The sequence below is a fragment of the Simochromis diagramma genome, unplaced genomic scaffold, assembly GCF_900408965.1.
Source record: "Simochromis diagramma unplaced genomic scaffold, fSimDia1.1 OVJJ01000514.1, whole genome shotgun sequence".
NCBI classification, from domain to species: domain Eukaryota; kingdom Metazoa; phylum Chordata; class Actinopteri; order Cichliformes; family Cichlidae; genus Simochromis; species Simochromis diagramma.
In genome coordinates this window covers 1,562,202-1,706,380 of record NW_024387346.1, presented here as the reverse complement: position 1 = coordinate 1,706,380, position 144,179 = coordinate 1,562,202, and the positions used below count along the sequence as shown (strand labels likewise).

At 41.1% G+C, this 144,179-nt stretch overlaps 4 protein-coding genes across 11 annotated transcripts in view; all 4 read left to right on the top strand.

Moving 5' to 3' along the window:
• The window catches only part of LOC120718371 (diacylglycerol kinase beta), a 159,347-nt gene extending 131,193 nt beyond the window's left edge, over positions 1 to 28,154 (top strand). For both annotated transcript variants that reach the window (XM_040006895.1, XM_040006892.1), the window contains 3 exons: positions 18,069 to 18,189; positions 19,777 to 19,837; positions 21,697 to 28,154. In XM_040006895.1, the coding sequence (XP_039862829.1) occupies positions 18,069 to 18,189; positions 19,777 to 19,837; positions 21,697 to 21,795 (281 nt within the window). In that variant the 3' untranslated portion in view covers positions 21,796 to 28,154. The remainder of the gene's footprint in view (positions 1 to 18,068; positions 18,190 to 19,776; positions 19,838 to 21,696) is intronic.
• A 12,920-nt stretch (positions 28,155 to 41,074) lies between these two features.
• On the top strand, positions 41,075 to 51,911 carry etv5a (ETS variant transcription factor 5a). Of its 3 annotated transcripts, none has more exons than XM_040006896.1 (13): positions 41,075 to 41,248; positions 42,786 to 42,926; positions 43,101 to 43,194; positions 43,282 to 43,329; positions 43,625 to 43,675; positions 45,290 to 45,413; positions 45,506 to 45,808; positions 45,915 to 46,225; positions 48,537 to 48,599; positions 48,946 to 49,014; positions 49,230 to 49,399; positions 49,486 to 49,593; positions 49,936 to 51,911. In XM_040006896.1, exons 2-13 carry the CDS (start codon positions 42,879 to 42,881, stop codon positions 50,164 to 50,166), a joined length of 1,620 nt encoding a protein of 539 aa, XP_039862830.1. In that variant the 5' UTR covers positions 41,075 to 41,248; positions 42,786 to 42,878; the 3' UTR covers positions 50,167 to 51,911. The 3 variants fall into 3 exon arrangements, with proteins under 3 accessions (XP_039862830.1, XP_039862832.1, XP_039862831.1); XM_040006898.1 differs by having other exon boundaries at positions 41,076 to 41,248; positions 49,486 to 49,587; XM_040006897.1 differs by lacking the exon at positions 41,075 to 41,248 and having other exon boundaries at positions 41,652 to 42,926.
• Positions 51,912 to 63,913: 12,002 nt separating this feature from the next.
• On the top strand, positions 63,914 to 80,402 carry rbm44 (RNA binding motif protein 44). Of its 5 annotated transcripts, none has more exons than XM_040006858.1 (21): positions 63,914 to 64,590; positions 64,729 to 64,756; positions 64,833 to 64,939; positions 68,556 to 68,627; positions 68,697 to 68,742; positions 68,812 to 68,846; positions 70,454 to 70,641; positions 70,741 to 70,940; positions 73,289 to 73,410; positions 73,520 to 73,872; positions 73,950 to 73,999; positions 74,074 to 74,223; positions 74,309 to 74,474; positions 75,598 to 75,632; positions 77,555 to 77,621; positions 77,759 to 77,840; positions 77,918 to 78,049; positions 78,136 to 78,203; positions 78,387 to 78,457; positions 79,163 to 79,367; positions 79,864 to 80,402. In XM_040006858.1, the coding sequence occupies exons 1-21, from the start codon at positions 64,383 to 64,385 to the stop codon at positions 80,149 to 80,151; spliced, it is 2,673 nt and encodes an 890-aa protein (XP_039862792.1). In that variant the 5' UTR covers positions 63,914 to 64,382; the 3' UTR covers positions 80,152 to 80,402. The 5 variants fall into 5 exon arrangements, with proteins under 5 accessions (XP_039862792.1, XP_039862791.1, XP_039862790.1 ...); XM_040006857.1 differs by having other exon boundaries at positions 68,553 to 68,627; positions 77,558 to 77,621; XM_040006856.1 differs by having other exon boundaries at positions 63,915 to 64,590; positions 68,553 to 68,627.
• Positions 80,403 to 86,620: 6,218 nt separating this feature from the next.
• itgb5 (integrin, beta 5) lies at positions 86,621 to 134,499 on the top strand. Its single transcript, XM_040006703.1, has 16 exons — positions 86,621 to 87,237; positions 87,973 to 88,058; positions 88,214 to 88,421; positions 88,544 to 88,793; positions 89,451 to 89,619; positions 91,807 to 91,968; positions 92,789 to 92,884; positions 92,985 to 93,074; positions 94,542 to 94,676; positions 101,215 to 101,389; positions 103,234 to 103,488; positions 126,228 to 126,450; positions 127,554 to 127,654; positions 129,908 to 130,027; positions 131,010 to 131,176; positions 131,344 to 134,499. Exons 1-16 carry the CDS (start codon positions 87,159 to 87,161, stop codon positions 131,437 to 131,439), a joined length of 2,412 nt encoding a protein of 803 aa, XP_039862637.1. The 5' UTR covers positions 86,621 to 87,158; the 3' UTR covers positions 131,440 to 134,499.
• The last annotated feature ends 9,680 nt before the right edge of the window (positions 134,500 to 144,179 follow it).

Here is a 144,179-nt window from a genome sequence, read left to right as displayed (position 1 = left end):
TGTAAAGCTGGACATGATAACATGGAGTCAATATGGGGAGCTAACCTCAAATGGCCATTAAACAAAATGCAATTTTTGTCTCATTTTGCCTTCCTGTGCGTGTGTGTGTGCGTGTGGTTGGGGTAATTGTGTTCACCAGAAGCTTTTGTAATCTCACTGTGACTGTGACCGACTGAGCTCCTTAATGGATGTGAGTGGGCGTAACAGTGTGTGTGATTACCCCCCTTTAGTGGCTTAAAAAACTGTGTGTTGGCATTTCAAGTGATTTAAAGTGTAATCTTCTCTAAACACCAAACAGTAATATTAATCTGACTAAGTTGCAACATTTGGATATAATTAAGAGTTCTTACTATTTTTGTTTTGTTTTGTTTTGTTTTGTTAAATCAGCAAGTTACAGTTATATTTAAGAGCAAAACAAGGATGTATGAAAGTACCTGAGCTGGAATTTTGGATAGTGTTTGTTTTTTTATATTTCTTTTATTTGACACTGCTGTCCATGTAACTACACATCATCTTCTTCCTAAGAAAGAACAGTTTATTCAGTAATGCTTTCATAGTTGAAGCTGTGGCTATTAGACAGTCTGGATAATGACACTTCAGCTTGCATTGAGTGTTTCCTGAGAAGAGTTTTTTTTTTTCTGCTGCACCACATCGAAGCCTTTGAAGATTTAAAAACATCATAATAACTTATTTGGGTCTGGAGGACCTTTACCTGTTCTATAATTTATTGAAATATATTTCTATTTAAATTGTTATGAAATAAGTGTGTAAGATTTACAAGCAGTAACCTCTGCAGCTAACAGAGTGAAGCCAACTGAACACGCCCTATAGACGTCAATTTTAACACCCAGCTTTTTTTGGCCTGGAACAAAAAAAGAAGGTTTTGAAATCTACAGAAGGTTGATCCCTTTGTAAGAACTATATACAGTATCATCTTTGCAAGTGCCCAGTTTGGGGAGGTTAAAAAGATGGGTAAGTTTTTGTTACAATGGATTTGACTGTTGTAATTACATGTTTTAGGGCTGTTGCTATGTTACACACATTAGATGTGACAGTTATCTTGACTGTAACGACATGGCAGCTTTTGAAATGTGTGACGGTGACTGACTACCAGCATTACACTTCTAACTGCCAGTGGCTCCAGGGCTGCTGCAATATGGCTAAGACCAGTAACATCTTTATGCATTTGTTTAATGCAAACCAGCTTATGAAATGTGACGGTGTGATCCTTACTGGGAACTAAAAGCTCCTGCAAATGCTGCTGAAAGAAAACACAAGCGTTGTAATGAAACCTTGTGCCACAATAAAAGACTAATTCACATCTGAATGAGTTTTATTTTTCAGATTCACAGTAGAGTCACTAAAATACAGCAACAGCGTTACAATCTTAATATTAGTGGAGTATTTTTTAAAATACTCTTGGGGCACTTAGTATCTAAAGTGGCCTTAAATATCTTGCATTATAATTTGGAGTTAGAATAATCAAATTAGCAGATAATGATTAGTTGTAGAGAACTGACTGGGAAATACTGTTCCAGTGATATTGGCATTATTGTTAGTTTGAAAATGTAATTATTAAATCCACGAAACATCCTAAGTTGTTCATAAGTATTTCTGGTTAACTCTGGTCCTTCATTACTGAGGCATTCATAATTAGTTACACTTTTTTATGCATCATCATGTAGCAACTCCTCACACAGAGAAGTTACTCAATAACCCCTCGTGACTTCATGATTACCTAACCGTAACTCACCATTTATGTTCCCTCATGTAAAGTGAACTGTGTACAGTAGCTACTAAGCAACTACCCAACATAATCTTCACTATTTTTTCCTTAATAGGCAATCACAGACTGCATAACACCCAACAAGTGTTTCACTCATAATGTTCAGACCACATTAATATTCACATCATGTCATTAGGGATGTGTACACCCACTCACAGCTGTGGAGCTGTTACTGACTGAATTTGATGATAATGTTCGGGTAGGGGAAAAAGTGCCTCAAGCTTAATGGCCAGTACATAAAGTTACGCTTTAAATGTGACAATCTGTGTGAGATTGGTTTCTTTTTACTGTTCTGTTCTTTCAGTATAACTTTGCATGTGGTCAGTCTGCAGGAAGACTGCAGTCAGAGCCTCCCCTCAGTGGCCACAAACAATAGAAAATAACCCACTCTGTGCTTTCACCAAGGTTTTCTGCATCCATCCCACTTTCGTTTCTTTCACATAAGTCTGCACATCTCTGCTGACTGAACTAAACCTTGTTTCCATGGAGATCTCAGTGCTACACTGAAGCAGAGAGTTCAAAAATACAGGAGAAAAGCAAGAAACTGAAGGAGGAAGAAATGATGAATAGTCACTTTTATGCATTCAGAGTTTATTATTGCAGTCTTCACTCTCGTCTGCATTTTAAGTCCAGTACGGTGTAAGATGGTAAGATTGTTTGCTGAGTTTGCAGTCTTTAGCCCAAACATTGGGGCTGCAGGGCACTGCTCAGTCCACATGTCCAAATATTAGACTTTTACTCTCTATAACTATTTAGACCGCTGTAAATGCAAGAGCACTCAGCTTATGTTGTTAATCTTCACCCAGGGTTTGAACTCCTGACCCAAATCCACAGCACCGGCCTCTTACCAAAGAGGTAGCTGTCCTCGCTTGAAGTGATTTTCCTTATCTCATTACACAGACTGACCAGAAACAAAGCCTGCTCCTTTTAGTTGTTGCTGGAGTGAGAAGCGATGTATGATCTGAAATCAGGATTACTATTTATAAAGGATTAATAATAGAAGAATCAGTGATTGCTAACTTTAATCCTTTCCAACATGGGATTTTGGTGCCATTCTCTGTTGTTGTAGACTGGATGATCCAGTTTAACCAAAATAAAAAAGCTAAAAATGTAATAAGAGCCGAGTCAGCACTTCTCTGACAGAGACAAGTTAACAATATGTAGATCTGTCATGTTCATCAAGATCATAAATAACATAACCTTTTAGGGTTCTTTTTGACTGCATTGCAATGTACAAACATGGACATGGATTGTGCTTTCATTTAGGTTAGATAAACATGCACATACGTCCATGTGTTTCTATTCCAGGTGTTCAGTGGAAAAAGAGTGTGTACCTTTAACTAGCTTCACCCACCATTGTAGTTTATAGCAGAATATGTTTATTTCTTTGTGACTTCATTCACATTGTGCATGCTGGCACCTTTCTGATGGAATCTCTGTTCTCCAGAGCAGTCTCTGGGGATTTAACCTTTATTGAATTACACTCTCCTGCTAATGCGGTTTAGAAACAGGAGTGCTTGAGCTCCAGAGAGAAACTGTGTGCTGGCTCTGCATTTTCTCTTTCTCTGTGAGTGTGTGTGTGTGTGTGTGTGACCTCTGTCGCTGTCTATGCCGCTAGTTGATCATACTATTAACTGTTTATGGCAGTTGCCTTCTGTGGCACAATAAACTAAAGCTTTTAAATCAATTTGCTGTAGATAATGCAATCAGCCAGGGTCACCCAGAGAGAGGGTGGGTGCTTGTAACCCCAGTGATGAAACTTCAGTCCTGTGATTCACCACCTTTGCTACTCTGGTCTACGTTCTATGATTTCATACTAAATAATACAACAATAATAAATAATAGTCACTTGAGTTGTTTAATTGAAAGGGGACCCATACTTTTCTTTATTCTCTGTCATATATATTATGTTACAACGGTGGATGTTCTTGTTCATATTATACACGGTCAGTGTTTTAATATTCTCTGCGAGCCAAAAGATCAGGTTACAAGTTGCTTTAAACACGGTGTTCAAGACACTTTTTCTGCTCTCACATCTCTGTGAATATTCACCACACATGTGGCAGACTAGCCTCCTGCTAACTCCATAGTGTTGTATTTAAACCTGTAAATTTGGCCACAAAAACACTGCTTTCAAGAATAACAAGATATTATAACAAAAAACAAAATAACAAAGAAACATATTTAGTGTGTGTATAAGTCATCCCCACAAGCCAAAACACTAAACACTAAGAAAGTCATTTCTGCTAATCCAGCTACTGTTTAAATGTTGTAAGTGTAAATGGAGGGAAAAGGCATTCACAGGGTGGATGAACTGAATACCTGCACGGAGGCCCAGTATAAGAGATGACAACCTGAACCATGAATCATTCAAAGCCCTTGCAGAGTGCAAGAGGAAAAATGCAGGAAGAGTAGGTCCTCTTTAAGCATTACCTAAAGGGGACATACTCTGTTAATACTGAAAAGTTCTGCTATTAATGATTAAAATTAAAACATTATTCTGTTTGCAAAAATGTAACTCTTGGAGTGCGTGATCGATATTTCTCCAGTTCTTGTACCACTTGTTCGAAACAGACATAAGTTGTAACTAGCTTATGTCTGTGATAGCCTTCTCCTTTTAGCTCATGAACGGGAATGATGAAGCCTTAAGAAGCAAACATTTTGCTTGAGATAGATTAGAATATGGCTTTTTGTTTCTGACTGCCCAGCACAGATTTCACACTTCTGTAGTGACTTTTCCTGCAGCTCTGAGAACTGTTAAAAATGTGTTTATGGTTAAGGCATCGACTGTGAGGCATGCGGCCCCTACCTCACATCCAGCTGAGACCTTTATTGCATGCCAGTGCCAGCCTCTTTCTCCCTTTGCTTCTGACAACCTCTCTGCTCTTACTGTCTAATAAAGCACTTCACACTCAGATACACCTCAAAAATTCAGCCCCAGGTGAGGTACCCATTGACAAAATCAGGTTGAGTTAGTTTACACTTTTGGAAGAATTGTGCAATCATGCAACACGACTAACCCAAATAAAATAAGGACCAAGTGTAATTAGGGGATTACAGCGGTAATCTTGTAACGTGCCTCCTTCTGTCCTTACCTCATCTTCTAGTCTGGCTGCTGTTCTGACATCAATGTGTAAATTTCACTGATTTAAAGAGGACATAAAGCATTAAAGTTTTGTGTGAGGTGGAGAGATAAATTCAGCTGAGTGAGAGAAGACAGTGAGGGCTGGAGCTGCTGACAGAAACAGGATTCATGTAGGAAGGACATCACCACGCTCCTCCTCCACTTTTATCTCCGCACCATCTTCCCCCTCCCCTGTTTATTTCCTTTATGCTCCTGGATCAAGTTTCCTCAGCTTCCTGCTGCCAATTGCACTGGAAAGGATGCATAAACATAATGTGCATGTGGCACGCAAGCTTCTCGTGAAAGGAACTGAAACTATGAACACTGAATGTGCTGGGTAATGGGCAACATTAATCAGTAGCAGCACATTAATGCAATTATTTTACCATTACTAGTAAATCCAGTTAGATAAAACAGTCCTTGGAGAATATCGGCTTGTTTGCTTGCTGGAAGGTGGACGGATGCTTGATGGAAAAAAAACAAACAAACAACTAAAATACTTTATTTTACTGATTAATTTGCTCTGTTTAGAGAACAGTGTAACAGCCAAATACATACTGTGTGATCAACTAATAGTGTAACTGTGACACTCGTGACGTCCAGTAAAAAGATAAAAAATCCTTTTATTATAGTAGAGCGGAATAATACAGGCAGACGGGAAATAAGGAACAGAAAGATGTGACGTGCAGGAAAGTCGGAAAGTACGGGAGCAAACCTTAATGACTGTTTGGTGGCACGAAGCCCGTGTGAAATGCACACATGATGTTGGATCGCCCGACGTTTTTAAAACTTTTTCTTGCATCACATGACAATTTCTATCCTGTGTAGGCCAACTGGAGCGCAGATGTAAACACTGTGCTGTGACCCTCAAATGGTTCTAGTCTTTTGTGTTTTTTAAGCCAGTCAGTTGAATAGACTGACTGTTTTTATTTTGTTTCTGTCAGTTCCAGATTTCATCTTTTCTGTAGCGTCGCACAGATCGCACATGAGCTATGATTCATCAGTGACCAACATGTATAATTGATGCCACAATCCAAAATGAAATCACAGGTTTGAGTATGTTTAGCAGCATTCCACCTGTGGCACATTTACATGTATTCTGATAATGCATATTTCTGTGCCTTTTTCCTGACTGACTGGCACGTGCAGGCAGATTTCTCTGTGTGTCTGAGATGATCAAATTAACGAAATTGACTATAAATAAGAGCCATGAATAGGAAAAAAAAGTGTTTGAAGTGGAGTATTTAGTGGACTTTGAAGTATTTGGCTCTGATGGATTACAAAATTTCAGTACCAAAAACACTATTAAAAAATGCTGCTCCCCATGCTACCCGATCCTACCCGTGAAAGAGCGTGACCACATGACCACCAATGTACACACCCTTCAACTCAGATGAAAACACAACTTCACACCTATGCATGTCAGGTGAAACTGAGAGAACCATCTCATTCTTTATAAGGTGACACAAGTAAATAAGTCATAGTAATCTAAGCTTGTCTTCATTCCAGTCTTCTAATGGTACATTTTTTCAAGAGTACATGTAGAAGTTATACCTTTATATCGGTGCAGAGTTTATGTTATGAGCATAACTCTAACCCTGAACCAAAGAAATTTCCGTGCCTACAACTAGCAGAACAGAAAGTGAAAGGGGAATTAACAGTGGGTTTAACAACATAAAAGTAAACTTCCAACAGTTGCCAGTGTTGTAATGTCGGCACCTCTGTCAGTGTTTCAAATTCAACTATTTGCTTTTGTTGATCTAGTATTGCCATAGCAGGTGCATCAAAGCTACAGCACCCACAACAGCTTCTCACGAAAGAGCAGCATTTGAGAGCTTGAGACTGAGAACGGTTTAATAAAGTAGTCTTAAGTCAGCTTATTGATTAAGATAATCAAAGTCTGTAGCTACAGGGGCTAAAGTAGCTGTTGGCATTCTCTATTTACCTTAAAACTATAGACTGTTTGCTCAAGATTAAACCCCACGTCACAGAAAATGTGGCTGTAGTAGTGTTGGAAACTACTCCGTCGTATGAGTCATGTAATATAAATCCTTATTCAGTGACAACTTGTTTGCAATTTTCACACAATTAGCTTGACAATGACAGGATGTAGTCACTGCTGAAAGCTGCTAGTTCAGGTATATGCTGGCCTCCATTCATGACTCATTTGTTTTCTTTCCCCATTTGTCCGACACTGTGCCTCTCCTCATCCACCCTTCACATCGGAGTTCTCTCCCTCCCCTTACCTCTTCGTTCTTCTTTCCCTGCTTCCCAAGACCCACAATTCCACCGCCACATCTCCCGCCCACTCTGCGCAACAGGAGTCCAGCTGTGACACACCACAAAGGACTCTATTTTTAGGAGAATTGCATCCACACTGCATATTGTTGTGTTCTCACATAACAGAAACAGCAGAGTATAATTACTCTGATCACCCCCACCAGTCTGTGTGGCTGGAAATAGTTCCTGTATGAAGTTGGAGAGCTGCTCAGTGTATGGTGGAGAGCGGATGACCTTTCAGTGATACATTTACTCAAAGTTAATGAATGACAACTTGTACAAGAGGCGATCACTGTCGTTCTCCTGGGAATGGAAAACATGACACATTTCTATAAGCTTATTAAAATTGAAGAGGAATATAAAGTGTTCTTTCCCACGCTTGTTTTTCTCCCGTCTGGAAAAATTCTCATGGCTGTTTGTATCTGGACAATGCTGGGACCGAAATATGAAATTTTACCATCTGGGTCCTGACACGTCCAGGCAAGGATTCAGTAGCAGGCTGCGTGTATGTATTTTTGTACTGGATCATAGTAACATAGTGTTCTTTGTCAAACGGCCAAGTGCTCTCCCCTGTACCTTTACCTCTGCTGGGTCTGGCGAGGTGAGCCGCAGTTCCTCTTGACCATCTGCCATAACTCCGACCACCCTGAGACAATAACAGGCCGGCAGTTGAGGGAAGGAGAGAAGGAGAGAAAGTGGGTGGAGGAAGGATACACAAATATGTCTGCTTATAATTATAGTCCCACACCTCTAGCTGATGCAAAATGAAATTTGCAGCTATTTCAGAAAGGAAACTGTAAATAATCTCTTGGTATAAATAGCTCATTGCTCAGATGAGAACAAAAATGACGAGCTCCTTAAAGTCAGCAAAACCATTCAGAAATGATTGTGTGTGAGATTTTACCACCAGTAAGGCTTGGCATTGATGTTTTGGATGTATTTTGAATAGTTTCAAGCTAAAATAAACAGATTGGGAAACACCATCTTGACATTTTTAAGAACACATCACAAACTAGTTGAGATATCAGGTTCGACTCGTGCGTGGAGGGACTTTGACTTCTTGATGGAGTTATGCAATCTTACACTGCTCTGTTTTCCTCTCTGCTTTGAAGTACTTTACCAAGAAAACAATAACAAAGGAGGATTGTCTCAGTTTTCTTTTGGTCCCCCAAAGTGATTGCTGAAAAGATGCTGGTAGATGCTGTGGACTCGTGGTATCAAAAGAGATGACCTGAGCCATCAGAAGCTTGTGGAGTTTTTGTGGGTTTTTTAAACATTTTAAGGCCTGATTGACTCTGAAAGACACTGCCAATATAACTCTAGCTTCCAGCAGTACTCTCCTCATTCAAATATCCAATGTTGTGATTATGTAAAAGTCTGGTTCAGTTTAATAGCAGCCCTTTTGAAACAGTAATCTCCTGGAAAAATCAAGATACTTGGGCAATTCGTTGTTTTTCGCTTTTAAATGGCTCAACCTCTTGGCTATTTTTTCAAACCCCTACCTGGAAAACATCCCAGATTCTTTCAGTAACAGCTCTACAGCTGAACAGCTTCAGGCTAAATGGTTAAAAACACTTTCTGAAGAACAATAAGTCCACTTGTCCTTATCACCAGGCCAATTGCAGGGACTAAAAAATTCCCTCAAAAATTCTCCCCAGTCAAGCAAATCACAATAAAGCTGCATCCAAATTCACACAAGCGTATGAAGTTTTCTTTGCTCATGCATCATTAGCCGCTCTTTACAATGCCAGGATCCCCACACTCGCTAGTGAGAATGTAACGAAATTTGGTTGTTTGCTACTACATGTGAGAAAAGACAACTGTAGAACATATCCTGACCTGATCCTTGCAGAAATGCTCAAAGTGACATTTATTTGTAAAATGTGGACTACAGCTAGATTTATTTTAGTTTTCATGTCAGTCTTTCTACTTAAAATGTAATTTAGGCTTCAATTACAGGATATTTTATATTCATTTCCATATATTTATACAGAGTTACAATAGTGGATGCTGATAAACATGTGCAAATTTATACTGGGCACCTGTACCTGTGAGCCAAAAGTGCCGAATGCTAAATCCTCCACATCAGACAGATCTTTCCTCTGGACTTGTATGTCTGTGCGATAGCTCGCCCTGTCTAAGGCCTCAACCTCTTGCTGTTTAGACCTTTCTGCTATTGAGAGCAGCAAATCAGAAGAAAGCTATCGTAAAGTTAGGAGGAAGGGAACTAAACCAGCTATTTTCAAAGAGAGAGTAAACTGTAGGACTGCATCAAGTCCCAATATAAGATATATTTTGCAAAGCTCCTCTAATAGATTCCAAGAATACAAATATGAAGCGGGTAATATGTGTGATAGTTGTCCCTTTTTTCTCCTTTTTTCTCATCTTTTCAGTTTAGATGTTTTCATGTCATTAGAGAAAAAATAAGGTTTTCTCAAAAATTCCCCAGAATCAGCATTTCACATGCGTCGTTGTTTAAAATGACTTTTCTGTGGCTTCGTACTGACTGCACAGCAGAGAAAATAGTGCAGCACAGCAGCAACAATTCTCACTGCCCGTTTCTTGGCAAAGCAATGCCATCCCATCCCAGAATGCACTGTAGCTGTGTTATGTAAGAGGCTGTTCTAGTCTATTCTTAGCTCTACCTCACTGAGAAAGTAACAGTGCTGGTTGCCTGAGAGTCAAAAGCGCATAGAGATCTGATGAGGCGGGAATCATCAGTGAGGTGAGAACCAGCACAGTGGGCTATTTTGCCATCAGGCTCTCACACTGGGACACTGGCAGGACAGCATGCCCATTTTTGGTATTTGGAGGAAGTAGAGGTGTAGAGGTGGGCATACGAGCGAGCGGATTTTATTTTTAATACTAGAACAGGAAAGAGATGTATAAATAGTGCTGTTTTAAAAATAGGACACGTCACATTGACAATTTCTAGCTCTTCAAATCTAGCAGGAGACATCTAGGCTGCAACTTTCCTCACAAACCAAATATACACTACAATATGTTCATGTTTACATCCAGACTTCTAGTTAATTCCCATCTGCTGTGCGGCCACTGTTTCACCAGCCCCTGCTTCTTGATCCCCTAGTCTCCAACTGTGCCATTTTTTCTCGATGGATGTCGAATCCTATTATAATTATTTCCAGGAAAGCTTTGCAGAAGCAGAGCGATGTATGCAGCGAGCATGTGTCTGGGCCTGTGTAGCAGCATGTAGTCACAGGATGATGTAGGATCACGAACATGTGGTCGGGGCCACAGCTGTCATTTAGAGTACTGGGATTTTGTCCTGAGAATGTTTTCTGGGAACTAAGCGTTCTGTAGTGAGACAGATAAATTTGTACTGGATTTGAACTGTAAATATTTTTTATTGTAAGTGGTAGAATAAAGAAGAATGTATTATATGTCCAGCGTGTTATACCAAAACCTTTACATGCTTGCAAAAGGTGAGCTTAGTAAAGAATGACAGGCTGAAGACCAAACCACTGTGAGACATGAGGGGAGTCCATTTTTCCAACTGTTTCTATATTTAACATTGTGTAACATCATATAATTGCATTTGCAATGATGCAGTGAGAAGGACAACTCAATTTCACAGTGATAATAATATTTAAGAAATATCTAGAATTTAACAATGTATTTATTAGGAAGTAAGTACATTCAGAGATGTTAAGAGGGTTGATTGCAATGATAATCTCTCACTTTTTTTACAGCTTGGAACATTCAGTAGCCAAGTACCGCTTAGCTTCCATAAAGGTTTGTAAAGGGCAAACACACAAAACGTGTCAGGTGAACAGATTTTTCCTTCAAATACAGTTTTTCTGCTTTGGGCAGCTAAAGAAATAAACCCCTGCCTGATCTGCTACAACTTCGAGATGATAATTTGAGACTTTGTCATGTATGTATTGATATTGTTTAAAGAGAGATGTGTGGTGGTGACAGCTGACGTGGCTTATATGTGTCTACTACTCATTCTTTTTCTGCATCTAAATCTGTATTTGTCACCATAGATGTTCCAGCTGTATTAGTGTACTAGCTAACTCTGCAGAACTTCTATTCTATGCACTCTAGCATCAATAAAAACAGTTAGCCATCACCACACTTTCAATCACTGCATGTACTTGGTATTACACCCATTGTATGTGTCAAAGCCAACACCAAAGCTGTGTAATATCCCCCAAAGCCACAGCTACGCTCAGACTCATGAAGTCAATGAGACGGCTGGCCCTTTCAGTATGCTTTTTGTTTGTAAACTGATCTGTTTACTTCTTGTTAGATTGCTTTTTGAATAAACATAGCAAAACAGGCAACTGTATCTGCGAGACCTCATTAACAGTGCAGTCACTGAACTGAATCCCTTGACCAGTTCAGTAACTTTTGGAGCATTTTAATGTAATTATCTGACAAATAACATGGACTGCTGTGTGGTCCACTGCCTCCAGTTGTTTTGGTGTTATTTTCCACTAATTAGCCAATATGTGTGTCTGTGCACTGTACTCATACAGTTTAAGGATGCAGCTATGAGTGGAGGTTTCTGATAGTTCAGTCACATCAGAGTAAAAATGGGATAGTAACTTCTATGCAAAGAGGTAAAAAAAAAAAAAAAAAGCAAAACAAGACAAAACAAGTATTTTTTCATATTCAACAAGTAGTTGTGGCAACCATCTGCTCACACAGAAGTTTAGCATTCAACACTCTCTGCCTCTGGACTTTCAGTCAATTCCACTATTTATGGAGGAATTTACGAATTTCTGTTTCAAACCCATCACCGTATTATCTCAGATGGCATGTAATTGCCAACTGGACTCCATTCAATCGCAGACTGATACTGACTGACAGTAAACTGACTGATGTTCTGTCTCTATCTTGTCACACGCCAGTGTGTGTGAGCAGACTTGTATTCGTAAGGTTTCTCCATGTAAGTGTCTAATAGTGGGTGTGGGGAGCCATAGCCCTGCCCTCCAGGACATGAAGCAGGCATGGAGGAGATCTAGAGGCCCACCAGGGGCCTGGTGGTGGGGGGGTTGGTTCACCCAGCAGCCACAGTGCAGAAGCCACAGGGGGCCGCAGCCACAAGCCCCCAGGATCCTCCGGCGGACCGAGCCCCTGGCCCTGAGACCCGAGATCCAAGGGCCCTCCACACCCTGGAAGGGGCCCGACTGAGCCAGGGGAACCAGGCCCTGCCAAGCAGCACCCAGTCCCTGACACAGAGAACCACTAATGCACCGGCGAGCTAGTTTCGTTCTTAAAGATGTTGATGTAGCAAGCAGACACATTTTGTTTGCTAATTAGTGCCAGTAACAGACTAATAAAACCCTCAAATTAAGCACAAAATTCTGCCCCCCCCCCCCCCTCCACAGACACATACACACTTTGCAGCCGGAATTTCCTAATTTTAACATAAATATCTTTTAAATTTTTATATTAACACACATATTTGCACGTAATGAACAAAATGAAAGACTCACTTCTTTTCCTCACATGAATTTCACAAATGCATTTACAGGCAGGCTTTTAATTCTTACCGGGACTCACAAAACTGAAATACAGTCTTTGAGTGATTTCTAAATGTGCACTCTTTACTCTGCTCTGACATTTTCTTTTGAATTGTCCTCTTAAATATTAAAGAGTACCAGTGAGTCAGCACAGACGTTTTCCCCGATAAACTCTCATAATCATCATCGTCGTCATCGTCTTTGGAGCACTTTGCAAATACCACACATGCACCAACACATGGGAGTGCTTGTATTACTCAGCAGGTATTCTAATTTCACCAAAGAACTGGTAACTATTCTTTTTTTTAACTAGATGCAAAAAGCAAGATGAGAAATGTTGCAAAACCAGTTCCAGTCCACAGTGGAGCTTTTTGCCCTCAAACTGTAAATCTATATTAGCAATTAATAAGATCCATAAGATTTGTTACTAGAATATTTTTAATGACTTATCAGGTCTTTTCCTTCATCTGTGATATATTCATGATCTAATGTCATTACTGACAGGTTAATGAAAATCAAAAATGATACAAAGAAAATTTCATTAGACGATTTTTATGTTATTTCTACAAAATGATTTATTTTCAATACTGCTAGAAACCTAAGTTTTAGATGATGAACTAGTGACTCCAAAATCCTTCAGTCAGCATGACAATTCAAATGAAGTCATCAGTAGACAGGTTACATACTGCACCACCTTCTTTCGTAAAATCTTCCACACATGAAATTTTATGAGACTTGTTTTGAGTCCTGTGGCCTTTTGCCAAGCCCATTTCCTCTTCAGAGCAAAGAAGAAACACGAGCACTTCCTGTTTGTATTTTGAAATAAAACCAGCAGGATCTGACGAAATTAGGAAATTATTAAACATTGTTCAGACCGTATCAGACAGACGGAGCCCTAACAGTTTCAGCTTTGTAGGCTGGCTGCAGGAGTGAGATGCTCGGAGAACGGTTCGACGCGCTCTGTGGGTGCTGTTGGCAGACATTTGTTCTTCACTCGTGCACAGAAGCAAACTTTGCTGGAGCCTTCACATCAAACATTATTTATCTACTCTCTTTGTACTTTGATTTTTTGTACCTTTTCCCCACCATTAACATTTGGAATATTCAACCTTTGCAGATATTTAGCGGCGGCTTCGACTGACATTTTAAGCTGTTGAGTCAGTGCAACAGCATAAAGGCACTCAGGAGAAACCCAGTGCCTTTTGTATGCATGAGCAATGACTGCAGCGTGCTCAGGTGTTCAGCTGGCACCTGCCTGCCTGCCTGAATAAAGTTAATCAACTCTGAGCGCGCCACACTAGCCTGCATGATTAGCCACGGAGGTTACAGAAGGTGGGATATGACTCAATGCAGAGTCTATTTTTTGTGCCCAAACCACACTATCCACTTTCCATTATCATTATTATTATTATTGTTATTAAGTATAAACACAAAATAAATAAAAGTCAAAGTTCTTCAGCTTGGTTCTTGTTCCTCTGTGATCTGTAAGCCGCCTCAGTTTATTAGTGCAGACAAAATTGCCACCAGCACAAATTCTGCTGTAGCGCCTCACAAATTATCACACTGACTGTGAACACAAATCATTCATTTCACAACAATTTGTAAAACATGCAAAATTGCTGCCGGGCCACTCGGACGCATAATTCCCCCAATCCCGGTGGATCCTTTAAAAGCTATGTGAAGTGAAAGTGAAATGTCAAATGACATCATCAATGACCTTTAAGATCATGTCTGTAAATATTGACTGTAAGGCCTCGCACCTGTCGAGCACAGTGAGAACAGAAAAGGGAAAAGCCCGGCAGAAGGTTTGATGAAGAGCCACGGCCTGCTAAAGCGTTCACAGTCTCAGAAGTGACAGGGCGCACTTTGTGTAGCGCATTATTTAACCAGGTCTGCTTGTTTTTGATGTCACATGTCTAATGTTTGGGAGAGACACAGTGAAAGGAATAGAATAATCCTTTAATTGTCCCACAAGGGGAAATTTGGTTGTAACAGCAGCCAGAAACATACACAATTTTTTTCTTACATATTTACATTAAGGACAATGGTTACTATAAACAGAGTACTGTAAGCAAGGATAAGAGTGTGTGGACTGTTAATTGCGTGTGTCAGCTCTGACCCTACTGTAGGGACGATTTTTTCAAACTGTGAACAACGATGAACTGATCAGAGATAATGACTGAGGTTCCTCGAGCTACCCGTGGAGACCAAATCTGAGTCAATCCCTGGATTCTCATGTTTATGTTTATTTTATATACATTAACACTTACACTCACAATGTCTGTATGTCTGTATTAGCCATACAGGTTCATTTTAATCCACAGTAGGTAGGAACAACACATTTGTTTTCTAAAACTGACATGACTGTAGCTCAGAAGGTAGAGCAGGTCATCTACTGATTGGAAGGTTGGTGGTTCGATCCATGGCTCCTCCAGTCTTCATATCAAGTATCCTTGGGCAAGATGCTAACCCCAAGTTGCTCTCCAATGCATCCATCGGAGTGTGAATGTACTTAAAAAGCACTATTTATAGAGAAAGTGCTTGGGTGAATGTGGCATGTTGTAAAGAGCACTTTGAGTACTACAAAAAGTGCTATATAAGAATCAGTCCATTTACTTTAGACATCAAAACAATAAATACAGGGAGTGCAAAATTATTAGGCAAGTTGTATTTTTGAGGAATAATTTTATTATTGAACAACAACCATGTTCTCAATGAACCCAAAAAACTCATTAATATCAAAGCTGAATGTTTTTGGAAGTAGTTTTTAGTTTGTTTTTAGTTTTAGCTATTTTAGGGGGATATCTGTGTGTGCAGGTGACTATTACTGTGCACAATTATTAGGCAACTTAACAAAAAACAATATATACCCATTTCAATTATTTATTTTTACCAGTGAAACCAATATAAATCTCCACATTCACAATATACATTTCTGACATTCAAAAACAAAACAAAACAAATCAGCGACCAATATAGCCACCTTTCTTTGCAAGGACACTCAAAAGCCTGCCATCCATGGATTCTGTCAGTGTTTTGATCTGTTCACCATCAACATTGCGTGCAGCAGCAACCACAGCCTCCCAGACACTGTTCAGAGAGGTGTACTGTTTTCCCTCCTTGTAAATCTCACATTTGATGATGGACCACAGGTTCTCAATGGGGTTCAGATCAGGTGAACAAGGAGGCCATGTCATTAGTTTTTCTTCTTTTATACCCTTTCTTGCCAGCCACGCTGTGGAGTACTTGGACGCGTGTGATGGAGCATTGTCCTGCATGGAAATCATGTTTTTCTTGAAGGATGCAGACTTCTTCCTGTACCACTGCTTGAAGAAGGTGTCTTCCAGAAACTGGCAGTAGGACTGGGAGTTGAGCTTGACTCCATCCTCAACCCGAAAAGGCCCCACAAGCTCATCTTTGATGATACCAGCCCAAACCAGTACTCCACCTCCACCTTGCTGGCGTCTGAGTCGGATTGGAGCTCTCTGCCCTTTACCAATCCAGCCACGGGCCCATCCATCTGGCCCATCAAGACTCACTCTCATTTCATCAGTCCATAAAACCTTAGAAAAACAGTCTTGAGATATTTCTTGGCCCAGTCTTGACGTTTCAGCTTGTGTGTCTTGTTCAGTGGTGGTCGTCTTTCAGCCTTTCTTACCTTGGCCATGTCTCTGAGTATTGCACACCTTGTGCTTTTGGGCACTCCAGTGATGTTGCAGCTCTGAAATATGGCCAAACTGGTGGCAAGTGGCATCTTGGCAGCTGCACGCTTGACTTTTCTCAGTTCATGGGCAGTTATTTTGCGCCTTGGTTTTTCCACACGCTTCTTGCGACCCTGTTGACTATTTTGAATGAAACGCTTGATTGTTCGATGATCACGCTTCAGAAGCTTTGCAATTTTGAGACTGCTGCATCCCTCTGCAAGATATCTCACTATTTTTGACTTTTCTGAGCCTGTCAAGTCCTTCTTTTGACCCATTTTGCCAAAGGAAAGGACGTTGCCTAATAATTATGCACACCTGATATAGGGTGTTGATGTCATTAGACCACACCCCTTCTCATTACAGAGATGCACATCACCTAATATGCTTAATTGGTAGTAGGCTTTCGAGCCTATACAGCTTGGAGTAAGACAACATGCATGAAGAGGATGATGTGGACAAAATACTCATTTGCCTAATAATTCTGCACTCCCTGTACACAAGAAAAATACAAACTACAAAGAAGTGCTGGTGCAGAGCATTTCCATCATGTGACTCAACTCTTACAGGATGTATTTTACCACTGAGAGTCTCCCACGTCATCAGGAGCAATGTAATTCCAGTGATGGACACCAGTTCCCGGTGCCTCTAATGCCTTTAATGTGTATTTATTTTTTTCTGGTATCATAAAAAGCTTATAGACATAAATGATTACAAGGGTTATCGCACTAGCTAGGCTGCAACTTCACTGGATGTTATGAATAATTTACTGTTATGAATAATAACAAACGGGCAGCATCCTGTGCAGCATTACAGGAAAGATACTGTGGAAACTTCCCTTTCAGTGGATCCACACGCTGCTAACTACTCTTGGCTATTTTTCTGGGGGCTTTTTTGTTCCCACCAGCCCAAAAAAACATACCAACCACACCAACTGTGCAGCAACAGCATTAATGTTCTAATTTAATCAGCTGCTTGCCCGTTTTTGAAGTTTTTTGAAGTTTAAATAGCCTGCATAAACAGCCTTAGTGCTGCTATGACTACTGTCTTGAAAAGACATGCCAATGTTACCAAATATAGCTTGAAAAGATTTGAATGATTTCTGATAAAACTTTGTAGGGGTGTAGAGTGGGCTCATGTTAACAACCCATTAAAATTTGGCTTACATCAACAAAGGTCTTCAAGGTCAACGTAATGATATATTTGCTTATAACCTAGAAACTATGATCCTTTCAACTGTGCTATGTACATTGTCAACATATAAAAAGTGCCATCTAAGGATTTAAAATATCATTTGACCTCTGAACTCCCCTTTAAGGTCTGTAGATCGATCTGGTCAAAGTGATAATAAAGCCACACAAAGGTATTTAAAACTGTGTTTCTTAATACCAGACAGCATGTAGGCATACAGGGAACGATGTATGAGGATTCTAAATATCACATTATAGTTTGCATTTGATCTCTAATAACACTGTTCCATTTCACATCTGCCTTTGTCTTTATTTCTCCATCTAATTAAAAAATAACTCTTCTCAAAATGATGTCCAGTATATTCAAATCGATTTCAACAGGGCAAATGGAACACATTTGTATTCCAAAGCGGCAAAAAATGTGTATTTTCTTTGTAAATTCCAAAATCGTGCCACAGTTTCCATGTCTCTAATACTCTCTCTGTGACCATTCAGACTTTAGTGACCAACTGCTGGAGGTGGTTGGCTTGGAGGGGGCTATAGAGATGGGGCAGATCTACACTGGGCTGAAGAGCGCAGGACGCAGGCTGGCTCAGTGCGCCAATGTCACCATCAGGTCAGCACCTCCATCTCCCTGCTGTTCCTCACATCTTCTTGCCCACTTTGAACGATCCTCTTCCCTTCTGTCACCTTCTGTACTCCGTTCTCCATCCTGCCTTTGTCTCGTGTCACTACCCCTGCCTGTCTTTATCTTCCTTCTGATCAACCAACTGGAAGCTGTACTTGGTGCACCAATTGCATCCATCTCCTATACATGCAGGATAAAAAATGTATTCCTTGCGAGTGTTTTTGTGCATTTTAAAATCCCTGCAGTGTCCAAACAATAACATGCCTGTAGCTAATAAATAATATATTCCAAATGCATGTCGTGCTAAGAGTGTTGTTGGAGCTCTGGGCTGACTCGCAGGCTGACAAATGGGCTGTAGTTTGGAGTTCTCATAGCTAGATTTGGGTTTCATTGCAGGTTTTCCAATTACGCAGAAAAATGAAGATGCTACACTAGTGAACCCTTATTCTTCTTTGTGTATTTATAGAGAACCTTGAGGCTGTTCAGCTGATGTCTCATGGTGGGGAAGATATTATCTCAGACTGATGAATGTTAATTGTGGTTCTGAATTATGTAAATGCCATCTGCCCATATCCATGTGAGTCTGTGCAGACTCATGTCATGTGTGGCCTATAATTAATGATCGAGCCGATTTTTCCCACAAACAAAAACATTATTTGTTTGTGCAAACAATCTTTGACGCACTGTTGCTGCACAAAAAACACAGTTTGTCATTCTTATTAACCCTCTGATGTCAAAGTCATCATCAGTGAAGGCCTTAACCTATCATTACATATCAAAATATGTCATTTAAAAAGATTCTTCCAAAAAAAGATGTAATTGCACCTAACTCATTGTTCAATAACTGTTAGAAGTCAGTGCAGTAAAGAGTTAACTGGATATGATTCGGTGCAAATTCAAATACACTTAGTAGTCTACGCAGCACTCAGTGCTGTGAGTGTTCAGTGAGAGGGTAAAAGTGCCATAAATGTGAGTCCATTTACTGAAATTGTATTGTGGATTGCTTTTTGGTTTTACACTTTATTTTATCCAAAGAATGATCTCGTCGCTTGGCCCATTTAACATGCCTAGTGTGCCAGTTACTGCAGCAAAGAAGTGACATTACAAGTTGTTCTCTCACTTGTTCAATAAACCACCACTAATATTTTCCTAGACCAGAATTAAAGGGGCATTCATCCCAGTCATTCTCCCACACTGTGTTTCTCCAGTCACAGAGGCATGCCTGAAAGTCCTAAACCAACTCTGTGTGTGTGTGTGTGTGTGTGTGTGTGTGTGTGTGTGTGTGTGTGTGTGCGTGTGTGTGTGTGTGTGTGTGTGTGTGTGTGTGCGTGCGTGCGTGTGTGTGTGTACAGTAGTTGTGTGAGTTTAAAGAGTGGGAGTTTGTCTGGGAAAGGGTCTCATGGGAACAGAGGGTGCAGTGTCTCACCCTGTCCTAGGACAGTGTTAACAGGCCTCAGAGGTGTGTGTGACCCTCATAACCCCCAACCCCACCCTGCCCTCTCGTCTTCCACTCTCACTGTCTCTGCCCTCTGCCCACTCTTTCTTGTTCTTCATCCCTCTGATGTCTCTTCACAGGACGTCCCGACGGCTACCAATGCAGATTGATGGTGAGCCCTGGATGCAGCCTCCCTGCACGGTGAGACTGAACACCACTACACCACAGTGTGCCAGCACTACAGTTTAAATCAATCACTAGAATTAAGATTTAAACTGCACTTGCTCAGGCCCACGTTCCATATGACGTAAAGTACTATAGGCATGAATGATGCCTTGATGGAAGACTGTTGCTTTATTCTTCGTCAAATTTCATTTTTTAGAAAAGTCATTGCTCAGATTTGTTCAGACAACTGTCTGGTTTAAATGACTGCTCTTATACACTTAATTACTAATTTGCTAATAGTACAGTAATATTCTATATTTGTAAATGAGCCCAACTGAGAATTTCCTCACAGGCTTCAATGAGACGGGTAAGGAACAAATCAGGCATTCACAAAATTTTCACAACAATCTAGCGAAGACAATATTATTTTTGGTCTATTTTGCTGTTGTGTAGACTTGTGCATGTGTCAAACTAAATCAAACAACAACAGCAATAGAGTACATACCACCTTCAATATGTGGGTCCATGGTTGACAACTGGTACAGTGTTCCAAGGTTTGAAAGCCTCATCTTTAGTTCTCCAAATACACATATGGCTAAATCTTTGTCTTATCTGATGTAAAACACGGTTCACTTTGGGCAGTGATGCTAGTGTCCCAGCAGTTTCCAGTTCTTGGCAGGCCTGAGCCTTGGTGCTTTCTGGAGGGAGAAACACAGCCCAGCCCCCAATGACTGAGTTTGTACCTGGCAGGCGCAGCAGGCATAGCGCAGTTATTTTGTGGATCTGTGACTGTTCTGGTCGGGCCTCGTGCCAGTCAGGTGACGCGCAAAGACACAAAGCACGACAGTAACCTAACTGCTGTGGTGGGAATGAAGTTAGAGCAAGTGTGGTTGGTGAACCAGCCCACGTTCTAGTGAGGTGATAAAACCAGTTTAAATGTGTGTTTGAAATCATTGTTCTGTCGAAACACCCAGTTGTGTCCAAGTTTCAGCTGCCAAGCTGCTGAACTGAGGTGGATTTGAAGAATTTGGAGGTAGTCCTCCTTCTTCATTACTTTGTGCAATGTACTAGTACCACTGGCAGCAAAACCGTTCCAAACCACCTTCACCATTACTTATTCAAATTTACCTCATCAATGTGGCCAAATGGCTAAATCTTTGTCTCGTCTGACGTAAAACTCGCTTCACTGTGGACGGTGATGCAAGTGTTCCAGCAGCTTTCAGGTCATGGCATTTTTGAGCCTCGGTGTTTCCTGGCTTGTTCCTCTAGATCATCTGAGGGTGACGGTTCAATCAAAGTGGTGACAATTCTAAATAACTTGTACTTAAATACAATTTGATCTGATGTTAATCAAATCTGGAGTTGGTAATAAATGGCTCCAAGAGAGCTTTCTAACTTGTGGAATTCTACAATAGTTCTTCCATCTTCACTGAGTTCCTTGGAGTTTCCCATCGTCCCATTGATTGGTCAAATCCAAATCTTTCTTATGCTGTGGCCAAACAGAATCAAGTTAAAACATACTGCAGAACCACTAATTAAACTATCTGAGTGTATAATTCTGTTACACTTGCCGTGTAACAGTTCTGTCCACTTCCTCCTCTGCTTACACCCAATCTCCAACACTGTCGTGCCATCAAACATCACAGCAAGAGGAAGTAAATTACTGTCAATTCATTCTCTCAGCATTTCAAACATTTTCATTTTATTTCTTAGCAGACCTTCAGGGAAGGGAAAAATACAGAGCTTTGTTGTGTTATATGAGTTATTTGCAAGGTCACGGTAATTTGTCTGTGTGAAAAGCCAGGAAATGACTGTAACCAGATAAATCCTGGTAAACAAATCAAAGACATTCACCTCCGTATAGATTATAATTTCTTTCTCTGTGATTTTTGCAGGTCAGGATCACGCACAAGAACCAGGTGCCCATTTTACTGGGCCCACCTCAAAAGACGCCTTTCTTCTTCTTCAAGAAACGCAACCGGAGCCGTGATTAGAACATAAGCATTTACACAAATGAAAAAAACAGACACACACACATATACAGTACATATATACACACACGCTCACTGTACAGGCAGCAAAATGGGCCAACTGGTACACTGCACACAGTTTGAACACAGGAATAAAATACAGAGAAGTGGAAAATTCCTCATGTTGGGATGCCTACAGACAATTGATTCCCAAAGTAACCTGTACTGATGGCTAACAAAACAAGAGGACTCTCAGTATATAGTACCGACCTACTCCTGTGTAACAATCATCCTCCAAGTCTTGTCTCAAACTTTTAAATATGGGTTTAGTCTCAGCCACTTTTACAATTTCTAAGACTCTCAGTCTAAACCACCCCCTGCTCTACAAACTCAGCCATATACCAGTACTGCACTGCCTCCTAAACACAACTTTGGCTGCTGGGATTTCTGCACAGCTCAGAAAAGAAATAAAGGAAGTAATTGTGTGGGGATGGAGGGTGTAAAGGAACCAGCTGGTATGATGAGAAAAACTACTACAGTGAAAAACAGGGTTAAAGTAAGAATGGTATGGCAGTAGCTGTGGCTGTTTACAAGGTCAGTGAGTAAATAGAGTAAGATCCACCTCTTTGTTATGAATAATGAAACAGCGGTTGCTTGTAAGAGCTCGCACTCCAGGATGTCCCCACAGACTAGCAACACAGTACAGCCAAGGAAAGGAGAGGAGTGGAAAGCCTCATTCATTATTGACTTATTTTGTTTGTGGATTGTTCGCATTGAGGCGTAACAGTGGTCTGGAATAGGTGGAAACATGCAGGGAGCTCAGCCTCTTAGCATGACTGGCCTACAAACAAAAACCCCACAGTATTCGCAGATGTGCAGACGATCTGGAAGTAGACTTCAGGCTGTCTCCATATAAACCAACTAGAGACTAGACTAAAAGTAGAGCTTAGAGACACTCTAGTTCATCTTTGCTTTCTCAAAGAGCTCATTTGTCATCTGTGGCTGCACACCATCACTACGATAAAGATCAAATCAACAGCAGCCACTGTGCATGCTTCTAGAGGACTAGGATAAATCCCCTCAAGGGCATAAGAGCAGGGCCCCTGGGGTTTTTATTTACCAGAGCATTGACAAGAGGACTAAATTTATCCTTCTATTTCAGGGAGTGTCTATCTCTCCTTCACTGAAACCTTACCCTTAATAACATGTCAAACATCAATTCACAATGTCAAGTGAGCTGTCAGAGTGCATATCCCAGTGCCAGTAGGGCACTACTGCAAGGTGCCATGTGGTGTGATTCATCATTTGTCAAAACAGAAGGCCGTGTGCCTGAGACGATGGAGTTCATTGTTTAAAGAATGTAACCATATTACTGTTCCAACAAATACGGCAAAGTATATTATAATTTATGTGCAGACAAACTATATGTATATTTCTGGAAAGTAGGTGTAGGTCATGTATACTATAAAAACAAATGTGTTTTTAATATATCACTGTTAATAATGTGGAATTTTTAGCTTAGAGGGGCTCAGATCAGTGTTCTTCACCATGCAGAGCTGCTGCAGTTGTTCTCTGAAGACAGTTTTCTACACTGATGCAGATCGTTACATTTGAATCTACTGTCCTGTCGCCTTCACTTCCTAGGTGGTCTTGTACACAGTGAGTAAGGAACAGGGAAAAATTTCGATTTTGCACCATTCATGGCAAAACGATCTCATGGTTCAAATACTTAGTTTGCAGAGCTTTTACAATAATCTTATATCAACAGCCGTGCAATGAAAGCTGATTGCATATCAGAGTAAGATAAGATAACCTTTATTAGTCCCACGCATGGGAAATTTGTTTTGTTACAGCAGTGGACAGTGCAAAGTTACATAGAAAAAAATAGAGAAAAACACTGGAATAAGATATCAATAAGATACTATAGATCAATAAATCTAAATGAATAATGTGAGTTTATGGCCGATATATTGACAGAAGCATTTCAGCAAATAAATCAAAAGAAACTGTAGTATATAGAAGATGAATGTAGCCTCTGGGTCTGACAAGTGAAGTCAATGCCGAAGTGCCTTAAACCTGAATTTGGTATGGTGTCCAGCAGGGGGCGACTCCTCTGGCTTAAAAAGACTTCTGGAAGAAGTCTATGAGAAAACTGCCCTCAGTCCCCGTGATTTGTGACAAGAGATAACCTTTTCCTGATGAAGTTATGGTCACAGTTGACAGACAAAAGTCTTTTTAAATACACCATGATGTTCATTTTGTAATTTGTTTCTCATTAGAGTAAAAAAGAACATGTGAATAACAAATTGGATTGCAGCTCGGCTGCTCGTTCAGAGCCACCCTTTGCCTTCACTTCCTGATTCAAAACCACAAGATTAAAAAGCTCACTTTAGTAACTAATGGCTGACAAGAGCATCTTTTATACACAGCCTATGCTACAAACATGTCTGTAGTCATGCTAGCAGCTACATCTCAGCTGCAGAAGCTCAGAGCAATAAGCAAGTGGTGCAAATGCTTACCTGAACAGCCAACTAATGGTACTTTCAGCCAGTCTGTTTCCATTGTGGTCAAGGATCGACACAACTTAAAAGTGAGTGAATCATTTTGCACCAGCTTTGACTTGACTTGCCAGTGTGCCAAAACAGCAATGTAGGGATAGCTGCTCTGTCTGGGTTTGTCAGCCAGGGTCTGTGAGCAATTCTGCTGAGCAACCATATTGAGCCACAGCCAACAGTTTTTAGGGTTGTCAGAAATAAATACAACAGAGTAGATACTTCTTTTCAGCCTAGAAAGGGCCCCTAGATGGGAAACCAAAACTTCTATGGGAATCCAGTCAATAAGCAATTCCCAAATCAGAATCATCCAGCAAGTTACTCATTAACAAGACACTGAAAAGAAGTCTTTGCTAGAAGTCTAAACAATGTTGAGATTTGGTTGAAAGGTGAAAACAGCATATAAAAAGCCTCCTTGCTAATAAATGTGGTCAAAAAATAAACGAATTATCTTCAAACCCACAACTTTCACGCTGTCAGACTAGCAATGGAAACAATAACTTTTGATTGTGTGAAAGCTGGTAGAAATAAGCTCACCATGCAACACAAAATTCAACAATAACATAATTCTCGTGTAAACATCTGTAAACGGCAAAAACATTTTACATTTAAAAAGTTTCCGACTCATGAATAATAAGAGTCTGTGTACCTGTGTGATTAAAATCATTTCACAATCAAATCAAATCTCAAATGAATATTGTATTGGAGAAAGAAACCACACATGGCTTTGGGTCTTTAATGCAGACCTTTGACGCTTAGCCTGCTTGGTGACTTCCCATCTCCTTCTCTCCATCTTTTCCTTCTCTGTGTGTTTATATGCAACCATGGCATGTCATTAGCTTTCTGTGTACCCTCTGAGGTTTGTGTTTTATCCTGTTTGCTTTTAGTGCTCTCTCTATACTCATTTTCCCCTCTTCCCTTTGCTCTCTCCACCCAACCAGGTGAGGCAGATACCAGCCTCTCCCTGAGCCTGTGTCTACTTGTCACCAGGCGCTTGCTCTTATTCGATAAGCTGATTGTTGTGGTTCTCTCTCTGATATTCTAGGGACTTCACTTACTCAGATGACTCTTAATGGGAAATGGTGCTATATAAACAAAACTGAAGTGAACTAAAATTGAATTGAATTTCCTTTTTTTTAGTAAGAAATAAATAAGGTTTATTTATATAGTGCTTCACAAAGTGCTTCACAATACAGAAACAGGTATACACCAAATTAAAATAAACAATCTGGAAAGCACAGTAACCTTTGGTCTTTAACCTGGACCTAGTTGCAGCCAACAAGGATTTTTATGTAGTCTTCAAAAGTCTTTTCACTTTTCAACCAAATTTAAAGATACATTGTTTCAAAGTCTGTGACTGTCGGACCAAATTTAGCCTAGAAAGCAGTGTCCATGCTGGTTACTGATAACATAGCAAATAGACAGAAAAGCGGGCAACCATCAACTGAAATTGTAAGGGCAGTGGATCAAATACTCGTGGAGACATTTGAGTGTTGACTAATACCAAATTTATGAATGTGTAAATTATTCCAATTACTTCGTGCTTTTCTTTTCTTTTCTTTTTTTTTTTTTTTGAAAAATAGGGATCGACCACAAAAATCCAGCATATAAAGGTGACATGTGGACCTTAAATGAGATCATTCTGTTTAAAATACTGATCTAAATCTCAAGAAAATGACTAAAAATGTAATCCCAAACAAGTAATGTACACCTCTCAGAGAGTCTAAATGTGTATGTGTTACAACTAAACAAGATGTGAGTTTGTGGAAAACTGTCCCACGGATATGACTGCAGAGACGCTCTGATGGTGCAAACTGAGCTCCGCCGTAGGGTCAGGCATTCATGCCTTTGTACTCTGGTTCCCTTTAAAAGCATGCCGAGTCTTCCCTCTCGCACCCAGGCCCCATAAAAACACACAAGATGTCCAGCCAAACCCCACCCAAACGTGATCAGCATCATTCAGGACGCTGGGTGGAGTTCAGGTTCATCATTTCATTCAAATATAAAGCCATTTAGCCTAACTGGTAAATAGTACAATACTGTGGAGATGTCACAACAGCATATCGTTATCCTTTAATCGGAGCGAGTGGAGCCTGGGTGCAGAGAGAGCTCAGTGATGAAAGAGTGCATGTTTACAGTAACTTTACATTTATTGAAAGAATGGTTTTAGACAGCTATATTACCATGTGTACATATTTGTTTACAATATTTTATCTGAAGTTAACTTACATCACCGCATGCCTGCTGAAACAAACTGAGAGTGAACAAAAAGGAGAGTGTGGATCAGACTAATCAGACTTATTTCTCCGTATTAAAAAAGCATAGCACAGATTTGTTTGTCGTGCTTCTTCATTTTTCTCCAGGCAGTCTAGTTATGTTAGAAATAAAGAAAGAAACCGAATTCCCACGTGAAGCTTAAATACCCATTTGGGATTTTTCACCAAAGCAAAGGGCAGACAACATGAATGCCCTCATAGAGAGCCTGAGTGATTTCTCAGTGTGTGTCACCGCTCATATCTATTCTTGTTCTTTGGAGAAATCAATTGCCTTAACAAATAAATGGACTCGCTCTTTTCTCACAGCTTTGCACCGGCCTCACAGGAGTCGGAGAAAATCACCGCATCACATACAGAATGAATATTTCTTTCAGCAGGATATTGTTCTGAAATCGACAATTTGCTTTAGCAACAACCAGCAACAGCTAATTCCGTTTTTACAATCCAGCAAATTCATTTTGAGCATGGTTAACATTGTAGTCTAACGTAATTTCACTCGGCTGACCTTTACTGGCAAACAGGGGATGTGATACAGTACTGTCTAATGTTAGCTGCTGATTGATTTTCCTGAAGCAAGTAATATCTAGAGATATGCCTGCAAAACGACTGAAAAAGGTCTAAACTGCTGTTGCTATCGTGGTTATCGTAGTCAGCACAGGTTTGTTCTCACTGAATATTGACGTTTACATTTTTAAAAAATTGAGTGATGTCATTAAATATCTGGGCACATGGGTTTATTTGATTCCTTTAGTTAGTAATCTCTTGAAAGTTTTGTTTTTCCATGTGAGTTTTATGAGTGAATAATATTTTTGTACTGTCTATCTCTCAGCTCGCACACGCTCACATTTACATGCATGTATACAGGGGAGATGTAAAGATCTTCTTGTGGAATTTGTTTATATATATATATAATCTAATATCACTGTTTTCCCACTTTTTAGACTTGGACTTTTTGCAAAATACAAAACCTTGAGAAAAGTCAAATATATTTTATACATATTTATAAATATTTCTATCCTTGGATCCTAACCTGCTTAGCTTCGTACAACAGACAGATCAGAATAATTCTCATTTATCTTTTACTGGACTTTTATGCAGCAGCACGCAGTACTGCAGTACTACAGAATTCACAGATTCTGTCCATCGTGACTTGCTCCTCATGGAATTTAGCTGCTTGTGCTAGTTATTCTACTTATTATCGCCTCTCAAATATGTGGAATTGTAGCTGGTTCTCAATGAAACAGGTTCTGCACCAGCATCATGTTGGTTGTAGGGGCTGGAACCTTGCCCAGCTGATGCTGGGCAAATAGTATCAGTTCATGTTTACCCTTATTGTAGAGTAGAGTATAGAGGTAAGGCTCCAAAGACTGGAGGCAAAATTATTTCAACTTATTTCAACTTTTTTTTGAGCTATATATAAATATATTCACTCTCTGAACACTTTTAAAAGAAAATTTTTCAAGAAACAGAGGGGAGCAGCACACAAGTGAACATGAATAAAATAGGTGAGAACATTCACAAAAAGAAAATTAGCCTTAAATTTTGCAGAAAGCAACAAAAAGGCCAATGCAGAGAGACAAGAAGACTCATCCTAGACATCAGTAACAGAGGAATAAGCAGAAAGATGAGACAGAGGGAGATGAAGCCAGGCAAACACTGAGGGAATTAGACACACCAGAAAGAAGGAGCTGAAAATAGAAACTGAAATTTAATAAAAACCAAGAAATCAAGATGACCACTAGAACAGTACCGTGCTCTACAAAACTTCACAGAAACTAAACAGACATCAGAACTCAGATATACATACAGCATGAAGTAATACTCTGTACAGAGTATAGCTGGGTGAAGCACCTTGATGATCACTCACTGTTTACTGTAAACTTTTCTGTGCTGTGCTGGCATGTGAGGTTGTGTGTGTTTGCATGTGACAGGCTACAACAGACATGCATCAACACAGTGGACTCCATATTTACCTAACCCTGAATAAGATAAGAGCTTAGAGAGTTACAGCTAAGACATACTGTAAGAAAATGATGACAGTATCACAGACTAGGGAACTTCTGGCATCATCGGTTGTACATTATACAAAGGACAAGATTATCATGTAATAACAACAGTTATTACATACATAACAACAGTAATTTGAGTCTGTCAAATTACAGAATAAACTGTCTGTGATATGAACCCTCTCTCCTGCCTCGGGGTCATGACTGAGGATCTTGACTGAATTAAAAGAGGCTGAAGAATCCGTATGACGAGTCTCTGCAGTGAGTCCGGTCTATCTTTACACTATGTCACCCTCACTGTGTGCTAGCTGTTAACATAGCTTCTGCTTGCATTCTCTCATATGTTTCCAACAAAGTTCAAACCAAGAAAACCGCATAATTTGTTTAAACCATGAAGTCAGTTTTAGTTTGGCTTGGTTGATTTTACTTGAAGCCTTTTCTTAAATTACATTAAATCACATGGTTGTATGTGACTTAAACATAATACAGTAACTTGGTCGTGAATATGATTCTGATTTATACTGGATAGATCTTTGTTGACAATGGTGGTAACAACCACTCCCCTGGTCCACTACTGCGGCATCATTAAGCTATACTGGAAGTAAATGTTAGTACATTTTACATTACAAACTTTAAAGAACAAATAAAACACAGCGACAGTGACAATGATGTCATTTAACCTGTTATATCTTCGAAGCATCCAAGTTTGATGCAACAGAAATAGAGCTCAGCAATTCTACAAGCTAGTTATTATAATACAGGGTGTTCCAGGACAAGAGGTTCATCTTCAAAAAACATCTGCAGGAGGCCAAATCATTTATAGAAATGAGTAGCTAATCTTTTGTTACATGTAAATGACTGTTTTGTTTATGTACTGTATGTATTATAGCTTATTGCCACAAAAAATAGGGGTTAAAGGGTGAAACGATGACACAGACAACAGTGCTAGGTAGATTTTCCTAGGAGCTGATTTCTGGAGATCCAGGAGACAGATGCAGGTTTTCAGGTGAGTGGAGTTCCAAGGACAAGTTTGGCTGATGTACAGGAGGGATACAGAACACAAGGACACCCAAAGGTAAGCTCAAAAACAGTGAGCCCAACATGCTGCTGCTTGTACTACTGTAAAAACCCGACAAAGGAAAAATAAATGAACCTCTCTTTAAGTACTCCAGGTGAGTGATTACTGAGGTGGAGCAGGTGTGTCAGCCAGATCCAGCTGGAACTGGTAGTGCATACCTCTCATATGTCCTCACAACTTCAGAGAAACCTTCTTATTCACACACAAACAGTTACACAAACAGTTACACACACAGTTGGTTTACGAAAGGGGGAGAAAGTGGAGGCTGGTTCTGAAGGCAAGTGGAGACAATGACGTGTTTTATTCAACTAATCTAACTCACAGTGTTTTGTTAATTTTGCTGCATTGACTCTGTCTTTATTTGTATGTGACTAAGTGACACCAGCAATCACTTTACACAGTTGTGACAGAATTGTGTTTCTGTCATTGCAATTAGAACATGTTGCTGATTAGCATGTCTAACATGGAACTTATCAGTAAAACATTAACTGAAAGCATGCTTTTCTGCCAGAGAGCTGATCTTGCAGCACCAATCCAGACTACAGCATCAGCATTATTGCATTTTTATGATTATTTTTAGTCACCGTCAGCAATTGGTAGCAGAGGGTAGGAAGACACCGAGTCGTTTTACACAGAAAATATTCAGGACAAAATTGACACACGGTGTGTTTATTGCCATTTACTGTACAGTACCATGCAAAATTCTTCAGAGACCCCTGATTTCTTTATACTGTGCGATGGGAAATTGGAAAACTCCAGAGAATATAAGATAAAATGGTTTGTACAATTCCAATGAGCTTGAAAGTCAGTAATTGCTATGATTTCCTTTATTCTTCAGAGCAACCGGAAGCTTCATCAGCAAGCTTTTTCGTCATTTCTTTAAGTCAGGCTTGGCCAACCCCAGGACTCGAGGGCCGGTGTCCTACAGGTTTAAGATCTCCCCCTGGGTCTACACACCTGAATCAAATGATTAGTTCATGACCAGGCGTCTGGAGAACTTCAAGACAAGTTGAGGAGGTCATTTAACCATTTAAATAACCTGTGCCGATCAAGGACACATCTAAAACCTGCAGTAATGTTGAGTTCTGGGCTTTGGGGAAGCCACTCCATGACTGATAGTGTTGTTGGTGGATCAAAATCTGGCAGTGGTTTTCATAATTCCATCAATTTTGACAAGATCCTGAACATCATTGGGCGAAATGCAGTCCCAAGCCATTACAGAACCTCCCTGGTGTTTCCCTGGCTCCTTCAGTAAATTCAACCAAAGAAATTGGAAGATTTGATAGGTTTTATTTGACAGCCTGTCCATAATAAAGTGCCCAAAGATACCATTTAAAATGGTTTCTTTGCCAAGTTGTCTGTCATGTGCAGATAAAATACTGGTTTCTCCCTCTTCTCTTTAATGCTTGAATGATTCATAAGTCAATGTTAAATGACTTAACAAACAAAAAACATCCCTTTGAAAATAGCCATGAACAAGGACTGGACAGAAAACGAGTGGAAATCTGCCAGAAGAAAAACTTTTTCTCAAGACCACTTTAAAAGTTACAAGAAGGTCTGGCTCCTTGGAAGCAAATTGTATAGAAACAAAAAAAGAGACCAAGAGACAAGTGTTTATTCATTTTTAATGGAATAATATTTGTTTTGTCTTCTTTGTTCTTTCTAAGAAATTTGAAGAAGTTTCTACTACAGTAAAAGCAAGTGCAGGCGTTTGTTATTTGTGCTGTTCTAACCTATTTTAAAATACTTGACATCGTTTGGGTATAATAATTTCTTTATTTATGTGGATATATTACATTGTAGTACTCATTTCATTGTTTAATAACATTTCTTTAATGTTTCGTAATAAGTACTAAATAAGCAGTAAGTAAAAGTTTTGTTTTCAAAAACTTCGGGAACATCCTACATGTACTCAAATTATGATGTATTTCCAAGGTTACTGTTTCTTTCAAACCTGTTATGTACATAACAAAGTCCTAAGGAAATGAATCAACTACAGTCAAAAAGTATAGTCTCTATACCATTATTGTCACTAACCTTCAGATAAATCTATTGAGCTTGAAGGAGAAGTCAGAGACCCTTATACAGTACTTTGCTGACAATAGACATCACAGTTGTGAGAGTTATAGTTTCTAAAATATAAGACTTTTTGACTTTTTGCCCATTTTCAACCTATAAATCATTAATCATCAACCTATAAATCATTAATCATCAACCTATAAATCATGGGCCGGTCTCTAGTCAAAATGCCTGGGCCGATTTTTTTGTTCCAGTCCAGCCCTGGCGTACAAACACACACAAACAAAAACTTAACCTCCTTCATGGAGATAATGAGGGTTGCATAAGACTTTTGCACAGGACCTTATGTTATACATCTATATACTCAACAAATTTTATTGTATAATTCTTCATAATTTACAGTAAGAGTGTGGCCACCTGCTAATACTGTGATTAGTACTAGCATTTTAATCAAGTTACATAATTACAATGGTTCATGTAACACTCTGGAAGTATTGAAAGAGTTATAGCTGAGAATGACATCAGTGCATCTGTATTACTTCTCTCTAATTCACAGTTTTTATTATGTAAAAACAAAGATTTGCACCCTTTTCCTGGAGAATTTCCAGATACGTAGCCTGGCAACAGAGACTGTATCTCATGAATTGTCTCCAGTGTCCCTTATTCATGGAGACAAGAACGTTTTAATTTTGAACCTGCAGTTGTGGAATAAAATTAGCTGGACAGGATTCAGGCAGAAATTTCAAAAAACAGTTTAAGGGTTTAATGGTTTAAGCTACTCGGACAAAATAGATACCAAAATGACTCCAGCTACAGATAAACAAAGAGCAACAAAGTCTACATTAAAATAAAAATACACGTCATTCTATCAGGAGACTGGAGTTCAAGTCACACTTGAAGACTGACAAAGACAGGGAGCTGATTGTTTTTGATGGTCACGGATGATTTGAAGAGAAACGTATCCAATAACAGCTGTGAGTCACTGACCAGTGTCAGACTGTAAGTTTGACTTTGGCTTTTAGGTAAACAATGGAGAAGATTGAATGCCTTTATATTTCATGCATACATCTGCTGGACACTGTTTTAATGAAAAACCTGAGACACTAACTGTTACTTTTAACAATACTTTCTGTTTAGTGTTGAATACATTTAACATTGTACTACTGGCACAGATGGTAACATGACAAGGTACACTCTCAAAAAAAATCTCTTAAAATGTACCTCAAGTGTTACAGTAGTTTGTCACTTGAGCAGTACCCTCTAAGTTAATGCTCCCTGACATGGAGTACAATTTGCACCTTGTGGTTTGTCGCTTATAGAGACCATTCATAGTAACAATCACTATGAAATTGACTTCTTTCAAAGAAACTGCGCAAAACTGGGTATATGAGTAAACATGAATGTATGTAATATATTTTTATATATAAATATTTATGTGCAGCCTTTTAAACTCAGAATCACCAGTTAAACTGAAATAAATCTATGTGAACTACAGGTGTTGGGATGTTTTGCACCTTAAAATCCAGAAGAAATACTCTTTGAGAACATTTAGCTTTTCATTTTTTAGCATTCATGTAGATTGTATATGCAGTTACATAAATAGACTTTATTTCTGAGACAATAATAAGATAATTACAAGAGAACAAAGGTCATTGTTCGCAGCTAATCATCATTGTTAGGGCTTGAGTCATGTTGCCCTTTTGGCCCTGAGTTGTGGCCCAGTAGCTTCAAGCTAAAGCAGACAGAGAGTGAAGAAGTATGCATTGAATTTAGACTGAGAGAGAGAGACAATAAAAGATAGCATGGTTATACAACTCAGAGCCTTAGAAGAGTCTGCCTTTGGCAAGGCTTCTTGAGCACGGCTGCAGAGATAACAAGTCAGGAATTATCTCCCAAAGTGCTATTAATAGCAGGCAAGTCACATCTTGTCCCTCAGTGAGAGAGCATCCTGCGCCCAGAGGCACTACTTTCCCATTTTAACTCTTTTTGAAATGTGCATTTTGACAGACATTTGCAAGCCAGGGCAGACTGCTAAGACTCTCATTTATAAGGCTCTCAGCCACTTGTGTTTCAACACTATGGTTGTTATTGTACCTCCAAATGGAATAAAGGTCAGGTTCACAAACAGAATAAAGACAACAATGGGAAATAACTCTAAGGTATGGTTTGTTTATCATGAAGAGGTTCAATGATCAAGGTAGTGGTTTTGAAGGTTTTTCACAGTTTTGACCTGATTACTCAGAAAAAGTAATGTATTATACATTACGTGTTACTTTTCTTAAAAGTAATGCAATACATTACTTAATTACTTGCCTGATAAAGTAATCCATTATACTACTCATTACAATACTTTACAATACTTACAGTCCCACACAGCTACACAAATTTATATATTAATGCGGACACACACAATGGGGTTTTTTTCTCTTTGGTGTTTATGTATACAAAGCAAACAACACAAATTAAAGATGAAATCCAGCACAAAGACAGTGATTCTACTGTAGAAACACGAGGTGTAGAAACAGAGGCTGCAGGCCTGACTGCTTTTGTTGTTCAAGTATAGGCTCTGGCTGCTGGGTTGCTGTTGGCATTTCACTGAGCTTTAACATCACATCTGGTGGCTAGCTCTGTACTAGCATGCTGTCTGTGCAGATCAGGGGCGATTTTAGCCCATTTTTGGGGTGTTGAGGCACCCCAAAAATGAATCAAAGCACCCCCAAAGATTTCTTACTTTTTTTTTTGACAATATTTGCTGTTTGTGTGACACACTACTAAAAATATAAAAAGCATACAGTACTGTACTTGTTTGAGACGTAACATTTTAACAACAAAAGTATAGATAACCCCCCCTCCCAAAATGGTTTGTTCCAGCTCGCCTCTCCCCTGCTCTGCCTCTAGCGCTCTTGCTGCCAGAGCGATGGTGGCTGAAACGCAAGGAAGCGGAGGTGTTAGTGTCTGGTTTAAAACAGGACATATTAGCTGCATTTAACCTTCAGTTACTCTTTATATAGTTGGTAGGAGTCAGACCATGTTTCTTTTTAGCTGAAAAGCATTACACCAGGTAACCTGTAGTGTTGAAAACGTGTTTTCCAACACTTTTTGAAATTTTTTCAAAAAAAGGAGCCACATTCAGGTAAAAGTATAAAATCAAATGATCCATCAATCAAGAATAATGTTGGATCAGTGTTTCAATGTTTATATCTTGTATTAGATGTTCATGTGGTTTGGTTATTTGCCTTTTGGTTGAAAGTAGACTGGGAGAGGACTTTTTGTTAGTGATCTTAATAGAATTTTTTTTCATATTAATGTAATTTTTCATCTAATTGAATACAATCTATTTGTGTATGATTGTCAGTCCGAAGAGGGAGAGAGGAAAGAGGGGAACATGAGGAGAAAGGGCAAGGTCAGGAAGAACCAGGTAAGAAAACAGACAGGGAACAGTGACAGGCACAACACAAACTGTTAAACTGACAAAGAGAAAAAAACTCATATAATCTGGAAGTTGTGTCCTCCCTATATTAAAGCTGCTGTACAGAATCTGCAAAACAAACTGGTTTGAAACATTTTTGACCCTCTTTAACAACATTCCAACATAACATTATAATTGGGGAGATTACAATTAATGATATATTTTTATGTGGTTCAGCCACAACTTTACTAAAACCTCAGCCAGTAATAGGTAGGCCAACTTTTGGACCGTCCAGTTGTCTGTATGACTGCCGCAGTACGTACATCACATTTGCGCACTATCAGAAAGAGCCAAACGTGCCCTGGTGGAGTGAGGAGCTGTAAAGAGAAGCAGATTCTAAAAATGTTTTCAGCTTGTTTCAAAGATTCTGTACAGCAGCTTTAAATGTTTTCCAAAAGCACACATACACTTAACTTATCAGTGTTTCTCAAACTTTTTACAGTGTGTACCAGCTGATAAAAATGTCAAGCTCTCCTAAGTACCACTATGAATGCATGAAAGTCATAAATCTTACAACACAAAATTATTATTATTATTAAATTAGTAAAATTAGTATCTGCAATAAAGATTTTTTCATACATTGTATACATTCTACGACAGGCAAAGTTGCCTCCATTTTTATAGTTTTATTAATATTTTGTAATAATTTATTTGTAATAATTTATTCTGTTTTGGGAGTGTTTTTTATGTATCTGTATTATATTATACATACACATTAAAAGTGAATCTCTGTCCAAAAAATGCACTCAGTTTACTTTTTATTCACTATGAGCATCATTCATTCAGACAGGGAGGAACAGGATTTTAAATGGACCAAAGCGACAGTCAGAGAGAACTCAGGACAACATTTAAGGATGCAGGGACTGACAGAGACAGGTTTATCTTGCCTGGCTGGGCAGCTCTCTGGGTGCTCAGCACCCCCAAAGCTCTGATCCTAGAATCGCCCCTGGTGCAGATGCTCGCAAAGAGCCAAAGTTGCGTTAGCACTATAATGGGGGTTGTTTCTAGGGGTGGGTTTTGATAATCGATTCATCAATTAAAATCGATTCTGGCTTGGATAACGTCATATCGATTCATTAAAATCCTGAATCGATTTTTTAATATAAATTTATTTTGCCCAAAATCCAGAATCTCAGTTTCGACAACCACCAAACAGCTAAAACAGTAAATGAGAGCAGGTACACGGATTCTGCACAAAAGCTCTAGAATCAGCGTAAAAAGGGCGTAAACACAAAGCGTGGACCCGCCGATGGATCAGAATCAGTGAGATGTCGCCTTTCTAACCCGACGGCACGGACACGGTCGGGGCTGAAAGCCGACAGCTCGCTGATTCTGATCCATCGGCGGGTCCACGCTTTGTTTACGCCCTTTTTATGCTGATTCTAGAGCTGTTAGTTTGATCTCTCCAAACAATAAAAATAAAACTGACTGAACCAGCAGCAAAAGAAGATCCAAACTACGCTTCACATAAACATCGTCATGAATTCCCTCTGACTTTTACTGTTTTGCTTCCACCGTGATAAAATCACACTTCATGCACAGCTCTCTCTCTCTCTCTCTCTCTGTATACTTCAAGAACAGTTTCCCGTCTAAAAATCTGTTTTCTGCATTATTCGCTTGCTTGTTACGCACAAGTCTACCATTGTTTACTGCGCTGTCGGCCGCTGGTTTTTTTTAACTTTTACTTACTTCTGGAAAGAAAACCTAATTTCTGCTGTTCAATACTGAACAAATTTCAACTTTTTAAAATTATGCAAAATGCAAAACGCTCAGCTGTGTCTCTAATAAAACCGCTGTAACTTCAGAGGTGATGTTCATATGTTGATTAATGGTTTTCTTTCGTTTTTGATGTACTGCAGAATATTTTTATAAAATCCCAGGCCAGGAAAATCACCTTCATGTTTTTCTGTGTTTTATCTTCAGCTACTTTGACACAAAGGCATCTGCTGTGACGCTCACACCTTTGATAAAGTCTTGCGAGTATCAGCTTCCTTTTTATAGATAGAAAAATATGTTAATGTACTGATCTGAATTATAATATTTCTGACTGTCTGAGGCAAAATTTCCCAGATTCAAATTGAATTGAATCGAATCGTGGATCGAATCGATTCGGGACCTTGTGAATCGGAATCAAATCGATTCTAGGAATCAGTGACGATACCCAGCCCTAGTTGTTTCTATCCTAGACAGAGTTTGCACTTTACCATTGTGCTCTTGTCTTTTTGTGCAATAGATCAGATATGTTTACTGATGACCCAGTAAATACTTTTCTGATGAGACTGTATTTCATTAGAACATGATGATCCTTTTGTACTCCCACATAATTCAAAGGGCAATACAGCAAACTATACCTTTTTTATTTATTTATTTTTATTTATTTTTTTGCTTACAAGTAATCAGGACTGGGGGGACTGGCCTCCCAGTCCCTGGCCAAGAACAATGCCCAACAGCAAACTAAGCTTTAAGCCACTCCTACCTGACTAGCTACTGAGCATTTTTCTTGGTTTCTCAGCGAGGTCATGTCTTGCTTTTCACATACGGTGTCAAAACACCAAGATTTTCTTGACTATACTATGTGATATGTCACACTAACTCTGTCTCTCTTTTATATACAGTCTATTAGCTTGGGTACACTTTTATTTTCTTTAGATCTTGCTCTGGTCTGATTGTATTGTATTTAATCTCATTTTGGCTTCATAGCTGTGAAGCTCTTACTGAGTAAATGTGGAGATGTTTTTAGCTGAAAATCTAAATAAAAATAACCAACAAAATGGACAAAATTCATTTAAGTACTAAAGACAAACTAATTCTGGTAAGTCAAATTCAGAGACAACAGAACAAACAAATGCTGGATGAATGATGATGAATGATCAGAGGTTGCAGGGACACTGTTCCTCGACAGTCTTCACCTGGTGTGGTGAGGATCAGGATTAGCACCCAGGCAGAGCCACTGACCTGGCTGTTATGCCAATGTACCACTAACCTACAGTTACTGGTACAGTGATGGGAAACAGAAAGCAGGGATGCTGAATCTTGCCCCATTTTCATGACACCCACTGCCACACTGGCAGTCATCCAGAGAGAGACGTATGTACACAAGCAGTGTGTCACCCTTTTACATATGGCACATTTATTTAAGGAAAGAGTAAGAACAGCAACACAATGTGCTTGCTCTCCACACGCCTCCAAGTGACCACCCACCACATCCTCACCAGCAAAGAGGTGCACCATACAGCGGACCTGCAGGCTACTGCCTTTGAAATATGTCCTCTGCTATTTAATGCTTCGCACACATGTACAATTAAGTCTGGCAGTGGATATTTTTAAACCCTCTCACCTCCACATTATTCAGCGTGACATTTCCAAAATGAACCCATGTGATGAAAGACAACCTTTTTGCCTTTGGCTTTGGACTTCTGGACTGGCCAGTGAAGATAGGACCCTGTCCTGTGTGACGACTACATGTGTTTGTCTTCTTACTATTATTGCTTATGCAGCAGCTTCTTAATCTCTCTTTCATGGCTCCAGGGATTTGCTGGGGATTATAGTTTTCATACCAGCTGCTGAAATTTGTTTTAACACTGAGTGACGTTCACGTTGGGATAGTTTATTTGAGGGATTCCTAATTTGGTGAAGGAAATGATGGTGTCAATGGTGATTTATTTACAACCTCTGGGTTTAAATAACCAGTCCTTCATACAGATATTTCAAAATCATTCATGAGGCTATTAAAAGCTTTAAAGACCTCTCATAAGAAGGTGCAGTTTGAAAAGCCTAAATAAAAATTGTCTTAGGGAATAATCCTGATGTGCAGTGTTGGGAAGGTTACTTTTAAAATGTATTCCATTACAGATTACATGCCCCAAAATGTATTCTGTAACGTATTCCGTTACCTTACTCAATGAGAGTAACGTATTCTGAATACTTTGGATTACTTAATATATTACCATGCTGTTTACAACTACGTGAATGTACTATTGCTGTGATTTATTACTGTTACTGAAGGTCCGCGGCTCCGAACCTTAGTAAAGGGACCTCTGGCTAATACGGCGGGTTCTGTGTCGGGCTCGTAGCCGAAAAATAGCTTTACTTTGTTGTCTGGGTCAACTTTGCTTGCCTATGATGCTACATTCTTTAGAGCTATACCTGTAGCATTCTGCCTATTAGCTTAGCACAACAACAACAAAAAGGCGCTCTCTCACCCAGGAAACACGCAGAGAGAGAGCGTCACCCTGTAACCATGGCAACCGTAACGCTGCCGCCTGGAACAACAGAACGTAGCTGTCAAACAAAACCCAAACAGTCCTGACCCGCAACAATATGAAACAGGGAAGTACTGCCGTGTAATCCATTTATTTCAACAAAGTAACTGTATTCTAAATACCACCTTTTTAAACGGTAACTGTAACGGAATACAGTTACTCATATTTTGTATTTTAAATACGTAACGGCGGTACATGTATTCCGTTACGCCCCAACACTGCTGATGTGTCAAAAAAGTCGCCCCATTCTGCTTGTCCTTATTTTCAATTACATACTGTGATATTTTTGGATGTCATGGGAAAAGAAAATGGACAAAATTTCAAATGATAAGATTAGTGTGTGTTCAAGAATCATGCAAAGCTAGTCCAAAACCAAAAAACAAACGGTATTAGAAATTAGCATAGTTGGTTCTCTTTAAAGTCACTGCAGTAAACATCATAGAGATTATTATTCTGTTATCAAACTGTAGGACAGAGCGACTTTCAAGGAAATGCCTCACGAGAAAGAAAACCAAAGGACAACAAATGGTTAAAAATGTGAAAAAATTGAACTTATATGTAATAATACATAATTACATTATTATGTATTAATTAAAATTATTATTAATTAGTAATTATAAATGATAATAGCAAAGACTTTTCTTTTTCCTTTTAGGACAGAAACGGAAATGACGGGGAACAGAGTGGTTGTGAGGGGTAAATGTTTGTATGTTGCTAATAGGATAAGATTTTTCAGAAAGAAAAGCTTCGTAACCAAAAAATACTTACAATGTAAAAAATAAATACACAATATTAATAACAAGAAGCTACAGGATGCAACAGAGTTACAAACTAAATGCTTAGAAAGCATTTGTCTATATAGGCTGTGTGTTCATCAAAGCTTCTTGCACCAGTTACATTTTACACAAGCATGTTTTGCCTATTTCAGCTGCACTTAACTTCAGCGCTCTGACGGTGCTGCACATTTGCATTGCCAAATGGTTATTGAGATTGATATATAATATGTAAATAATGCTGCTGATCCTATTTTTTGTGAGATAATTCTGTAGGTTCACCAGACGCAAACTATACACACAGTGTCATGCGCACACAGCCATGGTGCAACAGTGTTGCAGCTTTTCATTTCATTTTTAAAATCCATTCGCTGCCATGAAACATTTTCTTATTCATTATCCATATTAATCCTCTGTCATTTGCGTCATTCTCCTGAAAAACTAATCTGTTACATTACTACGGTGTTAAATTTAACTTTAAATGCTCTGTGTCTCAAAAAGCACAGCTAATATCCAATTTGTTCTGACAGCATAATGATCTATCATTATATAGCACAGGAAAAAGTCAGCGTGACGCTGACGTCGCTCCGGCAGCCTCTGTGTAGGTTTCGATTTTTTGTATATTTCCACTGCAGCTGGCCCTTTAACAAACACCTCTTGGCATTGATGGTTGAAAAAATGTGAATGAAATCCAGCCATTCATAAAAATAGGCCACCACTGCGCTGTGATTGGCCAAGCCGAGCTTCATGTATAAGTCATGGCTCCGGAGAAACCATTGGCTCTTTACTTAACGGACAGATTAATTCCACCAATCAGAGTGCGTCTCTTGCGTGCCGCTCGAGCCTAGGGGAGAATCGACCGGGCCATTAAAGAAAAAAAGCTCAGTCAAGTTTTGCGAGTCGAAGGGGACACATCAGTCTGTCTGTACGCAGGCGAATACAGGATTCTCGACACGCTGTTTCTTATTTCTGGATATTTTATCTTACTGTTTCGAAAAAGGGGACGTATATATATATATATATATATATATAGACAAACAAGGTAGGCTACAATTTTTATTTTGGCAAAAAAAAAACTTGCTTTTGCGAATCCCTCGTATGGGTACATGTTTTTCTAATGCTCTTTTTAGACTACGAACGAGCGCAACGCCATCTTAACCATTTTATATCTACTTATATCCGAGTGAAATAGAGTCGCTGTGTGTTGTTTTAACCCAGCATGTGTTGGATTTGACCCCTGGTTTATCTGCGTGGATGTTAGCTTTGGCTTATCAGCACGCTCAGGCGACTGTTTGTGATTTTTATGAATGGACTGGCCGCTTTTTTTCCACACGGATCGAGTTTCACACCATTGAGAAAAACAAGGGAGGGCTTGGTGGGTGGGGGAAGGGCGGGTAGGAGGCGGCAGCAGGGGGGTGTCGGGTGAGCGTAGCCCCCCAGTCCCCGGTCAAGGCTGAAGTGCAAAAAGTTTTCCAAAAGATGTTTTCTTCTTTTAGGGAAAGGTCTGGAATGCGCCGTATGAGAGTTTAAGTTTTTTTTCAGTTCTGCTAAAGCTGCTTAAACTTGTCTGGTTTTGGCATGTTTATGTCGCACATCGTATTTCACGTTTCTGAGCACCAGCCTTGTGCCAAAACCGACTGCGGTATGCCGCTGTACTTAACGATGGTAATAAACGCTGTATGTATTAATTTCGACACAGCGCGGTTACTATAAAGACAAAGAAATAGCTAAGTATACTGTCTGAATAAAAATATTTGAAACGCCTGCTTCGTGCGTACAACTAAATTCTCACTTCGTCTAACAAATCAGTGTGGATGCGGAGGCAAAATGGAGAAAACAAATGCGCCAACTTCAGCTTAAAGTTGAACAAAAGTCCCACGTGACATGCTGTACAGTGAGTTCTAATGTTAAAGGTACTATCTGTGCTGGGCGCCTGTAATTATTGCCCAGCAGCTATCCTTTTATTCGTCATCCATTAACGGGAGATAAGAGGAGTGAGTCATGTCTGTGTGCCGAGGGAGAACAGAGGGCAGCGCTCCTGCCCAGTGTTATTGTTTAAAGGGAACTAGTGTCACTAACTGGATGATACTGGACGCAGGGGAGCGAGGAGCTCTGCTTCTGCCAATTGGAACACCACCATTGTCACCCAACAATAGCTCCAAGCTTCTGTAAGACACTAATCAGCTCTGTGACTGGCCCATTTTCCTATCTCATTCAGGAAGCTTTGAGATTTAAAGCATGCCACAGACATCTCTCCAAGTCTTTTACTCAAGATCTCCAAGCTGATTATAGTGGAAAGTAGTGCCCACAGATGGTCAATGAGTGTGGCTTATATAACCATGTTACATGTGTTCTTTAATGATTGTGTTTACATTGGGCCTCTGTGGTTCAAAGAGCTGTTTTGTAGTTCAGATAAAGGGCACAAGAATATGGTGCAACTATACATTCCTGTGAGATGAAGTCAGAGCTCAGAAATGACAACAAAGTGTACCAGATTGTAAAATTTGACTGTAACAGTCAGTGCTTCTGAGAACAGGGCTATCCGAGCAGGTTTGTGACACATGCTGTTTGTTTTCCAGTGACCCAGAAAGTCGCTCGACGCTGTCGCTTTAAAGCGAATACCTCCCCCTCCCCTTAATTTTGTGAGCCCCCACCTAATCGACGCAGATAACATGGACGGATTCTATGACCAGCAAGTCCCATTTATGGTCCCACCCAGTGTAAGTGGACACACACAGCCTCATCACACTTTCAAACATTATCTCGACATCATGATTGGACCCCACCCCCGCCACACGCACCTGCCTTGATAGTAGATCATCTGCATTGTCCATCGCCTATCTTCTGGTGCTGCGTGACATTTCGCATTTCTTTGTCTCTGTCCTCTCCAACAGCACAAATCCCATTTGGAGGAAGCAGCTCACAGCAGGCCTCTAAACGATAGGAAAAGGAAATTTATTGACACGGAACTTGCCCAGGACACGGAAGGTAACAGCATTGGTGTCGATCAGCATTTCGAGATAGAAGCTACTGTACTTTATGATTAATGTCTTTTTTTCTTTTTCTTTTTTTAAGAACTCTTCCAAGACCTCAGTCAGCTCCAGGAGATCTGGATCGCAGAAGGTTTGTTCTCCATTTGTTTTTGCTCAGAAACCCTCAATTTCAATCATCAGTAGAGTCATGTGTTATGTGCCACTTTGTTTCTAAATAGTTAACAGGATGAAATTGGTAAAGTTATAACATCAAAGATTAACTGTTTCCGAGTTAACCTTCAGAGCAAAGTACGACTTGTGCAAACTGCTGACTCAGACCCTTTTTTCATGGGGCTTTTTTTTCATGTTTTTTGGAGAGTAGGACACTTACTGTGTGATGTGTGTATTCTTCTAAAACATGCTACATTTTTCCTGTGATTTTACAGCCCAGGTGCCTGATGACGAACAGTTTGTCCCAGATTTCCAGTCAGATAACTGTGAGTACCTGATATTTGTTGTTTATCTCTGAGTCCTACTGTTGTCGACATAGTCTTGTATTCGTCCTGGCTCTAACTAGTGAGCCTGGGCAAACCTGTGCACAGAGTCCTGCAGCGGTGGCACTTCAGGCTTAAAAACCCAACTGAAACCGCAATGTTTGCGTCTTAAAGATCTGTCTTATTCCTCCTACTGTCTTTTTTTCCCCTCTTGCTGGTTCATGTCTCTGTCTTTTGTCAGAACGTCTTCACTAACATCGCTCTTTGTCTTCAAAAACACAGCTCTGGGAAAAAGCTGCTCTCTCCTCCCTCCCTCTCTCCCGCTCCTCCATTTTGAGTTTAATCAGCCGATTGGCATGGGGCATCACATGAGCCAAGCTCCTAATCTGATTTCACACTTTCCCGCACTCAGGCCCTGCTGCTGAAGTGGGCTAGATTCCAGTGGATAGAGCTGCCTGTTACAGTCCTGCTCTCCACAAATCATGTCTTTCAAACTGTCTTCATAGGTCATTTTAAAGCTGCAGAGGACTCAGGCAGTGTATATATGTCCAAGTGGAGTACCCCCTCCCGTTCTCCTATCTCTGAGTTTATGTTTTGGTCCAGCGTGTGGGAGGTGTAGACAGGGTGTGGTTAATGTCTCATTGTCAGGGCTGCCTTTCTCAGTTTTGGCCTCTGTGGTCCACCAGCCTGCAGAGGTGGAGAAAATGGAGGTCGATGCATTGATGAGTTTTCATAGAAGGCTCCATCCAGTGTTGTAAGCGCTGTAAAATGCCGCTGTGACGTAGTCTTTGACCTTGTGCTGTCAGTATGCCGTGTGTGTGTGAGAGAGAGGGGCACTTGTTGTTGTTGCCAGGCTGCAGCTTGTTCTCTCGCACAAGTTCAGCGAAACCAGCCTTTCCAAAGTCGGCAGGACATCACACGGTGAGCCACTCCTTCGCTTGCTCAAGCCTGACCTACTTCTGCTTTGGTCTGCAATGAGAAAAGATGCATAATCTCCCCATTAGTTACTTTTCTCTGTGTGAGCAGTCTAACTTGAGCCATTAGGTTTCAGAGTGCACTCGGGGGAGCTCACGTGCCCATTGTTATCTCCACACAGGTCCATCAGCACGCCGAGTGATTTATTTGGCTTGTGCTCCCCTGTGCCTGGGGATCTAGTTTCTGCCTGGCTATTATGTGGCGCCCCGGAAACGGCGGCCGATCGGCAGAAAGCTGCAGCTAGTGTCTAATGGTTACAGCACAGGAGAATGAAAATCATTCACAGCCATTACATTACAGCTCCACTGATTCATCAGTATGGGTATTGACAGCTGTAATGGGAATCAGACGAGAGGTTTGATAGCTTTTGTGTGTACAGCACAGTTAGTATCATGCTACCTAGTGATGGTGGATAGATGGTTGTTTTCAGTCAAACGTCATTAGGGCAGATGATAAATAGCTGCTAAGTGGCTCTGTCAGTCGGGGGAATACAGACATTGTCCATGCATCCATTTATCCCTCACTTCCAAATCTGGTTAAGAGAACTGCTGCACTTATGCTTATGGCTTCAATTAGGTCATATCTGGAGTTTATCTAATGCACTCAGTCGTGTTCCTTGTCTCTGTGTCTCCTCCTGTCTAGTGATGTTTCATGGCCCGCCACCAGCCAAGATCAAACGAGAGCTGACTCCTTCCAAAGAGCTTTCTCCTTGTCACCAGGACAGGAGTCCCATGCCCTACGGAGAGAAGTGCCTTTATAGCTACAGGTATGTTGTGTCATTACGTTCCACATCCCTCTCTAAATGAAGGATTTCTAGCCAGTTTTATGTTGACCTCCGTCCCTTCTCTTGATCCCCAGTGCCTGCGACAGGAAGCCCACTCCCGGGTTCAAGCCACTAACTCCCCCCTCCACACCAGTCTCTCCTTGTGGCCCCACCAGCACAGCAGTAACCCACCCACTGAGTGAACAGACCCCCCCTCTGCACTCCCATGTAGCTAACCCAACCCCAGGCGCTCGTCCAGTGCACATCCAGCAGTCTATAACAGCGAGCACAGCCCCTCCCAACGCGCAGGGCCTTCCAGTCAACAACCACAGCCCGCCCTTTGCCGTGCCCTGTGCCCCTGTCAGCCAGGATGCCAACAGCTTCACACCTGAGCACAGGTGAGCCTCCACAGATGAACTTTGCTGTTGCATTCTGTGATTTTTGATTTATTTATTTTTTGCTTTACTTATTACATCGTCTCTCTACTTCTTCTTCCGTGTGTAGATTCCAGAGGCAGATGTCAGAACCATGTTTACTTTTCCCCCCATCTGAGAGTCAAGGGCGCCCTCAGTTCTTGCCTCAGCCCCCCAGCAGCAGCTCCAACAGCCTGCCACGCGATGGCCGGCCGCCATACCACAGGCAGATGTCAGAGCCATTGGTGGCTGTGCCTCCCCAGGGTTTCAAGCAGGAGCTCGTTGACCCACGATACACAGAGCAGGGTGTCCCCGCCATGGGACCCCCAGGCCCTCCACGTCAGGCAGCTTTCCACCCCATGGCTATCAAACAGGAGCCTAGAGACTTCTGCTTCGATTCCGGTGAGTCAAAGGGCAGCACTTTATAAAATATGTGAAGCGCTCATCACCTTTCCTTGTCGAGTTCTCTGGGTACTTTTCTCTGCGCATCATTTGCAAGCTGTGTGAAAGCAGTTGTTCAGGACTGCAAGTAGGGCCAACTGAGAGCGAGGAATGTGCCTGGCCATGTTTGTTCTGGGCATCAGCACATGCTTGTTAGTTTTAGTATGCAGCAGAGGTCTGGACACGGCTGCTCATTTTAAACACACAATTATCCTCAAAGCCAGAGTCGTGCCAGTAAAAGTGGCACTTCTAGCTCAACATTAGCTTCCAAGGGAGGGAGAGAAATAAGTGGGTCACTCAGCCAGGTGCAGAGAACCTTGTCTTCACTGAGCCTACCTGGAAAGGATCTGGGCCAGTGCCCAAAACGGACAGAAAAGTTGGCTCTAAGGGCTTTGAAATTGTCAGCTTGAGGCCAAATGATGCTGCTCCTCTTTAAAAAAGTATCGCTATGAGTGAGGGCACAGAGGCTGCTTGCTCACTTGGTTTAATTCAAACAAACCAGAGCGACCCCACGCCCACACAGCCAGCTGTTATCCCTGCTCTGTTGCATTAACATCCCTGTTTCCTGAAATTCGGCAACTCTTTATTTATTTTTTTATCTTTACCCCGTCACTCACTTTGTATTCCTTTTCTGTGTGCGGGCACATCACTGGCTGGCTGGACTGTGATGTAATGACAAATCCTCTTAGGTTCTTATAGCCTTTAAATACCTACGTCACAGTCCCCTCATATCTCTAGATGGAGGGGACATGTTCATGTTGGGCATATCTACATATAATTTATTCTCTTCTGAGCGTTTGCAAACTATAGAAAGACTCCAGTCTTTTCGAGAGAGGAGACCAACTCTTTCAATTGCCTTCAACATGCTTTAGAGTCGCTTCTATGTCAAGGATAGATTTTCCTCAGATGAGCTGTGTTCCTCCGCTAAACAACATACATAAATATGTAAGTGAATATAGTGTCAGATAGTATTTTGCTGGCTTTTGAGCTAAGCTAGCTAGCTGGTACATTGGTATTGAGCAGTTTGTCTCCTTTGGCACATAATGTTTATCCAGGAGAAAGCTAGTTTTATGTATTGAAGCTCATCAGGCCAAACAAGAATTTGATCACATGAATGTCGAGGGAAAGCAGTGGTCAGAAAGGCAAAAGGACATTCAGTGCATGGAGTTATTTTGTTTTTCGGATCAAAATTGAGCTTAGTGCTATTTTCTTCTGAGAAATGTTAGCCAACTCTGGCTTGCCTGTTTGCAAGTAGAAATTAGTGGCTTTCTATAATGGGATAAGTAACTTTTAATATGCCACATTTGGGACTCTCATACAGCAAACTACTGTCTTGAGTGGATAAATTCCGTTAATTAATCCAAACTCTTGAAGTCATCTGGAACCTTAGCTGGTCATGTCCAGATTATTATCAGCCAACTTTACTAGCCTACCATCCCAAGATTTATGCAACTAGCTGGCTATAGTTACATTGCTTGTTAATGTTATGAACAGGAAAATTGCATTTGAGTAGAAATGCTAGTTGACTACGACAGGTACAGGTATCTGGTAGGGGCTGGTTCGTGTCCAGGTCACTTATATTAATACTTGCATGTGCCCGAGTCTCACGGGTGGACGGTGTCATGCATCACTTTTGACTGATGCTAGCTTGCACACGTTGCAAGCACACCTTCAGTTTACTTAAAGATTATGTATGTTATTAATAACAGCATCTGCAGAGCTCCTTTAAGAAACGCTTGTTTAAGATTGATGTCTGGTTTTCTTATCAGGAGACAGAGCAATGGAGGTTGTGGTGTGGATGGTTAGTACACTCTGCAGAGATGCTGAAAACGGAAGGCAGGCTTTGACCCCTCAGGGGGAGGAACTGGCGTAACTTGATTGTCATTGAGATTTAATACAGCCACCATGGTGCTAATCCTATTTAAAGGCTTGGAGGACATGCAGGGGATGTTGAGTGCGGTGCAGTGTGCTCTGATCTGGGCTTTAGTCCACTCAAATGTGTAAGCAGACTATGCATTTTTCTGCACAGCTGTTGGACCTCTAGATGAACATAGGCCATGTGTGAAGTGGAGCGAAAATACAGTAATACATTAATTTAGCCTGGACCAAATTAATGTAACCACAACTCTGCTGCAGTACAGCATCAAAGCCGTGTGTCTTTGTGCACAGTGGCCTGAATATATCCATCAGTTGTTAGGTGGATTTTGATGTTTCATGTGAGAACGAGGGTGCTTCTGGTCTAAATTTAGTCTTGTGTTTTCTTTGTCTACAGAAGTGCCTAACTGTCAGTCATCGTTCGGGAGAGCTGGAAGCTTCTACCAAAATAACCATGACAGTAAGTTCAGCTTCTTCTCTGCTTTTGAATCGTTTCACATGTGAAGTTTCTCCTGTGACCCTCACCCTCACGACTTACTGAGCCACTGAAAGCGCAGCATGAGGTGGAAAGAGCGGTCAGCAGCATTCATGGGGAAGTGAATCTATCAGTCAATCCAGATGCACATACACAGTACATTTCTAATATCACCGAGGCCTTAGTGCGCTACATCCATACAAGCAGCTCAGTTCTGTTGCTTTGCATTAAGCTTGGATGTCTGGACTGACCATGGTCACTGGCCTTCATATCAGATCAAAAATATACTCACTCTCATCTGCTGGATTTCTTCTTTTCTCTTCTGTTCCAGGCTTCTCCTTTGACAGAGATACTCAGCTGTACTTTGATGATACATGCGTGGTTCCTGAAAGATTAGAAGGTAAGGAGAAAAACAAAAGCAGTATTATACGCCCTTAAAGCAGTGGGAATTTTCTACACGCTGCCTAATAAACAAGCGCGCTTCACCATCTGGCAGGAATGTCTCACCACCCTGTGGCTGTGCTGGAGAACATTACTGATTGAGCCTTTCTCTTTTTTTCCCTCCTGCTTGGTTCCCCTTCGGCCTCTTTCAATTCCATCCTCTCCTGCTCACAGGTAAAGTAAAACAGGAGCCTTCAGTCTATCGTGATGGGCCTCCTTACCAGCGCCGTGGCTCCCTGCAGCTCTGGCAGTTCCTGGTCACCTTACTGGATGACCCAGCCAACGGCCACTTCATAGCCTGGACTGGTCGTGGGATGGAATTCAAGCTCATTGAGCCCGAGGAGGTCAGTCCTCGCCTTTGTGCAGCATTACTAACATCCTTTGTGACGTTTGTAATCTACAGTCTTTATTTGTCTCTTGTCGTCTGTAGGTGGCTCGTCGCTGGGGCATCCAAAAGAACAGACCTGCCATGAACTACGACAAGCTGAGCCGCTCACTGCGTTATTACTATGAGAAGGGCATCATGCAGAAGGTAAAGGCACGTTCAGTTTTTTTTTTTCTTCCCTCAGCAGCTGCGTGCTAAATGAGGCTAATATAGTGACGTTGATATTTAAATACAACCATGAGCCATCCTCTGATCTTAACCACTGGTAAATAGGCTCTCGTGCGTGTTTGTTTGATGTTGTCTGACTCAGTTTGAATTAGTGCATTAAAATGAACAGAAATCATTTATATTTTAATTTGAAAAACACAGAATAATGGTGAATTAGTTTTTTAAATCAGGTTACTCAGTAGCGCAGAGGTTTTGTACAAATAAAATGACACGTTTGTAGATCTAAAGCTCTTTATTGATCTCAGTGTGTTTTGTCTCGTTGCTCAGGTGGCTGGTGAGCGGTACGTGTACAAGTTTGTGTGTGACCCCGAGGCTCTGTTTTCCATGGCCTTCCCCGACAAACAGAGGCCCAGTCTTAAGGCTGACCCAGACAGCCTGCCGGGGCTCGACGATGACACCGTGCCCCTCACCCACTATGACGAAACTGCTCCCTACCTGCTGGACGGCGGGGAGCAGTGTGTGGCAGGCCTGCCCTTTCCAGATGGTTACGGCTACTAAATGAGCAGTGGGGGTTCCCCAACTCACAAACACACATGTACATGCAAACACTCCCAATAAGTCTGTCGGCGCCCAGTCTTTAGAATCCAGAGCTGGAGCTGCAGAGCTACTTGGATCAACATCCTGGCACTCTGCTCCTTCTTGGTTCCCTCTCCTGCTCGCTGGAAAATAGAACTCTGTTGGCTCCTCAGCTGAGAATGAAGGGAGAGGGCGGGAGGGGGCCTGCGAGGCTCCCCTACTTGCACCATCAGAGAACAAGAGAAGAGAGGGTTGTAAAACCAGTGATGGTGAACTGGACTAGGTTACTCAGCAAGATGGGCTGCTGTTGCTGTGGAGACCAAATGAATTGTGGCCACAGGCAGCCAACTTTAGGTGGACTGATAGATCTCCCACCCCTCCTTTTGTAAGAGATTGGAGAAAAAAAAATTGTTACACTTTTGATTTTGTGACAATCTGCTCTTCTTAAAACAATCAGAGAGTATAAACATGACGAATCTAATGAGATATTCTAAACTACTTAATAGTTGCCTTTATGGTCCCCAAGTTATTCATGTCACCACATTTGAACCATGAGATCCGTGAAAGGGCTTTAAATGCATTAAAACTGATTGACAAAACACACAGCATATGTTGAAAACATTTCTGTAGATAGGACAACCTTGTTTGTTTTTTTCTTTTTGTGCCAGCTGTTTTATGATTCTGTTAAGACTTCAGAGACCCAGAACTCTCAGGTCCTTTCTGAGGCGTTGCTGTATTTCAGGCTAGTCAGTTGGTTGGGCTGCTCTCTCGTGTAAATGTTCTTTAACTGTTCTGCCCGTGTAAGAGATTGTATCCGCTTCCCTTTAAAGACTGCACCCCACAGTAAGAGCCTACGGTCTATACAGTACACTCCTCATGTCCGTTCATCACTGCTGGGTCTGTATTGCTCAAACTTTAGCATAGAACTCCCATCTCCTTTTTTTCTTTTCTTTTTTTTAAGCCTAAGAAGTTGTATGATAAATGGTCACATTGCTCATTGTTTTTTGTATTTCTGTCTGGGTGCTTAATGTTTCCTTGGCAGTGTACTAGTTCCTCTGATGCACCAGTATGGCAGGAGCATCAGGATGCTGCATGCAAAAAAAAAAAAAAAAAAAAGAAAGAAAAGAGGTGAAACTTGGACATTTGACACCTCTGCCAATCACAAGCTGTCAGCAGGAGACCTGTTTCTCTTTGCATGGTGTAATCTGTTCAAGACTGTGTCCACTAACATATTGCTTTACTGTCATTGGACAAAGAAGATATTTGTGATATTCTCTGCAGTTTTTTGTGTTTATCTGTTTCTGAATGGGGGCAAAGACAAACTTATATAAAGTATATATTTTTGCTATAAGGCTGCGTTTGTTTTGATTTTAATGTATAAGCTGTATAGTTTTGGCTCTAATAGAAATGTACCTTTTTTTTACAAAAACAAAACAAAAAAATCTTTTCTTGTGATGCAACTACTGCAGACTACAACTACTCTCTTTTTTTGTGTTGGGTTGGAGAAAGGCTGAGATATTATCTTGCCTGTAAAATGTATGCGTATAAAGGCCAGAGTACCAGCAAAGGCCAAAGTGAACACGTGTTCTATCACGTAATGCAACTCAGGCACAGGGTTTGTCTGCACTTGTACAGGCTTCAGCTCCCCCCCCCTCACGATGTGTTTCTTACACTGCTGGCTTTCTGATAATCTGTACTGGGTACAATAAACAGTCCTTAATGCTTCACTGCCTGCACTTGTGGTGTGTTTCTTCTTTTTTCCCTTCTCCTTCCATCCACCCACTCCTACTCCTACTTGCAATGAGCCAGTCAGCTGACTGGCTGTGGTGGTCTGGCAGTCACTGCTTGACCTGGCTGATGTGTGAGTCACATGCCTCTCCTGACTCTTTCTGCTGCATTTCTTGGTAAATGATTACTTGCTTAATCCAAATGTGCTTTGAGCAATGAAAAAAGGAGACAAAGATATACATGCATTTTTTTTTTTTCAATGCTATATTTCAGGTTAAGGCTTTTGAGCATTTTTGGTAATCTGTTATTCAATTTGTTAAATATTTAGTCCATTGAGACCTGTGCACAAAAAACATACAGTACAACTTGAGAATTCAGACAAGTCTGCATGAAGTTTATTTAATCTGCAGTTTAACCTGTGTCCGCATCGCTAGTTTAAACAATTGTCCTGTTTGTGCTAATAAAAATGTATAGGTTCTCATTCAGCACTTAGGTTAACTGGTGATTCTCAACTTAACATCCATGACTCGGGACTGTGGGAGGGAATCAATTGGCTGATTAACATTAACATTGGCTGATTGATTCAACCTAGGACCTGGGGTCCTAGACGGCTGTAGGTCAGGAGGAAGAGCAGGCCATCGATTAATTGTAAGGTTGGATGTTCAGTCGCTGACTGCTCCAGTCTGCATGACAAATATCCTTGGGAAAGATACTAACCCCAAGTTGCTCCATCAGAATCTGGATGTTTGTGAATGTTAGGCAGAGAGCACTTATGAATAGAAAAAAGTGCTTGTGTGAACGGGTAAATGAAGCATGTTGCACTTTGAGTGTTCATTTGGAAACGCACTACAGTATATAAGAATTACTATTAATTTACCGTCTTACTGTGAGCGTAACCGTGTTACACATTTTTTCAAAGTTACAAATACACTGTCTCTAGATTGGCAGTCTGGGATGGTAGTTTCCATCTTTAAGAAGGGGGTTTGGAGGGTGTGCTCCAGCTACAGGGGATCACACTCTTCAGCGTCCCTGAGAAGGTCTATGGCTCATAATTTTTATAGACAGACTTTCTAGGCATAGCCCGGTAGCAGAAATTTTCCACTTTGGTGGCCTCAGATTTCCATCTCTGCTTTTTCCAGATGATGTGGTTCTATAGGGTTCATCAGGTGGTGGCATCCAAATCACACTGGAGTCATTCACAGCGGCGAGGAATGAGAATCAGCACCTCCAAATCTGAGTGTCCACAGCCAGAAAAGCCAGAAAAAGGTGGCAGGTCCACTCTGGGTCAGGGATGAGATCTGGCCCCAAGTGAAGGAGTTTATGCACTTCAGGGTGTTGTTCACAAGTGAGGGGAGAAGGGATTGAGAGATTGACAGACTACAGATTGTTATTCATGCATTCATTTCATCACAATTGGACTACTGTAATTCACTGTTTACATGTCTAAACAAAAACTCCCTGGAGCGTCTGCAGATTGTCCAAAATGCTGCAGCAAGGTACTCTCATGTAACACCGTTGCTTATACAGCTGCATTGGCTCCCCGTTGAATTCAGAGTCCATTTTAAGATACTGGTTCTGACATTTAAAGCTCTTCAAGGACAAGCACCAGCCTACATCATTGAACTTTTACAGCCCTATGTCCCTAGTAGGTCCCTGAGGTCTTGTGATCAGGGCCTACTTGTTATTCAGCATATAAGGCTGAAAACCAAGGGAGACAGAGCTTTTGCCACTGTGGCCGCCAGACTGTGGAACTCTCTTCCTCAGAACTTAAGATCTGCGGACTCAGTGATCACTTTTAAATAACAACTTTTTAGAATTGCATTGTTAACTTTTGTCTGTTTTTGTTTTATACCTTGTGAAGCACTTTGTGATTTTTTTTTATCTAGAAATGTGCTATATAAATAAAATTTTACTTACTTACTTACTTACAGTGATGTGACTGCTGTACCAGTCCATTGTGGTGAACAGAGAGCTGAGCGTAAAAGTGAAGCTGTCTATTTACTGGCCAATCTACATCCCTACCCTTTGGGTAGTGACTAAACAAATGAGATTGTGATAGAAATGTCAGAAATGAGCTTTCTGCGAAAGGTGACTGGCTTCTCCCTTATACATATGATGAGGGAGGTGAGATGAGGGCTCTGGAGAAGGCAAGGACACGCTGGAGAGATATTATCTCCCGGCTGGCCTGGGAATGTCTATGTATTCCCCAAAATAAGATGAAGGAGGTGGCAGGGGAGAGGGTGGTCTGCTTAGGCTGCTGCTCCCACCTGGCCTCAGATAAGCAAAAGTAAATAAATGGACAGATGGACAGAAGGATGCCACATCTTTTTATAGAAAATAAATATATCGAAAATCACTGAAAAATTATGCGGCAGGCTAGTCTTAAAAATGGTATTGAGTAGTTTCTGGCCCGCAGGTGCTTGTATGCATCCCTGACAACATTGGTGCACACTCTTAATCTGGAGTTGGGCATCACTGAGCTCCTGGACTATCTGAGGTGCAGCCTGTAGAACTCCTTCCAGAGGTTTTCTATTGAACTTAGTTCAGGGAAGTGGTATCAATTCTTTCATCCTCCTGGAACTGCCTACATACTCTCACCACAAAAGGCCAGGCATTGTCTTGTACCACGAGAAATCCATCCAGATACCTGATGGTAGTCAGGCTTCTGTTGGCTAGCCTGTAGAGTTCCTTGCATCCCTCTATGGAGATTTCTCCCTAGATCATCACTGATCACTACCAAACCAGTCACACTGAACTACATCACAGCCAGCATAATATTCTCAACAGCTTCTCCAGACCTTTTCATGTCTTTCAGATGGACTCAGATTTCCAGGCCATGCTCAGCATGGCTATTATTGTATACTATGCAGACCACATATATCCCACATATTTCACATATGCTCTTCCTGCTAGCATTTTGGACCCTGCCATTATGTGCTGGATTGTCTCAGGGGCATCTTTGCACAGCCTACACCTTGGATCTTACCTTGTGTGGTGGACTCCAGGCTTTATTGATCTTGTGGTACTGTGATAAGGTGCCACCTGTGCACCTTGCCACTAAATATTCCACAGTCAACTGTTAATCGTCTTTAAAGTGGAAGCAATCGGGAACAACAGCAACTCAGTCGCAAAGTAGTAGGTCACATGAAATTACAGAGTGGGGTGAGTGGATACTGAGGTGCTTGTACGCAGAGGTTGCCAACTTTGTGCAGAGTCAATCGCTACAGACCTTCAAACTTCATGTGGCCTTCAGTTTAGCTCAAGAACAGTGGATAGAGATCGTCCTGGAATGGGTTTCCAGCAGCTGCATCAACCATCACCAATTGCAATCCAAAGTATTGGGTGCAGTGGTGTTGAAGCACATATATAGACCTCCTTCTTCCTCTTTAGAGCAGGGACTTGCATGGACCCAACCTCAGGCGACCCAGGTAGAGACAGAGGAACATGCAGGTGCCCAGTCTCCATTGGCCCAGGTAGAAGACCTGATATGGATCTGGCATTTCTTGTTCTCAGCACTGGGAGTGGAGAGGAGCTGGCATGGTCTTTAAGAAGCATAATTTACTTTGGCTCAGGTTTGTGGCAGTTGCAACAAGAACATGCTTCCTCTTTGAAGATGGAAAAATGGTGGAATCGGGCTCAGGCAGGTGGCTAGCTGCTGCATATTTAACCGTTAAATATGGAGCTGAGAACCAGTGACCAGGGAGGTGAGGCCTTCTCCTGGACCACGCAGTGGGAGCCCTCATGGCAAGTTCCTCTGAAGATGAGTCACTGTCCTTTAAAACGAAAAGGAATAGGAAAAAAGGATCAACTGCTGTTATTCATGAAGTTCCAAATCTGTGGGGTTCAACTATAGTCAAAGCATAGTAGTATTATGATTTTTTTGACCCAAATGTAGACTTGGGAGGCAGACTGAATTTTTGAAAATGTGAACCTGTTCATTCAGGCTGTTTACAAAGTCCAAAAAGCAAGGCAAAACTGAACAGACAAGGGAAGGTAACAAAGAGCACGCCATAATATACACAAACGCCCTGAGGGCTAAGCAGAGGAATGCGACAGTTCCAGAAAAAAACAAGCAATGTAAAGACAAGAGGAATTAAAATTAAATACAAGAAACGAAAGGAAAGAGAAGAGATACATGACTATGAAAATAAAACAGGATGTGAGAATTATAACTAATGGAGAAAGGCAGAGATCTAAATGGACTTATCCTAGGGAAACTGACACAAGAAGGCAAGACGGGGAACACTGAGGGAATAAAACAAATCCAAACTGGAACTAAGACCAAAAAGAGGATGTGACCAAGGGAACACAGGAAGACGAAAAACAAAGCAAAATACAAATCAAAGAGATAATATTTCATAATAAACAGGGCTTCACAGTCTAATCTCAAAAAGCTGCATCAATGGCCAGGACCACGAGGGAACTGCTAGCCTGTATTTCTACAGTGTCTGACTTATAATATGGTTAATGGGTTAAACTGCAACTTTTCTCAAATTCAAGTATATAGCATGATGGTATCCGATAGTATCTGTGAAGCTTTAGACTCAGACTTTGTTTCGATGGCCAGCAGCACTCTGCGTGGTGATGAGTCAGAGCCTTATCAAACCACGGAGTGTAAAAGCCGAGCTCTGGCCTCCACTCGCACAGCCTGGTGCTACTTTTCATTGATTGAGAGAGCAGAGTGCCTTTGAATGCTATGAAAGGCCTTTTAGTGAGCTCCAGGGAGGTTCCCCTGCCTGATATCATGTGTATATATGAGTATAGTTTCTAACAGCACTCATAATACATTTTTTTATTAACCTCTTTGTGTTTTCTTCTGCCTGAGGAAAGTAGCTGAAGGAAGGTTTTAGTTGACTAGAATGTGGCAAGTGTACAAAAGTTCACTTAAGATGGGTGAATGGCATTGAGGTTGTTGATCACAGCTGAAATTGAGAACTGGGGAGATTAGTTGTTGGACTTTTAGGATGGGGCAACAAAAGGCCGGAAAAGTTAGTGGTTAAGATAACTGGGCAGTAACATAACTGGGTAAAAAAAAAAAAAAACATCATCTAAGAGAGACATGGTTTCTCAGAAGAAAAGCTGGACAGAGGTTCACCAGCTGCAAAAAGAAAAATCCTGGAACAATTTCAGAATAATGTTCCTCAACATAAAATTGTAAAGACTTTGAACATGTCATCAGCTACATAATGATATAGATGATATTGTTCCTTGGGTAGAGAAGTTGCTCTACTCAAGGGACAAAAATTAATATTTAATGCCTGTGATTTTCACTCAGGTGGCACTGCATTAAACACATTCTGTTATGCAAATTGCTATATGGGCTCAGCAGCACGTCTAGAAATCTCTGAACACTGTTCACCGTATTATCCATAAATGTGAGTTTTCCTGATCCTAAAAACACTGCTGCTTTCTCTCAACCAAAACTAAAATGCACTCAGCCAAAGTGAAAAACTGTTCAGTGATCTGAAGAGCCAAAATTTGTTTTTGTTTTTTTTCTAAAAGGTGGATAGACCATCTGGCTTGTTATCAGCGCCCAGTTCAAAACCCTGAATCCTGCATTAGCACATCTGGAATACTGCCATCAGTGCTGAACAGAGATGGGCAGTAACGCGTTAAAAGTAACGCGTTACTGTAATCTGATTACTTTTTCAAGTAACGAGTAAAGTAAGGGATTACTATTGCAAAAAAGGTAATTCGATTACTGTTACTTTCCCGTAAGCACGCTGCAGTACTGCGTTACTAAAACCGTGATTTTTTTTTTGCGACAGCGTCTCATGACAATGACTAAGCGAGCGCGATATTCGTGGCAACAGCTGTGTGCAGATCAACAATGGATAATATAAGGAGTGCGGGAGAGAGTATGAGCGTGCAGCGTTTAAAGCGTGGAAGTACTGACCTTACTTTGAGTTTGATTCCGTAAAAAGTGACAAAAACATTAGCGTCCGCTGCTCACTGCATTGGAAGAAAACTTCTTTTTACAGCGAAAAAAACTCCTAAACTTCCAAGCAAGCACCGACAGTACGCTGCCACGGGAATGTGAAACTGCCAGATCCTTCCACTGACCGACACACCTGCACCAGGGCAAACCTCCGCCTGCCCCACTCCTGCTATACAGGTGAAACTAGAGCAACAGGACCGCTGAGTCTTTGATTTGATTTATTTTCTGCTGTGTTTTACGTGCATTTATTTGAAAGAGTGAGTGTAAACACAAAAAACTATTTTATTTTATACACTGGTATATGCAGAAAATAGGTTTAAATGTTAAACAAATTTCTGCCAGTCAGAGAGTGTTGCATATAATTTAATGTTTGCTTCATGTGTAAAGTTAAAAGATTAAAACTAATAAAACTAGTTTCAAAAAGAGACTTTTTCATTTTATTACATTTTGTATGATGGATTATGCAGAAAAAATAGAATTGGGCTGAAAGATCTATCGCTTTATTACCTATTCAGGTTGTTAATCATTTTAAGTAATTAAGTAACTAATTACTTTCAAAAATAAGTAATCAGTAAAGTAACGGGATTACTTTTTGGGGGAAGTAATCAGTAATTAGTTACTGATTACTTTTTTCAAGTAACTTGACCAACACTGGTGCTGAACGACATATACAGGCTGCAAAAGGTTGAGTCTGCCCATCTGGACGTAGCATTTTCAGTGGGACATATGCAACATCTGCTCCCACATGATGAGGTGTTGCATATTACCTCAAGACAATGCTAGACAGCATGTTACATGTATTTCAATAGCATAACTACATAGTAGAGGCTACTTGGTGAACTGGCTAACATGTTTATGGCTACCACATTTTCTTGAGTTGGAGAGAGATGTTTTGATTTCTTCTGGTCAAGCCTCATACATTACTATGTGTTAATAGACCTCTCCGCATTGCATCATACTTGTTATTCATCTCTGGCTCTCTTCCACAGCATGTCTTTTGTCTGGTCTTCCTTCTCTCACCCCAATAAGTCACACCAGATGGCCCCGCCCCTCCCTGAGCCTGGTTCCGCTGGAGGTTTCTTCCTGTTAAAAGGAAGTTTTTCCTTCCCACTGTCGCCAGAGTGCTTGCTCATAGGGGGACATATGATTGTTGGGTTTTTCTCTGTATGTATATCCCAGGAACAACATCGGAGATCTACAGAAGAGCGCAGGAACAGCTAAGATACTGCGCAGGTCCCTGTCCTTTAAGCTCGTGTCCTCTACCAGAGGCCTGGGAGCTTGAGGGTCCTGTGCAGTATCTTAGCTGTTCCCAGGACTGCGCTCTTCTGGACAGAGATCTCCAAAGTTGTTCCTGCAATCTGCTGGAGCCACTCACCTAGCTTCAGAGTCACCGCACCTAGTGCTCTGATTACCACTGGGACCACCGTTACCTTCACCCTCCACATCCTCTCGAGCTCTTCTCTGAGCCCTTGGTATTTCTCCAGCTTCTCGTGTTCCTTCTTCCTGATATTGCTGTCATTCGGAACCGCTACATCGATCACTACAGCCGTCTTCTTCTGTTTGTCTACCACCACTATGTCCGGTTGGTTAGCCACCACCATTTTGTCCGTCTGTATCAGGAAGTCCCACAGGATCTTAGCTCGGTCATTCTCCACCACCCTTGGGGGCGTCTCCCATTTTGACCTCGGGACTTCCAGGCCATACTCGGCACAGATGTTCCTGTACACTATGCCGGCCACTTGGTTATGGCGTTCCATGTATGCCTTGCCTGCTAGCATCTTGCACTCTGCTATTATGTGCTGGATTGTCTCTGGGGCATCTTTACACAGCCTGCACCTGGGGTCTTGCCTGGCATGATAGACCCCAGCCTCTATGGATCTTGTGCTCAGAGCTTGTTCCTGTGCTGCCATGATTATGTGCCTCTGTGCTGTCTTTCAGTCCAGCTTTGTCCAGCCACTGGTAGGATTTCTGGATGTCAGCCACCTCCTCCATCTGCCAGTGTTACATACCGGGAGGGGCCTGTCCTTCCATGATGGTTCCTCCTCTTTCTTGGGTTTTTCCTGCCTGAGGTATTCACTGAGCACACGGCCGGTCATGGCTATCTTCCTGATGTATTCGTGGATGTTTGTTGTTTCTTCCTGGACTGTGGCTCTGACACTCACCAGTCCCAGGGCTCCTTCTTTTTGCTTAGCATACAGCCTCAGGGTGCTGGACTTGGGCTGAAACCATCCATGCATGGTCAGGAGCTTCTTGGTCTTGATATCAGTGGCTTCTATCTCCTCCTTTGGCCAGCCTATTATCCCAGCAGGGTACCTGATCACTGGCAGGGTGATCTTTGACATGTTTATCCAGATCTTTCTGCATGTTGTAGACCAGCGGTCCCCAACCCCCGGGCCTCGGACTGGTACCGGTCCGTGAGTCGTTTGGTACCGGGCCGCGAGAGTTGAGGCTCAGGTGTGAAATGACAGGGTTTTTATCGTTTTTCAGCGTTATTTTGTTATCGTTTTTATCGTTTACTCGGTTTTCCTGGGTCTTTTCACGTGTGTTATGAATAAATTTTCTTTTTTTCGGTACCGGTACTAGTTTTATTTTGTTGTATTTATCTGCGACACCTTAAAGGCCGGTCCATGAAAATATTGTCGGGCATAAACCGGTCCGTGGCGCAAAAAAGGTTGGGGCCCGCTGTTGTAGACTGTCAATGGGTCTGAAAATGACCACCTAATTCTGAGGTGCTATATAGTTTTCTTTCTCCCAGTTACAAACCTGCTGTCCATGATCAAAAATAAGCCAATACAATGACTGTGATTCATTTCACAGGAGCAAGTGAGGCCCTGAAAAAGTCCTGTCACCTTTGAAACACCTCTTCTTGTCCATCACCACTTAAATTACTTGACAAAGTTGAACAGTAAGTTATGGGCAGGGTGTCTATATGTTTAAGGCAGCATTATAAATATCACTCCAAATCAATACACAAACAGAGTGCTTGATACACTGCCTTTGGCTCCAACGGAGAGAAAAGAGAGCAACAAAATGGGCAGTCCTCGCACATACATACAGTACACAACTGTGAGCAGTTGCATCTAAGTTATTGAACCAAAGCAATTCATTGTGATGTGTTTTCTGCTGTGAGCTTTCAGATGTGTCCATCCACACAGACACACAAAGAATCCTTATACTGTAGTTTGAGAGGATCACCCGCACTGTTCTGGCTTCAGTTACTGAGAAATTTGGGTCACGCTACCAGGGAACAGCTCAAATCTTTCACAGAATTTGGCTAACATGCTGTGTTTCACACAATGCTCATTACCATGGTGAGACTTTAGTACCAAAACTCTGTTGCATAACTGATTTCTCACAAACACACACACCACCCACATGGCATTTAGTTCTGATTTTTAAGAGGGTCATGCTTACTTTACTTTAACCATTTCTGCCCTCTAGTGGACAAATTCTACTAAAGCACATAAAGTAAGTACTAGGGCATCTGGTTTACCTTCTCATTTGTAATTAAATGACTAACACGATATTGTGCACGGTATGTGTTTACTGTACAGCCAGACGTTTGACAGCCATAACCAACAAAAATAAAGGCTCAGAGTCAGTACTTTAAGTAACAAATATGTTCTGAGTTTGTCATGGCTGAGCAGCTCCTATAGGTGTAAAGTATAGGTGGCCTGTTGCACACCGTGTACAGTGTTGATAAAATGTATTTGCCCCCATTCTGATTTCTTATTGTTTTATTTGTGACACTTGCATGTTTAAGATCATAAAACAAATTTTTATGTTAGAAAAAGATAACTTATGATAGTTAAATTATTATATATACTTTATCTTAGAATTTTGATTTCAGTTATTAAGAGAAAAAGCTATCTAAACCTACCTGACCCTATATGAAAAGGTAATGGATGAATAGTTCTTGAAAACATGAGTAATTTTCTCTAGCCATACTCAGGCCTGATTACTGCCAGACATGATGAATGAAGAAACCAAGTAGGCTAAAACATAAAAAGAAAAGCAGCACATCATGGTACAATCTAAAGAAACTCAAGAACAGATGAGAAACAAAGTCAGTGACATCTATCAGTCTGCAAGGAGTGGCTGTGGACTCCAGTGAACCACAGCGACACCTATTATCCACAATGGGAAAGACTTGGGGTGGCTGTAGCTCAATAGTAGAGCAGGTCATACTAATTGGAAGGTGGATGGTTTGATACATGGCTGCTCCAGTCTGCATGCCAAATATTCTTGGGCAAGATACTAACCCCAAGTTGCTCTCTGAGTGTGAACGTTAGGTAGAATGTACTTGATCATAGAAAGCAACAACAGTATCCATAGGTGAGTTTCAAGATGAAACCCACTGCTGACCAAAAACAACACAAAGGCTTGTCTCATGTTTGCCATTAAATGTCTTGATCTCCAGGACTTTTGGGTAAATATTTTATGGACTGATTGAACAAATTTTTTGGAAGGTTTGAGTCCCATCACATCTGCCGCGTTCATGCTCAAAACTCCACCAGTGGGACTGGATTGACATATTAACTTTACACAAAGCAATGTGAAAGAGTCATTGCCATCGAACAGCTGATGCAGTTTTTTCTGCCGAGGGTGGCACAATCAGTTATCATATTTAGAGGGCAATTACTTTTTCAGACAGAACCAGATAGGTTTGGATAGCTTTTGTTCCTTAAGAAATGAAAGGACCATTTAAAAACTGCATTTTGTATTTGTACTTGCATTGTTGTTGATATTGAAATTAGTTTGATGATCTTAAACAAATACTTAAAAATAAATTAAGAGGGAGCAAAAATATTTTCACAGCACTGTATCTGTTTTTTAGTGTAAGCCAATCATGTCGGCACCATTGCAATGCAGTCTATTCCCAGTAAATTATTCTAAAATATAATGTACATTTTGTACAGTTATGTTAAAAAAATTATATATTGTGTTTGTGCCCCATATGTTTTTCAGATATTTAAATCTGGTCTTGGTCTTATGTTTAAATATCATGCCACTGAGAGTGAAACAAGCAAATTAACATGCTGTCCTTTGACCTCACAAGTCTCACTCCTCATCCCTGCTGTTAACACCATGCTCATTACCTGAAACTTTGGCCATGTTTAATATGGACATTACCACTGTCCAATATACATATGATAGTAAAGGAAATGAAAACTAGTGATGTGGGATACCACTGATTTCCTTTCCAATTAGATATTAAGTAAAATTCAGGGTAGTATCTGATACTGATACTTTGTACAAAAACTCAATGTGTTATTGTATTTCAAATTATAGCTTCATAATGATTACAGCACATCAAACTATTTGTTCTTATTGTTAAATTATGAAGAATTATTATAGAAATAAAAAACTGAAGTTGTGTGTTTATTGACGCTATCTGTGTAGTGTATATCTTGTCATTTAACATGTATATACTTGCCTGGATATTTCAACATTCATACTTTCCCTCATTCACAGTTGTGCTGTGCCACTACAAATTTTGATATCGATACAATCATTACCAATAATTTTAAAGTATTCGGGCAGCTAATTGGGGGAGAGTAGTGTGCCACGACTTATGAGATGAATTCTCAATTTGCAAATTCTGAACACGTTTTTAATCATCACTGTGATCGTTACTTTCCACAATAATTAGTTAACACAAAAAACACACCTTTCACCTTTTCATGTGTTTTGAAACTGAGCTTTTGGAGACCTGGAATTTAAAATTTTCTGTCTCTAAAGCACACAAAAAAAGATTCGGACATTTTTCATATAGTGCATGTTTGAGGTTTACTTTTTCCAAAGAAATAATTAACACAGTTAAAATCAAAGTATCGATCCAATCACGCTAGTATCGATCGATCCGCACACCTCTAATGAAAACTGTACTTGAATTGTATTAGTTTTTCTCAATGTTCAAATAAAATTGTACTGTGTATAAATACATGTAATCCCGCCCCTCAAAAAAAGTTATCTGCTGAGTGCTATTCTATTAAGAAAAGTGAGACATACTGACTATAGACATTACGGAGATCAAAGTGTTTGATCTGTATGTCTTCTCAACTACCAGACTGGTAAGTGACAACAGGGTAAACTGACTGTCCTTCGCCTACAGAACTCGCTGCATGTGTAAGAGTGTCGTAGGGGGAGAATGTTAAAGCTCACAAATGGCAATAGCGAAGATTAACTAAAGGTAAAATTAGAGAGTGGACTATTCCTGTACTTTGACGAACCAATCTTTCCCCGGCATGGCTAAAATGAAGTGGAGTGAGAAAATATATCTTCCATTATTGTAGTTATGAGACAACTGAAGGCCTCGAGAGTAACGCAGGGTTTGGATGTAACATAACTAACAAGTTAGCAAGCTAACTCCGAAAACTAAAAGGAGAAGCGTATGTGCCTTTTTATTTTCAGAAATATTAAACGAGAAACCGAAAATTCAAATGCTAACAGATAAACATTAGCGTTGCTTAATGCTAACATTAGCCGTCATTACGTTCACGTGCTTAGCTGACGCCATTTCGCGGTTATAATGGAGCCGTGCTACACGCATTACCCGTGGCGGACGTCGTGGCCTTTTTACGTTTGGACGACTCCAATAGACACCCAACCCATGGCTTCTTATCAAACATCGTGGCGTGACTTTCCACGCATGTTTTTTCACGAGGCACCTCATTACTCCGCGGATGTGTGGGCAGAAAGCAGTTTTTACAATCGTTATATTAAAAGACCCAGTCCACGTAAGTATAAAATCATGTCCTAGCGCACTGATATTATTCTGTGTCCAGGCTTTGTGTTCTGTACAGCAAACTTGACCAGTAACTACATTTTACTAGTTTGTCATTTGTTTGTCTTAACGTCGGTTTCTGCATCAACAGAGGATAGCAGGAAGTTCTTTCTGGACAGGTATGCAACCACGACAGTTTTCTGTGTCCAGCTAAATAACCTGAACCACAAAAAAGAGACGTGGTTCTGCTTTCAGGTCTGTGTATGATTTGGTGGCTGCTTATCCGCAACTGGCCTTAACTGACTCCAAGCTGCTGGGCTGGTATCTGCGTTTGTCACCTGAGGACAGAAAGCTCATACAGGGTATGTGTCGGTACTCCCACTACAGCAGTCCACAACAGTGTTGCCAACTTCTCAGTAAGGAAAATCGCTATTGGCTGTCCTAAAAGTCGCTAGAAGTCGCTAAATGACGTCATCGCCTAATTTGCATAATTGGTCATGCTAATCTAATTGTAACCTATGTTGTTGGAGAGAGAAATAACATCGCGGAAGAGACATAAAGTGAGTAAAAAAACGTCCTAAATGCATTTAGAGTTTATTTAGAACTACAAATTAAATTTCTTTTAGCAATTATTGTTTTGTCTTTTTTTGTCTTTTTTTTTATGTCACAATTCCAACCCTGCTCCTTTACCCGGGCTTGGACCGGCAAAAGTGACCCGAAATAGGCACTCTGGTGGAGTTAGAGTGTGTGTGTGTGTGTGTGTGTGTGTGTGTGTGTGTGTGTGTGTGTGTGTTTATAAGTAGTTTTAAACCTTGTCATCCACAAAACAGCATAAGAGTAAAAGACATAAAGAGGTCAAGAAAGATGTGAAAGAGAATGTATTAGGGCTTATAGTACTATGTATGTCTTGCGTGTCATCTATGTCTTTGCCACACCACACCATATTTTGCTTTCAATGCGCCAGTTTCTTGTAATTGCCAATGTGATTTTTGGGCAGCAGACTTCCAGGCTTTTTGAATGCCTGTCTTTTTGAAAATGTTTTATTCCCCTAACTATAAGCTTTATCAAAAGAAAAGTTTTAAGCCAGTCTTGAAAGTAGGGAGTGTGTCTGTCAGGATTCAAACTGGGAACTGGTTCCAGAGAAGAGGAGCCTGAAAACTGAAGGCTATGCAGGTTGAAAGCAAAGCGCTGTGATGGGGTAAAATGCCCCTATGAGGTCTTTCAGATAAGATGGGGCCTGAATATTCAAGATCTGGTATGTGAGGTGGATTTTAAATGCAATTCTGGATTTAAGAGGTTGCCATGAAAAGATGCTAATATAGGGGAAATGTACTCTCTGTTTCTAGTCCCAGTACTCTTGCTGCAGCATTTTGGATTAGGTGAAGGCTTTTTGGGAGCATTTGACCTGATAATAATGAATTACAATAGCCCAGCCTAGCTGTAATGAACATACAAACTAGTTTTTCAACAGCACTCTGAGACCGGATGCTTCCAATGTTAAGAGATTATGCAGATGAAAGAAAACATTCCTACATATTTTTTTATTTTTTTTATGCATGTTGAAGGACATATCTTTATGCCCTCGTCAGGCTTCATAGATAAATAAAGCTGCAAATCATCTGCATAGCAATGAAAATGTATTCTGTTTTTTAATAATGTTACTTAAGGGACGTATATGTTATGCTAATAGTACTGGTCCCAGCACCGAACCCTGTGGAACTCTACGATTAACTTTCATATGTGAAGACGGCTCTCCATTTACATAAAGCATTGGAATCAGATGTAATTCAGACTATTTCCTTTATATATCAGTGGTGTGTTCTAATCACTGCAGTAAAATACTGTGGTTGGTGCTATTGAATGCTACACTGAAGTCTAACAGGCGAGGCAGTCCACTATGACGGGCCATAAAAAGATCATTTGTTAACTTTGCTAGTGTTGTTTCTGTGCTATGATGCACTGTGAATCCAGAACGAAACCATTCAAATAAAACCATTCCTTATCATCTACCACACCCATGGGTGTGGTAGATGATAAATGTGGTTGCACTCACCTGTTCACTGCGCCTGATGTTGACGAGCAGAAAGGTAGGGTGAGCATGAGGCAAAACTTTCTGTTGACTGCAGCTTGATGTATTTTAACTGGAACTTGATGGTTTTTGTATATTTGTGCACTAATTGATGCCATAGCCTTAATTGTAAGTTGGCATTGTAATTAGTGCAGTTATTGGTAAGTTGCAGTTATTTGTTTGTGCAATCTGTGCATTTGTTTAATAGTTAATCCCATGTGCTGATTTATATATTGGACAGTTGCATGTGGAAATAAAAGGAGCAAATGGTACAGAAGTGTATTTTATGTGTTTATTGTTGCGCGTCATCTGTGTCCTCATGTTTAGCCTGCCGCAGCCATAGGTTGGAGGAGCCGCAACAGCAGTAATTCTTTCAAGACTTTTTAAGATAAAAATGGAGGTTAGAAATTGGTCTGTAGTTGGCTAAAAAAGCTGAATTGAGTAAAAGCTTTTTAATTAGTGGTTTCATTGCAGCTAAAGTGAAAACCCGTGATACACATCCTGTTAATAGAAACTGATCATATTTAATAATTGATTAATAGTAGAACTGAAGAGTTGTGTTGGAATGGAGTCTAAAAGACACAGTGGTTTAGGAAAAAATGAATTAATGAAGTTGTTGCATGTTCTTTTTATCTAAGGTAAAAGAGGGTTTCAGTCCCAATCCAGGTTTTTCCCAATCCAGAGAGATGATGCTAACCAGCAGTACTAGTGGTATTTGTAAAAGAGAATGTGCTTCTGTCTGATTGGTCAAAACCTGTTGAGAAGTGCGGTGGTTTAGACTTTAGCCCAGGGATGGGCAATTCCAGGCCTCGAGGGCCGGTGTCCTGCGGGTTTTAGATCTCACCCTGGGTCAATGCACCTGAATCACATGATTAGTTCGTTACCAGGCCTCTGGAGAACTTCAGGACATGTTGAGGAGCTAATTTAGCCATTTAAATCAGCTGTGTTGGTTCAAGGACATATCTAAAACCTACAGGGACACCGGCCCTCGAGGCCTGGAGTTGCCCACCCCTGCTTTAGCCCATTGTTCTCCTCCATTGGGTGCAGCTTCACCTAGGGATGGACACACACAGACTTTTCCCTGACCTGTTACCCAGTTTCATGCGCCTAAGGTACCATCTTACTGTGAGCGCTACTGTTTCTGGACCTTGCTCCGGTTCACTCCCGCATTCCTGCACAGAGCCTTCCACAAAGGCTACACAAACAACCCTTGATCATGGGAATCTGTAACTTCTTATTTTATTTGGAGTGCTCAGTATGCAATTAACCATTAAAGTGATCTAAAATTAATTGCAGTCCCCATATCATTTGCCAGCACAGGTTTTGTAAAGCAAACTTTTCTAGTCCTCACAAAGTTAACTCGGAAAGATCAGAGAGAAACTGTTAAACTAAATATAAGCAGCTACTCCAGTTGCTGTACTTAATGATATATCTGTGGGAAGGTTTTGAATATTTTTTTTCTTTAATAGTTGAAACTAAAAAACAAACAAACAAACGTTTAAATAATGACACTTAGCCAAAACAAGCAAACTTAATCTGGAAATAACTAATCAAATTACAAATGAAAATACAGAACTTTGATAGCTGCTGTCAGTACATGATTGGCTAATATGTTTCCTGCTTCAACTGGGGAGTCGGGGGAGGGCAACCATTCAGAGCAAATGCCAGTTAACGTAACAAAGTTGTTCTGAGAGAACCATACAGACACGAGAAGAGCATCAAAACTCCCTCTAGATTTGTAACCTTTGTAACAAAAAATATCACCTAGAGTTGTCACATTGATGAGCAAATTAAATAACTGGTAGAACAGTTATAACAGTTTGGGCATTTTTGTGTATAGGTGTAGGCACATTTTCATGCATTGAAAATGAATTGTAGTTACCTTATCATGTTTTTCTTTTCCCTAGAAGGAGGAGGGTTTCATCAGTTCTTGCAAAGACATCCTGCCTTAGAAATACATAGGCATCACGTTCAAGTGAAGGGTAAGTATGTTATAGTACTAAAATCTTGCACTAGGTGTGCTCAGACTAAATTTATTTTTAAATTTACAGATAGCAGCAGTCCTGCCCAGTCAGCTGTGACAGCCAGCCAGCACGTGTATGTGTTACTGTGAAGGCACATATCAGACAAGTTCTATCACTTCACTAAAATTCATTTTCTTTACAGGTTTACAACTGCAGGAACAGAGATGGATGGATGTGGTAATATAATCATCCTCATACACTTGAGTCAGAAAACAGAAACCCCTTTAAAAGCATTAATCAGATTGGTTTGGACATTGTGCTATTGGTGGATAGTTCTGGGACTCTGCCAATTAAAAAACATAACTAATATTCATTCTCAGGACCTCTTCCAAAATAGATGGTATTTTCAGCTTCTGTCCATTAGCTGTCTACCTGTTTTTACTTTATTTTTAACTACTTTTTTGCTTGAATTTTTTAAATAAAAATTTACAAAATGAATATTTAACATGCCTGTTAGTGACCTTGTGCTTTGTCAACGTTTGGTTGGCGTCAGCACAGTAAATGGATACGGATTCCAGCACATTCAGCTGTCACTAATGCTGCTGGTGCACTCACCTTCTGGTTTTACTGGATGTCTCTGACTTAGACAGATAATAGCCCAACTCGAAGGTGTGATTTCCAACCCTCTACCCATTTTATTCTCTCATTCCAACTTCTGTTGGGTTCCTCAGCTGCTCAGCCATGGAATTGGAAACCAATTCCACGAAGCTTTCTACACATTGTTCATGAGCTAATCTGAAGGCAACATGAAATTTGGAGGTCTGTAGCAACTGACTGTAGAAAATTGGCAACCTCTGTGCACTGTGCGCCTCAGCTGCTGACCCCACTCTGTAATTTTGTGTGGCCTATCACTTTGTGGCCGAGTTGCTGAGAAGTGCAATGACTTGCACTTCTTTATAATACAGCTAACAGCTGACTGTGGAATATTTAGTATTGAGGACATTTCATGACTTTACTTATTGCAGAGGTGGCATCCTATCACAGTGCCACACTGGAAATCACCGAGCTCCTGAGAGTGACACATTCTTTCACAAGTGTTTTGCAGAAGCAGTCTGCACTCCTAGATGCTCGATGTTATACACCTGTGGCCATAGAAGTTATTGGATATGCTCAAAACTTCCTTTTTTTTTTTTTTTTTTTGTTCTTTCAGGCCTGCCATCAATAGCTCTCTCGTTCTCTCTCTCTTGCTCTTTCCTTTTATTTTACAACTGAATAACACTTAATAGATATTAAAATATCTATTAATTTAGACAGGATTTTATCTTCTGTGTTAAATCCATTGCCAAGAATCAAAATGTAACATGCATGTCTTTGGGTTGTGGAAAGAACCCAGAAGAAACTCACACATGCAGACCATGCAAATGGACCAAGAGGAGTTAGTTAAGTGATCTAAAAACGATAATCGTGCTGAAAGCGGGCCACAGTTGCACAGAAAGATGACTTTGAAGAGAAGAGCTTTAAATCTGGAATCGTTTATTTTTTGTTTTTTGTTTTTTGTTTTTAATTAGTGAAGTCCTGGAACTTTTGGATAATTCCTGGTATAAGTTCAGGTTACTCATCCTGCGGTTGGAGATATCCCACTGTGCGTGTCAGACAGGCAATGACAACAAAATTGCAGTAAAAATAAATTTCACAACACATCTTAGTATAGAACAAGGCTTATTTCTTGTCTCAAACTGTCAAATTTAATGAGTATTAATTGAAGATTACTGAGTCTTGAGACAAAGTTCCATTCACATACTTTCAATCTTGTAACAGTTCCATTTGTTTGCTTTTTATTCAAGAAACACCCAGCACTCACCTGGACTTGGAGATGCTCCCCAGTAGGGAGAATTTAACTTTGCTTGGCTGTAACAGGAACGAGCATCAAGAAAAGCTGTTTGGGCAGGCTCACATGCCTGGTGGCTTCAGTGCAGCTTGCAGCAGCCCCGTCACACAAAAAACAAATGGTCAGAAGGCCTGCTATAGACCTGTAAGTGTGTTTAAAGAGCTTTAGTTTGTGTAGTCCAAGTTGTGTTTTTTTGTTTTGTTTTTTTTTTTAAAAAGACAAATCACTGTTGTTATTTGAAAGGGACTGCCACTGTGCCAGCTGAATGAAGATGGGTACTCATTTCAAACGGGCAGCTGTCCAGCTGTGTGCAAGGAACCAGCCGGCCTGGTGAGCATTTCTCTGGACACGGACCTCGAGGTATGTCGACAGAGGAGAAAGCCTGAGCCCTGGAACCAGATTTCAGGGCTACAAGGCCAGAGTGCAGACTTCAGTCCATCACAGTAAGTATGCATCTTATTTCACTGAGTCTTCGACTTAGGGAAGTGTTTTTATTGAGTAGGTGTGAGTCATGTCAGGACCTGGTCCTGTCCAAACTCTTCATACTTGAGACGTGCTTGGATCCTGTTCAGTAATGTTGCTACGGTATGCTGAGCTCTAATAATCGCTGAGAATTGTTGTTATGTGTTGCATCCTTCTCCCAATGTTGCTCAATCTTCAGCCTTGGTGAGGCTCTTACTGCTTCTGTCTCTCTGGTGTACCTTTTCGAGCTGCTAGCCAAGGCTGGCTTGGTTTAGCAGTTTCTAAGGCCACAGGTGTGGACAGTTCTTAGGCCCCGCTTTTTACATTGCGCTTTCCTGCAGTTCCGACAGTTAGCTTACTTCCCTTCATGCTCCATCTCCACTGAGGACACTGTTCTTTGTGGCTGTTCATCATAGGATGGACTAGAATAGCCCTTTATTGTCAATGTACATGTAAAATGAAATTATGGGTGTTCCACACCAACTCTGCAGGAATAAAATAATAAGACATTAGGAATAAATGACAAACAGGAGAAATGTAGACAAACTTCTTGAACAAAGTTCTTGGAAACAGTGCAAAGGACTTCATCTGAGTATAGATTGGATGCGAGTGGCCTGAGTGATGAGCGTTACTCAGACTGTGGCTCAGATTGGTGAGGTGAGTGAGGGTAGTATTTGTTAATAGTCCGACTGGCCCAGGTGAAGAAGCTGTTAGTGAGTCTGGAGGTGTGGGACCTGATTGACCTGAGGTGCCGACCAGACGGTTCACACAAGTGGTGAACGGGTGCAAGGAGTCACCTGTGAGGGCCCTGCTTTTCCTGAGACAGAAGGATCTGGCGGTGGCCTGCAGGGGTGGCAGAGGGTAGCCAGTGACTTTTTTGGGCGGTATTAATTACCGTATAGCCAAACACATTGTGACAGTGGCCGTTGACCGTAATGCTGCATTCACATCTTCTGGTAGACTTTCATCAGGTACTTTACGTAGGCTTGGTAATCAGCCACTGAGGATCCAGGTTTCCAGCTTAGTCATAAACTTCAGGTCAGCTGCTCTTGCATTCAACAGCAACCCACCAGTTGTTCTTAGAGCTTGGTAACCAATCTCGGAGGGTGGGGATGTTGATTTCTCAACCCTTGAGCTGATGTCCTGGGTTCCCTTTGCTGTAGCATTTGTGTTGTACCTCATCAATCTCTAGTTGTGATAGCAGTTGCTTCTTCTGGATGTTGGAACATTGAGCTACTATCTCACCCTTAGTCTAGATGTTTGGTGTTACCAAAGCCATAAGTTCCACATCCTCTTCATGTAACCCCTTCCCCTGGGATTACATGCATGGTAGCATTAAAACAGCTATTCAACACCTCACACAGACTTTGTTAATATGAGCAACAGACAAGCCAGTATGGCTTGAGTTATCTGTAGCACATACACATTAGGTAGCCTTGGGTAGCATGGAGGGCCTAGCCTACCGTTTACTGGATTTGAACCCCTGACCAGCAAGAAGGTATTCTGAACCATGATTTTGCCACATAAGTGCTAATGACAGTGCATACCTGTTACCAAAGGCACAGAGGCTGGTGTATACCTGCCTGCTGCTCTCACTGATGTAACTCTAGACTGGAGCAGAGCCCAGCCCCTCTGAGGAGACTAGTTTCAGACCCTAATATGTCAGTTGAGGTGAACCAGCTACATCTACTCTTTCTTTCTGTCAAACTCTCATCACTTCAGTTTCCTTCCATACCAGACAGATGACATTCCCTTTTCCCATGGCCAGCTTGAGTAATCAAATTGCAAGGGACCTGCCCTTGACAGTGACCTGAAGCACCTTGCACCGGACCCCTACGCCGCCTCTGGCGGATGGTGGGCCCACAGGATGTGTGTTGCATGTCTAAAATCCATGTTGCTGCTGACAGTGTCCAGCTTTTTTGACTTCAGCTTTGGTGCTCCTGTCTGTGTCTACGGACATCTACTTTAAACAAACTGTGGATTTAAATTATCCCCAACTACAGAGTGAATGAATTTATTTTAGACATCGGAAAGAAATGTAAAAAATGTTTAAAGTTTCCTAAATCTGCAGCATATTCAATGTCGTGCATATGTTGCCCCCTTCCTGATTTTCTCTTATTTGTGTGTTTGTCAAACTTAAATATTTGAAATCATCAAACAAAGACATTAGATTAGATATTAGACCAAAATAACCCAAGTAAACACAAAATGCAATTTCCATAGACCAAACACTCTTACACCACTCTAATTATATTTACAAGAACTTGGTTTCTATAACAGCACTACCTGTTAGGCTGAGAGTAATGAGTAACATTATTTGATGTTACAGGTCAGAATGGCCAATGGCTACCATAGAGTCTCTCCTAGACTCCAGCAGTACTGACAGGATTCAGATGATTGATCCAGAGTACACCGATGGAAGCACTATGCAGGCAGTGGAGCCAGAACAGGGTAAGTTTCCTCTGTGCCAAGCTGAAGAAAACACCACAAAACATATATGCAGAGATGAGGATATGCATGGTACTGACCATACTGCAATCAACTCTCTTAACCTTCGAAGATCAAAGCAACACCTTTCATAGCCTCATGGAGGATGATAAGAGCATCCTTGTCTGTCTGGCTAATGACAGTCTGAAAGAACAAAACCGGAGCGGTCACTCGTGTCCAGTCACCACTAATGATGTTACAGCAGAAGCCAGCACTGAGACCTTGAGGTCATATGAGTCTGCCACCAAGGTAAAAAGTGTAGATAAGCACACCTCCCCTATGCCCTGCGTCCCCACCTGTGATGCGATGATTGGCACTGAGGTGGTGCAGTGCCTGTCAGTCTTTACTCAAACTGAGGACCTGGAAACAGCTGACAAACACATTAACACTGAAGTACGCATGGCAGATCTGGACTATATCACCAAGGTAAGATTGGAACCCAAACAGCTGTCATTCATAGAAGCTCCAGCAAAACATTTTTAAATAGTTTATTAATATTTCAGGAATTTCTCAAACTGAAGAAAACACAGGAAGGGAAAGAGAAAACAAAAAGGTGAAGTATACGCACGCATGACCTGTTTATGCATGATCTGTATAGTATAATGTGTGTGTATGTACCCCCCCTAGTGTTGGCGGCAAGTTGAGAAAAGAGTGTGAGTGTATGGACCGTGCTCAGCAAGCAGAGCTAGCCCTCCTGGCACTGCAGTACAGCATATGCAGACAGCACTGCTGGAGACTATACTACACCTCTGCTGAGGGAAACCAGCTCACCCTAGTGTAAGTATGCACCAAGTTACAATACGTGTCTGAGCCTATAAGCCTCTGTCTGAGACAAGAGTTTTTGTCCTGAATCTCACTGTAGGGCAAAGAATCCTCCTTCAAACATTATACGTGCTCTCCAAAAACTGGAGTTTGACTATAATGAGATGAAGAGTAAGATCCAGGCGGGGCTTCCCCTGCAGCAACTGAAGCCTTTATCTGTTGACTCTGGCGAGATACTCACAGGATCAAGTTACATCCCTGCACAGGTAAACATTAGGGGTGCAACGATACACAAAATTCACGGTTCGGTTCGATACTTTGGTGTCACAGTTCGATATTTTTTTGATACAAAAAAAATGTTCATGCCTTTTTTAATTTGTCATTTATTAAAATTACAAATATTTTAACTCAAAAGCACAGTTTTTAAATTTAATGTTTCTGAAACGACAAAATAATAAAGAAAATAAATCTATCTGATCGAGAAATCGCTCATCTTTGGAAAAGAGTTTATTACAGAGAAATGGCTCTTTCCAAAATAAAAGCTATACTATACGCTTCTTCTGGGCTATATTCTCAGCAGCATATTAAACACATCAGGTCCCCATAAGGAGAATCATGTGCTGACGGCTGTCTAAATGACTCGTAAAGTTTGTAGCATGCGTGCTTTTTGTTTTGTCTGCTTCCACTTGTCTTTGCACTAGGATGATGTCGGCGTAAATGTGCAGTCATATTCGTTGTGTTCCCACTAATGCTGTCAGCGTTAATCTCGTTGAAATGACATTAACGCCATAACGCGGCAAATCTCCGTTAACAAGGTGCCGCGGATCGCCCCGTGCGTGGGGCTGGACGACGTCAACACGTTAACGAGCTAACTGCGCTAACGCACTAGTTCCCACCAATTGAGCATTGCGTGGCACATCCGACATACTGTTTTACTTTAGTCCATGACACGCTTACCATCAGGGTCATGCTTCACATGAAAACCAAAATGGTTCCAAAGGCCAGATCTGAATGAGGGTGGGGGAGGTTCAGTTTCAGGTAGCGTTGAGGCAGTTGCCATGTTGCAACAAGCTTAGCTTCTGTCTTGCTAGCTTGCGCTGTGCTAGTGGATCTGCACTCGACAGTGCAGCCTAGGCAGAGTAGTCGAACGCAGATCCACTGAGCGCTCAACACAGACAGCATCGTCAGAAGAAAAGTTGATAAAATAAATTAAACATGTTGTATTGTTCGATACATATGCGTACAGAACCGAAAGCACTGTATCGAACGGTTCAATATCGATACATGTATTGTTGCACCCCTAGTAAACATCTGCCAGCTCTGTGGTGGGGCTGGGTGATGAATTGGACTTTATTTGGAAATAACTTCTTTTTCTGTCTTCCTGTCTAGATCATTCGTGAAGTTTTGGGAGAAATCTCATCTTGGTACATTAAAACACACATGTGCACGCGCACACACGCTATCATTTTGCTATCTTAGTGAGGACATCTAATTGACAGAATGCTTTCCCTAGCTGCTTACCCTAAACATAAAAAATGAATGCCTAACCATAACCTAATTGTAACCCTGACACTAAAACGGCATTTTGAGTCTCAAAAATGCCTTCAAACTTGTGGGGATGGGCACTTTTGTCTTCATAAAGTGACCGTGGCTTCCCACAAGTATAGTAACATATCAATTTTGGGCCCCCACAAAGAGGTCTAAACAGGTACACACACTTACACCGCGTTCCAAATTATTATGCCAATTGTGTTTAAGTCTCATAAAGATCGTTTTTCAATTAAACCCATGGATGAAATTGTGTCTCAGGGCTCTTTGGATGACTGAAATCAATCTTGGACACCTGTGATCATTAGTTTGCCAGGTGAGCCCAATTAAAGGAAAACTACTAAAGAAGGATGTTCCACATTATTAAGCAGACCACCATTTTCAAGCAATATAGGAAGGAAAAATGATCTCTCTGCTGCTGAAAAGCATGAAATAGTTGAATGCCTTGGACACATAATGAAAACCTTAGATATTTCACGAAAACTTAAGCGTGATCACCATAATGTAAGAAATTTGTGGCTGAGTCAGAGCACACATGGGTTGGTGCAGATAAAGGCACAATGATGAAGGTTTCTGCCAGACATCCATCCATCAGACTAAGAGAGCAGATATTTGAAGCTGCTGGTGCCTCTGGAGCCCTGCGAACATCAAGGTGTAGGATCCTCCAGAGACTTGCAGTTGTGCATAAACCTTATATTTGGCCACCCCTAACCAATGCTCACAAGCAGAAACGGCTGCAGTGGGCCCAGAACTACATGAAGACTAATTTTCAAACAGTCCTGTTCACTGATGAGTGCAATGCAACCCTGGATGGTCCAGATGGATGCATTGGTGGATGGTTGGTGGACAGCCACCATGTCTCAACAGCGCTGCAACGTCAGCAAGGACGTGGTGGAGTCATGTTTTGAGCCGGAATCACGGGGAGAGAGCTCGTTGGCCTCTTTTGGGTCCCTGAAGGTGTGAAAATGACCTCTGCAAAGTATGTGGAGTTTCTGACTGACCACTTTCTTCCATGGTAGAAAGAGAAGAACTGTGCCTTCTGCAACAAAACCATCTTCATGCAAGACAACGCACCATCTTATGCTACAGCGAACACCTCTGCATCATTGGCTGCTATCGGCATAAAAGGAGAGAAACTCATGGTGTGGTCCCCATTCTTCCCTGACCTCAATCCTATTGAGAACCTTTGGAGCATCCTCAAACAAAAAAATAAGAGGGTGGGAGGCAGTTCACATCCAAACAGCAGCTCTGGGAGGCTATTCTGACATCCTGCAAAGACATTCAAGAAGAAACTTTCCAAAAACTCACAAGTTCCATGGATGCAAAAATTGTAAAACTGCTATCAAATAAGGGGTCCCATGTTAATATGTAGCTTTGACCTGTTAAGATGTTTTTGATTTCAGTAAAATTGATCTACTAATGCTGCAAATTCAACAAATGACAATTTTCAATTCTTTACTATCTATAAAACGTTTTGGAACTCTGTGCGTAATAATTTGGAACAGTGCATTTTTAGTTTATTTTTGAAAAACATACTTTTTCATTGGCAGTTTTGAGTAACATTTGAATTATACTCTAATGGTTGATGACTCGAAAATTATGCTGACTGTCATTTGAATCGACTATTTACAAAAAATAAAGGAAAAATATCATTTGCATAATTGGAACGCGGTGTAGTTGTATGTTATTTTGCTTCAGTTATTGAGTAGATAAGACTTTTTTTTTTTTTTTTTTTTTTTTTTTTTTTCCTCCCTCCTCTTCTCCCCCCAAATAATGACAAATGTTTTCTAATCCAAAGCAGCTCCCAGGAGAAGCTGGATGCACCAAGTGGAGATGGTGGACGTCCTGATGCTCAAGGTGGAAAGGTTCTTCACATTTTTGTTTTTCACGTCCTTTTTTTCAGCTTGGTGTTTTGTTTTTGTGTGTGTGTGTGGGTTTTTTAATTTCCTGTATTTGGGCCTCAGTACCATGAACAAGTCAACTTTTTTCCCTCTTTTCTCAGGTTGGTCAGGAAAAGGAAAAACGGCTCAAAAATAAAAATGAGAGTACAAGGAGAGCTCCTACCCTCATCCCTCAAGATGGAGGTTCGAACCATAATGCGCAGAAGCGTCTGTAACCAATTTATGAATACTGGTATCTGAGGAATTCTTTTTGTGGACAGGGTCTGCGGGTCAAGAGGTGAACACAGGTGAGAAATGGTATGATGCTGAGGAAGAGCTGGAGCTTCCAGAAGATGATGTAGCTACTGCTGTGAGACAGGACCCCACACCGGTGACGGCACATGTGTCTGATGGTGTGAGAGAGCAAACAGTGCATTAGGGCTGAACATTTGGAGAATTAAAATTCTAAGTAGCTGCAGTTAAGTTGTTTTCATTCCAGAATCAGCCAGTCAGGAGGCCATGAGCTCCGTACTGTGTGTTTCCAAGCTGCCCAGCAATGTGACAGAGGTGAACATTTACTCATCAATGTTGTTTGAGTAGTCATTTAAAATTCATTGTTTTTTTTCGCATTGGAAATTTTAATTGACAAGTTAAATTGTGTAATGATCCTTTTATGTGAAACTATTGTACTGCAGTGTGATTGCCAGCAGAGGGCAGTGTAGACTTTAATTGAAACTTTGTCCCTGTCAGAGTGACATGATGCTGTTCTTTGAGAAATACCATCCCACTGAAGTCAGCATTTCTGCTTTAAAGGATTTGAGGTGAGGTCCTTTTTTCCCCCACTATTCAGGCTTATGCTTGTTTTATTAAGTAGTCACACATTCAGGTCTTTATATCAATTCTTTCCTTAAGGAAAACATTATTATGGGCCCAGTTTCCCTGTGTTTTTGGCTTTAAATCGTGACTCCAATCCTGAGTATGAATGCTTTAACCGCATCAAAGTAAACCTGCATGTGTTTGGCTGATTCCAGGTGATCTGTAATATTATCCTGTCATTTTTTTTTGTGTACTTCTGTCAACACATTACTTTACCCTTGTGTCCACTCCACCTGCAGCAGGTCTGTTTACTCTTGGGACACCAGTTTTCTTTAGGGAATTATGTTTTGCCATGTGGGATTTCTATTCTTGTTAGACTGGCAGTACTCACCCTGCTCCATGTAATCGCTGGAGTCACAGTGGTGTGCAAAGTGATACAGTAAATAATCTACCTGGTCAAAAGCAGATGTTAATGTATTGCTTGTAATGTAAAAGTCCAGTAGCAATGTCATGCTAGTGTTTATCCAACATTAAATGACACTGAGATTAGAATTAAGTCCTGGGCTGTAATTTTATACAAAACTGTAAAATGTTACATTTCTACACAATTCTAGAAGGTTTACTTTTTTATGTGTGGTTGTAGCAGCAAATTCTAATGCTTCACAAATCAGCACACGCATGCCAGTTTAACAACTCGCTATGTTCTGAAGATTTGCCATAGTTATGTTAAGTGGCCCCCAGTCTGCTGAGACTGCAGTGAAAGAGCTAAATGGATGCAGAATGCAAGGTCGCGTTTTACATTTGGAGCACATCAGCAGACCCACGAACAGCAGCCAGAACTCAGCCTCTGAACCTGATTCCTCACAGGACGCTGCCAAACCACAAACCTCCAAGACTGACTCCAGCAGCACTGAGGTGAGCAGACGAGCATTAGGCGTCCTAAAACAATCAAACTTTAAGTGTGCATTCTGATCTGTTAGAAGGAGAACATACAGTCCCGATCAAAAGTTTAAGACCACTTGAAAAATGGGGGGGGGAAAATCTGATTTTGCATGGTTGGATCTTAACAAGGTTCCAAGTAGAGCTTCAACATGCAACAAGAAGAACTGGGAGTGGGACAAAACTTTTTTTTTTTTTTTTTTTTTTTCTTAAGCATGCAATTCATTGAAAACAACACTTAAACTGAAACGGGCTGTTTTAAAGCTGAGCAAAAGTTTGGGACCACATACCCTTTGAAAGGCTAAATCTGTGCAAAAATGTCTATTCATTGTCATTTTCTGTCAGCTGGCTTGTTTGCCATTTTTCAAGTCTTAAACCTTTGATCGGGACTGGATCTATGCTTTTTGTTTTTTTGTTTGTTTGTTTTTTGAGTGCATTAATATGGAAATGTGTGCTCCTCTGTTCTCTCCAGCTGATAACCCCGCCTCCTGTTAAGCCCAGGAACAGGAAGGTGGTGTGCATCTCCCCTACAGCAAAGGGAACCTTTGTGCCACAACACTATGGCACCATGAGCAGCTTTGATACTCTGATAGCAGAGCTGACACAGCTCCACCCAGAGGTGGGGAGGCAGAGGGTTGTGGATGCTATGCTTGAGCTGAGGGCAAAGCATCAGGGCGTCCTCTGTGGCATGCCCCTCAGGACCATCAGGGAGATGATATCTGAACTTCTGACCAGGCCGCAGACTGCTAAGCAGTCATAATAAAGAAACCAACAGCTCTGATTTGTTATGTGACAGAACCTTTGATTGTTCATTCCATCATATTATTTTTAAGAAGAGGGAAAGCTATTAATCAGCCTGCTATAGAGAATATAATTTTTGATCGAAGAAGAATTTGTGAATCTTTCAATGTTGCTGCCTTAAAGTTAGAGGCATGTTCAGGCTGCTACTTCTGTTGTCTGGCACGTGAATTAGTTTGTGTTCTGTCATTAAAAAAAGCATCCTTTGAAAAATGTCTTATCCTCTTTGTTTTGCCTTTCTATAACCAAGTATTAGCAGAGTCCTAATGTCGAGGCTCAACACTGTGCAGTTGTCTTAGTAGATGTAAAGGGCTGTAACTAAGGCACTTATTCTGAAGTAGTATCTAAACTAGCTTTAATGTCCGCTGTCACCAGAACTGAAAGACTGTCTAGAACATATATAAATGCAAACGTAACTTTAAATTTGATTTATTTTTAACAAATGGAAAAGGTGACTGTCTTAAAAAAACAAACAAAAAAAAAACAACAACAGCTTTTTAATTCTGGAAGTTCTTTTTCTAAGACTGTCTTCTGGTGTTGACCCGTAAATTTCCACCCCAGGTCTTTTATCAGCTGATAACAGCCGCCTTGACAGCCAAGTGAACTGCAGACCTCAAATCATCCAGTTACAGTACAATACAAGTGAGACTGTAAATAGTCTTACCTGGTCTCAGCTACATGTCAAAAAGGACGACTGCTACCATGTCCAGAACTGATATGTGGGAAAAAAAGATGGGTCGTGCATGCAGGGATTGAAAACATTCATGCTGAAATGAAGGCTGGCTAGTCAGCAGTGAAAATGTATATAGTCAAGTATGGGTGCGCCCTTATGTCACTATGGGTGGGTATTTTTGATACTCACGCACCAGTATGCCAGTTAAAACGTTTGTTTGTGAGGAGCAGCCAATTAGAAGAAAGCTGAGGAGCTGTGCCACCCTAAAATGGTCGCTTGCCACCCAACTTTTGCATATGACATGATGTTTATTAAAATAGGACAGCATTAAGACTTTTAGCCTAGCTAAAGTTAACACTGAATATAAATTCTAAAACTGAATATATTACATAGTGTTACCCCCCCCCCCCCCCCCTCCACTATTAACAAATGGTTCCGCCCATAGCGCTGACCGCTTTCTTTTTCTTTTTTCCAGTAGCAACCGATGCTTATGATTGTGTCAGAGCACATTTTGAATCAAAACCTTGGGCATTTCACACAGGTGGTTGGTTGTTACGCTCTGGAAATGGAATGAAGGTGACTGTTTTTTAACCTTCTGGGGTACACGGACACGCAGCACCTCCAAATCACATGAGTGATTTAAGCTGACATAAGCTGCAGCTTGTGTTGAAAGTTCGGAGTTCAAAGTATACACCAATTTAAAAATGCTAATGACAGACCACTAAGTCCACAGTTATGATTAAAAAAATATATATATCTGAGCTATGATCTTTTTCTAAATATTATCGTCATGGTAAAAAAATAAAATGTGTTTTGTTTTTGTTTGTTTTTTTTTCTAAGGACAACGCGAAAACAGTAAAGAAATTGGGGGGGGGGGAAGCCTCTTTCCTATTGGTGGAAAAATGTACCATGTCGACCAATTTAAAAAAAACGGCAACTCTGTTTTGTTTTGTTTTTTTTATTGGTTGTTTGGGAAGAGAGGGAAGTTATGGGAGTGATGGCAGCGAGACAGAGCAAGCCAGGGAAGGAGACAGAGATAGTGATGGGATCCCGGCTCTTTTTAGAGAACCGGCTCTTTCGGCTCCCAACTGGCTCTTCAGGTTGTTTTGTTGCTTTAATTTATTATTAACAATAATATAAAATTATGCACAAAATGAATTACTAATGTAAAAAAAAAAGTTTTATTTATATACGTTTATATATAAATATATGCGGTGGCCCCTAGAGACAAAGCACGTACAAACTCCAAAACACATTTCTAGCGTTAACTGAACTTCCACAGAGCAACCTAGATCACTTAAATGACACAATTGAAAGCATGTGTGTATTGTTTGTGTATTTATACACAAGCACTCATATATATTCCAATAATTTAAAGAAAAAATGTTCATTTACCTGTTACTACCACACACCAAATCCAGTCGTTGGTATTTGCTGGCTTGTGTAGCCACTAAGTAACAAAAGCTCAACACTGCCCCTAGCATCCTGGAGCACTTCTGTTGTCTTTTGTACGTGCTATGGAATTTTTACGTGTTTTGGAGTTTGTACGTGCTTCAGGGTTCGTAACTGTTTTGAAGTTTGTACGTGCTTTGTCTGTAGGGGCCACCGTAAATATACTTTTATTTATTCGCTCCACATAAAATGTAATAAATAAATCATATAATACAAAACCCAACTATTCACATTTCAACTTTTAACTATTTAAATTTTCAGCTTTTTCCTTTTAAACAAATTTAAAGTGAAACAACACAAAACACTGCAAACCACAACACAATTAAATATAAATTAAAATATAAAAACAAAAAGAACATGCATATTCTCTGTCATATGGGCCTGCATGAATAAACTTTCTGAATCCTTTATCATCTACAACTGAAAATAGTTGAGGATGATTACTATACCTTTCTAATGTGACATTGTTGTCCCTGGCTCTCTTTCTCTCTCTCTCCCTCCCGCTCTGTTCCTGTGCTACTGCGAGTGTAACTACCGCCCCTCCCCCCCCCTTCCCAGCGCAAAGCACAAGGCTCGCATGCGGAGTGAAGCGGAAAAAAGTGCGACTGAGAGAAAGGAAAAAACAAAACAAAAAAAACCCATGGCTCCCAATAAGGAGCAGGCTTGCGTTGTTCACTCGCGACCGACACATCACTAGAAAGAGAGAGACGGCAAGTTTTGAGATGTGAGAGATTTGTGACGTTTAGCATATAGCTAGTGCACTGTGTTGTCTTGTGTAGTCGTTGTTTTTTTGTTTTGTGTAGCAGTGAGGGCACTAATGAATGTCACAAAGGCAGATTGCAATGTAAACACTGTCTCCAGGTGGAAAACCAGAAGAGTGATACACCTCCTGTTGTCAGGCCTGCAGGGTTTATCCCTGTGGTGGTCTCTTCTGTATTGTGTTTTTATTGGCACAAATAATTTGTGGGACATCTTATTGTGACACCTGATTGTTATAGTTATAGTAGTATTTTTCAATTGTTGTACAAAATTTAAAAAAACAACAACAACAAAAAAAACTACGAGATGCGTTGGCTGAATTACTAGATAAATAGTTGCATATAACTTTGTTTACAAAATGTATGCATAACTTTTCAAAAATTACTATTTATATTTCCATTTCAAGTTCTGAAAGTAATTTACTAAATATGTCTGTGGGTTTCACAGTAAAAAAAAATACTACCGGTACTAGGATTTCATGTTTTTTGTGTGATTTCAGATCAGTTGTGTTAATACAGAATGTCAATGAAAAAATTACTGTAGATTCAGACACGTGAGGTTGTGCTGAAAAGAATGATACCAAGCAAGGCAAGGTAAAAAATCAAATCAAATAAAACAATTTGAAGGTGAAATACAAATGTAAAATCAAAAGTAGTCAAAAATGGCCAATTATATTTTGCACCTCAGAGTCCAAAATATATTCCCAACAAATCGTGAAAAATAAGGTTTTCATTTTTGTTCATGACAGTGTAAATTTGTGTGAATTCAAGCATGTGCCAATCTGATTTTTTCTAACAAAAAAGTGAAACTTAAGTTAGACCTGTGTTTGTAAATCAACTGCCCCATGTTGGGTTGCTTTCTGGATTTTATACTTATTGGTAGGGCAGGGCAATATGGCCAAAAATATTTATCACGATATATATTTGAAAATGTGCGATAACGATATAATTGACGGGAGACAAAATACTTTACAACTCCACAACTTTATTAGTGGGAAAAAAAACCCCACCAATGTATTTTCACTCAAACAAGCTGCTGTTTTTTATGTGCATTAAAGTTATATAACAAATCTAACAGTGCAAATGCAAATTCCTTGATGACAGTTTGGAATTTCCAGTGGATATTGGCCGACATATCCTGAGCATAACCATGTATAATATCCACAGAACTTAAAAAGAGGTTATACACACACAATGCGGTAGTATTATGTTGAAGCACAGTACATATCACTCCGCGAGGCTCCTGACTACAGTAGCTGTAATTAGGGATGGGTATTGTTTGGGTTTTATCCGATACCGGTGCCAAACCGGTACTTTTGAAACGGTGCCGGTGCTTAAACGGTGTTCAAACCGGTGCTTAAAGAATGGAGAACACAAAATTGGTCCAAAAACCTCTCATGTTCAGCTGTTTTTTTGTAAAAAGATAACAATGTTAGCCTTTTCTGCAGCTATGGGGCATATATGGTATCACTCTTGGCTGGAAGCAGTGCTTAAACAATGGAAAAAACACAAACTTTGTCCAAAAACCTCTCATGTTTAACTGTTTTCCACTTTTTCTTTGGTCATTTTAGCCTTTTTGGCCAGGGTGAAGGGAGTATCTGCCATCAAACAAGAAGACAGCAGCATGTAACTACGACGGTGTTTGCTAGTTCACCTTACATGCATTAATGTAATAACGTGGTTAGCCTACTCAATGTAAATTACACATGAACAACATTAAGCTACTCGCGCAGAGAAGAACAGCTGCTGCTGCATCATCATCCGTCATCATTTCTGCTACACTGGCAGGGCTAGGGGCCAGGACTCTCCTCTTTGGGTTCTTGGGGGATATTGCTCCGGGTCCGATAACAGGCACCACTCCCACAGTAGACGTGCTCGGTGTGAGGTCTCACAGCAAGCTATCAAATACGGCGCATTTCTCAGCTTTTAAAAAAAACGCTATGCGTCGCCAGGTGTTTCATCGGATTTGAGGTGTTACCTCCTTTGACAGTATCACAGTATCAGCTTAAAGCACTTGTTGCAGGCTGCTGAGTTTGCATATTTTGCTGTGAAGTACAGCCAGACTTTTGACCGCTTCGCCTTGGGCATTTTTAATCTGTAGCTCTGCTCTAAAAAAATGTACATACCTGGCCCCGCCTACTATCCTCGGAAACGTAAAATGATTGGCTAGAATCCAAAGTGTATCACAGCTCAGGAAAAAAAAAGCACCGAAATGTGCGCTGCTTTTCGGTCTGGTTACTACAGTTTATGACAGGTACCCGTTATGATGGCACCGGATATCAGTACCCATCCCTAGCTGTAATGCTCCGACAATCCATCAAGTGGTGCAGCTTCATAGCTTAGCAAAGTCATACTAAAACATTTTTTGACAGATTTTTGAGCGCCGTGTACCACATAAAATCAGTTTGGTAATAACAATGGCCCGCTTGCATGCGCTACCAAAAAATGTGCTTTGGTGTGTATCTGACGGACGCAGCTGTTTCTATGTGTTTGGACCTTTTGTCCACATGTAAACGGCTTTTCGAATCACCGAAAACGGAGATTTTTTTAAAACTCCTTTTTTGCGTTAACGTGTGGACCAGGAATACAGAGTTGGTCACTCAACGTCAAAGGTATGTGCCATGTCACGCTGTGCGCCACGTTATTGTTTACATGAGATGAATTGCAGAATGGCAGATATTCAGATTAACAGTATTTTGTCTCTATCTGCAGGTTTACACGCTTACATACACGCAGTTAATGTCCCTCTATTTAAAAAGGCAGAGGCGTCACGGTGTAATTATTTTACGTGTAGTTGTTTTTTTCCTGTGTAATAATATTCAACATTGCTATCGATACATTTTTCAAAAAATGCCTCTCTGTGAAAAATGGGTTTAAAAACATAAAGAATTGTGGGATACTGTTTGTCCGTGATTTGAACCGGGGGAACAAATTGTGGCAGGATCAGCCTGATATTATTTGTATCCTGCTGTAACCTTACTGCATAAAGAGCTAACATCTTCAAAATGTCAGGAGTAGTTAGTCAAGAACTAAAAAGTGTTTGTGAACAAAAAATCCAGAATGTGGGGATACTGTTTGTCAGGATTTGGACAGCCCAGCGCGTGCTCCCGACACAGGGGGAAACCAATTCTGCCGGGGAGACCTATCTTGGCACTTGTGCAGGTGAAGCCAAAGGAAAGATACGCTTCACCACATTTTCTAGTATTTGGCTTGGAAGGAAGTTGGTTTGGAAACATATTTGACGATGTTTTATCTTCTGCTTTGAGTTTGTGTGGGAGCCCCATCAAAAACTTGTCCTTTATGGTAGCAGTGTCCAAGCGTTTTGTTTGTTTGTTTGTTTTTAATTCATTACTTGCTCTGCGCTCGCCTAGGGGGCGCGCCCCACACTTTGGGAACCTCTGGAAGAAGAGGATTATGGCAAGAGCAGTGTTTCCTTGTCCGTGCCTCCCAGCTGAGGCTTTCTGTGCATTCACCGCTAGATGTCCCCACGTGGTCGACATAATGTGGTGCCGACAACTCCAAAAGGCAGTGAACGGGTTAAAGCAATCCCTGGCAGGGAGTGGGCGGAGATTCCAGCTGGAAGCAAACCGAGAAAGCAACGCTCAAATCTGGAAAGGAAAATCACAGTTGAGCGCAGTTTTTGTTCATGTAATTTGGGACGGGATCTTTTCCTCTTTTAGCGATCTTTGGGTGGATTTGAAACGAGAGGTGCTATGAAGCTGAAGTGTGAGAGCAGTTGTCAGCTGAGGGTAGAGTAGACGTGGAAGGCTGCAGAGGCGTCAGACACCGAAGCCTGAGTTAAGAGAGCAGATCAACAGGACGGTGCAGAGCGCTGACTCTCACACTTGAAGACAATGGAACTGCTGTCCCTCACCTCACACGGATCATTCACTGTGATGAGCCCCAAACCCGCGTGTCTGTGGATGTGAAATGGTCTAAACACGCCACACTGTTTTGATTTGCACGGATCAGCTGGACTTATTCTGGTGAGCGCGCTGATGGGAGAGTAACACGGTGCCATCGGTTCCTGAAGAGATACGAAGCCGGTGTTTCCCTAAGCCTTTTAAAAACACCCACAGGGACACCATGTGGAGCCTCGGGACGTGGATGTTCCAGGCGGCTCTGTGCTGCGTGCTTCTGCAAACAGTGCTGCCCAGTGCCAGAGGTAGGACGCAGGACTGTCTTCTTCTCAGCACAAATCACTGCCTGTTTTTGCAGCGGCCGTTGGGTTGTGTTTGGATCACACACGCGGAGCTGGAGCTCCTCGAAAAAACACTTCGAAGCCTCTGACAGTGATAAACGAAAGGGCTACAGGCCCTAGGATAGATAAGGATTATTTTTAAACTGTGAATCATGCAAAGCTACTGTGGAAATAAGATTGGAGCAAGATAAGATTTTTTGTTATTTATTCCCCATTCAGTGCCAAGGAAATCAACCTTATGTCACGCTTACCTTTAAATGGCCACACAGTCAGTCAGACAAATGTTTGAAACTATTGATAAATTTAATTAAGAGCTCACCAAGGCCATGATCACTCCAACTGATGTTCAGCTGCTAAATCAGAGCCTCCATGATTTCATATGAACAAGCAGCATGTTTAGAATATTGGCTGAGATTTTCATATCATTTTTTTTTTTTTTTTTTTTTTTTACATGCCCAAAAATCAATGTTTGCATCAGCCTCCAAATTCTGTACTCAGAGTTATTCTAATAAATATGGAAAAGATGGAAATGAGCATCACAGGTCCTGTTTAACCTTTGACCAAATATGGGCTGCATTATTATTCGTTTTTTTTAACCTTAGGGTCTGTTTCCTTGGTCATTAATTTGAAATAGAAGTGCAACCGTGATAGGGATGAAAGTAGAAATCTAGCCTCTGCTCTGTTCCCGTCCCCCCTCAGGTCTCAACACGTGCATGAGTGGCAGTGCTACTTCCTGTGAAGAATGCCTCCTGATTCACCCCAGTTGCGCCTGGTGCGCACAAGAGGTATGGCTTAGTTGATCGATTATTTTCATCATGTACATTTACTTGTACAGGTCCAGTGAAGTGTGGGATGCATTCAGCACTTTTTTTCTTTTTTTGACCTTTTGGAAGCAGTATGAGTAATCAGGAATCTGAGATTTGTTGCTTTCTATATGCAGGATTTTGGAAGGGGGCGCAGTCTGACATCACGGTGTGACTTTAGTCAAAACCTGTTGAAGAGAGGCTGTGACGAACACTTCATTGAATACCCAACCAGCAGCATCAACGTCCTGCAGAACATACCCCTAAGTTCAAAAGGGTCTGGGTCAACCCAGTATGATGTGGTCCAGATTATGCCACAGAAGATCTCTCTCAGCCTGCGACCCGGTAAGAATCATAAACATTTCATATTTAGGATACGGGATAACCTTGGAACATTAAAAAAAAAAAAGTAATAAAAGCATCTCTTATAAATAATGCAAAGCTCACTGATTTTTTTTTTCATGCAGGAGACCAGACGTGGTTCAGCCTGCAGGTGCGGCAGGTGGAGGACTACCCGGTGGATCTCTACTACCTGATGGACCTCTCTCTTTCAATGAAAGATGATCTGGACACCATTCGCAACCTGGGCACTAAGCTAGCCCACGAGATGGGCAAGCTCACCAGCAATTTCAGGCTAGGCTTCGGCTCATTTGTGGACAAAAACATGTCCCCGTTCTCCTACATGGCACCAAAGTACCAGGAGAACCCATGCAATGGGTAGGTGGTGGCAAAAGGAATCGAGCTCAATAGCTGTAGGTGAAAGAGATTTACTCTGTGGCCACACTCTGTTTTTGCACCTTTCTGAATCGTGCACTCTGCATCTTTTTTCTTCATATTTAGAAGGCAGATGGAATAATGTAGTTCTTAAAAATGGCCCTAGTACTCCCACGGTCCCCTGGGGCTGGTGATGCAGGCAAACTGAAAGGGAGCAGAAGTGAAAGAGTAGAGAAAGCTGTGGTGCACAATGTTTGCCCTGGAGGTGCGGCTAACTCTGTGCGCATCACTTCCCATTTAGGTTATGGCCTGGGCTGTGTGTGTGTGTGCCATGTTTAGATATTTTTGTGAGTGTGTGTGTGTGTGTGTTTGTGCATCAGTCACAAAACAATAAGGCACTTTAGGGAAAAACTAAAGCGATTCCTGCTAAAAGATCTCCCTTCTTTCATAGCTATCCCATTCACTACATTAGAAAGAGTCTACAAGTACTGTATATGAAGTGAATCATAAGATACGCCATATTTAACATTTAAGCTTCTCTTCAACACAAACAAACCGTCAGAGCCAGGATTTATGCCTTTAAAGACACTTATTGTGTTTTTTAATTTCCAAAAATGTAAATACAATCTTAACTTGCAGTGTGTCTGTCACCCTGCACAGGTACAAGCTGTTTCCCAACTGTGTCCCCAGCTTCGGTTTCCGCCACATCCTCTCGCTGACTGACAAAGTGGACCGTTTTAACGAGGAGGTGCAGAAGCAGATGGTATCTCGCAATAGAGACGCACCGGAGGGCGGCTTTGACGCCATCCTTCAGGCTGCTGTTTGTAAGGTGATGATCTTTTTTTCTTGTGGATGTTTCCATTCGCCCACCCCTTCTGTTCATTTATGACTTCATACTTTTATTATTGGACTAGCTTTCCTTTACATGCAGTTAAATGATTTGCTTGTATTCATTTGGCTTATGGTGTAAACTGTATGCAATAACCTGAAGGAAGAGAGGATTATTATTATTATTATTATTATTATTGAGCAGTATTAGGAGATTTATCCAGAACTTCATCATTTCTTTTGTACATGTGCTCAGAGGTTGTTTGTAGAATATGAAATAATTAATGAACCCCACATGTGTGAACTGTTTACGCTAAGATTGCATGTGTACTGTTTGTGAATGGGGCCCTTTTTTAGTAGCAAAATCCAACCATGTCTTTGTTCTGTGTGAAGCTGATGTACCTGGAGAGAGCCCACACAGGCATGGGGAGAACACGCCTGTGTGGGCTCTCTCCGCGCAGAGAAGTCTCTGAGCTTGGCCGGGAATCAATCCTGATGTTAGTGATATTAGTGAACTCAGTTTCTGTTTTACTGTAGCTAGTCTTGCAATTGTTGACTTTGGCAGCGAAAGAAACACATGTAGGCTATGCACTTGTGAGTTAGCATAAACATCACATTGTTTGTATTCTGAGGGGAAGAAAAAGTTGTCCTTCACACATTAGTCCACAGGCGTTTAGATGCTACTGAGAGTCAGGGAGGTCAAATGTTGCGGAGTTGCACTACAACCAGCTCAGTGTTCAATACATAGAAAAAAGTTTCATAAAGTATGTTTGAGTAGTCTTCTATTGCACCCTTTGAAGATTTATTTGTTCACAGTTGGTAACAGGTCTGAGGGACAGCTCCTGTGAGAGCAGCCCCTGTGACAGGCATCCTGCCTATTTGCTTGTTAATTAAAAACATCGGGGGTGGAGATGACAGGAAGTACAGTCTGGTGCAGCTGGTTAAACATGAGGATGAGTACCTTGCGGGCCCAGTCATATCCCCGTGTTCCTCTTCCAGTTTAATTACTTCTAAAGGAGGACCATGACTCCTTCCAGTTGGCTCCTGTGTTGTAATTTACTTAATTTGCACCGTTTTAGGCCACCACTGGTCATTTATCAGTCTCACTCACTGAGGCAGTTTTTTATTTAGGTTTTTATTTACAAGCAGCATAAATGCTTCCTCTTCTACAGTACATCCACAATAACAGGAAAGGCCACCCATCACACACCTAGATGTAGATATCAGTCTTATGACACAGCTGTGGTTCATCTTCAGAGAGGCCTCTGATAGGTGCATCCACGGTTCTATTGTGCACTGCACAGGGCAAAAAAATGCCGAGCCCTCTTTTCTCATTGGCTGAAAAGCTGTTGTCACGCATCAGTCAGCACTCTGTCAGCGTTCTCGGTGCCCCCGCCTGTTGTTTCCTGTTGATAAAAGCAGAGAAAAGTCTGGCTTGTTGTACAGTAGTGGACTTGGGAGCACATGAGCTGTGTATCATTGCTAAGCTTTACCAGTCTATCAAAGAGTCAGCATCATGTGATTCAGACGTGGGTCACTTGTTCTTCGTGACAATGGAGTTGGAAGATGCGGAGTGAAAACTGACATCCAGCTCAAAACTCCTCTGACGTTTTTCTAATTTCTCTGCACCAACACTTAAATAAGAATCACTGAAGCATAAAAAGGCATCTAACTCAAGGGATGTAGGCCCCTTTCAGCGTAGCTTAGAGGCATAATGACCATATTATGGCTGCAATTGGCAGCTTGGTATATCTCAGCATGTTTTGCAATGTGTCCTTTAAAAAAAAAAGAAAAAAGAAGCAAAAGAAGCTGACTGAAGGTCAAAACAATCTAGAGCAAATGAGCACTATCTGAAAATCATGTTTTTAAGAAATAGGAAATACACTGTCTGCTGAAGCCTCCTCAGGGCTGTGTAGTCTCAAAAAGCAGTTATTAAGTAGGAAAATAGCCACAAAAGCTAAAACCATGTTGTACCTCTCTGTAAAGATGCACATTTTAACGTGGGGGTCTGTGGGGATCATTGGACTCAGTCCCATTAGAGGAACGGCACTTTTCAACATTTCTGGGTTGGTTTCTTTTTCAGCCTTGGAAGCTGCTGCTTGGTTCTAATGATGTTGGCGATTAGGATGCTGGTATTTGTTTTTTGTAGCTAGAATTAGCTCCATTAACTTACTCCTCCCATTTACAGGAAAAAATAGGCTGGAGGAAAGAGGCCCTTCACCTGCTGGTGTTCGCCACAGACGATGTACCTCACCTCGCTCTGGACGGCAGGCTCGGTGGTCTTGTCCATCCCCACGATGGACAGTGTCACCTCAATGACAACAACGAGTACAGCGCTTCCACAAAGATGGTAAGAAGACTGAAAATACAAAGTAGTATTCAGGGTTCAGGAATTTTCTGTATTGTGGTTCATATTGCTGGTGTTCAGTAAACGTCAGGTGCTTTTCACTGCAAAGCCCACCCGTGAACAGATGCTGGAATTTGCAGCATTTGGTCACTGAAAGGCAAAAAAAATATGACATGATGAACATCCTGCATACTTTCAAGGCTTTTAGGATAGTTTGCTTCCCTTTTCATGGCCTTCTGTCTCCACCCAGCTTTTAGCCACACTACATTACTAGATTTGAGTACTTCTTTTTTTTCTAACTAATTCAGTAAATAAGTAATTCACTAAGTTCTCAGGTAAGCAGGTAATCACAATGAAATGCTTATTAATGACAAGAACCCGTGAATGGTCCAAATACACAAACACACCTGGAAGGTTTTACAGGAGCATGCAGAGATGTGTGGTGGTGTTGTTGTTGTTTTTTTTTGTTTGTTGGATTTTAAGCATCCTTGTTCAAATAACAGCTGATGAAGAGCAGTATTGGTATGAGATGCGTTATCCTTCTGACATCAGTGGATTCGTTTCTTATATTCGGTAAAACTGCACAAAGACAGGCTTTCAGACACAAGTTCATTAAGGATTTCTGTAGATGCCAGAAGACTAATGATGTAAACATGGATCAAAATCATGTGAAAGGCACTCGCTTCCATTTAAAGTGGAAATCATTTATTTGTAGCTCTGGTTTATTGACCCCTTAAGACTTTTTGATGCTGTTTCATGGTGAACTATACTCTGTACATATAGAGTTGCCTTGCACACTCCAAATCCTTCTCTCTTATTCCAGGACTATCCTTCTCTGGCGCTTCTCGGGGAGAAACTGGCAGAAAACAACATCTTCCTCAACTTTGCTGTGACAAAAAGGCTGTACGTGATCTACAAGGTACCCTGAATTTTTGTCTATACAAGCTAAAGATCACACATTCTAACAGTATTTAAAATCTTAAACCATCAGTGGTGCCTCCTGTTTTTTTTTCCCAAAGAATTTTACTGCACTCATCCCAGGGACCACAGTAGAAATCCTTGATCAGGATTCCAAGAATGTCATCCAGCTGATTATCGCAGCCTACAATGTGAGTAATGCAAATCTGTGCAGCTGAGCATCTGCTTTCCCGCTGGTGGGAGTGAGAAACCATAAACCATACCGTAAAAAAACCATAAGCAACGTAATTTGTGTGTTACCGATACGTACGTATACTTAAAGGTAGCCGTGTTACAGGCGCTGTTCGAGGGGGAAAAAGCTTTTGCAGTATGTATTTTTCTATGTTACCATAACGTTTATGTTACCATGTTTATGTTACCTTACGGATTAAATTAAACGTTAAAAATCCTCACGTGTAATGTTTCTGTGTAAATATCTCATATTACAAGTGAAACGCATACGGCTTAAAATCCGGTGCGGCCTGTACAAGTACAAAATTGATTTTCTTTCTAAAATTAGAGCATGCGGCTTTTAATCAGGTGTGCTCTGTAGTCCGGGATTTATGGTACTTCCATGCTTTAAACGCTGCATGGTCGTACTCTCTCCCGCACTCCATCTTATCCATTGTTGATCTGCACACATCTGTTACCATGGACATCACACGCACTTGCGTCATTGTCATTAGACACTCTCACGAACAAAATCACGGTTTAGTAACGCAGTGTGTTTCGGAAAAGTAACAGTAATCCAATTACTTTTTTTGCAATAGTAATCCCTTACTTTACTCGTTACTTGAAAAAGTAGTTGGAGCAATCAGAAGCAATCAGCCATCTGATTGCTTCTTATTAAACAAACAGCTTTCTGAAACCAGGAAACTGCACCTCATGCTGGGAAGCTTTCCCTAAATATTTTTATGTGTGGGGGAGACAGATTTTTCTTTTCTCTTGGCTGAGTCGGTGCATTCTGAGTGGCAGAAAGTTGTGTCAAATGCACACTTGACATGCTCGGTGTGTAGAAGCAATGCTGAATGAAGCGCTTTTAACTCGGGGCCTGTTAACATTCCAGCTGCCACGTTATATCCACCTCTGAGGTTTGATCGATGGACGGGCTTTTCCAAGCGCCGTGAGGTTCCTCCTCAGGTCTGACTGAGGGACAAAGCTGCTTCATGCTGTGATTGTGTTAAGGGTGATGAAAGTGCAAGTGTGCGAGAAAGCGAAGGGTCGAATGAAGTCATGCTTATCCATGTGCACCAAAGAACTCCCCTGATTTGTTCCTGGCACTTTTGCATTGCAGCGCTGAATGAACAACTGCAAACTGAGCGTGCACATGTTCCGCAGAGGCAGCTGTGCAGCTGTGGTATTTCTTGTCCCCACACAAGCCACCTGCATCCACGCACAGCACTTGAGGTTGTGGTGAGATTGGCTATAAAACAGTGTCTAACCAGAGAAATGCTTTCCTCCTGTTTCACTCGGTTTTCCACTTAGATGCTCAACCATTGTTAAAAGTGCAAAAAGTCCTGCTGTTGATGGCGTATTTTACTTGACCTTAAAAGTTTCTGTTTTAAACCCTGAGTTTATTACCACATATGACTGAACTCTCCTGGCTGTGTTCTCCTTAGAACATCCGTTCTAAAGTAGAACTGTCAGTGTGGGACCACCCAGAGGACCTCAGCCTTTCCTTCACTGCCACCTGTCAGGATGGAAACCCACTGCCAGGCCTCAGGAAGTGTGCTGACCTGAAGATAGGAGACACTGTGAGTTCTTCTCCACGCTTACCTCATGTTATAAATGTTTCATGTGTCCTGCTGGCCCAGAAAACGTCTGAGTGCTCGCTCACACGCTTTTATTCTCTTGGATTATGAAATTCAATGTGTGGTTTTAAGAGTTTAAAGAGAGAAGCGATTGCTTTTTCTCCATTGGATGCCTGTTTTTGAAGATTTCCCAATGTGTAGATGTTACTTGGGCAGAGCTGCACAGTTACAACAATAACGCAAATCATTCAGACATTTCAAGTCTTTTTATTTTTTTCCATCTATGGGAACCAAAAAAACTGCAAAGCCCTTAGTCTTATTTTGAAGGTGAAGTTGCAGATAAGTGTTTCACCGCTTGCTGTTGTGTCGGCCCTTCACAATTCAGCTGGGTCTTTAGATCAGTGTACATACTGAGTGGTGCTCTGAATATAGTGGATTGTCAAACACATGAAGGTTTTGATTTAGATCTCTGAGCTGCTTTTGCTATAGTTGCGGTCACATGATTGGGTGTACATATCATGGCACACCTAATCTATATCTTTCAGTCTAGGCACAGGCACAAACTCACGACTCACATCCTGTTTTCATTTTTGTTTTATTCTGGAAGTTCAGTCGGGAAGTGCCGATTACTATCTCAGCTGGGAAAGTGATGTTTACAGCACCAAAATTACTTAAAAGCAAATGACAAAAGTAGGGAGGAGGAGAGTTTAAACAGTGATGTTATTGACATTGATTGTGCATATCATATGGCAAATGAACTTTAACCTCCTAGGACCTGGCGTCAGCATATGTGGACATCACATTTTGGGTTGTCTAGACTACAATACAAAATTTTGCTCTACAAGGGCCTGATTTCTCTTACGAGGACATTATACTGCCACTGTTCTATTGAAATTTTAAACAAATGTCCTCATATCTAGATATCAGACCCTTGTAGAGCAAAATCAGGTAAAAAGATAATTTTTACATTCATCTGGTCCCAGTCAGACCAAATAGCAAAGAGAAATTAAAAATGCATGCCATGAAAGAGTTCGGGTCTTGGGAGGTTAATATCGTCCACATGAAAAAACTGCAAGAATGTCCATATTTGTGCACAAACGTGATCCCTAATCTGTGGAGCTTGTAGCAAAATGGAGGATAGATGGAAACAGTGTTTGAGAATGTAAGACACTGCACAAAAAATAATGATTTTCAAAGTATTTATTTAAAGTTGCTGGTGTCAGAGTATTATAGAGAGAGACACATCAGTCAGTCCTGAACTGAAATCAATGGGAGAGTTCAGCAACGGCAAAGATGGAGGTTCAAGAGGGGGAAAAAGCTTGCAAAACATATTTTAGGGTCAAAGTTACTAAACTTTATATTTCTTATTTTTTTTGTTTTGTTCAGTTTTGACTGGTATTTATCTGCATGGACAGGTAAATGGACTGATTCTTATACAGCACGCCACATTCACACAAGCACTATCTTCTATGCTTTTCTTTTCTTAAAGTGCTTTCTAACTAACCCATTCACACACTCTCATACTCCAATGGATGCAAGGATATTTGACATGCAGACTAGGTAGAGCCAGGGATTGAACCACCAGCCTTCCGATCAGTAGATGACCTGCTCTCGCTCCTGAGCTACAGCATGTAGTTAACTGTCCCGAGCCACTTAAAATGACTGAGTACTGTTATTTTTGTTGAAAGTAGGTCATAGCCCAATTTAAGATTTTCCAAAATAAAATCGACAAACCGCAAACAACTACATTAAAAATGCCATCTACGAAAGTATACTTATTTTCAGCACACTTCAGCTTAATGTGACACAGTTCACGAAGTTAAACACAACCTAAAAAAAAGTCCCTGACTGCTTCTGCCAGGGATCGAATTATGTGCAGCAACATGCAGCTCTGATGGAATGGAAAACATTCATTTTGGTTCATGTATTGGAAAAGGTCACTGCTGGCAAATTTGTTTGTTTGTTTGTTGAAGTATATCATTTCCAGTGTGTGGTATAGTATCTAGGAGGCTGTCTAGGATCGTGTGCATGTTTTGGTTCTTAATGGTTTTTGGTACTCAACATCCACTATTTTGTTTCAGGCTATGTTAAGGTTTCAAGTGCCAGTATTGTATTTTTATGTTTTTTGTCAATTAAAAAATCTAATTCTTTTCAAAATAGAGGACCCAGTCACCCTAAAATCATCATATTTAATACTTGATGGGTCATACTTGCACTGAGTTCCTGCCTGAATGCGTTCAGCCAGAGGCAGCATCTGCACACTCTTTGCGTGCTACCTGGTAGTTCCTTCTCAGATTCCACTGCAGACGTCTTAACACCTACGGCCTCTGCCTTTAGTTTAAACTTCAGCAGGTGCACTGCAGTTCAGTTAGTGAGATCAGGTGATTGTTGACGGTTACTTGCTGAAATAATAATAAATCTGAGTACACAGCAATGCCAAGTTATGGCAAACGTATTCTATTCTGGCCAAAGTGATATTAATAATTCCTGTCAACACCCAAGCAAACAAGAAAACGCACAGTGGGACCCTCTTGGGGTGACTTCCTGTGAGTTGGAATTGAGACTGGATTCAGTTCACAGTGGATATAGCTGTGGGAAACACATTATGGTTCATCCCCGTCTCTATCCTGTGTTCAGACCAACAGTAGTACTGAAACAAAAACCCAGCTCACCAGTCTCTTGCTCAAACTGGACTTTCTGGATTTTCTTCCTACCTGCTAGTAGTACCTAGTACCTGCTGCAGCATGCCCTGTAGCAGGTACTAGACTGAAAAGTTTGTTAAGATTGAGAAGTTTTATTTTCAGTCTTAACTCATCTTAAGACTTTCAGCAATTTTAAGTTTAATATAAAAAGAAGATATTATATTGATAAATATACAAAGAATAGAGTGTAATTAAATCTTCCAACAAACTCATGCATACTCATAAATCATGTCATGATTACCTGCAGATTAAACATGCAACTGTTGGTTTCTGGACAGCTGACAAGAACCAGCTAAACAACAATAACAGCTGGTTATAAGTTTACATTAAGCTTGCTAATGTTAGGCTCAAGGGTCCTAAAAATCATACTTTCCCTCAGTTAAACAGTTTGATTACGTTCTCACGTCGCACAGGAGTTTATTCACCAAGTATCAGGGTACAATGTCAGATCCACTTCAAGCTGCTACCCTTCATCTCCTTTCACTGCAAAGGACAAAAGACATGAGCAGGCCCGGCTTGAAATTCCAGTAATTTATTGCTATATTTTTTGCATTTTTTAGCTGGTGTATGTTTAATCTTTATAGTCTATGAGAGGTTGTCTCTTATGTTAAGCACTTTGGTATACCGCTGGTTTTTAAATGTGCTCTATAAATAAAGGTTGTTGTTGAGCAGTCCTACTGGGTTAGCTGAAACTTAGCTATCTGGTTATGCCAACCTCAATACTTCATTGTGTTAGTCCACGAACCAGTTTGTGACATTATAGTATTTACATCCATCTTTTATTCTGAGTTAACCAAGGTGAGTTTTTTTGTACGTATGTTTGGTGACAACATACAGAGTAATTTTAATGGACTTACACTTTAACATTTGGTGTTACTTATGTGTTTTTCACGGCCTTGCCTTTAGCAGTTGGGGGTCTTTTCAGGTGACAGGTGGTTACAGTACATCTTAATTGTTTTGAGTTTTGCATTGGGCTCTTCGTGGCAGTCACTTTGTATTCTGTACAGGCCTCAATTGAGATCTGAATCTTTTGAAAATGTTAGCGAGGGGTAGTTTGATACATGCGTCACACAGCGAGACTTCAGCAGGGTAGAATGCTTCTCTGAAAACCCCCTGTGCTCTTCTCTTGGCCACTTTATTTTCCTGGGAAGGTTTTGGGATGGGAATGAGCAGTTTAGGGTCATTGTGTCAGGGGGAAAAAAAACTCAAAACAGCGAATGTAAGGGAGCTCTTGGGTGATGGGGCTTGCTCATGTCTTTTGTCCTTTGCAGTGAAAGGAGATGAAGGGTAGCAGCTTATTCTGCTTGGGGCTACGTTTCCCAGTCTTTACTGAGGGAATGGGCCATTCCAGTGCCCAGGTGTCAGTCACTGGGACCCTGTGAGTCTGACGGAGCTTGTCGTCGCATCTCAATGACTTTGCACAAAAGTAGGCATGAGGAGGCCTGTGAAACTGCACAGCATGAAAGAGCGAAGCTGGCAGCAGGAGAAATGCTAGCTGGAGTATAGTTAAAGGAGCATGGTTTTCACTGTTTCATTCACACAACTGCAGGACTGAAAGGGCTCATGCATATGAATGAAAGTCTGTGCTAACATACCACGGGTTCTTTAAAGATTTATTTCCAAATGAGGCAGAAGCATTTGAACCTGGTTATGTGTGGTTTTGTTTGACCATAACCACTGTTTTTATCCCACTTAACTGAATTCAGGCAGTCATAAGAATTCCATCATCAAAACAGAGCTATCCACAGCAACGCTGCTGTGTTTTTCTGCCAGGAAGAAATTCTTGGTGAAACTGTTGGATACAATTTTGTCACTTCCCCATTCTGACTCCCTGCATCTCTCCTTGAATTAGATTAAACGATCAACTACATAGTTTTCTCAGTGAGCTCGGTCTTTCTGCACCCATCTCTCCTAAAGTGCCCTACTACGACTTCCTCTCACATTTTTGCCCATTTCCATTTCAGCTTCATAGTTCTCCTAACAAGCCACATGACTGGGTGAACTGGCCTCCTCGCGACTCACATTTACAGTAAATTTAATTGTGTTCCTCATTAACTTGTTAATGTTAGAGTAGAGGGGCTTTTTGGGCGACATGTGATGTATTCTCTTCCTGTATGCTGGACTAATGTGACAAGCGTTCCTCTGGTGCCATTCCCCAATGGTACTGCGTCATATCGTCTTTTTTATCAAGCATCATAAACAAGTGAAGGAACACACAGAACTGGCTATGTAGCTATCTGTAGCAGATGTCACTAATGTCATCCTTTTCCTTTTTCGTTCAACATCATGATACTACCAAAACTAACGTTTGCCAACTCTGGACAGAATCTAGTTTGCGGCCTTTAATATGAAGAGCTGTTTTCACTTGTTTCTTTCTACACTAATTATTTGCTCGCTAAAACGCAACATAATACTAAATAATAATAAAAAGTGTACATTTAAAAAAAATCTGCATGCCAGATGTCCTTGGGCAAGATGCTAACCCAAAGATTAGCTTGTAGCAGATTATACAGACGAGATGAGATACTTTACATTGATTGCAAGTTTACATAGCCCGGGACTGCTTGATTTGTGGTTGCTAAAGATGGTTGTACCCCCCCCCAAGCCTCATCCCTTCACACCAAAACAACACCAACAACCACCACCATCATGTCTGTTTCTCTAGCACATATGCAACAGGATAGGTCTCAGGATGAGATGATCCAACTTATTGAGTCATGATACTAATATCATGATACAGATTTGTCCCTTTTGAGGAAGAGGAATCATTCTTTCGAGGCAACATCAAGCGTGACATCATCTCACTTGACCACAGTTTGCTCAAAGCTGCTGCAAGCAAACAGCACTTGCTGGTGTAGCATGCCTTGAATGCCTCCCAAAGTCTCCCAACTGCTTTACTCCCCCCATGCCTGACAGAGCAAAGGATTGGTGCATTTCTCTTTGTGCGAGACATCAAATTTTCAGGTGCTTCTAGTTAGAGCTTTGAAGCAGAAAATGTTGCATCCCCTCTGGTCAGTTTTCATCTTAAAAACAAAATAGTTAAGAATTTCCAACCCTCTTCTCTCTTTGCCAGCTGCGTGCACTTCAGACTCACTAATCTCTTAGCCTATCAGTGTAAAAGTCAGCAGGGTGTGTTTATCAGATATGGATGTGAACACCTGCCAATTACTGTTGAACTCTGGCTGTTTAACTTCATAACTTTGTTTTTACTTCTGCTCCACAGAACTCAAGGACAGAGCCAAACCACTGGAACGCGTATCACTGTCCACTTTGTGCTTCTCTTTATGAGACTCTGTCATACACTTGTACAGTCTCTGGATCATTTAAGTCCAAAAAAACTCTTGTCAACAGCACAATTTTAATCGCAGAGAAAATTGAACTTTACACTGAGCAGACTGTCAGGAGAGTGCCAGAAAAACAGACTTATGTTTGATGATAAAGGCATGCCTGGGGTTTGGTTTCTCTTGTCATAACTTCCTTCCTCAGAGCAATCAAATGGGTGTAGATCTCCTGTCCCAGTTTCTGTGCAACTCAGCTATGTAAATTCGTCTCTGGAGTGAAACAAGCCCACTGATGTAAATGTGACACCACGGGGTCATGTGCTGGCTGGCTGGCAACTGACTGTGTTTGATGCAGGGTGGGATCAGGTCATTTGGGAGTAAGGAAACAAAAGCTGAGCAGAGATATCAGAGATAAATAAGGCCTCATGAGGCTGCTACTTTTTAAAAAAAGCACATTTGACCATTTGAACCTGACATGAACTTCCAGCGAGTGAACAGGAGGTCAGTTTGTCAGTATTGGTATCTTTCCTTTCTGAGAACATCACTCTGTTTTTTAAGGTCTCGTTCAACGTCAGTGTGGAGGCGAGGAGCTGTCCTCCCCGTGGGACTGACCGCAGATTCACAATCAAGCCGGTGGGCTTTAAAGACCGCCTGGAAGTGGCCGTGGATTACGAGTGTGACTGCGGCTGCAGCCGGAATGCACAAAACAATAGCGTCATCTGCAGCTCCATAGGTATAACTTTAACAATTCATATTTATTTACTACTTTTAAATCTTCATTTATAATCTTCATTTATGATCATGTAAGAGTTTTCATGTTTTTTTTTTTTCCGAACTTCCAAGAAGAATAACTGCTCATCTTTTCTTCCCCTTACTCCACTTGGAAATTTGACTGATAGTGTTGTTTACTGTAAACTAAAGTGTACAGGCCAACATATTCGTGCTGCAGGAAACTAAAGCTTGAAGGAACATGTGGGAATCAGTCCAAAATGACATGACCCCTTTTTACATTCAGTCCTGCCTTTTCTTTAGTTAGATTAAAAAAAAAAACACGAAATGCAGAGAAACCACTGCTGCGCTGCTTTCTGAAACACTGTTAGGAGGTTAAAGCCATTCATCCAAATGGCTCTCAAACTTTATCTGGCATACATCTTACAGAACTGCCTGCTCCAACCCGTATAATCTGCAGAACAACACAAAAAATAGGTGAGAAGGTGAGAAATGGCGACCGTGGCTCAGGGGGTTGGGAATTGCATCTGTAACCGGAAGGTCGCCGGTTCGATCCCTGGCCTCTCTGTCCTGGTCGTTGTGTCCTTGGGCAAGACACTTTACCCTACTTGCCTACTGGTGTTGGCCAGAGGGGCCGATGGCGCGATATGGCAGCCTCGCTTCTGTCAGTCTGCCCCAGGGCAGCTGTGGCTACAACCGTAGCTTGCCTCCACCAGTGTGTGAATGTGAGAGTGAATGAATAGTGGCATTGTAAAGCGCTTTGGGTGCCTTGAAAAGCGCTATATAAATCCAATCCATTATTATTATTATTATTATTATTAAATGTTCAACATTTCAATCACAAGCATGAGGCAAATAAAGTTTATTTGAATGTGCTAACTTCTGTCATTAGCCAATCAAACTGGGCTATGAAAATCCAGAGAATGAAGCAGTTTTTTGAAAAGCTTGTTATTAATTTTAAAAACAATTATTACGGTCCCCATTAGATGCAGCAATTCTTCCTGAAGTCTTAAATCTTTGCAACTGAAGGTGAGTTGATGATTTTGGAGAACACAGTTACAGTGGCTAGCTTGGCCAAACCAGATTTGGCTAGCCTGGTTTATGCACATTGTGAGTTGTCATTAGCATGTTTGGGAGTAACTGGTTAATGTTATGACAGTTACACCAGTAAAGATGGTCCCAGATGTCAGGCATGTTTACCGTCAGGTGTTAAAACACAGGGACCAGTTGATTGTTTCTGATATATTGTTTGCTTTATGCTAATGCCTGTAAGCTAACAAAGAACATCAATGGAAAACCAAGCGAACATTCAAATGTGACAAAATAATTCCTCAGTATAACTTAAAAGTAGACCCTTTAAGCTCATTTCCAGCTCCATAGTTTTAGTAGCTTTGCATTCACTAATATAAGTAATACCTAAGATATCTTGTTCTGTTCATTCTTTTTCTGAAACAAGCTGTTTTAGCTTTTAAACTTTCCTTTAATTTTAACCTTTCTCTGATTAGCAGTAGCTCCTCGCACACAGTGCATTTCAACAGCAGGTCGGTGGCGCTTCTGCTCTCACAGCCAAAGCCGTGTGCCTGAGATGACCATGGGGTACACCATTAAAAACTTCTGCTCTCACTGACCTTATACAGAGCAAAAGTAGAAAAGAACTCGGGAGTCTCAGTGTGTGGAGCCGTCTTAGCTTTTGGTTGTACATATGCTGACCTCATTATTTGAATCTGACTATGTTTAATATGAGCAGTCATGACTGTAACTGTGTGTGTGTGTGTGTGTGTGTGTGTGTGTGTGTGTGTGTAACAGAAATGAAGGAAAAGTGAAGTTAAAGAAACCTTTTCCTTGCAGGTACTTATAACTGTGGGACTTGCCAATGTGAGCCCGGCTACCTGGGTGCCCGCTGTGAATGCCAGGAGGGTGAGACAAGCAACATGTTTCTCAGCGCCTGCCGGGAATCCGAGGGCAAACAGATCTGCAGTGGACGAGGCGAGTGCAGCTGCAACCAGTGCCTGTGCTATGAATCGGAGTTCGGAAAGATCTACGGCAGCTTCTGCGAGTGCGACGACTTCTCCTGTGCTCGACACAAAGGCATCCTCTGCTCAGGTAGGAAGACCTCCGACATATTCCTTCGAGGATCGTGCTTGCAGGGTGATGTTAGGGTAATTCTTGTATGTGATTCTGTGGAGTTTCTGTACTTGTCACGAAGGAGTAGTTTGAGCTAAAGCTGGCGAGAGACCACACCTCAGAGGGCACTGAACAGGAACACATCAAGACTCTTTAGATCTGCGATGCTTGTTGTGAGTTGGGTAATCCACATTAACAATAGTGAGTCACGTCCCATGCCTGCTCTGGGTGTGTCTTGGTGGTTTGACCTTGTCCTGACTGCATTGAAACCAACCCAGCTTTTCTGGGTAAACTCAAACAGTCACCTGCAGAGCTGCTCTCTTTACTCACCAAACTAGATCAAAGGAGCAGCTGCAAAAGTAATGGGTCTAATGTTCATCTCCTGTTTTCTTTGCCGTCTGCCTCTGGGGGCATGTCTGTTGAAAAGATTCAGTACATGTTTGCTGTTGGTGTAGAAAAAGGAAACCAATGCGTGCAACAAAACAGCAGTTCCTGTAGTAGCCACATAAAGGAAACCAAGTCAACTACCGTAGACTACTTTGTTAAAATGCCCAACTTGGGCCACCATTATTGACGTGAGTGAACCTGGACCTCTCATTGATTTCCAGTGTTGGTGCCTTTTGGAGCATTTTTAATGTAATTATCTGGGGTGACCACTTTGTGGTACAAACCATTCAAAAAGGGGGATATTGGTGATGTTACGATGGCCATGTGAATTTTCTATATCTACCTACCTAACAGTTAATGACTACAGCCTACTAACCAGCCTTGCTATCCTTAGCTGATAATTTGGTACCCATGCTTTTGTCCAGATATAGTTACTTTTGACCCCAGAAAAATTACTCTTGCTCCCATTTGGTGATCATCTCACCTGTAGCCATAATAGGAAGTTTTGAAACCTCTGTATATATCATTAAATAGAATAAGTTCCAGGCTTTTTCCAAGCCCTATTAAACTGTGTAGACAGAGATCACCCTCACTAACATCTGATGCTTATTCTGGCCGCAGGCCTGAAATATGACAGAAACATCTGAGTTTAGAAAAGAGGACCAGTGGTCCTCTGGTAGGTGTCCAAGGGGTAAAGAGTTAAATGTGGTATCCAGAAACCAATGCACTGTGACATCATTTAGTTGCAATCAAATCTTAGCTAAGTATTCAGACTATATAAGAAAGATCTCTTGTCCTCTCATTGACTGTCCCAGCTGTAATCTGATGCCCAGAGAGAACCAAGACTTGGTATGAAAATCCAGGTTTGGCTCAGGGTGTATCTGCCGTTGTGTTCCCAAAACACTCGGTCCAAGACTTTGAGTTCTGATGTGAGACCTCCTGGCTGAAGGAGACCCACTGGCTCATCCCCAAGCCAACGGCTGTTCCTGTGAAACCACAGAGAGCGCTTTGTGCCAGTGGGGCCGGCTTTGGCGCGATCCTGTTACACAATGCCTGCCTCTATTTGTCTACAGTCAGTAGAAACAGAAGTCTTTCGTTCAGTCAGTGGCGAGGCTGGACACGCTCAATACACAGATGCATAATGGCTGTTTGTTTGTACTGATCGTCCATAAGCAGTCATTAAATGTTAACAGTCCACTACCTTCTGTCCCTCTCCTCCTCTCTCCTGCCTTTCCCCCTGTGTCAAACTGTAATGAGGTCCTAATGATTCTAAACAGGACACCTCCTCCATGCTTTGCTCCTTGCACTCCTCTAAATGTGTCAGTTAATTATTGTGGACCTTGTGTAAGACACAATAATTACAATAATAATAACAATAATGTTAATATAACACCATTAGGTGACCACTGGAATACTGCTAAGGGGTGCTTTGAGCCCCTCAGCTCTTGTTTCACTGAGATTCATCACAAAGAGTGAGCTGCTCAGTCTGACACCTGGGAAAATCAGGCTGATAGCTCATTTTTTCTGTGGATGCTCATATCAAAGTTTTTGACCATTTTGAATAATGAAGTCACTTTATTTAAAAGTAATCTCTGTGAGTCTAAAGCTCAGGCTTCAGACTGCTTTAAATACTCAATTTCAGAACGTTTTGCCTCTGTGTGATGTCACTGACAAGTGGAAGGTCTTCAAGGTCTTCTTAGACACACAGCTCTGGTCGTGAGCACAGAAGACCCATCCACTTGCTGTACAAACTTTGTTTGTAAGGGACAGCCATTCAGAAGAAATCTGGCTCCAATGAAGGGTGAAGGGAGCTGAAACGGTTTGTTTCGGAGAAGATTAGTTGAATGGCTTCAGTGAGACCCGGTACAAGATTAAAAAAATATTTATTTGGAACAGTTATTCCTGCAAGTGAGGCTGCAAGAAAATTTGCATATTAGATCCACATTTGAGAGAGCTGGAGCTATCAGCGAGTTAATCTGACATGTAGTTTGAAGAATGTGGTGATAGAGGTTTGGTTTCAGTTGATATAACTTGCGATGTTTATTAGATTATTGCTGCTCTGCAGTGTGGAGGCTATAATCCCGACCGGTCTATCTTATAGTCAGCCTGTGTTCTTGGTTACCATCAGTATTTAACTTCAGTCAAAGGCAACCAGATTGTGTTTGTGGCGTCTTATTCACTATATTGCTGTAAAGTTTTTATCACTTATTATTGATTTTACAGTTGTGCTGTTGGGCTGTGTCAGCATGTGAATGTTGGGATTGAAATATTGACCAGACAAGTGTGTTAATGTTGCTGTCATTGCAGCCATGCTGATGAAGCCACTAACATCACATCAGTGGCTTCGTCAGCAGGCTAAAGTGGCAGCTCTCTCTCACTCAGACATGCTCGACAATGAAACGTCCCTGGGTAAGAGTCACACCCACAGAGCTGCTCCCACTTTAGTATTATGATGGCTGATTCTCCAGAGACCTGCAGTCAGCACTGCCGTGTTACTTTGTACTGTCCGTATGTTTCCTTGATCTTTATACAAAATAATCCAGTTCGTTAAAGAAGAAATGTGTCAAGCTGGATTACATCCTCCTCAAAATCAAAACTGCAGTAGTGCTGGACATGTGTGAGATTTTGAGATGAGCCAAGTTTAAATCTGAACACGTTTACTCCAGGAAATGATAAAACATTGTTAACGATTTGTTTAGGAATGTAATAGGAAATATGGCCTGGTGACCCAGTGTGGACACAATCAATGGTAATCATGCTCTGGACTGTTTTTAACCACCATTTTTTTTCCAGTGAAACAAAGTTTTCAGTTAATACCAGTGGTTTGGTCACTCTTGGAAAGCTGCTGCTAATCCTCTCACGGCTGAATGTGAGGACACAGAATCGGGCTGCACTGTACATCCAGCTGGAGTTCACACCTGCTGGGCAGACCGGCTGTTTGGTTGAGCTGTAATTGTGTGTTGTGTGGGCGTGTATGTGCTGTGGTGGCACGAGGCAGTCAAAACCACTGGAACAGTGACATCATTATACGTCTTAGAGCGCCTGTGCTGCTCCGCCTCTGTTCCAAGGTAACAGGGATTCATGAAGACTTGGTCGTCCTCCTGCCCCTCTGACCCACATCTCCTCTGCCGACTCTGCAGCTGGTTCTAAATAATGATCTCAGCACTCAGCAGGCTGCAGGAGCCAGAAATAGCGTGGGTCTTTTTTCCAGACTTGGACAGGCCATCTTTTACCTCATAAATAAAAGCGTGCATACACACAATGTGTATTCACTCGGAGGACTGTGTCTCCTTATGGAGTAAACGGAAACATGTGTGTTTATTCACTCTCGTGCAGAGCATTACTGGAACTGTGCTTGAATATAGAAAACAGTTCTCTTCAGCCTTAATTGGTCTATTTGTTTTGTCACAGAGCCGTTTGGTTAAAAACAAGAGATTGACTTTTCTTTGTGCTGCGCTGAAAACAGACCAGTTTGACACAATAGGACTGCAAGTGTGATTCATGTTGTCCCAGCTGCAGAAAATACATGTTGAAACGGCTCTAACAGTCCTGGAACACCTTGCTAAAATATGCACAGTGGCCAAAAATATTTGATACTAATTAGATGTTGTTGTTGTTGTAATAAGAAAAGCCTTGTCCCAGGTCAGCTGTGTCAAAGATAAAATCCTCAGATCCTGTTATGATATATTTTTCCTCTGATCAGTGATGGATCAGAGTAGCTCATCAAAACCAGTAGCTTGTCTCAAACACCATCTGTGGAGTAGAAGCATGCAGCTGTGGCTCTAAAACGAACTATTGGACTTATCTTCTGTCAGCTACAGTTGTGATCAGAAGTTTGTGTACTCATCATGGGCGTGGATATCACGGTAATTTTGGTCTTTTAATGATTTCTTTGAACTGTTTTTTTTGTACAGATTGTACAGCACACGTCGTTAATGCCTGACAAACACAAGAACTGGACGCACATTAATTTATTTTGGATTTTCTCTAATCATTTAGATCGACTGTAACGTGTTGGCCATCTGTCATCATTCATAAATTAGATGGCAGTTATTTGCTAAATTCCATCAATCTGTCTGAGAGTGATTACAGTCGGTCTGAGTCTGACAGCTATTGTTTTGAGAGCAGTAGCTTGCCATCAGATAACCTGAGCCATCACCCTGTGATCAAAGTGTTGTTGAGGGTGTTTCATGCTCAGCCTCTGGGCAACGACTTGCAGTCAGTCTCCAACTGCCAAAGAAAAGGGAAAAAATGAGCACAATCACTGGGGAAAGATGGACTTTTCCAAATTGCAGAGAGGTTGGTGCTTTTACTTTAATGTAACTGAGCTAATGGTGAAGTTGATGACCTGAGCTTTGTATTAGAAAATGTTCTGTTCTCTCTCACTCGCTCTGTTTGTGCACGTGTTTCTGCTTAAATACAGAATAGAGAAAAGGAACACTAGAATTAAATATGCTAAATACTTAAAAACAAGTTTAGTGAGACTTTAACAACGCAACCAACATAATATAAATGTTATATGTAGTACATTCTATTCATTCATCATATTGTTTCTTCATAATGTAATGGATGATGAAGGCTTTTAAATAAGTTTTTTCATGGATAATTAACTTATATTTGTTACTAAAATGGAAAAACCGATACATTCAGTCATGTATTTAATTTCCACCATATATTAGATATGTTTCTCCCTTTTTTATCTTTTATTTTGTAAGATTTTATTTAGAGTCCAATTCGTAATTCCTTTTGCATATTTTCAACATCATTTCAACAGCAGTGCATATGCCTTTTTATTGTGAAAGGCATAGAACGAACTGATTTCTAAATAGGCAGTGACAGTGGTATTAAAGGGACACAAGTGAATTGTGCTATTTCTTAAATTTCTTAAATTTGTAACATGTTGTGTTGCTAAATAGTTTAGTCTGTTACTGTTATTTATACTGTAGCAACTGTAACCCACATAATTTCCTTAGAGATTAATAAAGTATGCTGATTCTAATTGAAACACTTTGTTTCAGACAAAAGATGAACTGAAGTTCTGCCACCAGATAAATCAGGATTATTTTGGACATGTAATCAGAGTTTTAGTCTGTAGCTATAGCAGAGTATAAGAATGCAAATGTGGACGTGGAAGAAAAAAAATAACAGTAGGATGACTAATATCTGTCCTGCAAAGACAGTTTAATTCAGTGGCTGTGTTTCTCATTAATGTTTTGTGTCAGTACTTGAACATGCTGCACTTAGTGTGCCTGGTGTTCATTAAAGCTGGGCCAGCAGCCATACCACCAGTTAAAGGGTCACAAGCAACACCAGTCTCATGGCTACAAAGAAATGATTAAAAGTAATGCTACTGTACATATTTCTGACACTTTGATGTCAGTTTGAGTGTTAGCGGAATGCTAGTATCCATTAGACTATTGACTAGGAGCAACATTTTTATCATGCGCTGAATTTATGCCAACATTTGAGTTAATTCTCTGTGAACTGTTCTGTGTCTGACTGATCAAAGCTACATACCCTGCACCTGGGCACCTGCTCTCATTTCTCACACTCTGAGGTAAAACAAACACCGGACGACTCCTCCCTCTTCTTTGAGACTTGACTGAACTTGACCGCTGCAGACGAAGACCTCAGATTTCTGCTCTGAACTACTATAACACAGATGCACAGGATCACACACTCTGTGGCTGTAGCTGGAAGAACACAGCTACAGGATGGACTTGTAGATTAAGTCCTTTAACCAAGTGTTGATATCCAAAATGATCTGTGTGCAATAACTAAAAGGTTATTAACTAAAAGGTAAAAAAAAAAAAGCATTTATTGAAGTGCAGTTTTCAGATTTATATGCTCTTCACGTGTTAAATACTAGTCCAAAAAAACCCAGATAAAACCAGAGTAAAAGTCACTAGCAAAAATTTTCTTACGTATGACAGCACTGGATCTGTGTTATTTTTCATTTTGAGTGATCATGTGGGAAAATAACACACAAACACAGAGGAAGATTTTCCAGCTGTGTTTGGGGCTCACTCTGAAATCTGGCAGGGGTAAAGCTAGCTCAGCCTCTTGGGTGGTTTGTCAGTCAGAGGTCACTGCTTCAGCCCTTGGGTTAATATCCTTAAGCTAAACAGCTGAGTGTGGGATGAATACAAGAAATCAGCTTGGTTGTTGCTGGGTGCATGCTGTGCCATCCACACAGTGCTGGGCGGAGGAGAAAATAAACACAGAGCAGCTTCTGAATTCAGATTTGTGTCTGGCAGATTCCAGTAACTGGAGCCTTCTGATGCTGATTGGAAGGTGATCTGTTGCTGATATGTATTCTCACACATGACAAATGGCTGGCAGGAGGACCTCCAGGGCTGGAGGCAGTGCTAGAGTATGCCAAGTGAAAGTAAATAAAAACAGAATGCAATGATTCTACAAAAAATACATTCACGAGTTGTGGAACAATTTCAAAATAATGTTCCTCAATATAAAAATACAACTCTGAATATCTCATCACCAACAGTACATGAGATATCAAGATTCAGAGATTTTGGAGAGAGGACAGAGCTCAATCTCCCCTGAGCTCCGGAACCTCATACGGCACTATACGTGAAATCAGCCGTGATTCTGTCATGGAAGTCAGTGCACTGACTCACACCACTTACCGTGTTATCTTCAAATCCAGCTTAAAGTTCTACCGTGCAAAGATCAGCTGAATTCAAATCTTGAAATAGTTTTTGAAGAGCCTGGGTGCTGTTGTTTTTAAATGCTGCACAGTGGCAAACATGACATGTTGCTACCATCAAATTTAAAATGTGCTAATGGCGGGTTTTTTTTGGTTTGTTTTTGTTTTTTAAATAATGCATTTTCTCATGCATAACGGCCCAACTTTTAAAGTTCATGTAGTATTTTATTCATTGTTTAAAAGCATCACATTTTTTTAGGTGTGTGTGATGAGAGATGTGTATACCTTTTCTCATGATCTTCCTACACTGGAGCCACATATACGTGACTGATAATAAGAAAAAGAAGAAGTCGGTCTGTCTTTTTCTTTCGTGTCTATGTTGTGTCTTAGTGTGAGTAATGTTGATTGATGCCAAGTCATTCTATGACTTGCAGTCTGAGGAATAAAAGTAAAGACTGTTTTCATGGTTGATAATGATTGTTGTCATCCGTGTGCTGTTATTCACATAATAATCCCAGCTACCTGTAATTGCTGCATGCTCTGATAGTTTTAGCGAGCTCTGCAACAGGCTGCATGTCTTACGTTACCTTTATTCTTCTTTTACTGGAACTCTTAAAACAGCCTCACGAAAGAGGAAGTTTGGTCTCCTAAGGTTTTTACTCCCCCACATCTCATAGAGACCAAATACTCTGTTTATTCCTGTTGATGAACTTTGCTTAGCTCAGTATACATGAGAGAGCTTGTCTTGGCCTGCACATTTTAATAGCATACATATTTTAGCTGTTTGACCCGCTCACTCAAACACTCACACAAAGATACGCTAGCAACATTGTTTAAACTGCCTTTTAAATAGAAGGCATATTGACTAGAAAATGGATCCCATACTGAAGTAAAGATGTATCAGATGGTTGAATCTGAGAGAGAATAACGGTGCTCTGACAGTAGTGTGGCCTGTGACACCTGTAAAGCTCATTTTGCTGACTTAAAGTTTGACGTGTGCTTATTCTGTTGTGTTTCTAGGAGATGGATGGAAGTGTTGATACCAGTCTCTGGTGTGAGTAGTAGTGCTGTAGGCCGTGTCTGCAGCTGTAACATTTCCTGGCAGAAAAAATACGAGTGACTGCCTGGAGTGTGCTGTACTGTATATTGTCACAGTGATTGTGACAAGCCAGCAGCAGACATGCTGCCCAGATAAAGTGCAGTACTTGTATCCTTATTCCGTATGCACACCAAGTGTTCCTTGAATTCAGTTCAATTTTATTTATACAGCAACAGTTCTGAATAACACTCACCCTATAATATTAGAAAGAATTGCACAATCTCTTGTGAGGAAGCACTTAGTGAAAGTGTGAAGGAAAAACCCAGGCAGTCACAACCAGTTGGAGGTGAGGGGATATTGAAGAGAGCAGAGAGAGACGAGGGGAAAAACAGGGATGGATAGTCAGACTGTCAGTTGGTCGGTCTGTGCGTTGGTCTGCCACGGGAAGACGCCTGTTCTCTCAGGATAGTTTCATGTCTCCCACTATGGCGTTATTTTTGTGCCACTATTCTGAGCGCACGTAAAAAAAAAATTTGAGCGGACTTAAAAAAAAAAATTGCAGGTGCAAGTGTTGCATTTTGGGGAGAAATGTATTTTGAGCGAAGAAAAGCTAAATTTGAGTGAACAAAATTCATTGCTGCGTGCAAAAAATGTATTTCAGTGTTTGCTATTATCCACACACAGTAGCAGCCCATCTCGCTCAGTTTTTGCATTTGCGCTTGCTCGCAATGTGTTGCTCGCGCTCTCAACATTTCTGCCCGTGCGCGTTCAATTCTTTCTGTACACCGTTATGTTCGTGCCACAAAACCAGCCAATCACAGACTTGGATGCAAAAAAAAAAAAATCTGATTGGCTGTTTTGGTCTTCAATCAGCTCGAAATGACGAAATGCAATATCCCAGAATCCATTTCGTCAAGAACAACAAGACAGTGTACATCACTGTGACAACAGCATTTATTTTAGTTCAAAGGCTTTATGGTTTTTCCTGTAATACCTGGTGGTGTAGCCGGCCGATTTTTTTAATTTTTTTTGTCAGTTCAGCCTTATATATTATGTTTAACCCGAGTGACCAGCTGGTGGGTAACAGGCATCTCCGAAAACGTTAGAGCACTTTTGCAAATATGTGATGTCTTGATAAATCGAGCAGATATTTGAAGTTAACACAGCACCATTCTCGTATGAAAATATCTTAAAAGTTTATTTTGTGACCCATAAAGAGTAATATTTCAAACTCCGCCACTCTATGTTCCTCCGCCACTGCCTCGTTTGAGTTTTGAACGAAATGGATTCTGGGATATTGCATTTCGTCATTTCGAGCTGATTGAAGACCAAAACAGCCAATCAGATGGTTTTTTTTGCATCCAAGTCTGTGTTTGGCTGGTTTTGTGGCACAAATATAACGGTAGCAGAGTGAAGCTGACCCCCCCACCCACTTGAAACGTAAAGGCAAATAGGCGGAGCGGTTAGTGCTACGTTTGTGCTGATTTGTGCAGGTAAAATTAGCGTTTGTGCTGCTATGATTTGAGATATTCTGTTATGGTTTACTGCTGAAAAATGTCTTTTTCAAATGACCTTTCACTTTGTGTGTTCACTTGTTCAATAAAGTTCTGTTAAAAAACCCTCTTGTTGTATTTAATCAGCTAAATTTGTAATGAGTGTATTTTTTTTTTACTTCAATTTCTTTACTTCAATCACTTTTTGTTCATAAAACCACGATGCAAATGCTTGAGTATTTTTTTTTTTTTTTTTTTTTTTTTTTTTTAAGAGTGGATTAAAAAAACTTTATTGAAAACTACATTTGAACATTTTACACTCCCATGAACACTTTTTGAGAAACTAACAAGCTAGCAGTCTTTTGCATCAAATACACATTTTCTGGCAGAAAAAAATATTATTTGGCATTACTGTGTCTGAAGGATTCTTAGAACAGCGTTCATCTGATTTCTGAACAAGGTAAGCTTACATTTAAAATACTGAGGTTTTAGTTACTGAGTTAATACATGATATAGCTAACTGTCTGGATCAAAAGGATTTTTTTTCAATGTTAAACATTTTCAAAAATGTCCAAGAAAAAAGTTTCTAAAGCACTTTAAAACATGTAGCACACTGGACTAAAGTGCTGTACAGTACATGGGTTAAATACTCAGACTCAGTTTAATAAACTCACAAATTTAATAGCTCCATCTTAAAAACAATAATTCCACAAAATATGAAAGTGTAGATTGGTGGAGAACTTGGGGGAGGGGTTGCTCCTGGCTGTATATATAGTTCAGAAATCACGTTTTGCTCCATCATAATCATAGTGCGTTGTTTTTTTTTTTGTTGTTTTTGTTTTTTTTGTTTTTTTTGGTGTTTTTTTTGTGTTTTTTTTTTTTTTTGTTTGTTTTTTTTTTGTGTTTTGTTTTTTTTTTTTTTTTTTTTTGATGCGTCGAAAGCCACCTGTAGACAAGGTTTCCATTTTTGCAGTTCTTTGCAATTCAAAAGAGGCCATAGTCCAAAATGGCAAAATAGCCACTCCAGCTGCATCAGTCTGGAAAGAGCTGAGTCAGCAGCTAGAAGACAAGATGTCAGCAAAGGCCCTGTACACTTTTGTGAAGCTAAATAGACACAACATCTGGTCAGCTTTGGAAATCAGTGATCAGGAAAGTAATAGTGAAGGAGAGTTAGATTCACATTGCATTTCTCCTGGACAAGAAAACTGTCAAGCTTTTGAACTAGAAGTCCCTTTTGAGGACTGGGTTAAATTTATTCCTGAAAAGGTTGAATACAATGACAAGTTTTCTCCTACCCAAAAAAGGGAATACACAATTTTGAAACCTGGCACTTGGACTCATATCATCAACGATCTTATATGGAAGAAGATCAAAAATACATGTACACTTGTGTTCCGTAGAGCAAAGGTCCATCCAACTGTCAACAATAATTATCTGGACATCAGAGGCGACTGTAAGGAGTGTCATGGCCAGTTAGAAATGTCATGTGACAGCCAGCAATTAATAGTCCAATGGTGCTCCAGTGTTTCATGAGAAATACAGATTTCTCCCTGCACACTGGCCACTCCAAGCGGTTCATGTCTGGAAACCTGCGTGAACAGATCGCTAAAGAGCTGTGTGAGGGCAGAATGGAACCAGCTGTATGGAGGTCAGCGAGGGCAGCAGATCTGATGGATGTTGGAGATCCTGAGCCAAGCCACCTTCCAAATTTAGCCACTCTGCGAAAAGCCAAACAAGAGAGAAAAGACTTGGAATTAGGAGATAAGGACCCCATTGCATCTCTGCAATTGTTAAAATATAGTGTTCCTCACAGTGGTAGCATCCGAGATATTGGACTGGACAGGTTTTTCTGTCACTACTGGAGTCAAACACAGACGCATGTTTATAAGACATTGTCAAAAAAATCTCCCCCAACTGTGTGTTTTGATGCAACCGGTTCAGTTGTGAAAAAACTGCTGAGACCAAATGGCAAATCTGGCCATATCTTCCTCTATCAAGGTATTCTGAAAGAAAACAATTGCCCCAGTGTCCCAGTGGTGCAAATGCTGTCGCAAACTGGTTGACAGAATGGATTCGTGCAGGTGCACCTGTGCCAAAGGAAGCTGTGAGTGACTTTTCTCTGGCAATTCTGGGAGCTCTGGTCAAGGCTTTCACTCCTCATCCTGATCTGAAGTCCTACCTTAATGAATGCTTTCATGTCCTTCTTGGAACCCAGTCTGCCAAACTCCCCCCTTGTTATATCAGGGTTGATGTTGCGCACTGCATCAAGATGATATGCCAGTGGGACTGCCTGAAGAAGAAAACACATCGTGTTAAAGATTTCTTTGTCAGGTCATTAGCAAAACTTCTTCAGTCTCAATGTTTGGACCATGCAAAACAGCTCCTACATGCTATCACTGTTGTGGCCCTCAGTGAGGCAGAAGGTGATGACAGTTCTGGAGCCCCTCTTCCTTCAGAAAGGTGCAAGAAATACTTGAAAGCCCAAATTGCTCAAGACTCCATCATCATTCCAGGTGAACAGACGGAGGAAAGTGAGAGAGTGGATTCAGTGGATGAGATCCAGACTGACCTACGACAGTGGGTAACAGAAATATGTGAGGAGAACAGGTCACTTGCTGCAGCAAACGGGGATAGAGATAATATTCACTTTCTCCCTGAGATTATTCCTCATATAATAAGACTGGCAAGTAACTTGCCACTCTGGACAGGAATAATGGTCCCTCTCTTCCAAAGCACCAGCATCACAGCAAGTTCAGCCACTGTTGAAGCTGAGTTCAAAAACATAAAACATGGCCTTTTCAAACACGACAACTTGCCTCTTCGAGTCAATCGCTTCATTGCTCGTCATCTTTCCTTCATCGAGGGAAATATGCGGATTTGTTCTGCAAAAGAAAAGGTCAAAGATGAGGCAACAGTGGGATCACTGAAAGTCACAGATGCCAATTCTGGATCCATGACGACTCACAATGCAGAAGACAAAATAAAAATGGATGCTCACCCGTTTGTGGGATCTGATGCTGCCACAAACATTCTTCCGGCTGATGGGGATGCAGTTGAGAACTGGAGGGGCCTAGCTGTTCCACCCAAAAAAAGGAAGAGGACTTCCTACCTCTCTTCATGTACCGAATGGCTCCATGCAGATGAAACTTTTGGGGCCAAAAGAGTGAAAGTGGGATTATTAAAAAATGAAAACCTCCATCAGCCTATTCGATTAGGGGAATCGACAATCTCTGTGCTCAATACCTGTGCATTTGATGCATTTTTTCAGTGCTTATGTTGTGCCTTCTGTGACAGCTCCACATTTCAAAATGCTGTTCTGAAAGACAGTGAAAACCCAGTCCTGCAGCTGGTGAAAGCCATTGACACAGATGGTGTGACCCAACAAACCTACAGAAGGAGAGCAGAGCTGCTTAGTGTAATGTTTGAAGCTGTCTCGTTAAGGTCTGGTGCGATCCAAATCGATGCTCAGTGCAATATCTCCGCTGTAATTGCTAAGACAATGAGGAACATCTCAAGTGTTTATTTTACCAAACACTGCTCCTCACAGCACTGCTACCTCAGCAAAGGGATGACAAGGGAAGTGCCATTTGTTTCTCCTGCCATCTCTGTCCTCAAAGAGTCTGGTATGGCTCATCTTGGCACGGCTGTGGAAGCAGGACTTGGCCTACCTGAGTCTACCTGCCTCAGGCCACTCTCCAATCCATCTCTGTGTCCATCAGAATTCAAAACAGAAGACAGCACCACAGGAAATGAGCTCTGTGCAGGGACAGTTACTCACAGCTACAACATTGGAGATATCGTGTGGATTGATACTGACCTTGCAAACCAAACAGAATTTCCACTGAATGAATTTCCCTCCAACCTGGTTCTCCAAGGAAAGTCGTTCACTTTGAGGGCATTAATTGCTTTCCATGGAAAGATGACCACTGATGGTTTGGGGCATTACACTGCATACTGCAGGAGAGCTCCATGTGTGTGGGAGTGCTATGATGACCTGGGAAATGGAGTGACAGGAGCATCTGAAAAGAAAAAAATACAACCCCATGCTGTGTTATACACAGTATAATGAGTGCTGCCTGCATTTTTCTGTTTTATTTGGTTCATTACAGTTACATGTGTTCAAATGGCTAGTGTGTGTTATCAGTAAGTTCAGTTTTGCACATAAAGTTAAAGTTCTAAATTAAAAATCTTTTAACACTCTTTTCTTTGTCAGTCTGATGCATATTTGCTTTTACACACCCAGTCACCTTCACCCGTAGCCTTGAAAGTAACCGTTCCATTTTTCTGTCAATAATTTTTCTGTATTTGTTTTGTGTTTACCTGGTGGCTTAAGTCAGGGGTCAGCATCCTTTTCATTTCAAAGGGCCCCTTTTGCCCCTGCTGCTACACAACGTGTCTAGAGCCTTAAAAAAAGAAAGCGCTTATAAATATCTAAAAAATGAGTTGTTGTATTGTGTAAGCTACAGAAATGTAAATAAAAATGTTTATCTTTAGATTTGATAAGACAATGAATCATCAAAGCTTTATAACGGAAAAGTATTTGTTAAAATGAAGCCAGCTACGTGAGTCCTTTCCATAATAATTGAAAATTAGGAAAGATGGGCAACCAACTTGAAAATTACAGTAAACAGATTTGAAGCTAAGAAACATTAAATCACTTTTAAAAGCCTTGTACATTCAGTGAATAGTCAATGCAGATATTTCATAAAAAAAACAAACTGTTAACAGAACCCTTTCTTGTTGTCTTTATAATAAAAAAATGACTGACTTGGTCTTATAAGAGCCACAGTGGAGGGGCCGGAGAGCCACATGTTGCTTTAGAGCCGCAGGTTGAAGATCCCTCGCCTAGGTGCTGTGGAATATTCAGTCTTCTACACGTAGGTAACAACCTATCAAAGCAAACACTTCATTTTTTCTGAGACAGCTACATTAATAATAATGAACATATATAATTCAAAACAAAATCATAGAGGCCAACTGGGTATGTAAAAAATAATAATTTAGGTATACGTGAATCACTTCACATGAAACTCAGTTTTGCCACAGAAAAAATAAAAACTTTAGCCTACCTTGTGTACGTTTCTGCACTAGTAACAAAAGAAATATCGACCTTTCCGCTGAATAAATTGTGTTACTAAAGTGTAAACTAATAAAAGTTAATATGCAGCAAGCCTAGAAAAAGTGCAAAACTCCACAGCTGCTGAAACTCACTGCCACAGACACTGGTGTTATACAGCGTAGGCCGTAATAATTAAAATCATTATATCTCAGATACTGTAGCAGCACAAACGCTAATTTTACCTGCACAAATCAGCACAAACCTAGCACTAAAAAAGTAGACCATTTTGGTTTGTTTTGGAGCAGTCTGGGGAGATGGTGACCTTTAAACATTATTTTATAGGTCATTCAATATCTCGGAAACCATAGCAGCACAAACACTAATTTTACCTGCACAAATCAGCAGAAACGTAGCACTAAAAAAGTAGACCATTTTGGCCCGTTTTGGAGCAGTCTGGGGGGATGGTGACCTTTGAATGACCTATAAAATAATGTTTAATATCTCAAAAACCGTAGCAGCACAAACGCTAATTTTACCTGCACAAATCTGCACAAACGTAGCACTAACCGCTCCGCCTATTTGCCTTTACGTTTCAAGTGGGTGGGGGGTCAGCTTCACTCTGCTTATAACGGTGTACAGAAAGAGTAGAACGCGCACAGGCACAAATGTTGAGAGCGCGAGCAACACATGGCGGGCAAGCGCAAAAACTGAGTGAGAGGGGCTGCTAGTGTGTGTGTGTGTGTGTGTATGGATAATAGCAAACACTGAAATACATATTTTGCACGCAGCAATTAATTTTGTTCACTCAAATTTAGCTTTTCTTCGCTCAAAATAAATTTCTCCTCAAAATACAACAGTTGCACCTGTAAATTCTTTTTACGTGTGCTCAGAATAGTGGCACAAAAATAACGTCATATCCCACCTGCTCTTGTGTTTTGCTGCTGCAGTCGCACTGCACAAGGCTGAGGTTGTCACTGTTTAGGCTTATAAATCATCAAGTACTCTTGAGTTTAACAGTTCTTTCATGTCACTGCATATGACTTAAATTCATGGAACCCACTGACAGTTTCAGCCTTTAATATTTGTTGGTCTCTGGAAGTATTTCATTCCTCCTGCTCCAAATTTCCACATATAGACAGAAGTAACTTGGTGTGTTTGATCTTTTCCTCTTATCTTGTGAGAACAGTGTGTCTCCCAGATCCTAGCCCTGACAGAGGATTAAAAATGTCACTGAGGGTGTTTAAACCGTGACAGCAGTGATAAGTGATAACATGTTTTCATTTCTACTCACTGGGGACACAAACTGAAGCCTCGTCGGCACTTTTGCTGCTCACCGACTCCCTGCAGTCGCTCCAGATGTTTCGCAGGACCCTCTTAGAGGGTTTGTCTGCTGATGATACTTTACAGTTTTTGTTACTGTCATGAAATCATCACTACTGCCATTTTGTGTCTGGCAGGGCGACATTTGCTGACGTGTAATTGATGTGGCTTGGTTTCAATGAACCATAAATGGGGAGAAACGTCTACCAGGCCCATCCTCTAAACAATAACCGTGTGTTCTTGTAAGCCCGTTTTAGAGTACAGTCAAAGAACCCTTGGGAATATTCCTTTCAGCACATTGAAACCTTGAACTCACAACACGAGCAGCTTCTGTTTAAAATAAGACACATTCCGAGGCCAGTCTGAGCCTGTGACTAAACAGTAATCTTATCCTACAGCCTACTGTGTCATTAAGATGAATGGTTTACAGAGATATTGTTCTCCTGTCAGAGCACTCATTTAAAGTGGTACACTCATATTTTGAGGTTCCTTCCCAGGGTCAGGGAGGTGCTGCCTTGCTGTGATGGATTTGTCTCGTCTCTGAAATGAGTGTACAGAGCACTCTGTCATTTGCTTCTTCAAATGATGTCAAACAAAAGAAGTGCCACCACAGGCATCATGTAAGATAGTTATCAACTTAAATGTTGTTATGCATAGATTGTATTTCTTTTAGTACTTTGTATTCACTGTAAGCCGAAAAAAATTGACCCAGAACTACTTTTGTGGGTCCTCTGGTTTTAGAATAAATAATACTTTAGATCAAACGTGGAAGACAGGACTACACCCAGACTGATATTTGGTCATTCAAAATCCTACATATCCAGTTTATTTTATGTGTGTTTTGTTGTTTTCGAGTGGCGTCCAGTCTGCAAACTATACAATATCAACACATGTTTGAAGGGTGTTTCTTTAGGGTCTTCTTTACTTTTTTAAATTTTTCAATGATCGGCCATTAAAAATACCAATGCCAGTATACTGGCAGATAACTAGCAGAGCAGTCCTTCAAGGTCTGACACCTCCCAGCAGGATCAGGTGTTTTTTGGACAGAGTCACCTATCAGGTGCTGTTGGGGATAAAGGGGTAGGATCCTGCGTGGTAACGACTAGATATAGTGTAGGTGGATGAATCTTTGGGGACAGTACTATTCTGGTATCCAGCTTTGGGGATCCTGAGTGAGGAGCACTGGAAGTTCTGTGCAGAGCAGCCGTGAATCGCTGCCAGGGTTTCCACCTAAGAATGAGTGGCTGAGTCATGATTGGAGAAATTAAAGAAAAATGACTGGCACTACCTGCTCGTGTCAGTACGCATCATCACCCATCAGATCTAATTGTGGGCTCGTGGGTGATTTGAAGGTCATTTGGGAAGATGGGGAAAACCTAATGCTGGAATTTGACTGATGTTTTTGAAGGAAAGGACGTGTGTGGGTCACCATTTTTTTTCCAAAAATGACGAATAGGTATGTCAAACATTAACCTTCTCCTCTCTCCAGCATGCAGTTTTTAAAACTCTTCTGCGCTGTCCCCTGCAGTATCCTAAAACACTGCGCTGAACTCAGTGGTGAGCGGAGTGCATGCCGACACTGGGAACTGGGCCCAAATTACCCTCCGTTGACTGGTTGTGGCAGCTTTACCTGGTGGAGATGTTGCTGGGATATGAATGAGTTTTGTTTTTACAAAGATTTCTTACTAGCTTTTGTCTCCTTTGGCTTTCTGTGTTTGTCTTTTTTGGACAGTATCTCATCTCACAACAATAAGCGCTTCACTGGTACATATCCTCTTTAGCAGCATGCTTCTTCTGTTTTTGTTGTTTAACAAAAAGGAAGTGTCTACGTCTGTATTTAAAGTCAAGAAATAGTGCCAGACAGGCTATTTTTTTGACATCCTGTACTGTGCAGATTTATAGCACATGAATGGATAACATGCTTTGAAAAGATGTTTCAAACTGTGGATTTTTTGGTTCTATCTTTACTTTCATTCATATTTTTGTATCAACTTTATTTAGAACATTTGAACTCAACTATGCCAATTATGTACTGCAGGATATCCCACAGGAAATGGAGCCTCTCCAGAAGGACACTTTTTACCTCCACTTTTCTTTTTCAAGGCAAAATAGCTTTCCACCACAAACATTTCCGATATTTGGTGAAGCCTTTGCACAAGACCACAATATAGATTCAGACTGCAACTGGAGACGTTGGAGGTTGCCGGCTTCGTTTTCCTTCCAAACATCACAGCCTCTGGGACACAGGCTCCTCTTTGGCCACCGCTGCAGGAAGTGACTGTTTCTCTCTCTGCAGTGGGAACCAGAGGGAGCGTTTCAGTCTTCCTCCACTCCTGCTGTAGGCTGCCACACCATATCACACATTCACTGCATTCCTGCCGAGGGTTACTGAGTTCAGTTTGTTGACCTCCAGACTAGAAAAAGAATCTTGGCTCGATGTAAAGCTGATGCTTTCCACTTAATGGGACAGCTAATTGCTGCTTGATGTTGCTGCTGCTGTCATAAACTGTTTGGTTTCATCTTCAGAGCTTATGGCATCATTTGAAGGCATTTTGAGCCAAATGTTCAAAGTGTCAGAGTATTGAGTAATTCCAGCTCACAGATCTAGAAATAATGTCCAGCTGTTCAAAAACAACTGGAACTACAACTGCAACCATCTCATGAATTGTACATCTGTGTCGAGTCCATCGTTTTCTCTCTCTCCTGTTTTCCACCCACAAAACACGCAGAGGGAGGGAGAGGCTGATGTGTCAAATCCTTCTTTGTACACTCTGGTTTGCACAGACATGCACAACAGTCCTCCAGATGGCCAAACAATTCACTCTGTGGACTTTTTATTTGTCTGTGATGCTTTTATTGAGAAACATTAGTTGAGCTCCCGTTTAAAGCCCAAAGCTCCTGTTGTCTGTATGATATGATGGAAGAATTATCCTTCTAAAAATACCCCAGAAGCTCATTTCCGTTTATATAATCTCCAAATATTTATTTAAGCTCGTTTACAATGTGATGTCTCTCTCTCACAGCAAAAATAATATGGACAGGCCCTCACAGGCTACATGCAATGTTAGGATCTACTCTTGATCCTGTCATGCCTATAAAAACCACCAGTCTGACAGAAGGGACTAATTTTTTTTTTTTTTGTTGCTTGTTTTCAGCCTTTGTAATCCCTCCAAAGATATCCCCCTGATGTTTATACTGCATATTATATGCTCCAGTGTTATGAGAATATGTAATGCAGCGTATTGTGGTGTGAGATGATCGTATACTCCTGTTTTTGAGGATTTCTAAAGAATAATTATAGGTGCGGTTTTTTTTTTTCTTACCTGTCTAATATTTTACTAAGGACTGTAATAGCATTTTTGTATAAATTCGAGTGAGTCTTAGGCCATGCTACATTAGCTTATGTCTCTGCACCACTCTGCAAGTATATCTATACAATACTAGATGGCATTGTTATTACCATGCTATGCGGATCTGTTCAGACCTCAAACACTTTGCATTTACATAAAAGATGAACTTACGTTGTTGGTTTGCTTTGGTGAGGCTGAAGCAAAAGGCCAGAAGGAGGTGACTCACTGTTGTATAGAAATATAGGAAAACATGGGAAATATTGGAAAACAGCCCTTGATTTCTGAGCTCAGTGAACACTTTTCTGATGAGTTTATAGTCTCAATCACCAGTTTCAAGTCTTGCAGAATAGAACACAAATCAACACATTCCTTTTTTTTTTTTTTTTTAAATGGCTGTGGATCAGGAGGTAGAGTGCGTCCTGTACTAATCCAAAGCTTGGAGACCAAAGTATCATTGGGCAAGATAATGAAGCCTGAGTTGCTCCCAATGCATTCGTCAGAGACTGAATGTTAGAAGACAAAACACACCTAGATGTAGACAGAAATAAGGCCCAGGTGCCAATCTGCAGCTTCCCCAGCTTTCCTGTCAGTTCACAAAAAGAGAAAAAAACTTAGATCCTTTGTAATATGCCTTCACTAACCACTGGTTAGAGCTGGACCTGAGAAATGTTGAAAAGCAGACGCTTTCGCTGATTTTACTGCAGCAGTTGACTGCAAAGATGGGTAAAATTGTGAAAATAAAGATGTATGGCAGATTTTAGGCTAGTGCATTACAGTGAGCAAAATATAGACATATGTAGTATGCGTTCATGCTTCATTCATTCATGTGGTATTCATAGTCAGTAGTGTGAAGACTAGAACACTATTCTTTCCATTTTTTGTTTTTCCTTTCCATTTTGAATTTCCTCTAATCTTCTTATGGGAATCGAGCAACATAAGGGAGTATAAGTAATAAGTATTTGACGGCCTGAGATGGTGGTAACGAAACAGAAAGCAGCCTAATGTCAGAAATGAAAAGTCTTGGATGTCTCCAGAACAACTCCTTCCTCTTCCTCATTTTATCTCATCTTGGCTGCTGTTCCAGGCTGACAGAATGTCTCGAGAAACGTCATGGAAAAGTTACAAGCTAAAGGGGAAGGTCACAGCTCTGAAGGATCTGAACACTTTCCATGTTCCCTCCTCCGCTACAGCTGTGTTTATTGTGAGTACTGCTTAATCTCACAGCAGAGAAGAAGAAGTGAAACAACTTACCAGCTAAATCACAAGACGGAATGGCAGGATAAAGAGCATGTGCACTTGCTCCAAACATCTGGTTCAAGGCATATGGTGACGGTTAGCTGTTGTAGACTCGTGAAGTGTTGATCGCTGGTATTTTCTTCTGTCGGCACGCCAGTTCATTCCACGATTGGTGCAGTGGTTTAAAGACTGTCAGCATCTAGGAAAAGAAGCGGTGCCTAACATATGACGAAACAAAGACATCTTTAACTTGGAGTTTGGTCAATTTTAAGCTTGTTTAAGTTGAGCATGAACATCTCCTAGCATGAATTTGTCTTGTTGCATAGACTTTTATAAAAAGATCCCCACATAGTTGATCTTCTTCTTTTCTTTATTTATTTAAAGAAAAAAATTGCAGCCATGCAGTGTGATGCAGAAAACAACATTTGTATACAACAGGAAATTCCAAAAGCTCAGTCATAAGCGCTGGGAAAGAGCACAGACATGAATATTTCACATAAATATTAGAGGAGTATTTGCACACAGCAGATCTATTAGCAGCTCGCCAGGACATGTTGAATGAGAACACAGCTACACTTCTTTTATCCTCCCCATACTGTCAGGAAAAGATCCCAGTTCGTGCCCTCTGAATGCCCACAAAGCAGCGCAGTCATCTAAGGACACGTTCCCAGTGTTGGTACTGTGAGTCAGCCACATGCCACTCATCGTGGTAGCCTCCAGTGACTGAGGGCTAGGAGTGGTGCTCTAAACAAATTTCATTTGACTGGTCTCAGGTTTTCAACCTTGAGAGAAAAAAACATGCACAGTTCTGCAGCATGCACTGAATAATTAGGAAGTGTTTAGACAAGAATAGGAAGAATTTACTGCATGTCTGTGATTCCAGACAGTATGTTGCACAACCCTGACCACTTGCTTGATGATTAGAAAAAATGTTTCCTCTTGGTTTTGAGAAGTCTCTGTGACCTCTTTCAGGATCTGGCTGCAATCAGAGGCTCAGTTTTTCCTCCTAGTAGTGTCTGATGTTGACTGGCAGTATACTGTGATTGTCTTTCTTGACTGCCAGGAGAGCCCCTTTGACAGAAGTAGGAACCACTCCTACAGTGATTTCATTTGTTAGTGACCCAGTTATTTCTTAGTCTCCACAAATAACTTTCTTCAGTGTTTTTTCCATTTTAACGGCTTTGAAATAGGAGGACTGGAAAAGTCAAGTGTTTAATGTACCAGCCTACTCGATTAACGTGCTACATAAGAACCAGTCCATTCCTTTTCTGTTGATAACGTCTGTATTGGTATAGTTTGCCTACAGCATGTCCTTCCTCTTTCTTATCATTCTCTGGGAGCAGATTCATGAATTTGGTCTTTGTGGAGGGTCTTGGAACAGCGGGTGTGAAATCAGCTTGTTAGTAAGGCTTCTTTGATTGCAGCTGCTGTCCTCCTTATATCAAGGAGTCTTCTTGTCTCTGACTGCTCTCTCTTTACCACAGGTTGTTCTTAGACAACCAAACCAAATCAGAGTTATAGCAAGAGCTAGAGCCCGTTCTCGGACTCATTCCAGTGTTGATAAGTCAATGAGTGCAGTACAAACAGGGCAGTTTGCTCAGTGCTGGTAGGAGAAGAGCATGATCAACACTGCAATACTCCAGATGTTTCAGTTTCCCACTGTTGCAAAGGAGAAGCAAAACCACCTCTTTGAACTGTCAGCTAGACTCTGTATATGTTGCTCAATCTCATGTCACACGTGAAGTTTTGCCAGCGGCTTCTAGTGTAGTTTTTGTTCCTCTAGCTAAAGCTAAGTCCTTCAGTTCTTAGACTTAGCCAGTAATCCACTCTTCAATGATATTCAAGTTTGCCAACAAAAGCATCTCAATATATTTCCAAAGCCATGAAATGAATCACATAAAACTCCAATTTTTGCTTTTTATGAGGGTTGCTAATTATAGGGATCTATGTCCAGAAAACCTTTTACCCCACAGCTCTAAGAGGCCAATGGGGTGTTGTCATCACCCTGCTGGGTGTTCAGGTGGTATGGACGCTCAAAATTGAATGTGACCTAGGTGTTTCAAACTGAGAGCATCTGCTAAAAATATCTCTATCACATACAGTGTCGGAGCTGCCTCGCTGTAACATTGTTTCTCTGCTGACCTGCTGTGTGTTCCTCTCTCGGCAGGTCATGGTGAGTGTCACTGTGGGGAGTGTAAATGCCATGCCGGTTACATTGGCGACAACTGCAACTGCTCGACGGAGACATCGGGCTGCATTTCAGATGACGGGCAGATGTGCAGCGGGCGAGGCAGCTGTGTGTGCGGCCGCTGTCAGTGCACTGAGCCCGGAGCCTTTGGAGATACCTGCGAAAAATGCCCCACTTGCCCCGATGCCTGCGGCACAAAGAGGTAAGTGCCGTGCTGCGGTTTATACCTGTGGTTTACACAGTCCAAGTTGGAGCTTGACCTGCTTGTTTGGGTTGCTAATATCCGCTGATGGATGAGAAATAAGGTGGAAAATTGAAACCTTCAGGCTGTCTGCAACTGTAAGCTCCAGGAAAAGCTCTAAGTAGTCTAAAACCAAGACCTCACATACCTCTCTCACTTGAAGACTGATCAGAAAACTCTTCCCATGCCTTCAAAGCTAACTCTCATGTCATTTGTGACCTGAAGACATGAAACCATTTGTCTGCTGTTTGAACTCGGATCACTCCGTCTAGCAGCTCGAGCTTTTGAGAGGATGGAACTACAGTTTCCTCTCAACAGGCTTCCTGTGAGAGATAAAGTTTAGTTGACAAACTAATGTTGTTTTTATTGTGCAAAAGCGCAAGTGCTGGTCAGAACTGATTTAAAAACAGGATTTTTGCTTCCATAGTGGAAGTCAAAGGAGAGAGAGGCATCACTGTGCATTTGCTGTGCCAGAGAATTGATGACATTTCTATAACTGGACAATCAGTGGTCCAATCCCTGCTTCTTTCAACCTCTGTGTCGAAGCATCTTCTGACATGATGCATAGAACAAGTTTTGCCTAATGCATCCACTGGAGCCTGCTGGGCATAATGCTTAGAGGCATATAAGAATAGTGTTGTATCGATCTCTTTGTGAATGGGTGTCTTGTAGTAAGAAAGCGCTTTGAGCTCTCAGAATAGAAAACCATTTCTTTTAAGAACCAAATCAAGTTAAAAAGCAGCGTTTAACAAACTTGAAGCATCTGTGAAAGGTTCCTGTAACCTGCACCAGCAACAGTTCATGCACTCATCAGGTTCTTTGTTCTGTGTGCTGCACGGTTCACTTGCTGTTTAGTCGCAGTTTGTAGTAGAGACAGTTCCAGTGTTTTAGCAGAGCACAGTGGGGCACTTTCGACAGCTGATGTAGCAGAGCAAAAATAACAAACTGAAGCACAGTAACAATGTCATATGATTGGCTTTTGGGTTGAGTGATCTCTGCCTCCTGAATGTAGATATAAAAATGTATGCATATGTTTAGCGTGTCTTTGTCCTTCTCTGATTCAGGGAGTGCATTGAGTGCCGGCTTTTCAATTCTGGAAGGCTTGCGGACAATGAGACTTGCCAGCGACAGTGCAAGGATCACATCATCCCTGTGGAGACTCTCAGTGAGTAAACACAAATACACACACACGCACACACACGCTAACACAGAGACCAACTTGCTGGCAGAGAAAAGTATTCACATCAGTAGCATCTGCAAAAGTTTCATTTTTCACATTCTGCATACCGTTTATTGTTGTTACTGTGGGACTTTGCTAAAGTAATTGTCTGACTCCCACTAATGAGGCACTATTAACACCTGATGTAATAAAGTACATTCCGATGCTCAACAGCCTGAATTGCACGCGCAAGGACTTTTCCATTCCAGGAAAAACTATATTTTAAATATCAATACATAGAAGAACAGCTCGAAGTGATCTTCTACCTTTAAGCTTTCATGAGAAGCAGGATACATACACCAGACAGAAACAACTGAAGCAGCAGAGCTTGAAGCGGCTTAACTGATTAGCTGAAAGTGAAATAGTTGGCCATCTTTTATATACAGTCTATTTTAAAAACAAATTATAGGAAAATTCAAGTTTGTATTTTGGCATCACCATCTTTGCCCTTTTGGCAACAGAAGTGACCATTTTAGCAAATGGGGGGACTGGACTGTTTGATTGGACCTACAGTATTTTATTTCAGCCAAGAGTGCATTCGGCATGGACAGATGAAGTATAGTACATGTCGAGTCCTGACAGGTGTTTATGGGATTGTCTAAAGGAACGTTTTTAGTTCCAGGTACTTTGGATGGACATGTGACATGTCACAGCTGATTTAGATTTGTGCTGTGAATCTCTGACTCTATGCAATAACCTGTAAAAGTAGCCAACTTTGTTACCAGCATTCATGCTTGTGCGTGTTGTTTCATGTGTGGTGCAGCCTCGATAAGAAACAAATAAAATGTTTGGTTCCCACTCTTTGTTGTTGTTTTGGTTTGGCTTTTTTTCATTTTCAGAGACAGACACATTTGTACTTCCCTCAGGTGCATTCTGATCGTTTCAGCAATCTCCCTCGAGGAATATGCCGACCACTGGGAATTCTTTTATCGAGGCTGTGATTGTTCTTCCTGTACTAGGACGATAGCTGTTATTCTTTCACTGATAAATTTAAAAACTGTGTAGTTACGTTTCCAGGAAGGTCCACGTCAGCTTACATCATATTATGTGGCAGGGTTTTGGAGCTTTCTGGTTCCAGTAGCTTAACACAGAAGTATAAATCCCCTGTTAGCATCTACAGGTGCTACAGCCTCTGAGTTTCTTTTCTAGTATGGCTGTCACCTCTGTTCCACTCTCTGTGGTTGTTTGAGGCTTTGCTGCTTGCACCCTTTCTTTTTTCACACCTCTGTGATTGCTAATGAAAGTACACCCAGTGCTCAGCGGTCAGGCTTGGCCTCATGTTTATGTTATTATGTGGAAGATGGCGGTCTGGACCTGTCGCAGCTCCACACAGCAGGCAGCTACACCATCTCGTCTACAACCCCTCATTTGGTTCAGAGTTCAGTCTATTTTAGAATCCAATCCTCCGCTGACACCTACCCTTCTCTACAGGGAGAATCCACTCGCTAAACAAACCAAACCTGCAGTGCACTGCCTGTCTCGTGGTTCATTGTAAAAAGCCAGGGGACACCATCCAAAATGTTTGGCAGTGCATCTTTTTTTTTTTCCTCACAGCCTGGTGCTGAACACTCGGGGGAAATGTGAAATGTTTTAAGTGGCACTGTGACACTGCATGGCCTGAGTCTGTGTTTAGCCATAGAGACTATTATATTAGCATTCCATATTGGCCCAGCATGGCCCTGGCCCAGGTCTGATGTGTTTCATAGCATTCTCTACTAGTTCAGCCATCTGACTGCCCTTAATGGTCTCCACATGTACATTCCAGATACTTTGTGCATGAACTAGAGGAGCAGGGGCTGATGGGAGGGGTGGACCAGGACAGAGTGACCTCATCCTCCCTTGTGAGGTTTTGAATCTGGTCAGATAATGATGATCGAATGCAAACAATGGCAAACAGAATGTCAGCATTTCAGTCAAGGCTGTCTTTTTTGTTGTTGTTGTTTTTAAATTGTGACTTCACAGCAGAGACATTGACCGATGTGTTAAACATTCATAAGTGGTTCCGTTTGCCCCTGAGCGTGAGATTCCTCTTGGATGTCTTTTGTTCCAGTATCTGAAGCCAAACCTTAATAGTTTTTTATAATATCAAAGTCTCGCTTTGTTAGAACAGCAGTAGAAAGTGAGAAACTTGCATTTATTGAAAAATGTGTCTGTGTTTTCTCCCACCTCCCACCTCCCATCTCTCTCTGTCGTGCTTAGAAACTGACGAGCCCGGCGCTGTGCTTTGTTTGTACAAGACAGACGACGATTGTGTCATGAAGTTCACATATTCTGAGCACGCCAGCGGACAATCTATACTCTCAGCTCTTAAAGAGCCAGGTCAGTGCTACAAACAACAATACATAATGTTGTCTTTCCTGGGTTTTTTGTTTTGTTTTTTAGCAGCACTTGTTGGTAAATTTGACAGCTGGTAATGATCAGGTGCTTTTGGATTGTACGTAGGTATCAGCTGCTTGATTTTCACCACCATCTTTAAAGATTCTGGGTTCATTGCTCCCAACCTTACCTCACATTATTCCCCCTCAGTGGTTACAGACAATGAACCTGTCACTACAAAGGAAGCTTAAGAGTGTAGTACTGAGTGACTGTCATTCTATGTCCAGAGTCAGGGGTGTCGAATTTATTATTTTTGGTCCAATTTGTTTTTACAAATTGGACCAAAAACAACTAGAAATTTTCAGGCTGTACAGGTGGATTAAAACGGTCATATTCAATACAAACATTTGTTAACATTACTGTTACTCAAAATAAAAGACTGACTGCAGAAAACATTGACTAATTCTAAGAAGTGACATAAAAAAATTTTCTGGTCAAACTTTTGTTTTTGATTGCAAATGTGGGGGATGTCAACTGTTTCATGTTACCCGAGTTCGCTGTCTCCATTTACACACTGGCTCCAGAAAGTCCACACGTCTATTTTTAAGTGGGCAGAGTGACACCCTGGTCCTCTTGCTGTGTTTTCAGTGCCGCCTTTAATGCCCCGTGTCTTCAGTAACATTCATGTTTTTAAGAAATAACTACTTGTGACTTCCCTGTGATACGAACTGGCTGAAGCAGACACTCGGTTTCTTCATTGTGCCAGTGACTGTCCGGTCACCTCTAAGACCTTAGAGGTTTGTTTGTTTGTTTGTTTGGTTTTTTTTGGGGGGGGGGGTGTTGGTTCCAAGCCATTATGCCCGATCTGTTCAGCCACCATGCCATCCATTTCACCTCACCAATGTTTGCTGAAGATAGGGAACAAAGAGCTGTGACTTAAGTTAAGTGAGCTTGTGTTAAATGTTGTTTCCTGTGCCTGCTTCAGAGTGCGTCAGGGGACCAGATGCCCTGATGGTGCTGGTGGCAGTGGTTGGGAGCATCTTGTTGGTAGGACTGTTGCTGCTCGCTGCCTGGAAGCTGGTCATCACTATCCACGACCGGCGTGAGTTTGCCCGCTTCCAGAGCGCCCGCTCGCGTGCCCGATATGAAATGGTAAGGATGAGCCCAACTCATGAGTATTACAGCCCCATCATGTATACATGAGGCTCATAGTTTGAGGCTGAAAAACCTCAGCACCTTCTATGTAGGTGAGATAAACCAAGCCAGTCAAATAAAATGGGCCCTTCAGGTATTAAAAGTCTCATCTCTCTCCCCCTCAGGCCTCTAACCCTCTGTACAAGCACCCCATCTCTACACATTTTGTGGAAACAGATTTCAGCATGTACAGCAAGTCCTACAATGGAGGGCTCCACTGATCCCTCAGTACAGGGCGCGGCGGGACCGGTCCAACAAGTAGATCAAGGAGACGTGCCTGAGGTGGATGGTGGACTGAGCACACTCACCCGTCTGCACAGTGCACACCCACAGCGATGGCAGAAGAGAAATGACTTAGTGTGTTCAAAGAGAAGTCTGTGGCCTTTTTTTTTTTTATTTTCACCCGGGAGATTCAAACCACCTGTGTCTGTGCTTCACCGAACAAATTAACACCACCCTCGTCGTGATCGGGATACAGAGTGATTAGGGTTAGAAGTGAGCTCGTCTGCAGTTATTCATCATAGACCAACTTATGGAAACCATAACTCCAGCCACATAAAAGCGCTGCTCATTCTGTACAGATCAGGCAAGATATTGGCTTCTCTTTGTATATTTTTGTAGGTGTTGAAGATGCATTTTTAGCACAGACTGCGCACCCAGCACGACTCTGAACTGCAGATGATTCCAATTCACATGATTCTTAAAAAAGCACATATTTCTGAGGGGGCCGGGGCTATTAAAATGTTTGGTACTACTAACTTTTACTAAGCAACTTTTCTTACCTTCATTTTGCACAGAAGTTATTGAGTCAAGTCTTGGAAAGATTTAAATAGTTTTTTTTAATGTCTTAAGTGTGTGTGTGTGTGTGTGTGTGTGTGTGTGTGTGTGTGTGTGTGTGTGTGTGTGTGTGTGTGTGTGTGTGTGTGTTATTTTGTGCTCCAGTTGCACTCAGTTGCAGGGTACAAACTCACCCTTCAGCATCTGAACACTGACGTTTCAGTCTGGTGTTGCTCTGTAACAAGAAAAGAACAAATCTGGCAACATTTTGGTCTGCTTTCTAGAGCTGTTCTGGCCTCCTTACCACCTCTAAGACACTGCTAAAAAACCCATTCCCAAACATTTAGCTTTCTTTAAATGTACAACTAAATAAATAACATGCATTACATTCTATACGTTAAAACACATTCAGCAGGGGTCAGCAAGTATTCAATCATGGGCTCTTTAGTATATTTATATACAGTATATATTATGGGTTCATTTATTAACTTCCTTGAATATAGGCTGGACTGGATTTAATGTGGTTATGTTTATTGATATAAGCCCAGTGTTAATATTTTTAAACACGACTATTAAACCTCATCTTGTGTCGGGGAGGCTGAATGGCCAGATTTGGCCCCTGGTCACCATTAGCTTGCCCAGTTTATTTTATGTTGTAAAATAAATGAGTGTTAATAAATTAATAAGCTTAGTATTGGGAGGTCACAGGTCAAGGTCAGTCAGCTATCGCCTGACGGTAATGCCAGTCCACATCAGTTCATACCCATCTGTGTATCTTATTGGCCAATCTGAGTTGCTGCTGCCACTGCAAAAGCTGTTTTTGCAACCCACCTCAGCTCCTCTTTATCATGTATGTCATTTGTACCCGGTCACATTTTGGACAGAGAAGACAGATGGTTTGAAAGAGGAGTAAAAGAAGCCATCTATGTGCACTGTGAGCGGCCATCTTTGAATAGAGGCGGTGGTTTACGACACCAACTGTCTGCCATCTATAATCCAGTTTTGAGATCCCTTCCCAGACGCCTTAACGCCCACACACATCCTGGGCCATTTGACCTCAGGAAATCGCATGAAAGGGTGGGGCTAGGTCTCACACATGAGTTCACCCGAAACCTTGGCTGATTGTGACCTACACCCGTTTTCACACCTTGGCTCATGTAGAGGATCATTAGGGGGGTCCATTGTCCCTCTTGGGGGGGACACTCCCATAGGGCTTAAATCTGGGACTCTTAGAACTGAAGAAGCTACTCTGATGAGAGGTTAAACCTCTTCAAGCAGCTTAAAGAAGTCCAGACGCTTTTCTTTCCAAGCTCCTTAGTCTACGCTGACCTGGATGACTGAGAACCTTCACAGACATACCTGGTTCAGTATCTTGCTTCTGCAACGCCCTTCTATTTAGGCTTTCCATGTATGACAACGAGAGGGTGGGAGGTACCAGAGCCATGCCGCCAAATCCAACCTCCTGCAGATAATTTGGATAAAGTGTTTCTTACACAATTATCTTTTTGACTGTTTAGACAAAACAAGCAATATGATGATGTCACTGTTACAAAGTAACAGAACTAATAAAGTGCTAGAATTCCATTCACCAAATATGAAGCACAATCTTCTTGGAAATATTGTCAGATAATTTTACTGAAAAGCCTTAACAAAATCCAAATAGATAAGTTAAATAGGATACATTTTCACCCATTATCTAGTTTGGTTCTTTCACTTTTGTTTAATTTTTCAGTCTATGAATATGCCGCTGAGTTGAATAAAATGTATATATGCAGAAAAAAACCATTAATTATAATCAACAGTGTCTTTTTAAATGTATTGACAGTAAGGAAAATCTCAAACATCACCAGCCTCTGATTCTCTAAAACCAGCTCCCAAACACAGGGTTAGGGGTCTGCGCTGTGTGAAATAGCCAACACTGTGGTAATGACGTTCTCAACGGTTACGTTCACGTGCAGTGGAGACACAGATCAGTGTGACTGTGACATGTGCGGTGCTGTGTTAATGTTATTTGGGCACATAATATGACTGGCTTATAATATGACTCTGTATTCGCCCTGCCAGCTGTGGGAGTGGGTGGAAGCAAAGTGTCCAGGGTCATAAATCAGCAGTCGTTGTTCCCACAGGAAGAAGCTCTGTCTGAACCGTCAGAGGGAAAGCAGGACGTGTAGGGAGGGGTGAGCCTGGGGGAAGAAGGTGCTCTGTGGGCTTTTTGGTAACAATCTTAAGTGTAAGTGGCAGGAACTTGGAGTTGGCATGAGTGAGTGATGAATGTTAATAATATTACATGTGGGCATGCGAGGCTAAAAGTGCCTTGCAGTTTTCACTTGGCTCGGGTGTGCTTCTTGGCACAGCTGACTGAAGTTCTCCCACCACTACCTTTTCCAGCTCCTCCTCTTTGTACAGCCCTGAACATTTACACATGGAAAAACAGGACTCGCAGCACTCCCTGTAACACTGCATGCACACACAGCAAAACAATAAATCTGCTTTTGTCAAAACTCCGTCAGTCTCTTGTGTTTTCTTCAGTCCATTGTTGAATTTTCTCAAAGGCTATTTTAGGACGAACGTTGTGAATCCGAGTTCTATTCCAGGACATCGCACATGCGTGTGTGCACACTTCAAAGTTTGGTAAAACATCTGTTTGCACCACTAACTCTGCTCTTACATGTTTGATGTGTAATTGCTCAGACAGGACTGCTTCTCTGATGCTGTAATTTACACTTGGTTAAACTCCTCCCACACATTATCATAATGACTCTGTAATTAGGTTTATTCCATGTGCTTCAAATTAACTTTTTTTTTTTCATTTTTAAAGAACAGCAGCTAATTTAGTTCATTCTCTCTGTTTAATATGTCACTAAATGTTGCACTACACATTTGTGCAGAGTTAATTACATGTACACATATCAGAATCCATACAGAGATGTGAACATTCGCATGTAACAGTCAGTATTTTTTGATTTGTTATTTTTATGTTAATGATAAATGATTATAAAAGATCTTATAAATGACAGTTTTGTCTCACAATAAAGTGAAATGTGTTTAGAAATTTTACAAAGGGATTGAAGACACTTTGTACTTTAGGGGAACCCCTTTAACAAAGCTGTTAATCTCCACTGCTTTTGCATTGTCCTCAGTTTATCCCCGTCCCCAGAAATGTCTGTGAGATGCTGTATGTACACACACCAGAAAAAAAATCTTAACTCATTCACTGCCAGCCATTTTCAAATCAGGTAACTCCCCACCGTCAATGGCAGTGAATGAGTTAAAATGCAACAAAAGAAAATACTTTTTTTCTTTTGAGGTTTTTTTTTTTTTTCATATTTTCACGATTACCTCCATGCTCCTGGGACAGAGTTTTACAAAGGGCTGATATCCTTGTCGATAATACAGAGGACAGTGTAGTGTTGTCGGTGTTGATACAGTGTTGTCTGTATGTAGGTGAGTCTTTCTCAGCTCCATCCAGTCCGGCCAGTTTGCCACAGATACGGGGTCTGAGTTCTTCTAAAAGGGGGAAAGTTCCACCATCAGTGACCCTCAAACAAAAAGCTTTTTTCTTTCATTGCAAAGGTTCAGGATAACACAGCACACATTGACCGGCTCACTCGTGTCTGTGGTTAAGATTTCTTCAAATAGGAAGGAAAAACTCTGTCCTGTGTGTTTCCCCGCTCAAGGTGAGCTCATAAATCTCCACACCCACCCTGGGTGGTTTTGAGTTTGTCTCTTCTCGCCCTCCTGCCTGGTTTGTAGCACCAGCACTGTGAGACACTCGTGGAGTCGCAGAGCTTAGGTTCAGCATGGCTGCCAGAGGAAGGAGGGACGGAGGGAGGGGGAACTTTAGTGTAGATAACAAAAAGAGTAAACATGGGAAAATAAAGTGTTAACAGCTGGAAGATGATAATGGAGGCTAATTACTGCTGAACAGACGTCTGACTTCATGTTCTGATGAACTACAGCTCGGGGGGATAGATGGTCTATTTACTCCAGTTCTGTTAAACTGACATTTTATCATTTTTAAGTATGGTGATCCCTGGCGCATCCCACTGGTTATATTTGTGAAGCAGGATCCATGTGGTTTTTAAACCGTCCAGCATTTTCTGACAGGCCTTTATGGAAGCGTTTGCTTTAATATGGCTTTAATGCACTGATATAATGGACAGCTAACTGAGGTCATAGTTGAATATTTCACTTCCTTTTTTGCCATCTTTCCTGTATGAAAAACAAGCTTCCTTCTGCTTTATTGCCACAAAACATCGTGTTTGTGCTCGCCCTGCATCATTTCACTGTCCTTCTCAGACTGACACCTACAGCTTGGAGATCTGCTGCAGCTGGAAAAGTGTAACTGCTTTTGTTTCATTTTGTATGCTTAGTCATTTAAAAAAGAAAAACGGGGGGGGAAATAAAATCCCACACTTAAAATAAAGAGTAAAAGTAAGCGACTTGATAGACTTCATGAAACCTCTCCAGCACTTATTTGTGAAGGTATTTTTAAGTTTTACGTAAACCAGCTTGAATTTCAAGGCTCACGTGGGCGTAAAACTGGACATACAAAGTGAATGTACCAAGTCTGTCCCATATTCAACAAGTGAAAATAAAATAAACAATAAAAGGTGAATCAAATGGACCATTACGGCAAGGCTGGGATGGTCAATTTGGTAAAGTAAATCCGTTGGGCACAATCTTACTAGAGGCATCATCAGCTAGACTGCATCCTTAAACAACCATGAGCACCTCACAACTCCACAAATAGTTAATTCTAGTATTCCTTTAAGCAGCCGTGTCTTGAAAAGTGGCCCATTTAAGGGCTAATGACCCAAATGTTTCATGCAGGTATGGTCCAGACTGGATTTATTCTCTTGATAATGTTTGAGTGCTCGATGTTTTGGCAATAACGGTTCACACTGAAGTGCTATTGCATTGATATTTTAATCAGTTGGGGTTTTTTTTTATGCCTCAGTAATGCTGGTAACAGCTAGCCTTGTCAGAGATTCCCAGACTAAGTTATGCCACAGGTTTCTCCTTCTGCACACACAAATGTATCTTTCCCTTAACACTGAAAAAAGAACAAGTGCGTTGTGTGTGCCTTCCTTGGAGCGTTAATCTGTCTCTAATGTAAATGTTTTGTGTAAACTGCTGAGTTTAGTTTAGATCTGTGTCTGGATGCTGAGACAGTTCAGTGGGTGGTAGATCATATGAGTGGGTGTAAGCAGCTCACTCGTCAGCACTCTTCTTTGTTGTTGTCCACATGCTTCAGTGAAACTGTGTGAACCAAGTGGGAAAATATCAGAGACCTCTGACCTCCACTCCTGAAGACTGTCATTGTCAGCCAATCTGAGACTTAGGTGAGATTTAGCTTTTGATGCAAAGCTGCATATTTTTCATACATTACAGTATACTGTTTAACTAGCAAGAGGCTTGTGACAGGCATGACAAAAGGTAACACCATCTTCTCATCTACTGTATGACGCGCACGCTGCACTGTCAGCTGTGCTTCCTCTCAATGATTTATTCAATGTTTTACAGGCTGAATGTACGCACAGTGTGCTGTTGCATCTCTCTCTAAAACTTTAAGTCTATTGTGTCTCTGTGGTTGTTTTTATTTTTTGTGGTTTTGGCATGGCTCCTTGTTTCCACTAAAGGAATTTGCTACAGCATATAAGAATCACTTGTTTGCAGCAGGACAACAGAAATTCCTGTCTGAAGATAATAAAGTTGGGTCCACATAGAAGACTGAGCAGCAGAAATGTGGGCTGTTGACATGTATGTAGATTATTAGTGCCTGTGTATCTGTGCTCATAGTACAGTCACAGCAGATCAGTCCCCAATATCCAGACTTCTGCTGCCCTCTAGTGAGTAGAACCATGTTAGTACAGTTGGGGAAAAAAAGAAAGAAGACGTTTTGTTCTCATGCTAAATAGACCGTTTTTCAGAAGACTACACTTCAAATACTGTCAGTTACATTCTGGATTTTGAATATTAAAATATTTTCCATGCATGTGTTGAAAACATGCAGAAACCTGTTAAATCCTAACCCTAAATGGCCACAGGTGACCTAGTGGCTGTTACAAGGTTAGCAGATGAGATGTTCTTGACAGTTTTCACATTTAAGTCAAAGTCTTCTTTAACAAGTCATTTAAAATACATATTTGAAGGATGTGGGTAAGTTTTTTTGATGCTGCTTTATATTTTCCCTGCATTTCAAGGAAGAAAAATATAATACTTTTGAGCTCATTACAGTTATTTTACAGCTGTGGTTGTTTTTCTCTGCAGTCCACAATAAATCACAGCATAATATAATTAAACTTTCCAGCTGCATTTCCCTAAGGAAAGATTACTTGAAAGAAAGAACATAACATGTACTGAAGTTTGAGAAATAATCAGTTTGGCGATTAGACTCAGATGTAGCAACAGTGTGGTGTCCCAACAATGGATGGTTGTAATAGAAGAGCCCCTGATTCTGGGCACTGCTGGTGGTAGTGACCCACGCAGATGACAGCTGGAGACTTGGATTGGAGGCTTTGTGAGTGACCAGGTTGAGATGGAAATGGTGAGGAAGCGGTTCACCACAAACATGTCTGAAGGACTGAGAGACAGAATAGTAGTGATGGGCAGATGAAGCTTCATGAAGCACTGAAGCTTTTCATCCAATTGGTTCACCCCAGCGCAAAGCGTCTTGAAGCTTCATTTGCTCTAGTAGGACACCTACTGGACGTAAAAATATTAGTTGGCATGAATTTGAAGAGTGTGGCCTTTTGCACACAGCCTGTAAATGTCAACAACAAAAGGAGTGTGTAAAACACCTATATTGTAGTGATGGCAGTATACTGTGTATATTTATACTGGCAGTATGGACAATGATCATTTGGAAATGCTTAAAATGGAAATGATCATTTACTGTGAGGTGAGGTGTGGCTGATGTGTGGACAGTGGTTGTGCTTTTGTAACGTTGAGGTATGGACAGCTACACACTGAGGCTTTGAGCCTCAGTCCTGCCTGTTCACATTTTATTCTGTAAAAACTAAATTTTCACTGCTTTTATGATCTTTTTAGTGGGGAGAACATAGCTAGGATTTAATGGTTTAACAAATCTTTTGAATCCTTTGTCCTCCACAATGCTAAATGGCTGGGAGTCCTCAATCACCATGCTAACCAGGTCTTTATCTATTTGAGATTGTTCTCCTGAGGAAAGACAACAAAAACAAAGAACAAATATAAATATCACACACGTAACTTATAACAGTTGTATAATATTGTTATATCATTTAGTAACATTACTGCATGCTATATTATCATGGCATTTGATGGCTCACCTGGTCTTGCTCCACAATCTGTGTTCCCCCTATTCACATGCAAAGCTCTGTAGTGCCTAAGCATGGATGAGGTGTTGTTGTTATATCCCAGCTCCCTGGCACATAGCAAACACTTCACCTTGTACAAAAGTAAAAGCCGCTTAACATAAATTGTATTGCACCATCAGTATTATGAAAATACATCTTCTGTAGAAACATACCTTGTTGGGAGGAATAAAATCAAAATGTTCCCACACAGGGGAGGACATCCTCCTCTTCTTAGCTGGCTCCATTCTCTCCTGACTTTCTCTCCTCACTCTCATAAACCTCCAAACTGTCTCCAAACTCTCACTAACCGCAACTCTCCATCAAACACCTACATTTTGAATGAAGTCTGAGGGGTTTATATCGCTGTCATAGCTCGTGGCAAATTTCGAACCACTTCATGAACCAGTCACGTGGTACAGCCGGGCAGCTCCCATAAATGAAGCAAGCCTCGATATGCGCATCGCGGAAACGCCCCCTCAATTACTCGACACAAGCTTCGAAGCCTCGATACAGAACGTCACCTCACTACAGAATAGCACCGGGATGGAAAGCACAGAGAAGAGAGGCTGATTGGCAGAAGGCAAACCAGAGTGATCCTGCAGGGTTTCCTTTGAATTGGAAAACATCTCTAAATTGGCTTTGGGCTTTAAGTAAAACAAGCAAGTACATCGTCTGTAAGGTTCTCAGTCACGGTCATGGTAATGTAGGGAGCTTGGAAAGAAAAGTGACCGAGACTTCTTAAGCAAATACACAGTTTACTTACGAAACACACAGTGTTTCCAAGATGGCGCCAGTGTTCACGGCGGAGCGTCTCTTCAACTTCTGTTTGCTGTTTGTTATTTGTTCTTTTTTGTGTTGTCTTGATGTGTACGCGGGTTTCACATATCAAACTCTTCTGAATCTTAGGCCTTTGCATCACCAAACACCTGATCTGAAGTGGAATTCAGAAAAATTTCCCCTGCTTCTGCCGGACTTTTCTAACTGCCTATGCCGCTTACCTTTTTCTCCTCCACACAAGAAGCGATCTAGGAGACGGGGTAAACGAGGCGGTCTCCGTGTTAATCAAGGATTTTCTAAATTTTCATAATGTGGCTACTCGCAGTGCTTTCATGGATACCCTGCCACCTTCCCATGCTCACTGGGATCACTCAAGCCACAGATTGTTCTGTCATCGCTGGATTCGCCCTGTTGGAGCTCATGCTCCCGTGGACCTGCCGGCTGAGGCTCCACCTGTTCAGAGTTGGGTACAGTCTTCCAGAGGCGGTGTGAACCACAGCAACCTTCGTCAACTGAGATATGTTCCAGCCAGCAATAATGCGACCCCCCTCCGGATGGCCCTGCTAAACACAAGATCACTGGCAAATAAAACTTTTGTCTTAAACGACCTTTTTCTGAAAACCTGGCTTCGTCCTGGTGAGTTCTTCTCCTTCTCGGAACTTCTCCCTCCCTCCTGCCAAGTCTGCCTTCCTGTCAGGTATAATTACAAAAAACAGTCCCAAGCCTCGAGTCCTTTTTAAACTCTATGATTAACCCTGATGTCATTACTCATAGAGATGCGTCCCCCGCACTCTGTGATAACTTCCTAGGTATTTCACTGATAAAATCTTAGTCCTAAGGGCTCCATATTTGCCGACATTGGCTGGCCAAGTTCCTGCTTCTCAAGTTCAGATTGTTTTTCAGCAGTTTGAGCCGGTGTCTTTCTCCACCTTAAAGGAGATAATTGGTCACCTTAGAATTTCGAACTCCCCGCATGATATTCTTCCCTTCTTCTATAATAATTCTTGATATTATTATCAAGGCTGGAGCTTGGTTTAAATCATATCTTTCAGAGAGGACTTTCTCTGTTGCTATGGGCCAGTAATTTTCTTCTTCTGCCCCTATCCACTGTGGTGTGCCTCAGGGGTCTGTTCTTGGTCCTACTTTGTTCTCCCTGTATATGCTGCCTTTGGGCTCTATTTTCAACAAATATAACATCTCCTTCCACTGCTATGCCGACGACATCCAAATTTACTTCCCCTTGACCTTGGATGTCTCTGACCCACTACAACCTTTGTTCAATTGTCTTCATGATGTTAAAGTTTGGCTATCACAAAACTTTCTCACTTTGAATGAAAATAAAACTGAAGTAATTGTCTTTGATAGTCATACCCCTCTGGGTCAGTTAACAGACACCCTTGGTCCTCTTGCCAGCCATCTCTCTCGCACGGTAAGAAACCTTGGAGTGTTTTTGGACAGCTCTCTTAAATTGGAGAAGCAAGTGTCCTCAGTGGTAAAAACTAGCTTTTATCAGTTGCGTTTGATATTGTTACGGATTCAAATATTGGGGATGGATACAAGAGGAAAAACCACAATAACAACACTGGTCCGGCCGGGTTGAGTCAAACGATGATTTTAATGATCACACGCGTGGGAGATGGACACCGTACGCAGACAGCATCAGATCTCGAAATGGTGGAGCATTGATCAAACTCTTATAGCCTCTAGTGGCCCCCACCTAATCATAAAAACCTAAACATTCACATTCTTTCTCTCACACAGCGCCTAAGCTACGACCTTGGCTCCCTGTTTATCTGCTCCTGCTGAGATGGGGCAGAAAACTCCAGTATGTTCTGTTCTCTTCTAATCAGACAAATAAGGCGATGACTTTCTGCGAACAGTATTTCTTATAACTCAGCAGTATAATGCATCGTAAAACAATATCATTCATTCACAATAAATCAGCAGTCTAATGTAATGCAAATCAGTTTAACAAATGCAATAGTTATCAGCTTCTTCTAATTCAGGAGAATAATGCAAACCAAAACTACATAATAATTCACAGTCTTTAATTAAGGGTCTAACATGGCATAAAATAATATTATAATCCCACAATATCAAAGGTGAAGCCCTATATTTCTTTAAAAGTACTTGAAAAACTTATTCATGCATTTATCACCTCTAGACTGGACTATTGTAACTCTCTATACCTGGGCCTCCAACAATCCTCCCTCTACCGCTTGCAGTTAATTCAAAATGCTGCTGCATGCTTTCTGACAGGTACTAGAAAGTATGATCATATCACCCCAGTTCTAGCTAATTTGCACTGGCTAATTTGCACTAACTTAGCAGTTACCTGACTGAACTCCTCCGCTTGTATAACCCCAGGAGGGCACTAAGATCATTTTGTCAGATGCTCTTAGAACAACTTAGATCCTGGCTGAAGTCCAGAGGTGATCGGGCCTTTGCAATTGCATCACCTAGACTCTGGAATAGTCTCCCCGCTTCTATTCGCACTTCTGAGTCTATACATTCTTTTAAATCGCGTCTTAAAACTCTTTTTTTTTACTTTGGCTTTTGGATCAAATTAGTTTTAACTATCATCAGGCCTGTTTTATGTCTGTGACCTTTGATGTTTGTTGGTTTGTTTGTTGTTTGTTTGTTAACTTTTAATCTCTTGCTGTTTTTTTGCTGATTGTTAAGGACTTTGATCAACCCTGTTGTTTGTTCTGAACCTGAACCTGAAATACATCTTCCACCCCTGCCTGCCTCCAGACCACCTTTCATCAACTTCCACTTCTTTCGGCTGCTGTCTTTAGGTGTTGCCACAGTGGATAGTCTGCCTCTATCTCACCTTATCTCTAGCATCCTCTTCTGTTACGCCTATCCTCTGTCTCATGTCCTCCTTCGTTGCATCCATGAACCTCCTCTGAGATCTTCCTCTTTTCCTCCTGCCTGGCTGCTCCATATTTAACATCCTCTGTCCAATATATCCACTAAGCCTCCTCTGCACATGTCCAAACATCTCAGCCTTGTCTTTAACTTTGTCTCCAAACTTCTCAGGCTGAACTGTCTCTTTGATGTCCTCATTTCTAATCCTGTTCAGCCTGGTCACTCCCAATGAAGATCTTTTAAATTCCTGTCCACGTCTCTAAACCATACATCATAGCAGGTCTCACTACAGTACACTACAGATCACAATGTCATCTGCAAACATCACAGTTCAGAGACTCCTGCGTAACATCATCAGTCAACCTGTTCATCACACGGCAAACAAGGAGCTTGAAGCCAATTTCTGATGTAATCTCACTCTCACCATAAAACCATCTGTTACTCCTACACCTCAACACTGTCCTCATACATGTCCTGCACCATATTAACATGCTTCTCTGCCACCCCTGACTTCCTCATACAGTAGCACAGTTCCTCTCTTTGCACCCTATCATCTGCTTTCCAGACCTCATCTTGCTGAAAGTGAAAAAGTGCAGCTCAAAACTTTCAAAACAAGACCATCCTCTTTCTAAAGAAGTTTTCCTTTTGGACTCAAAAGAATCCCCTCACATGAAGATGGGAGAGGACTGTAAAGCCAGCTGACTTATCTACAGTCTGTAACTGAGCATTCTGACGGGATAGGGAAATCTCCGAAAGAGACATGTCAGGTTGGGGGAAATGGGGAGTGAGCTGGTAGATATTTCAGAACTGAGTTTTTCATCCAAGAGAGATGGCCTATGGCACAGGAAAGCCAAAATTGGTCACTGGAGAAAACAAGGGAAATACAAAGAACTAGAAGTTTCTGTAGGGAGATCAGGAAGTACTCCTGCTGAGGAGTTATATACACTCTTCACCATTTAAAGAGGGAGAGAGGGGGTTGCACCAGAGGAAACAAAAACTGAAATTAAAAATAAATAAATATATGGAGATGCACGGAGTAAGTAAATCTTCAAATTAAGACTGACAAGATTGACAAAATGGAAAACCCCCACAAAGTACAGAGTGAACACAAGAAAGAAAGTTAATCAGAAGCCATTAAGTTACTACAGAGAGAATTACCCCCTAAGGTATCACTCCTGTGTTAGCTCAGTTGGCCA

Excerpts from the sequence above, each read along its gene's own strand:
- etv5a (XM_040006896.1), top strand. The coding sequence starts at position 42,879 with ATGGACGGATTCTATGACCAGCAAGTCCCATTTATGGTCCCACCCAGT. Across the intron at positions 45,414-45,505 it reads AAGTGCCTTTATAGCTACAG|TGCCTGCGACAGGAAGCCCA; the intron begins GTATGTTGTGTC and ends CTTGATCCCCAG. Across the intron at positions 45,809-45,914 it reads AGCTTCACACCTGAGCACAG|ATTCCAGAGGCAGATGTCAG; the intron begins GTGAGCCTCCAC and ends TTCCGTGTGTAG.
- rbm44 (XM_040006856.1), top strand. The coding sequence starts at position 64,383 with ATGGAGCCGTGCTACACGCATTACCCGTGGCGGACGTCGTGGCCTTTT. Across the intron at positions 68,847-70,453 it reads AACAGAGATGGATGGATGTG|AAACACCCAGCACTCACCTG; the intron begins GTAATATAATCA and ends TTTTTATTCAAG. Across the intron at positions 78,458-79,162 it reads TCTGCTTTAAAGGATTTGAG|ATTTGCCATAGTTATGTTAA; the intron begins GTGAGGTCCTTT and ends TATGTTCTGAAG.
- itgb5 (XM_040006703.1), top strand. The coding sequence starts at position 87,159 with ATGTGGAGCCTCGGGACGTGGATGTTCCAGGCGGCTCTGTGCTGCGTG. Across the intron at positions 89,620-91,806 it reads TTCAGGCTGCTGTTTGTAAG|GAAAAAATAGGCTGGAGGAA; the intron begins GTGATGATCTTT and ends TCCCATTTACAG. Across the intron at positions 94,677-101,214 it reads ACCTGAAGATAGGAGACACT|GTCTCGTTCAACGTCAGTGT; the intron begins GTGAGTTCTTCT and ends CTGTTTTTTAAG.